Source organism: Onychostoma macrolepis, chromosome 02 (genome assembly GCF_012432095.1).
Source record: "Onychostoma macrolepis isolate SWU-2019 chromosome 02, ASM1243209v1, whole genome shotgun sequence".
In the NCBI taxonomy this organism is placed as follows: domain Eukaryota; kingdom Metazoa; phylum Chordata; class Actinopteri; order Cypriniformes; family Cyprinidae; genus Onychostoma; species Onychostoma macrolepis.
In genome coordinates this window covers 15438439-15559829 of record NC_081156.1, presented here as the reverse complement: position 1 = coordinate 15559829, position 121391 = coordinate 15438439, and the positions used below count along the sequence as shown (strand labels likewise).

At 38.0% G+C, this 121391-nt stretch overlaps 2 protein-coding genes and 1 long non-coding RNA gene across 6 annotated transcripts in view; 2 read left to right on the top strand and 1 right to left on the bottom strand.

The window, feature by feature from the left end:
* Positions 1–1271, top strand: part of ca8 (carbonic anhydrase VIII) — a 15279-nt gene extending 14008 nt beyond the window's left edge. Inside the window, exon 9 of the mRNA XM_058765477.1 lies at positions 293–1271. The gene's annotated coding sequence lies outside the window, so the exon portion shown is untranslated. The remainder of the gene's footprint in view (positions 1–292) is intronic.
* A 3402-nt stretch (positions 1272–4673) lies between these two features.
* On the bottom strand, positions 4674–5763 carry LOC131552712 (uncharacterized). The gene is made up of 3 exons (XR_009274038.1): positions 5286–5763; positions 5071–5187; positions 4674–4943 (listed from the first exon to the last, which is right to left on the bottom strand). It is a non-coding gene; the product is annotated as an uncharacterized LOC131552712 (long non-coding RNA).
* Positions 5764–65111: 59348 nt separating this feature from the next.
* tox (thymocyte selection-associated high mobility group box) lies at positions 65112–121146 on the top strand. Of its 4 annotated transcripts, none has more exons than XM_058758331.1 (10): positions 65112–65563; positions 91788–91853; positions 94158–94265; positions 103048–103293; positions 109167–109418; positions 110658–110888; positions 113387–113467; positions 114831–115187; positions 119382–119530; positions 119616–121146. In XM_058758331.1, the coding sequence occupies exons 1-10, from the start codon at positions 65465–65467 to the stop codon at positions 119650–119652; spliced, it is 1626 nt and encodes a 541-aa protein (XP_058614314.1). In that variant the 5' UTR covers positions 65112–65464; the 3' UTR covers positions 119653–121146. The 4 variants fall into 4 exon arrangements, with proteins under 4 accessions (XP_058614314.1, XP_058614303.1, XP_058614323.1 ...); XM_058758320.1 differs by having other exon boundaries at positions 103045–103293; XM_058758348.1 differs by lacking the exon at positions 65112–65563 and adding an exon at positions 89810–90029 and having other exon boundaries at positions 103045–103293.
* Positions 121147–121391: the final 245 nt, after the last annotated feature.

Sequence of the window (121391 nt, the reverse complement as noted above, 5' to 3'; positions counted from 1 at the left end):
ATGAACACACTACTTCCTCTGTGCTAAGTAACAGAGAACACATGCATGACAAGCTGATGGATGCACAGTGAGATATTGTTCAGGTGTAATGGATATCTAATGGTCACATGACTGCCTCACAAATCAGCAGTGTGTGGTTGGCATGAGAATTAGGGGTCCACAGATCCTTATTCTCTTCCAATTTTCACAGTCCTGTAGAATGAAAGTAACAGTATAGCCCTATTATATATATATATATATATATATATATGCATGTAGCATGTAGATTTAAACTTTTATTTTTCTCTTCCAGAGATTAGAATGATGAAGAACAAGATATGAAAACCCTACAATGTCCTGGCTAAAGTGAAAGTTCATCACTTCCTGTAGAGTTGCTTGGGCATCGTTTTGTAGTTAACTGTCCTGAGTATGGCCCTGATGTGCACAAAAGCTGCTTTTAATGTTCATTTAAAAACACAATTATACTGGATTTCGTGTAAACAAGTGGAATATCATACTACACAGTATAATACACATGACTGACATGTAATATAGGCAGACCAGTTTTATACACTGTTTGATTATTTCTGATATTCTGATACATAAGTTGACATGATCAGAATCAGTTTCGTCATATCAGAAGGTATATATGTCTGCACATTTAAATATTAGCAATGAAATAAATTTATGCTGTTGAATGAACTGATTCAAGCTCGAAAGACTGGATGGGTGCAGTTTGTTCTTTACCTGATGAACGAACAGAATATGAAGGACCATATAGGTGTATTGTCCTGTGTTTAATGTTTGTTTTAAATTTATTTTGATAGATAGCTGTATCGCTTAGATCTGCAGATTCAGGGCTCAGCAGGTGGCATAAAGCAGTTTAATAGATAACTAATCTATTGGTCTTTCATTATCTTCCTTTACACAACCTTTTAGCAATGCTGTACATCTCTTTGTAGTCCTGCAAAAAAGGAAACATGATTCATTGACTGATATGTGTCTGTATGTCAATATTATTTCTGAAACCTGAAAAGCCACAGACTCTGCTGTTCTCGTGGGAAACCAAGTTCAGGTGAAAAGAACTGCTTATACATACCTTGAAAACCCCCTTGTCATCATAACGATTGACATGTGAGGAGTAAGAATATACAACCTGACATTTACAATAGAAAGCACATTTCTATGAGATTCTCACTGGATATTTTGGGGGAAGTACTTATGTCAATATGTATAGGCCAGACATATCTGTTCTTATATCTTTCAAATAAAGTTAATTTTAATGCATTTTATATTTTTATGTTTTCAATTTCATTTGAGTGTTTTAATATGTTTTATAATTTTTTTTTTTTCATATTTTAGTTTGTTTTCTTTCAGTTTGAGTAATTATCCTATACTTATTACACTTAATTGCCAATATCTAATGTTCATTTAAGTTTTTTTTATTTTTATTATTATTATTATTATTTTATTTCTGCTTTAAAAATAACATTACTGATGTTTAATCACTTGACCTATGTAAATCTCTGACACTTTGGTTTGATATAAGGAAACCTTACTGAATATTTGCTTCAAGTGAACAACATCATACCACAAAAAGATGACTGTGTCAAAAAGCTGTCATTTAGGGCGTTGATATGAAGCGAACTTACAGATTTTTTTTGTAATCGCATGACCTATTCCACTGGTCCACAAGGAAATATTAACATCCCCCATAGCAACTAGCATATGCAGCTCCACCCAGCAGCTTCAAAGCCTCTAAAACAGTACGTTGAAGCATTGAAGTTGTTTGTCTTCTGAATAAAGAGGATCCACACCTGTGTATGACTAAAAAGTCATAATCTTGTTTGTTTGCATTGAAAAGTCATGTAATTGTGCGAAGTAAACAGTAGAAACAGTAGAAAAGAATACCATGGTAAGATCCAAAGTACCATGGCACTTTCAATATCATGGTACATTATGCAGCTCAATGGTTTTACCAACACTACCATTTTTGTTAAGGTCACATTAAGTAGTTGTACTCTTTTTTTTTTATCTTGCATGTTGCTACAATGTAGTGGGTCATTCCTGGGATTCTGTAAAATTTCAACTTGGAATATACACATTTTCAAACATGTTATTCAACTTCTAAATACCCCACATCATTAGGCACATATCAAACCTCCAAAAAATCATATTTTCAACCACTTCAGACATTAAAGACCTTTTATTTTATTTTATTTTTTCAGCTTTAGACACATTTTTTTCCCATAATGGACAAAATAGGATTGGTTTAAAAAGGATTTTTCACAGAAATTGTTATAAAACAAACATGTACCTGCTGTTCATGTGTCCCTGATAACAATTTAATGATAAAAAATGTAACATTTATCTTAATTTTCAAATTTGTATAAGACTGAAACTAAAAATACACAAATTGTGTCTCTACGGTCTCTTTATATTTGTCAAAAATATTTTTATTTTAAAATTAACTAAAACCACAATTTCATTGTTTTAGCCATTAACATGTCAGATGATAATTAGCAAGAAATAATTTTGTTCTTAATAGTCCTTATTTTTTTCTAAAAATATTAATGTGACAAGGTGTGATGGGTTTGAAGTCTAACACATTTGAAGTTAAATTACACATAAAAAAAATAAATAAAAAACACATTGCCTTAAATTAAATATTTTGGTTTTGTTTCTTTATCATTTGGTCTCCTTGTTTCTGGGTCAAGATATCTGCATGGCCAGCATTGTCTTTCTGCTGCAAATGTGGGAGCAATTTATGTTGTATGATGCTTGTCAACATTTAAGCGGACATATTACATTAAAAATTCTATTTAAAACAAAAATATGAGGTTTTTTTGGAGTTACGGTGCACACAGCAGGGAGGAACGAGGAACACGCAGACGAGCATAAACTTCAAAATAATAGTCTTTAATGGCATCAGGACAGGGCAAGACAAGGCAAGTTAACACAGACAGGAACACCGGGAATAACGAGTAGACCAGACAAAAACCTAACTAAACAGGCAGAAACTAAATACACATGACAATTACTGATAATGACTAAAACACAGCTGGACAAGACTTTAATAATCACACTTAACAAGGACAGGAACATGACCAAATAAGGAAACAAGAGGCAGGAACACATGACACACACGACAGAGGACTGACATGACTACCCTCTCCCGGAAGGCGCGACCGTGCCGTAACAGTTCCACCAGGGAGGGGAGGGCACTCTGGAGGCCCCTCAGGACAGACGGAGGCCATGGCAGGGCTAGGAGCTCAGGCGGCCATGGCGGGTGGTTCTTGGCCGCCCCCCCAAAAAAAATGTCCTTGGGGAATCTAGGGGGTATCAGGAGCTTAACGAACAGGACAGGACACTGGCCAAACCCACTGGACAGGACAGGAAAGGGCTAAACAGACAGGAACAGGAATCCCTCCAGGGCTAGCTTGGAAGCTGAGGCTTCTTCTGGGCATGACAAGGGGTCAGGGGCCCTCACAGGGTCCCTCAGCAACCGCCTCCACTTCCACGTCAGGAGGGGCAGTGGCCACGACTAAAGGAGCCGCCTGCCCTCGACGAGTCTCCATGGACAAGACAAGACAGGGTTAGATTAAAACTGCTCCTGTGGGCAGAACAAGACTAAAAACGGCACTCCTGGCCGTGACGTGTGGGCTGGATCCCCGGGGACCCGCAGTGGCGGCTCCAGGATTTTTTCGTTGGGGGTGCTTAACAGTTCAATGGGGGTGCTAAAATAAAACGAATTAAATTTAGAGAAAGTAATGAACACCTAACTCTAGCTATCAGTTTTTTTTGTATACAGCAGCTTCGAAAAAGGCATATTTAACTTTTTACCTGTGCTATTAAACTTCTCACTGTTATTAGTCATATAACTTCTAATGCACTGCCAAATATGACACTTACAAAGTAATATAATTTATGAATGAATATAGAAAAGAGAGAAAGTTGGGATTTGTTGTTTTATTTTATTTACTTACAAGTTATCTTTATTTATTTAATTTTACACATATCTAGTAATTTTTGTCTGACCATCAAGTGTCAGTCACTCCCAATGCCAACTGTTAGGAAAACATGGTAAATTCTAACCATTTACAATAGATAGTGCCGACAATTCATAAAACTATTTCCACACGGGCACATATTGCGGGGTGATAACCTCCCCGTGCTGATTTGCATCGTATCATGTGTAGATGATAGCCAGAGATATTGTCAAAAGCATCAAAAATTGGCAATATTAAGAGGATTTAGCATTTCCAATTAATGTAGGCCTGTTACATTCTTATTATTATTAGGCCTATTATTATTAGATTACTTTTATTATTAAATTACATTAAATTATTGCCCCGCATAATAGGATAATAAACTACACAGTAAAAAACGCAGTGTCAGTTTAACACTTCTAAAGATCATATATGGTCCCAATCTGTCTAGTGTTAAAAGTACACCATTCATAGTGTTGAATTTGTGTTAATATAGCACCTTATAGTGTAGAAAAATTGTTCAAATTTTACACTCTGGGGTATTTAACACCCTGGTGTTGTTTTAAGTGTTATTAAAAAAGTATTCTTTTCAGTGCAAAAATAAAAATGCTATTGTATGGTGTTAATGTACAAGATTAGACATAAAATCAAGAGTCTGATGAGACAAGATGTACAAATTCCAACATTTATTTAACAAATGGGCAAAGTGGCAACTTTAAAGCATATACCAGATGTGTAGAGGTTAATTAGTCAGTCACATTCATTAAGTGTTGCACGGAAACAAAACAGTTGATAAAACACATAAAATCATCAAATTTACCTAGACATTAACAAATATGACAGGTAGATTTGAACAAGACTGCAGCAAGATACTTGTCGACAGTTGTGTAGCATCCATGAACACGGTTCCTCGTTGTCCCATCAGCGAGCAGGTATGGCTGTGTGGTCTCTACAAGGTGTTCTTCTGGTTAGTGCCTGCAGATCAAAGACAAAAATAACAATTAAGGTCAGCTCTCCAATTGATTTTATTTTTATTAGTCTTTCATATATAACACATCTGGCAATATTTTGAGGCAGACAATAGGTAGTGACAGAAATGTACCTTTTTGAAGATGTTTTTCAGCTTGATAGGAGGACATTTCTCCAGGTCCCTTGCAGCCTTGTGGTGATGGTGGAATCAAATGAAGGAGACACATTGATGCAATATCGCTGTCCCATTCTAAATAACAGATATGACCACTTCAGCAAAAAATGCATGAATACAGAATATAGATAATAAATGAATATAGATAATCTTATTCTGAAATATAGTCTAACCTTGAACATCGGTTTCATCCTCCTTTACAGCTGATTCCGAGGTCAATCGTGTCCTTGAAGGTCTTGGGAAAAGCCAGGAACTTGGTTTCCTGGAAAATAAATAAATAAAAAATAATGACAATCTCTCTCTCAGGAACCATTCTGCTAAACTTACTGTGTAGTCACACAGTGGCTCTGTTCACACCTGGCATTAGCATGCATCTTGGGTGATGAACAAGCGAACAAGCACAAGATGCATATGGCCACATTCTTTTATTACAGGGTTAGTTCAGAAATCAAAATTCCATCGTTTACTCAACCAAGACTTTCGTCATCTTTAAAACACAACGGAAGATATTGTAATAGAATATAAGATTTCTGTCCCTTGATTGATGGTCCACGCAACTACCACTTTGATACTTCATAAGGAGATCTAATCTATACATATCACGTGGTTTAGTCCAAATTTTCTGTTTATGATCCCTGACCAGTGTTTAAATGTGAAAAAAAAAAAAAAAAAAATGAAATCTGTTCATTGTATAAAGCGATTGAGTCTCTTCAGAAAATTTTGACTAAACCACTCGATTGATTTGGATTACTTTTATGATCTCTTTATAAACTTCTTGAAGCATCAAAGTGGTAGTTGTGTACACTGTCGATGGAAAACGTCTTAGGTTACGTATGTAACCCCAGTTCCTCGAGGGAACGAGACGCTGCGTCCAAGAACGCTAGAGGAACGCCTCCAGCGTGACCACGCTCTGATACAAATGTAATCTGTCCAAAGGATGGGCGAGACGTCACGGGCCGGTGACGTAATGGCCAGGAGGCATAAAAGCACGTCTTCAGGAATGAAGCAACCGCTCGTAGGGATGCCGGAAGTATGGCCTTGAGACGCAGCGTCTCGTTCCCTCGAGGAACTGGGGTTACATACGTAACCTAAGACGTTCCTCTTCAGGAACTCGAGCTGCGTCCAAGAACGCTAGGGGAACGAGATCCCCATGCCGCCAGACTGACAAATCCCTGCCTAGTGTGGATGGAGCACAGCTAGGGCGAGAGAAAAAAGGCCACAGGTGGCTAGGTGAGCGGGGCCTGCGTCCCGAAGGCCAACTTCTGAAGAGTGAGTCTTGATCCCCAAGAGGGGAGAGCAGAGGACTCGAGGCTATGGAATAGCATCCTGATCCACCACATAGCAAACGCTCTCTGGCCGGAGGCCTCAGCCTCTGGAGGAAACATGTACTAGGGGGTGTCTACCCACTGAAGGTCACCGAGAAGGCGCGGTAGGCGGTATAGCCGCCACGTAAACCCTCAGGGTGGAGTGGGTTAACCCTGCGGAGGAACAGGCCCGCACAAACTCCAGAACTGTACCAAACGGGCAGTTGGCTGGGTCGAGCTGGCAACCTCTGCACCATGAAGTGACACTTCACTTCAGGGTGTACAAGTCCCTTGTGTTGTGGAGAAAGCATGTAACTAGGGGGTGCCTACCCACTGAAAGGCCACCGAGAAGGGCGCGGTAGGCCAGTATATCCGCCACGTAAACCCTCAGGGTGGAGTGGGTTAACCCTGCGGAGGAACAGGCCCGCACGAACTCCAGAACTGTACCAGTCGGGCAGTTGACTGGGTCGAGCTGGCGGTCTCCGCACCAAGAAGTGAAAAGTTCCACTTTAAGGCGTATAGTTTCCTCGCTGAGGGAGCTCTGGATTGGAGGAAGGTCTCAACAACCTCGGTTGGGAGACCAGAAGCTATGGGCTGTGCCCCCTCAGGGGCCACACCCACAACTTCCAGCTCCGGGCGGGGTGACAGACCCCGCTTGTGAGAGGAGATCCCTCCTGACGGGAATCTCCCATGGAGAGCCGTCGAGGAGAGAAATCAGGTCCGAGAACCATACTCGGCCCGGCCAGAACGGTGCTACCAGAAGTAGACTGACCTCGTGCCAGCGCACTCTCGCCAGAACTCCCGGGAGCAGAGCGATCGGGGAAAAATGTACAGACGAAGCCTCGGCCACGTCTGTACCATGGCATCCAGTCCCAGTGGAGCTGGATGAATTTAGAGAGTACCAAAGGGGACATGCGCTGTATACTTACCCGAGTAGCGAAGAGGTCCACCTGAGCCTGGCCAAACACACTCCAAATGTGCTTCACCCCCTCAGGGTGAAGCATCCATTCCCCGGGCCTCAGCCCCTGCCTCGACGGGATGTCTGCTCCCACACTGAGATGCCCAGGCATGTGAACTGCTCTCAGCGAGAGGAGTTTGTCCTGGGACCACCCAAGGATCTGGTACGCCAGCCTGTGCAGGGGGCGTGAACGCAGACCTCCTCGGTGGTTGATGTAAGAGACCACCGCAGTGTTTTCGGTGCTAATCGCACCAACACCGGCGATCTCTAGGTCTGGGAGAAAGTGTTTCTGTGAAACACCGCCAGCATCTCCAGGCAGTTGAAGTGCCACATGAGACGGCGAGTACTCCACAGACTGCGGGCAGGGTGAGGGATACGTCCGTCGCTAGCGTACGCAGCAACACAGAGCTCCCAACACCAGGCCCTGAGACAAGAACCAAGGATGTCTCCACATGTCTAAGGCACGTAGGCACCACCACGTGACCTTGATCATGTGAAGCGGTTTTCCCCTTGGGGAGAACCCCTTGGTCTTGAGCCACCACTGTTGAGTGACTGGCCTTCTTTCACTCTCCTGACTGCTGTGAGGATTGACTCGATCAGAGCAGGGGACACACGTGCCTGCATCGTGGTCGAATCCCACACCACACCAAGATAAGTGGTTCTCTGTAATGGAGAAAGCACACTCTTCTTGGCGTTCAGTCTTAACCCCAACACTTTCATGTGAGCACGAACAACATCTCGATGTTGAGCCGCCATCTGCTCTGATAGAGCAAGAATCAACCAAAGTGGATATGCGGATGCCTTGTAGCCGCAACGGAGCTAACGCGGCATCCACACACTTTGTAAAAGTGCGTGGTGAGTGTTAGGCCGAAGGGAAGAACCCGATATTGGTGAGCTTCCCCCTCGAAAGCAAACCTCAGGAACTCCCTGTGAGTGGGAAGGATGGAGATATGGAAGTATGCGTCTTTTAGATCGATCGCAACAAACCCGTCCTCGGACCTGATCTGAGACATGACCTGTTTGAGCATCTTGAACTTCAGTCTGCTGACTGAGTGGTTCAACTGATGCAGATCTAAAATGGGACGCCAACCCTTCATCCTTCTTGGGAACTATGAAGTACCGGCTGTAGAACCCGGAATCTCTTTCGTAAGGAGGGACCACCTCGATGGCCTCCTCTCTCAAGAGAGTACTCTACTTCTCGTTCCATTACCAGAACCTGCCCGGGGCCCACCAGAGTGGGATTCAACCCGTTGAAACGAGGCGGAGGAGAACCAAACTGGATTCTGTAGCCTCTTTCTACAGTATGCAGGTCCCATGGAGACACATTTGGCAGTAGTTTTCACGCTGCCAAATAGTCTACTAAGGAACCAGTTTCTCAAGACTGGCCTCTGGTATAACCAGGGCGGCTAGCTCGGTGTCCTGGAACGGCACGCCGGCAGGAGACGGCCAAACTAGCTGCTCTAGAAACCCCTGAAGGGGGTGGCGAGCATCTCAGCTCCGCTACGTTTCCGGGCGGAAGAAACTGAGATGTGTGCTCGCTGGAGATTGCTGCGCCCTGGAACACCGACGTGACAGGGTTGGCAGACCGATCTCCTGAGGGCACTGAGGAGAGACGGGCACCGTGTACCGCGGTGTACGCCGCTCTTCCCCAGAGGGCCTGCCCTCATAAGTTCTGGGCCATGGGCACCAGGACTGCCTCAGCCAAGTCTCCTATTGAAGCGACTGTCCTCAGACTCACGCCATCTTCAAGGAAGACTAGACTGGTAGAACCAGAGCCTGCAATGCAGGACCCAATGAGACACGCTTGGCAGGGGCTCCCACACCGCCAGGTGCCTACTAAGGGAACCAGTCTCTGGAGACTGGCATCTGGTATAATCAAAGCGGCTAGTTCGGTATCCTGGAACGGCACACCGGCAGGAGAAAGCCAAACTAGCTGCTCTAGAGACCCCGAAGGGTGGCGAGCATCTCAGCTCTGCTACGTTTCCGGGCGGAAGAAACTGAGATGTATGCTCGCTGGAGATCGCTGCGCCCTGGAACACTGTACGTGGCAGGGTTGGCAGACCGATCTCCTGAGGGCACTGAGGAGAGACGGGCACCGTGTATGCCGCTCTTCCCCAGAGGGCCGGCCCTCAGAAGTCCTGGGCCATAGGCAGCAGGATGTTTTAGCCAAAGACTATCCAGCGAGAGTGACGGTCCGCAGATCCGCCTTCTGCTAGAAGGCCTCGGCCCGGGAGCGCCACTCTGACTCCAACCTACTGGGGAGTACGAGAAGTGACGCTCCCTATAGGAGGAGCTGGAACACGGTTGGGGCTGCTCCGCCCAGCAGCCCCTGCTGACCACATCAACCTCCTCAGAGGAAGAGAAGTAAAACATAGTGCTCTCACTCGAGAAAATCCCAAGTTTTCTTAGGCTCCTTACACATACACATCTAACTTCTCCTAGTTAGATGAAATAGATCATTTAATTCCTCAAAATTAAATGGAGAAAAACATCCAGACAAGTAAACACGGTCTGATATGAAAGGATTCATGAAACGAACGAGAATGACATAATGCACAGCCTCGGCGACGCGCGCTGCAACAGTGAGCTCTCACTCAAAGGTGGAAGAACCGCACCGCGGGCTTCCAGCCCCGAGCGAGAGCGCTAGATCTGGGGATTGCAGGTGGAGAGAGGGCGAACCCGTCTCCAACCCGTCCGCCAGATCTATGTGCGATCCCCGCGATCTCATTCGCCGCCGTGCCTCAGCAGCGGCGGACCGGTTTCTTTTTAACCGCGAGATCATACGGCGGGGAGAAGCACGATCAGCCCCTTTTTTACGAGCTGACAGCGCGAACTCCGTTCCTAAGCAGGGACACTGCTATAATGACAACCTCGTTCATAATAAGCTTGTGCAAACACTGCGATTTTACAAAGCTCATTATCACCATTCACCACGTCTACCTTCTCGGAGAAAGACAGGCGGAGCGTCGCGCCGTCTCTCTCTGGGGGGGGGAAGTACCCGCGGGGCTTCCGAACCCAGAGAGCGGGCGCTGGATCTGATGGGAAGGAAGAAGATAGGGGCTCGCCCGTCTTTTAAGTAATAAGGCATCTTAAAATGAACATGGTGTACTACATTAGAATAAATTAACACGTTTAATATTTCTTACTATTAATTTATTATTTATAATGTGAAAAGAAAATACAGATAGATTCAGACATATCTTTCTAAATTAAAACTTAACTTTGTACATCTGGAAGTATTTAGGACATTATTTACCCAAAATAGCATGCCATATGAATTGATAAAGACTGGTTTCAAGCATGCTCTGCCCATGGGCACTGAAGGAAAGACTGACGGAGTTACAGTTTAACGTACTTTGCGAACGAAGTTTTTAAACGCGCTCTAATTTCAGTTTTGCATTAGATAACGCCAATTAAATGACTGGTACATGTCCCGCGTTACACAGCTCCGTCTGCAGAAAGACTTGACGCGACGCGACGCGACACTTCAGCGCGGTGTTATGCGTCACAAAAACTAAATTGTAAGCGCGTAAATGTTTAACAGTCCCACTACAGAGTCTGGGAATGTGTCGTCACAGCGGCAATGCATTCTGGGAATTTAGGTCACGGGAGCTACAGCGGAGACTGAGTGGTAGTGAATGTAGACTTTTATATTATTTAATGTTTATATTATTCTACTAAAGATCGCGTTGCAGTGATTAAGGCTTACTGTATCATCAATTGTCCCTTTGCACGGCCGGTGTGAAAAACGTGCTTTCTCCGCGTTATAATGCCGAAAAAGCAGAGGTTTTACCTGCAGACATTGATGATAAAGGCTATGGCAACTGATCATTCCAACGCGATCTAAGTTGAATCATAAACATTAAATATGTCTACATTCACTACGGAACTCAGATGAAAATTAAACCGAAACTCGTATGGTAAATATCTAAAATAAAATGTGGCTTTATAATTCATCTCTGTAGATTTAATATATTACAGTGATTTGCATTAAACTAAGTCCTCACACCACTAATAGAAGGAAATCATATATGGTAATGTTATTTGCGGCAGCTCGTTAATACCCGGCCACTTTTTGTACGAATTAAGTTTGGTTCATTCACTTAATCGCTCGCATCGTTGTTCGGCATCGCTAGTAGAAAGGAATCTTCAACTTGGTTTGGTTAAGTCAATGTATTTATTTGCATAGCATCCACAATACACATCGTTTCACAGCAGCTTTAAATTCTGTTACCTCTATAATGGCTTAACCCAGTCAACAATTTGATCTCACAGTGATGTCACCATGAGCTCACAGGATACTCGTGATGAGGTCACAATGTGAGGTAACAGTGAGCTAAAAGTGTAACCTCACAGCGCCCTCACTGTGTGCTCATACTAATCTGAGGTCAAAGTGCACTCACTGCACAGAGACTAGGTACCCAGCATGCATTGCAGCACAAAGCTTTTGATCGTCACCGTTGTTGAGATTCATACACTGATTCTTGATGTCTTGATGACACAGTAGTTCAAAATATTTGTGTCTTATGCTTTTAAAATCTTTCATAAGCGATTATGTCACTGCTGGGTCCTACGCTGTATAATCACAAAGCTATTATAAAAACTTTAGATTAATGACTCCTCACAAAGACTACATAATGAATCTAGGTGATGGTTGCGCTGTTATCGTCAGTAACAAACCAATATCACCTGGTTGCAGTCTCTTTTTGGTTTTTCTTGCCATAATAAATGTGCTTTTCAAACACAGTTACAGCAGCCCCAAAAAATATAATGTTATAAAGTCAAGGGTCAAGAGCCCAACTAAAGCAAACACTACTCACCACGATGGTAACGTGAAACAAAACAATAAAACATCATCATCTAAATCTCTGTTCATTCTCAATAAGCGCTTTTGTAGATGTCTAACAACCCCCCACCCCCACCCCCCTCCTGTTCAACATTTTGAGTTCACAATGAGCTCACATATTACTCACACTGTGAGTATACTCACAACCGGCGGAACGTCATAGAATGTCTCTGAACAGGTTCACGCCCACTTTTTGGGGAAAACAAACCGCCATACAGCATCGGATCGAGGAAGTGGACTAACCTTACAACATGCCAAAGAGTTGTTGTGTGGTTGGGTGCACCAATAATGTTTGTAAAAACCCAAATTTAACCCAGGCTACCTGCCACCATCATCCATATCTTGCTGTTATGGAAATATTATGAATTACGGATGATGCTATCGAAAGCGAAGCCAGGCTAGTTGTATGGCTGGACAGAAAAGTGCACTCAGTACTCTAAATATAAGGACATAATATATACATTTAAAGAGGTTTACTTTCAAATGAAGTAAAATCATTCACTGGTTTACCTGGTGATTAGATTAGGTATGAGTAAATGTCCGGCAAGACACCTCTGGCCACTGGGTGGGGTTGTTACACCAATTTGACGCTGGGATAATGAGTTTTTAAATTGACCAAATTAAGTTTATGAATGTATCTTTCACGCTCTATGGCAGGCAGGGTGGACATATAATTACTTGACATGATTAATCCTAGTGATTACTTAAGTTATTCACGTCTGTCGGCTGTGTATGGACGTTGCTTTTTGCCGCTATTTTGTATTGAAGCCTATGGGAAGTCTAGTTTGTTTTCCCCCAAAAAGGGGCGGTAACGAAATTGACAGTTAAGTTCCCGGATGTGCCGGTAGTGCGTATCACCAGATGAGAATGGTGTGATGTCACTGTGATCATCGCGTGATCTCACGTGTTGACTGGGAATTCTTAACACAGAGCAGTTTTACCGGGAAACATCACGATATAACAATGATCCACTGTTTAAGATCTAGCTATAGTGTATTCTCCCCTTACAAAATTAGCCATGGTTTTGCTACTCTAACCATAGTTTATCCATGGTATTTAATAAGATTGTGGTTATAGGAATGGAAATACATACACCAAAAACACGGTCGCTACACGTTTATTATAGTAAAACCATGGTCAATTGTCCTAAGTGTTTTAGCAGTTAGCATATATCAGTACCACTGTAGTGAAGGAGACTGATTAGTAATGAATATTTGCAGCCTCTCAGACAAACAACAGAGCGATTTTTTTTTATTATTTAAAGAGATTTACATATTAGTCCGTTTTATTCTAAGCGTATGTAAGATGTTTTTCAAAAAATATGAATGTAAAACGGTCGGCTTTTTCTGTGGTGATTTGCATTTGTTTACGCTGTGCGTTCCTGAGCGTGACCTAAAACATGGCGGAATCCGACGCGGCGTGACGTAGGTTCCCAAGCTCTATTACAGTTTCAAAAACAAATATAAATTTACCATTTGATGAATTCTCTCCTCGGAGTAGAAAACCGCCCAAATGTGGCTGCTTCAGACTCGTAGTAAAACCAGGCCTCGGCGGGAATAGAGACCAGAGGATCTGTCAAGGAACCAAAATGAAAGAAGCTAAAAGTATATATATAACATAAATTGTAAACACATTCCAAAAATTATTTTACACGTAAAATCACCTTATTTCAGGAAATCGAGCCCGCATTAGAAACTTTCACTCTTCTGTAGGCTAACGTTGCATTACACCTCACGAACATAACATCGTAAACCTGACAAAAACACTTGCAGTTAGTAATTTCTAAATGTGTTCACCACCAATCATATTTTGAGTAAAATTATCAACAAAAAGTATTTATCCCGTGTAATTTTATACAGAGAAAAGCAATCCATCTTACCGTCTCGGTCGCATGAAGATAAAATGGCGCCGTCGCTTTGAGGCAGCGGTGCTTGAGGGGCGGAGTCAGATCAAGTCGGCGGGGGTTTTTTTTTACACTTTCAGTGTAAAAGTGAAATTACATAAATATTACACCGTGTGACAACACTGAACACCACTGTTGAACACTGTAGATTGTTAATTCAACTCTGGGAATTAATAACTTTTAACACTGCAAATATTACACTGCTGATTTTACTGTGTAGGCTAGCTTACTCCTCACTGAAAAGGTTTTTTAAAAGGTTTTTTATTTTTTTATTTTTAAACAGGTCTATTAATTTATACAATGAATTATAGGCCTATAATAATAATTATTATTATTAACACTGCAGTCATCAATGAAAACTCATTGATGACAACCTGTTTAACGCGAAATACGTTTCTTCACGTTTTTTTCACTATACGAGCCACAAGAGAACTATTAAGGGAATAGACAGTTATCAGCATTTATGCCATGGTCTGTCTGAATACTGGATTCTGATTGGCTGGCAGGTGTTGATTAAATTCGTTGAACTGCACAGGTAGTTCCAGGTCAGTTTAATCACGTTCTATATTAATGCGCTTCCTATAAACATTGGTAACCATAGTAACATACAGTTACAGTTGAATAGTAATACAGACGAAAATAACCGACAATTTTATCGTTCCGGTCAAATATTGCGATTTGAATGCACTTCGCGGAGGCAATACCCTCCGCTGCGCATCGGACGGTTCTTCGCCTCCACGTTGTGCATTCAAATCATGCACAGCTAGCCGTTGATTATCCCTTACATGTTAAAGTAGATTCGTCTCTTGTTGTCTCAGAGAGAATGTGCCGTTAATGCAGCGTTAAAGTCATAAAGCACGAAATTAGAGTCCGAAATTTTCGCACATAGAAAAATAAATACGACCTCATGTCAATCACGTTTACACACTGCCTCCGAAACTTTCGTCCGTCTTAAAAAAAAATTCGGATCAGGTTTGATTTTCTGCGTTTTCGCATCCGTAGCACGCATTTTGATAGGAAAGGATGAGGAATAAAAAAAAAAAAAAAACGCACGCAAAAATTTTGTACTCAGTGTGCAATGACCTTTTTTTTTTTTACTTTCACTTTATCTAGTGAATTGACTGACCTTCAACATCTTATAGACTTATATTGTTTATAGGCCACATATTAGGCACATTTTTAGGTTTTTAATGTTTATTTTTCAATGTTAATGAGAGTGACACCGAGAGTTTAAAAAAAAACACAAACAACAACAACAACAACAACAACAACAACAACGGGGGGGAGGGTGGGGGTGCTAGAGTCAGCCACAGCCGGCGGCGATGAAATCCCCGCGAACAGCGGGCTAGAGGGAGCCGCGGACGGCGGCGTTGCCGCTTACTGTGTTTAGGGTCTTCTGCCACGGTGCACACAGCAGGGAGGAACGAGGAACACGCAAACGAGGAGTAACTTCAAAATAATAGTCTTTAATGGCATCAGGACAGGGCAAGACAAGACAAGTTAACACAGACAGGAACACCGGGAATAACGAGTAGACCAGACAAAAATTAACTAAACAGGCAGAAACTAAATACACATGACAATTACTGATAATGACTAAAACACATACAAGACTTAACTAATAATCACACTTAACAAGGACAGGAACATGACCAAATAAGGAAACAAGAGGCAGGAACACATGACACACACGACAGAGGACTGACAGGAGTATATTTACTGAAACCAAGACTATTTTAGCCTATATATATATATATTTGTTTTTCATTACAAAAATTATTAATAAATGAAACAAATAACTCAACCCTGTAACAATGAGAAATACATATATTTGTGACGGGGTTGAGTTTGATGGGGTTATTGGTTTTTACTCAAAATGGCCACTGCTCCTCATGTAGTTAGGAGAGTAGACCATATATGGCAGCAATAAAATAAGTACATTGTATATACTTATGGATTAAAATAAAATGTTGTAAAAGTAACAATTTTCCACCTTAATTTTATGTGACAGGGTTGAGTTGTTAAGCTTGACAGTACCCTCCTTGACTATAACATGCCTCAAAAATATGAATTAAAAGTATGATAATACTAACCATTTTCTGCACCACTATTAAAGAGACCTGAATGATATAATTTCTGGTAAATGATGTCACATATGAGCAGAGACTAAACTATTATGGGCGTAGAATTGTTAGTGTTAATTGACAGCCCTGGTGAAAAAAAACAATAGAACCCTGCCCAAAACACAATAGAAAATGTAATGGTTTTAATGGTTATAACGGGAATTGTATTGGTTTTAATGGAAACTATAATGGTGTCTACTGGTATGTGACGGATTCTATTGGTGGGATGTTAAATCCTATTGGAAAAATGCCCAAAACACACTACAAAAAGGAATTTTGTAATGGTTTTACTGGAAAAAGCTAATGGTTTATAATGGACATAACTTTAAAGTCTGTTTTTGTTTTATAAAATATTTTGCTTTTTTTTTTTTTTTTAGAAAAATATTTTTTATAAGAACGGAACAGAAATAAGTGCTTACGTTGTTGACAAAAATCACAGACACTATGCACATTTTGTTAATAATTTTCTAAGTACAAACCCAGTGAAGTGCCTCAGGGACATGACAAAACGCTTGGTTTAAGATAGATAAGAGATTTTTTATGCTAAAAAATATTAAAATGCAATAATTATTTTTATTCATTATAATGAGCATAACAAATTTTTGTGAAAAGCTTCTAACAATTCATTTTGGTGAACCACCACTTTAGAAACCGAATCACAGGAATGACCCTAGTGTCGCTTCTGTGGGTCCACAAATGTCTCGTACCACAGAAGAACCACATATAATTGGACTTTGGACCAAACTGCCTGTATTTTGTCAATAGTAACGGTTGTATAAAAAGATGTAGTTCTCATATCACTTTATGACTTTTAGATGGCCGATATCAAATTACTTCTAGCTACCGAAGACGGCTGTGTTTATTAAATGTGTGGATTGAAAGGCGCTGCAGCGCCCTCAGCTGTCTGTAAAAGAAACGACAGCAATCACTGATTGCTCATTACATGCATTACACGAGCGCCATTTAAAGCCATTGCGAGGTTCACAACACAAAGATAGCACTGACTGGGGTCAGTATAAAGACTTATTTATTTCAATCGCTCTATTGCTTATGGAAAGCTCATAGTAGTGTCACATCACAGAAGAATCATCAAATCTTTAATGAGGACGTGAACATTTATGTTGGCTCCTCATTTAAAGCTGTGGGGAAAGTGCACGAGAGGCTTTCATCTTCAAACACACTCAATGCGCAAATCGTCATGCTCTGACATCGTGGTGAATGGTTAATTGAGGTAGTCAACCTAGTGTGTCACGCTAAATGAAGTGTTTCACTCCAGTAATCAGCAAGAAGATTCGCACAATGCCCATCAGACAGCTAATTCCTCAATCCTCTTGTCGTTATTAAGACTTGATTAGAGGGAAATTATAGCATGACAAATAAACAAGATACAGATGTTAATATGTTAATAGCTCTCCCTTGGGCCTGAAACAGGCAGATTATTACAATCAGTCACAAATCCTATCAGTCTAAAATAGAACAACAAACATGAGCAACAAGCGTGCGTTCACGCACACACACACGCGCGCGCGCGTTTTTCTATCATGATGAGGACGGTCCATTCACTGCTATTGTTTTTATACTTGAGCTAATGATTTTTTATCCCCATACCCCTAAGCCAAACCATCACATAGCACCTTTTCTTTCTTTCTTTCTTTCTTTCTTTCTTTCTTTCTTTCTTTCTTTCTTTCTTTCTTTCTTTCTTTCACCATTAGAAATACACAGTAACACTTTAGAATAAGGAACACATATTCACTATTAACTAAGAGTTTTCCCTGAACGAACTCCTTATTTACTGCTTATTAATAGTTAGTAAATTAGTTGTTAAGTTTAGGTATGAGGTTGGATTAAGGGATCTAAAATATGATCATGGAGAATAAGGAATTAATATGTGCTTTATAAGTACTAATAAACAGCTGATATGCTAGTAATAGGTATGCTAATAAGCAACTAGTTAATAGTGAGAATTGGTCCTTAAAATAAAGTGTTACCAAATACACCACATTAACATTAAATATTTTCTCTTAAAAATGCATACCAGAATTCTAAAGATTATTATTTTGATGTTTCGATCAGTAACAATTCTAATAATAATATTCGACCAATATGTGTCTAAATAAATAGAAAATAAATAATAAAAATTCAAATCAATCATTGTAAATTTTAGTATCAAAATTAATTTAGGTATCACAACATTATAAATGTACAGTACAAATTTGATATTTATTTTGAGATTTGCTAAAGATTACAATCAACATTAAATTATTTGTATTTTTAAGGATTAAATTTAAATGAGGGATGAATGAATGAATGAATGAATGAGGCATTTATATAGCGCTTTATTGTGTATTGCAATACACCCAAAGCGCTTTACAATCATGTTGGGGGGTCTCTCCTCAACCACCACCAGTGTGTAGCATCCACTTGGATGATGCGACGGCAGCCACAGGACAACGGCGCCAGTGCACTCACCACACACCAGCTACAGGTGGAGAGTAGAGAGTGTCATAGAGCCAATCAAGTAGATGGGGATTATTGGGAAGCCATGATAGACAAGGGCCAGTGGAGGGAATTTGGCCAGGACACATTTGGCCAGGGATGACAACAAAAGTAATCGAAATGTAAAAATATGGGAAAATGTAAAATTTAATATTTAATCTTAACAATCCATTTAGAAATATCTAATAATAGCCAATAACTAATATAACACTGATATACTGTAAAAATAACACTTAGAAAAAAAGGTGGGTTCTATGTAGAACTTTTAGGGGTTCCAAATATAAAGCGCCTGATAGAACAATACATTTTTAAAATCTCTAATATCAGCCTATAACTGATATTATACCAGGGATATTTTAGTGTCACTGAGATACTATAGTTTTTATTAATATGTGAACTAGTTTATATATATATATATATATATATATATACATTTTATTTCAAGGGACAAAAAAGGTTTTAGTTTTAGTAAACTATAATAATCCTGTATGGTACTGATAATATCAGATATATTGTGCATTTCTAACAATTGCACACACAAGTACACTTTCCACATTGTTCTTTTAGACCAACCCTATGCTTATTCAATCTTCATTAACTTCACAAAGACGTTCTTTAAATAAACATATGCATTCTCAATATGCTTGTCTACAGTTACCATGTATATGAATAGTTCTTTTATGTGGCACACACCTGTAAGTAAATAGACTGATTGTGAACACAGAAGAGGATGCATGAGAAGGGATCAGACAGTGTCTTTCTCCCTGAATGTCACTGTCCCAAATCTGCCCAAACCTGTTTTGATCAAACATTGTGCTTCCATGCGGGAACAGAAATGACTGAAGTGTGTAACCTGGAATAATTTCATGAGCATGGATGCAAAGCGGATATGAAAATTAGCTGAAAAACACAAAGTTCCATATTGTGTTGTTCTGTATGTTTTTTTTTTTAAAAGGTGCAAAAACATTCAAGTGGTCATTTATAGTGTGAAGTACCAGTGAACATAGTCTTAAAGCAAAATGATAACAGATTTCTTTGGCTTAATGGGAATTGTTTTTTTGTTTTTGTTTTTCTCAAATAAATACAGATATATTTCCTCTGGTCTAGTTTGACAGGATTCTTGGCACCAGGGGGCTGATGGCACACTTGTAGGTGCTTTAAAGAAACAGCAGGGGGAGCTCTGAGTATGCGAGTATTTCTGCTTGAACGCAGGATTGAAAGGTTTCAGGCCAGGGGCCATCTAATTGAGTGATCTGCCATGACCTTTCACGGTCAGGGGGGAAATATCAGTGACAAAGGATTATTCCATTTGACATTTCTATTATTCTCCTCCCAATATTCACATGGATAGTTTATTTGTTGTTTTTCTTGCCAAAAGCACTAGGGCTTGCATTTCAGACATGGTTGATTAAGTTTTATCATGCGGATTTTGAACCGGAAAAGAGTAGGACTAATTTCATAGACTTGCATTTCAGATTTTTAATCTAAGATGTGCAACACGCTACACGGATGTTCCATCCTCTACATGGGTTTCACTCATTCATTAAAACATGTCTGTGTAAAATTCAGTTCTTTATTGTTCACATCAGACATAATTGCAGTGCCTCTAATTGATTTGTTTCCATAGCAGAAGATTAGGTGGACCCAGATGTACCCTCGAGTACAGAGGTATCGCTTCCCTCTTTTGTTTTGCATTAATTCACAAGTTTATTGATGTCATTCCCGGAATGACCTTTTGCTATTACAGCTTTAATACAAAAGAGCTTAAAGCCCAAACAGATGGTTGCTTCATGGGTTGAGGGACAACTCAACGCCCTTGTAAAGCTGGTGCATTTCCCGTCCGCATTACTACTCATTTTAGCAACAAAAATATACTGTATGCCACGATGGAGACAGAGGGTCCCTTTACATTCCCTCAGCACAGATATCAAATCACTAGTTTCTTTTTTTTTTCTCTCATGTGAATAGAAAAGGACCATAGTTAAGAAAAAAAAAAAAAAAGGAGTGAGAGAGAGAGAGAGAGAGAGAGAAATTCCTGGGATGGAGTAGTAAATCCCAAGGGTCCCCAAAGCCCCAGGCTACTACACCTCCACAGACACTCAGATGGAGAAGTATTATGGAAAAAAAGAATTTAATGATAAGGTGTTCTAATGAGAAACTGGGCTACAGAAAGAAATCAGATATAGTTTTTCTAGTATATTCTGTTTGTGCACATAATATTCTGCATATAGCAGAAAATTCATATGCGGTGCAGATCAGCATTTTACTGGAATGGGATTCTGAAAGGGACATAATAACAACAGATATAAATCAAACAACAAAATCTAATCCATTTCACCATGACCTTTGTGCCCAAAAGAGAGAATGTGCACAGAGAGAGGGAAAGAGAGAGAGGGCGAGAGAGAAAGAGAGAGGAATGACTATTGTTCCATTAAGCTGCTCTAAAAATAACTACCATTTCTAACCAATGAGCTGTGGGTTGCTATAACGTCCATATCTTTATGCCAATGAGGGAGATATAAATGTGCAGTATGGAAGAAGAGGGGGGGAGGGGAGAGAGAGAAGGAGATATTGATCACTCACTGCCAAATGGAATTGAGTGTGCTTGACAACACAGGGCTGGGGGTGCACAAGAACATGGCCTTGTAATTCTGCCCACAGGCTCCAAAAGAGAACAACATTCGGTTTGAGAATATTCAAATCATTTTTTGCCGTTTGCGCTGCAATTAAATTGTGTGGGCAGTTTACACAGTCGTCAGAATCGAGCAGTGGTAAAATAAAAACAAAGTGGTGTTATGTTTTCAGACAACATTTTTCTGTTGTAATGAATCAGTTGCGGACTCCATCAGATTTGTTTGCAAATTAGGCTGTTATAACATGAGTGACAGTTTTGGGCAGTTGAGATATGAAAGAGAATCTCTGCCGAGATTCATTACATTTACATTTAGTCATTTTGCAGACGCTTTTATCCAAAGCGACTTACAATTGGGGGAATACATAAAGCGATTCATCTTAAAGAAGCAAAAAGACATAGGAAGTGCTCGCAATACCAAGTTTCAGGCATTGTTCCAAATAATTACAAGCTAGAAAGGGAAGGAATAAATAAAGAGTTTTTTTATTTTTTTTTCAATTTAGGATGAAGTCAAGTAGCATCGAAAAAGATGAGTTTTCAGCTGTTGCTTGAAAATTGTCAGGGAATCAGCATTCCGGATTGTGGTGGGAAGATCGTTCCACCAGCCAGGAACAGTGAACGAAAATGATCTGGAAAGTGATTTTGAGCCTCTCTGTGATGGTACCACGAGGCGTCGCTCACTAGCGGATCTCAGACTTCTGGAGGGGATGTAGATTCATAATAGTGAGTGGAAGTAGGCGGGTGCACAGCCTGTGGTTGTCCATAATGTCTTGAGCATCAATGTCATTACGCTTCTATTTTTAAGTAGTATCACACGAGCAAGTTTGCTGATGTTCAGTACTACAGCTTTTACACAATACTTTAATAAGTTATAAATTAATAGTTCACAATATAGCACTGGTGATGAAAATAATTCCAAACAAGGTCGAAGCAGAATGAACTGCACTTCTCTGAACAACACACAGTGCAGTGGGGGTGTTTTCTTCCTGAATGAATCAATATTTTGAATGTAGCCTATAGTTTGAGTGAATGATGCAATGACTCACTCATGAATGCAGTCACTTGTTTTGTTCCTGAATGAATCAGTGTCATTGAACACACTGACTGATTGAATGAATGATTCAGTGATTCACTCATATAGACACTTGTTTCTTTTCTGAATGAATTAATGTTTTGAACAAATTGGCTGTAAATTACTCTCATAACGACAGTCCCTTGTTTCTGTTTTGAATGAATTTGTTGTCAATGCTTAGACAATAGCTGCGTCCAAAATCGCATATAGGTACTTATTTTGAATAGGTAAAAAGTTCTATATAGTATGAATGTAATCTGGACTTGCTACATTTGCCATGTTGTCATTATCATGTGACTTACCAGTGTCAGTTGCATCATTTTACTGCCATTCACAAATCCTCTAGTGTGGCCTGATGGGATGGTAAATTGTCCATCATATGTTGGAAGTAGTAGGCCATCCAGGCACTTTTTGCCTACTCTTTTATGAGTACTATAAATGTGGACATACTTCTTTTGTCACATACTGTTACTATATTGTACTACTATATTGTATGTCTCTTAAAGACAGTCACTTGTTCTGCTCCTGAATAAATCAGGGATTTTTTTTAATGAATTGGTTGAATTAATGAATTGTCTCTATCATTTCCAGAATGATCAAATCGACTGATAATTACACAATTTCATTTAGACAGTAACTTGCTACTTGCTACTTGCTACAGCTACTGGTTTAATGATGTAGCTTGCAGAAAGGTTTAAAAAATGTACTAAATTGCACAGACTGATAGACTGGATTAAATATCCGCACACTGTCAATCAAATTCAAAGACCAGAACTGACCATTGTATAATACAAACCATTTTTTCACAACGAGTATAAGACCCTTTTAAGCAAATAGCAGATCAGATTTCTCCTTTCTTGACATCCCCACTAATCTACTATCAATCTTTAAATCTAAAGTTACTTTAGAAGGCTCTTTGTCATGTTAACAATCTTGTCTAGGGTGTCAGGCCTGTGGAAAACAAAACTGCCATTAAGGGGAATATTAATGTTATGCTGAGCTGCAAATAGTGCTCAGATACGGGCAGCTGACTTATGCACACTTGATGAGTATAATCATGTCTGGTGCAGTTACAAACATTATTTAGATGTCAAGCTTACATTAAAATACTTCAGTGTTTGTTCCACAGAATTTTATTATTAGGTATCATTTATAAAAATGAATCTTTTTGAGTTGCTTCGAGTTGTATGGTCACTGCATCTCAGTATGGAAACAGTTTTTAAAAATAAGTGTTAGACCATGGCATTACAAGCTCCTTGCTTTGAAATACAAGTTCTTCTGGTGACAAAATCCATCAAACCCGCACCTTCTCGACAGGGGGTGTTTATTATCGCAGGGACTCGTACCCTGGCCAGAAGGTTCCACTAGGTTTTAGCAGCCATTCCAGGCAGGCAGCAGAGCATTATGTGGACAGATTGGAGTTGATACGTGATTGTGTGAGGGCAGGGACCCAGAAAATGGGCAGTTATTGAGACTGGGCTCTGAGGGGAGGACAATGTCCCATTCAATTGGTGAATGTGACACAAGTGTTGATGATGAAATGTGAAAGGGAGAGACTCGAAACGATGGAATTTGCTTCATGGAGCCTCCCAAGTTTGGAATTTCATCACACTCTAAACTTACTTAGGCTCAGGTTTTGTTCGCAGGCTTCATGTTAACTAACATTCCCATGGAGTCCTTTCCAGATAAATGACACAAGATCAGTCACAACGGACTCCTCGTTTTGTTAACATACCTCATTAAAGAAGAGCATTTGAAAGAGAGTCAGGCATAATTAAACCCAATGAGTGGTCATTTAAGTACAGCTAGAGGATAATCAATATTGATTTTTCAACTGTTTTAGAAGTGCATCGATTAAACATCACTCAGGAATAATTGATGTTTCTAGACGTACATTACATTAAAAATTTAAAATGAAGTTCAAACCCGAATGTCTGAACATAGAGCTACAAAATGATGGGGTCTTGACAGGACCCTGCTAAAAGGGGGTCACTGCAAACCGTACTCTAACAGAGGCAATGACCCAGCAGAAAGAGATCATCAGAGCAAACTAGGTCTGTTGCCCCTCAAGTGGGCTGTGACAGGGGAATCAAAGGACTATTAGAGTGGTATAAGATTCTCCACTGTCCCTGAACTACGTGTCCTTTCTCCTGAAGCTGAGCTTCCGGAACCAACCAAGCATCACTGAACCCACTGATTAGCTCATAACAACCTCTGATCAGGAGTCCACTGTCAGACCACCAGGACTCAAGACACAAAAAACAGAGTACTAAACCCAAATGCTGCAGTGGAAGTCGTTGATGATCTGTGCCCAAAACAATCTATTCATCCACATAAACTACACTAGCTCAGTAGCTCTTAATAAATATCCCTATTTAATGATTCTGGTTCTGATTGCACCTTTTCTTAATAATTCTGGTCTTAAAGCCGGGCTCACACTACAGGATTTTTAGCCTGATTTAGCCCCGATTTTCCCCTCCCGAGAATCGGAGGAAAAATCTTGTCGAGAACTTCGATCGGCTCCGATGTTCAGCGCAGATTAACTGGTAATGTGAGGCGTTCACAGATCCAATCTTGCACCTCCTGATCTGCTCGCACACAAATCGGGTCCACCCTGATCATATCAAACATGTTAAGGATTTTAAATCGGGATGATCACGGCTATGATTATGTCAGTACTTTCACAATAGCCAATGCGCGACTGCAAAACAAGCTGCTGTACAGGGCCGTTGGATAGTGGAGATGGAGAAACTGCTTGTGTAAGTTTTGCAGTAACACGACTGTCAGAATAATGTGTTGAAAATGCATCACAACCGTAAGGGGAAAGAGAAGCGCTGGGGTGATATCGCCTCAGTTTTGAATGGGTGAGTGAAAGCTGCTAGCAGGCTAGCTAACATATGTAAACATTACTTGCTAAAACGTCAATCACATGCACTGCTCCCCTCAGCATAATAATATTAATATCTTGTAGTGTGTGATGCGCCACGATTTTCAAATCTTATAGTGTGTGTGCATGTTTAAGATTTGAGGGTAAGAAAATCTGCTAAGATTCTCCTTATGTGTGTGCTGCAACCAGATTCCATAATCGGTTAGGATTTGAAAACTCCTGTAGTGTAAGCTCGGCTTTAGCTGTTTCATTAATGTTTTTTTTTAATTTTGTGGAATGTAACAGAAATTGACTTGGGTTACGCATGTAACGATGATTCCCCGAGAGTGTCCGAGTCACTGCGTCCTCTAGTGTGCGCTATGGAGAATGCCACTAGAGAATGCAGTGTGTCTCGGGTTATGCATGTGACCATGATTCCCTGAAAGGGAACGGGACACTCATTCTCTAGTGGCATTCCCCATAGTGTCCACTAGAAGAAGCAGTGAAAGGGGAAACCAGATTATGCAATCATTTTACTAAAGCAACAAAAAAACAAATTTAACATGATAGCATATTTCATTATTTTCTTTATACCACTGACAAACTCATCATTTGTATTTTTAACTACACATTATAAACAACTAGTCACTAGCTACACTGATTTAGGTATCATTAGTCTGAACATAACACGTTATCAGTTACTTCATGTAATTGGACATGAAGAAATTAATGACTTGGGATCTATAATAGAAAACATCAAAGAGCAAAAAAACAAAAAAACAAAACTCAATTCTTGAAATTTGTTTGCTATGTATCCAAATAAAAGGATTACATGTTCAAATACTATATCAATCTTCTTTTATTCTTATAAAGTGCAAAAAAAGTGCATAGTGCATTATAAATTGCTCAGTGCATATTAACATATGTATCTAACCAGTTCAATTAATTAATCAGTGACAGACCGTTTACTTCACTGGCAATTTACAAATATACCTCATAAGAGTCTTTTGGTTGGGGATAGGACTTCACTGGTCAACCTTTATGTTTTTGATTCTCTATAAGAGTAATTTGGTCAAGAATCGGATATTAGTGTTTACGACGTATGTTTTATTTAACCAAAAAGAACTGGTTCATATAGGAGGCATTTGTTCAAAAATCTAACTTCACTCAGTTGTACTGTAAATTTTGTGAATTTTTCATTAGCCTAATGGAACTGAGCATTATCTAAATAATTTAATAAAATAACACTGGACAAGGCATGCAGGCCTATTAAAAAAATGGAAAAGAAACTATTAATGACACATAGATGAAAAAATTGTAATTGGTTGTATCGGGTGTTTTTATGACAATGATCTTGAGAAAATAATATATGAAAATATTTGACAGTTTCTTGGAAGCTTGTTTCTACAAGATTAGAAAAAAACATGCTTTGGTAAATCCTAATTACAACATAAAAAATGGAAATTATGACATAAAAAGGCAAAAATAGAATATAAAAATCATTGTTATGACAAAAGTAATAGTATTATACCTATAAAGGTATTAACATACAATGAATTATGACTTTTGCCTCAATAAACTCTTTGCTGCAATTTGCTGCTTATTAATAGTTAATAAGGCAGTTGTTAAGTTTAGGTATGGGTAGGCTTAAGGATGTAGAATATGGTCATGCAGAATATGTGCTTTATAAGTACTAATAAACAGCCAATATGTTATTATTGGCATGCTAATAAGAAACTAGTTAATAGTTAGAATTGGTCCCTATAAAGTGTTACCATTACAATTATTGTTATAATTATGAGAATTCCCTTGTCATTGTATTTATCATAATTTCTAACATAATTTCCTGTTATCATTTTCAGCTTTTTATTTCATAATTTATTTATTTTCTTATGTGGTTGAAATGGGCTTCCATACAACAAAGCTCTTTATGATTTTGTATTATAGATGGTGGGCGCATATAGGCCTATCTAGGTTGTCATGTCCTTCACCGAGCTCTCTGCCTCTTAAAAAGTCAAAGTTGTGAAATGTTCATGTTTATTTACATGGCTTCACAGTAACAGACTCTCCTTTCATTTTGAGAAGTCAGCACAAGTCCTTTGGACACGGGAGTGCCAGACTATGAAACTTCACCAGCATTATGTATATTTTATTTGGTGTGGTTTGTACCTTAGTGGAGTTTCACACCTCCTGTAAGTGCTGTAAGTTATGCTTGGGCTGTATTCTGTTTCACATTCATAATGAGAAGGAATGGAAGAGAGGAATGTAATCACAGCTGCCCCTTATAAAACCCTCCTTGTGTTTTGCAAACCACATGCCACACTGTGCTCGCTGTGCCAAGTCAAATAACATGCATTGTATAGTAACATTTACTGCGAGACAACAGCTTGATTGAACATATTCAGTTCAGACACAATCTCCCATTACACTGCGTGGCTCTGGTGGCTTGTCATCAATGTATTGATCAGCAATTCATCATAGTTTGGATTTAGTCTTGGCTCTCTGTTCGCTAGTAAATAATGATCATTAAAAACGGTTACAAATGACGTTCCTCATTTATCAAAAATTATACTGTTTGCTTGTTCTCCACTCTCTCAGTCTATAAATGTCAATGCTATCTCAGTAACAATAACATAAAGCTTTTGAAAACTGAGTGATATGCAAGAATGTAGTTTTCAATGAATACAACAAGCTGGTTTCACTGTGTGAAGATAAATATTTAAGATAGAAATGAGATTTGGCAGAATCTAGGTCATAAAGTTCATGAAAACAAATCCATTCAGGGAATGTTTATATTGTTTGGTCAAACTACTGTGTGCTGAAAATTTGAAAGAAGTTGAAAGACCACAACACATAATTAGATGTCCATCCATTGAAAGGATGTTTCAGATATAGGCACGTCTGGGTTTGGAAGCCTCAAGACCATGGCTAAATTTGTAATAGCATACTAGCATACTACTCTTACTATTTTTGCCACATGTCAGAAATAGTTGTATGCCAGTATGCTATTCTGAATTCAACCCATATTTTTCTTAGAAAGTGTGCTTAAATGGAAGCTCGGAATTTTTTGTTGATATTCCACTGTCCAATATGGCAAAATCATGAACTTATTCTGACACCTAGTGGTGTGGGTATATCATGACACCAAAGCAGAAGCAGTTAAGTTCTTCAGTTATTATCGATGTCATTGTAAAAGTACATTATTCAGAGTAAGCTATGATCGATTTGTTGCAAAAGTGACTGATAATAGACAGAATTTGGCTGGTCATGCCCATCTTGAGGTGATTTCCCCAGCTACAGTTTAGATCCAGCCTTTGCGAAGATTTGAGAACTGATAAATCCTTATACTGTAATGATTGACTCTGCACAGATAGTTTTATTGACAGGCGATCTGACCAATCATAACACCATTTTTGTCAGACATGAAAGTAGGTTAAGGTCAGTGGACTTAAACTTGAAAAACAGTGTATCGACATCTTTCCGTGGTTGAAACAAAATACCTTCATGTTCATTCATGTTTATTTCATGCTATAATTAGTAAAGAGGAAGATATGATCGCTTCATGTGCTGCTTGAACTGAGGTGCTACAGTGATCTGTCACAACACATTAAAGACCCACAAAACGGTATTATTGTTTGAATTTCTTACAAAATTACGAATTTGAAAACTGACACTTTGTTTCCTACCAAAAGTAACCTGCTCTGTCTTGTCCGTCGGCGCATTGTCAGTTTCTTCTTTGCTCCGTGATGTGTTTTTTCACTGCATATGAAACTGATGTGTTGCGTGAGAGTGGCATAGTCTTTGGAAGGGTCATTTACAAGGCAAGCACAAGTAGGGTGACCATATGTCCTCTTATTCCCTGACATGTCCTGGCCAGAATTTTTAAATTGCCTAAAATGTCCAGGTTTTGGCATTGTTTTCATACTTGAAGATAGTTCAATAGTGAGTACAGTTTATTACAATTTAGCTGTATATTGCTGCCTAATGGACATTACTTTGACACATATCTGACTGATAACAGAACAATTAAAATTTTGAACACTGAAATAAGCATTTCCTGTAAAGCTGCTTTGAAACAGTATGTATTTTGAAAGTTACTATATAAACAAACTTAAATTTCAGTATGTTGCCCCCATGAGGCAATCTGCTTCACGTAGAATAAAACAGCTTTTTTTGTTTGTTTTTTGTGAGAGAGAGAGAGAGAGACAGAGAGAGAGAGTTACTTACTGCATTGTTTATCCTTTTTTTAGGCTGAGCTGCACCAACTCAAGATTAAATTGACAAAAAATTATAAATGTTTTATATAATAGACTCACTGTTGACAAGTGAAATATGCTATTTCACGACACCTGGTCTAAACACAGCACAAAGCGCCCCAGCAAATCATTCCTTCATCAAAATTTAGCCGGTCTGATCTTTACTAATTTTCTATTATACAACCGCCGTGCATAGCAACACCACCCACCCCCTCTATCACACACACACACTTAAAAAAAAAAAATTGATAAAAATTGAAATCCAAAAACTCATCTTACATTGTTTGCTCTATAACATTCCGAACAGAGGATATCAGATGCATGGGCAGAGTGAGCCCAGGTGGAGTGGGAGTGCAATCACTCCAGAAGCAATAAAGAGCTGAAGAGATTGAGGTCTACACTGATCAAATCACACTGTTTCTTCTCATCAAAACGAGCACACTAATATTGATCTTGAACATAAAAAGCACACGCACCTGAACTCTTTTTCTGAAGTCGTCACAGGCTATTACCACATTCATTTTTCCCCCTTCTCCATTTCCCTTTAATTAATATCAAATCGAATTTCTAGTGCTGCCCTAACAACTTGACAAATCAAATCAAAGATTTTCCAGCCTGATAATACAATACATTCACATCTCGGAGCCAGCAACATGCTTTGCCTCTGTTGTGTGGAAGTAATCATTATGCCGCTGCTGTCAACAGCATAATCAGATCAAATTATACATGGGACTGTGTTTTTCCCGCTGTAATTGATTTACATTGGTGTTTACAGATTCGCAGTGCCGTCAGCTCAGCACTCTCCCAACTTCATTTTTTAAAGCAGATTCCAGTACAGACCCAGCACCTCTAACAAGGTGAGACGAAATGGCTGTAGCTTTTATTCCCTGGAGCTTTAAGAGGACGGATGTGTGCTAAATGAATGTGGTACAAACTACAGCAGCAACACAATATAGGTCATTTGGCATGATCTCATCACTTCATAGCTGTCGAGTGGTGAGATATAACTCTATCGCCGTGGACATGGACTTACACAAATGATATACAGCGAGGCCCAAAAGACTGAGACCACATTGTGGGATCTCCCCCCAGTTTAGCACAGTGAAAATGTGAAACAAAGAAAAGCTATGAAGCCAAATGAAAAGATTCTTATTTGTAGGTCACTAAGCAAATTTAAGCAAATTTGTGACCCTGACGTCAACTGATGTGAACTCAGAAGGTCAGATGTTCTTGAGTCTATTGGAGCACAAGATGCACAAACATAAAAGACATTTTCACTCAAAATGCTGATCATTTGTTCTCAGATTTTGGACTGCACTATATATAACCAAACATTTATGGTTTCTAGTAAAATACAAATAAATGCATCGTCCAATTGCTAGAATGTTTTAATGGGACCATTCTGCACTCAAGATGCCCAGCAGCACCTGCACGTCACAATACAGCAAGTGCTGAGTACCTTACTGACAGACAGAAAGCAGGCGTACTGAACTAACTACACTGTTTACTTTTGTACATATGCTCAGGTTTCTGTTATACTTGCAAACATGTGCAAACCTCCTCTAGGCAGTTCTGGCAATAGTAAAAATACATACTTAAAAATACATTAATAAACATATGTTTTTGTATCTTTAAACAAACTTCTTTTACAAAAATCACAAATTGGCTGCACATCTACATGTTTTCCTTTCATACATATCCTAATATTTTAAAATATACACCACCATTTAAAATTTATAAATTTAAGACATTTATAATGTAAGAAAAGATTTCTACTTCAAATAAATGCTTGCTTTGTACATTCTGTTCGTCAAAGAATTCTGAAAAAAATAAAAATGTTTAAAGGATTCAACAAATATATTAAGCAGCACTGTTTTTGACATTGATCAATCAAATCAGCATATATAAGAATGATTAAAATATTAAATTCACAATTTTACAATTTTGTAATCAAAATTAGGTGAATATAGAGATTGTTTTAAAATAATTTCATTGCTTTCTTTAAAAATCCAGTTCCTTAAAAAAAATCCAGCATGCATTGGCATCATGTAGGAAATGACATCAAATTTTCCAATTTTATGGTTCCTGTGATGTTTTGTTGTAGTTGGTTGGTCTCACTGTAAATCATTCCCTTTCACTTTGTAATTCTAAGTAAATATTCCTTATAATGTCCAAAGATGAATCTTAAAAAAAATGGTAACACTTTATTTTAAGGACCGATTCTCACTATTAACTAATTGCTTATTAGCGCATATCATACTGGCCATTTATTACTACTTCTAAAGCACATGTTAATGCCTTTTGCTGCATGATCATATTTTAGATCCCATAATCCTACCCCATACCTAAACCTGTTAGCAGCAGAATTAACAGCTTATTAAGGGAAAACTCTTAATTAACAGTGAATATGTGTTCCCTATTCTAAAGTGTAAACAAAAATATAAAAATTAACATCAACTTGGCATCCTCATGTAAGCTAACTCTCAATCCCCCAGTGAATGATAGCTAACTTTAGCTGTTTATATCATCTTAGCTTCCAGACTAAAAGACATCCTGCTCATTTTCTTGCCATCTTGCCATTGTGTAAATAATCAAGTTATAATTAGCCTCATAAAATTAATAGGCCCTAGAGCTTGACCAGAACATACTTCTGGAAGTCTGACAGTACAGTCTTTTTATAGAGATACTTCCCTACATCATAACACAAATATATTCATTTTCAAAAAGTTACAGAACTCTATAAAACTGCAATGACCCTAGCCGCATTTCAGTTTGTCCTTCTCTGTTTTCAATAGATACAGTCTGTTCAGACAAGATGCAAAGTTCCATCAACATGCTAATGTTCTTTATATCGCTCTTCACTGATATTCAAAAAGCTTTGGCAGAAAACAGCTTCTTGCACAATGCTGACTCACTCATTTCCATTTCTGACTAAGCCTATTCAAAGGCAGAGATGATATATGCATGTACGCATACATCAATGTGCAGTAGTTTTTTTTTGAGAGTGGTAGAGAGAGACAGAGTTAGAGAGAATATATAAGTGAGGAGAGTAAAAATAAGACCTTTGACAGCACAATAACAGCTGTCTGAATGCCTGCTCTGAATTTTTTTATTATAATGTTAAAACTATTTTTTAGTTGGAATTACAGCCTGAACCCATTAATGTTTCACTGAACAACAAACAGAAGACTGAGTCATAGTCTGAGTACACTAACCATGTGCTGTCAAATAAAACTGCATTTAGTTCTGTGTAGAGGAAACTCAAGAATGTTGGATATTAGATTGGTTTATCAACAAAGAAATGCACCCAGCCCTGTTTTTAAATTTGCATATCATTTTAAATAATTTCCTATATGATCAGTTAACAAAAGACCACAAAAGAGCTGGCAAATAAAACAGGCGTTTGAAATGAATCAGTGACATGCATATGACCTTTAACTCTCTGCGCCTTACTCAAAAACTGCTTAACTATACATTCTGCCCATTGCAAGCAGAGCACACATTATGAAATGAGACCACACAGAGAGCCTTTCATTCTTGTGCTAGAGCTAATTTTACCCCCAAAGAAACAATGACTCAAAATCTCAGCTTTTGTCTTTAGAAGTTTGATCAGAATGAGTCTTTGAGTGTTTTTGCTGATGTTGATGAACTATTGATGAAATAAAACACACAATGAAACCTGCAAATCTAACTGATTTGATTTCTTAAGCCACGCAATTCATTTTGAAGTACATTTGGGGATGCAGCCATTATATTACTTCCTAAAATATAAAGGCAGCTTTACATTTTTCATGTACAAAAGTCCATCCTGTGTGAGAACAGGTGGGATTTTAGACAACATTATGCATATATTCTTCATTCCATATATCCTTTTTCTACCTACTACCCTCTAAGATAAATATTTTCAGTTCCGTTCAAAATGCATGTGTGTAGTGCCTTTCACAATAGGTATTGTTACGTAGCAGTTTTTAGTAGACAACCCCAAAAAATATATTTGTTTTGATTTTAATTTAGATGCAGTTTGAAAAAAAAAAGAAAATATCTTGTTATGGTACTTTTAAAAAAATAAAAACTGGTAAACATGGTCCACTGTTTATACAGCGTTCAACATTAAAATGAGTTTATTGTTGATGCTAGCATCACTTTGTCTTGCACTTTTGCATATGCAGACAGCTGATAGCCGATGTGTTCTGTAATCATGTATACAGGGACATTATTAACATTGGAAAAAAATGCTGATCTTTTCACATCCATCCAATTATTGTGTAAAAATGCGCCGGATTCAGTAGTCAGTGACAGTCTGTGTCTCACTGGTTGCAAATGAGTCACCTTTAGCTGTCTGCTTTGATTCCGGCTAATGCAAAGTAAGCTTGTGTTACAAACACACCCTGCCGTATACAATTACAAGTCTCCATGGCCATAATGTTTCTGTCTACTGTAATAATATCACACGTGTGGCTACTGAAAATGACCATGAGACAAAGCTCTCAAAGAACAACAGCAAATTAAGGACAATTTCACCTGCCTACAAAGTTTCCTCCAAGTCATTTTGACTGACCTTGGGATCAACTGTGAATTATTTCTGTATTTATCTTCATAAAAATTCCTTCACAAATGTGATTACATTTAAATGATAGATAGAGGCAATTTTCTATTAATTATGTTAGAGTGCAGGGAAAAATGCAGAGAGCGATGGTTGCTTTGAGAAGGTTTTTTTCCTCTTATAAAACAAGTGTAAACAGAGACTGAATGATGTCTTTGAGTCAAAAGGAAACTGTGCTGCTGGCTCCGGTCCCAGAATTACTGAGAAAGAAAAGAGGAAAATGAAGTCATATATTAATCTTTGGTAATTGCAGGATACAGTGAGGTATATAGGACAGCCTTTGGACATCATTTGAGCTGAACCCAATGGCATGTAAGTAAAGCACCAATTTTGGTTTTGGCAGTGCACTGTGCTATTAGAAATCCTGGAGGAATGTGAAACCACACAGTTTCTCTTTCTGTCTGTTTTAAAAAGAGAAAGAATTAGGATTACAACTCTCTGATTGGAAAGGTACAAGGTACTTGAAAAACTGTGAAGGCCTTTCAACATAAATACAGACCTCAGATATTTCACAATGATCGTTTAGAATATGTTTGGACAGATATGTTTTCTCTTCTCCTGTGCTATACTCTAGTGCTTTGACTGTTTGTAAAAAGACAAATTGGGTTATGACTCTTGAAGAAAAAAAAAAAAAAAAAAAATGCTGCTTTTAAACTCAGACCGAAAAAACTAATTTCTAAGATGAAAGATGAAAAAAATAAATAAATAAATAAAAATAAAAAAATAATAAAATAATAGAAAAATGTTCTAGATGCAAGGGAATTTATTTATTTATTCATTCATTATGCATGATTCATACTTATTCATCCAGGGGTTTTGAGGTAACATTTTTCTTGAAGTCTTCATATATTTAATGGATTATAAAAGTATTTTTAATGCATTTATTAGGCCTGGTAACACACCTTATAATGCATTGTATGATCTCATAATATCATATAATACAGTAAAACACATGACAAACAAACCATTTCAGATACAACAAGAAATCTGCAAATATTATAATGCATTTTAACTTTGGTTACAATTATTTATGAAAAGCTACTGTATAATGCATTATAATGGACATTATAAACACCTTTTCATAATACAGGATATTTTGCATCATTTTTTAAATTGTGACAGCACAATGATTCAGTCATAGAAAATAGATAACTGATATAGAAAAATAAAATTACAATTTACTTTTCATGTTTGTTTTTTGTTTTTATCGGAGACATGCAAAGAAAATGCTGGTTCTTCTGAAATAATAACATTTAAATAATAACATGACATTACCATTTCCCCTGATTTGTTTCAAAACATTGGTATGTATGAACAGCTTTCCAGACACTGCAGTTGCATCCTTTATTGGCATCGCCAACAGATGTTGCTAAAAACTGCTTTCACAACATTAATGTTAAGCTGTGTTCGTATGGGCTTAAAGAGCTAATCTGCACGATGACTGGCAGTAGCATGTGCAGGTTCAATGTGCTGGCAGTTTAACCCTTCGAATGAGGAGTCACGGTACAGGAAGAGGCAAAGCAGAAGTGAGCGTGCATCCTCATTACCTCTAAATGCAATTAATTATTTATCAATGCAAATCCTAACTTCACATGGCCCTTCCTTTTCGAGCGAAAAAAGCAGAATTTTGATCATATTGAGAGGGCTGTATTAATAAAACATCAACTCTTTGCAATGTAGTCATCCTTATTCCTTACATCTTCCACCAGACTCAGAATATTCTCTTTTAGTGCCACAATGCACTCTAATGAAAAAGAGTGACAGGGAGGATTGCTTTTTTATTCAGAGAACCGGGGTGGAATGCACCTCATTTGAACACACCTGGAGGCTGCACAGGGAGGTTAGCGTCATTGATCAAAGAACAAACCGATTCGTGAATGTGAAATCTCTGACACGTACAGCCAGTGTATCCTATTTCAGGGACAAGGACTGCATTACAGCCGTTCCTCTCCAAAAAACACGACACAACAAACTGAGGAGCCCATCTTAACCCAAGACTCAGCAAACAATATATATGCACTGATGAAGGTGGATCGTTCAAATAACATCCCTGTCTGGGGTTCAAGCGCACCGACACCCCGCACAGGAAACATCTATCTCAATTTTTTATCTAAATGTGTTGTCTGAGAGGGAAGAACGAGAAGAAAAAAAAAAAGAAAGAATGAGAAACCGAAATTAGCCTGTCGACAACAGGTCGACTAGATGCACAGATCTGCTCGGCTCCTTCTCTTTTTTATTGTTCTCCTTCGCTCTGAATCTAAGCAGCAATCAGTCTGAAATCTCCGTGTTCGAATATAACTCTTAATTCTTTGAAGATTTACTGTAGTGAGATGTGTAAGTTGAAAGTGGTGACTTCAGTAAATGAGGGTTAATACGCAGACTAGTTTTAACAGCCATGAAATTTCGCCCAGGGCGTTCGACAATTCAGAGCTCTCTGTAATGACATGACTGCTGCCAACAAGAAAATTCAAACTACAATTCATTGGTACTGACAGATGGAATAGATTGAGAGGAGGATGACTTTCACAGTTCATCCTAGCGTCTCTTTCTCATCTTTTAACACCGCAGATGATCCAGAATAAAGCAACCACACTGGTACACTGGAGCAGCATTAATAAACTACTGTTTCATAAACATCATTTATATGCATGTTAAAGCACAATCGATAAGGACACATCAAAACACAAAACTGCAGACGGTTAATAGCAAATTCAGCCCTTTTTGGATGTAGATGGTAAAGTAAATGTTGTGGTAGTTTCCAATTTTTGTCTAAATTGAGAACAGAATTAAGTAGCCTACCAAAATATGACTGATACTATCAAGGCCAAGTCCCTTTAACATTCATAACCGCAAAACATGCAGGATCCCAGACATTGTAGCTTTTTCAAGAGCTCAGAAAGTTGAAAATAACTCCTTGATGTTTACCGGAAGAATTTAAATAAAGAAAAAAGCCATTTCATGGTTGTAAACAGCACACCATCAAGACAGAAATCAATTAAAAAGCAAAATACATTGCCAAAATAAATCCGGTTGAAGTAATGAAGCGACCATTCGTGAATTTCTCAAATCCAATTTTGTGGTCGAGTTTTGAAGAGGGAATGTGGATGATTGCCATTTGGATTATGGGGAAGCTTCATTCATGTGCTATTGATTATACTGCTGATGTTCTTTTTCCTCTTTAAACATATTACATTCACATGAAGTCACCATTTTGTTTCCTCCTCCTGTCTTTTATGTGTTCCTTTTAAAACCGCCGGTGTTTTATGGCTATATTACTGGGTTAAAATGCTGAAACTGAAAATGTAATGTATATTTATGTGTTATATATTTAATAACATACATTTAATAATGAAGACATAACCATATCAAGACACATTAAGTAATACACGTAGGAGGCCACCAACCAAGTACCACAGATAGGCCTAATTACGTACAGCAGTTTGAGTGCGATACAGTTTTCCTTACATAACCTTGATTAAAAATGATTTAGGAAAATACTGTACCTACCAGTTTTCACACATCCTAATCCAGTCTCTGGACTTTCTGATTGTGGTACAATTTTTTCCCACCTCACTTCTTATTTATTGTGACCATAAGTTCAGTTGCTTGTTTTCTAGTGGCGCACAGATTGCCTGCTCCACCTTTCTGCCATTTGAAGAAAAAAATGGTCAAAATGACAAATATAATAGCTACGTAAGGTAATTAAGTAATTAAGATCTAACCTTAAATAATAAATAAATTAGTAAGGCTTTATACATAATGGTAATTATTCACATTTACTAATCTTATTCTCTAATCTTAAACTCATTGCCTACCTTAATTTAGTGTAGGCTATTGATTCTATTTTACTACCCATAACTCAACTATGGGATTTACTTCCATAGTGTCCTAAATCAATAACTATTTTAGTCCAAATCAGTACACAAAGTCACAATTGAAACACAAACATTTGTTTGACCGAATAATACTATAGAAAATCACAACGCGCCATTGTATTTTGGTCTTGAACCAGTTGGTGTGGCTGAACGAATCAGTTAATAAAATGATTCAACGACTCATAAAGACGTATTGCCACCTACTGGCATAATGATAACCTGCAGGAAAATAATCACTTAAACATCCCCACCGCTACACCACCACCAGTTTTTTAATAAAACATCTCTGTGATTGTTATAGTGGAAACTGGTTTGGAGAAAGATGATATTGTGAACTCATTTTAAATGCATGTCACAAAGTAAACACAAAAGCTGTTGCGTATCCTGAGGGAAACATTTTTCACTAGATCTGTTAATGATGTAAAATATAGTTCCTGAACTTATTAAAATTTGTAAATGCCTTGCATTTCTGTTTTTACACTTCCCCACGAAATGGTGATATGGTAATTTGAGTGTTTCCATGGCTTAGTAATGACTTACTTCTAACGCTCGATATTGTGGGAGTGCTCGCATTTTATTTCATGTTTTTAAAGACAGAACCACTGACTTATGAGGACATTCTTGCCACTGGCAATTTATGTCTGTCATAATGAATAGTCGAAAATGAATGTCAGTCTCTTCTCTTCTCTTCTCTTCTCTTCTCTTCTCTTCTCTTCTCTTCTCTTCTCTTCTCTTCTCTTCTCTTCTCTTCTCTTCTCTTCTCTTCTCTTTTCTCTTCTCTTCTCTTTTTCTCTTTGTATACTCCTATCTAATTTATGCAATACAACTGCAGTGATACAGAAGCCTGAAGCTAGACAATTTATACAAGTAGAATTGCCTCTTTTTGTTATGAGAAATATAAATAAATATCGACCTCTCGCAATAAAAACTAAGTGCATCACATGAACCTGTGTGTTTGTTTAGATGGTCAATAAAAGCGAGAGCATGTGGCTGCCCTATTGATGAGAAAATAGTTCTCAGCACACCTCTACTGCAATTCATCATATTGGCTATTAATGTCCAGTTGTTCTGTTACCAGCGACTGTATGACTGCAGCTCCTTGCATGTGTTGACATTTGCTTAAGCTTGGTTTCTGCCCACTTTAAAGGTTTTTTTTTTTTTTTTCTTTAAATGGATATAGTTCTGGTTCTGGTTGCTGTTTACTCAATAGTGTTCCAGTGCTAAAATTCATTAGTAACAGCTCCCATAGTATATATGTATATTTTATTTATCTAGTAACACGAACCTGCTTGGTCAAACAATTAAAATAATTTAAATTAAACTGTAGCATATCTTCATTATTGTTATTATATTTTTTTATATGCTTATCATCACAGCTACTCACTTCCTATTGCTAAAATGTAAACATTTTTAGTTTATTTTGTGCTGGTTGATATGGCTGTCTTCTTGTACTGGACTTGGTATGGATATTTATTTTCTTAGTTTGTATTTTATTATTATAAGTGCACATTATTTTAACCATATAAAATGTGTTACTGTGTCAATTTTTGTGTACAATGTGTTAAAAAATCTGTAAATATGGTTTAGTTTATAGTGAAACATGGTCATACACAAACTGGGATGAAGTAGTGCGATTGCAACACATGAGCCATAAAGAACTATTAGTAATAAAATGAATAGTTGGGAGATATAGAGCAGTACCGCAGATATAAAAGCTGCCCTGTAGTGTCTTCGCTGTCTCCAGGACAGGAGGAATAATTTTGCAAGATAGTTAAGAAGATAACCATTTCACAGAAGCATCCTTCACAAGCCATTATGGCTGACAGCCTATTACATTTCAGATTGAGGAGGTAAAATGATTAAGAACATTGTACTGTGTTGCCATGACAGCGTGCATTTTTTCATCCTAAGAGTGTAATCACTATAGTTTCAATGATGTACAATCAAACCAGATGATAATAAGCAGTGGAGACATGGAGATATTGGGTTTGGAGGGATGTTTCCATGGCAACTGAAATAATAATCCCCATGATTGATGTTTTCTTTTGCGTTTTCCCCTTTGTATGGCTGTAAGATTCAAAGCCTGTGTTTTTTTCCCTTTTTTTCTTCTCCACAGCAGCTTCATATAGTTTATTAGTCTGTCAGAATAGTTTATGAGATGTTGTTGCAAAGGAAATAACCAAGTTCTCCTGCTTAATAACATGCCACATTTTCTGTTTACATACTCTTTGGGTATAAAACAAACATCAATGGATTCATCTTTCTCAAAAACATTTTCCAGTTGCATCCTGGGTAAACAATTTTGCTGTCTATTAGCATCCAGGTCACACATAAATGTCAGTGAGATAGGGGTTTTGGGCAGAAACGAAAATAACAGACACAGAATGAGTTGCCACTATTTGTTCATGAACGATGTTAAAAGTGTGACACCCAATTACTCTAACAATAATTCAGCAGCCGCTTATTCTTCACAAATAAAACTCCATTCCTCTCCGTAATGAAAATCTGATCAACTTGAAATAGGTTTACATAGTGAATACGTGCTAGAATTAGTTATTCGTAAGTGCGCTGCTGTAACTTTGCAAGTCGTACAGTAATTAGATATGTATTTGTTGTGTTAAGTGTGGGAGCTGAGATATAAAAGAACAGATGGTTCTTTCAGTATTATACCAACATTATTATATATCATCTTGGTTTCAGGAGCAAGACTCACCTCGCATGAAGCAGAAGCAGGGCCCAAGTGAAAGACTTCTATCTGTCTTCAGTTTGGGTTAGGTATGAATTTCATATCTAGAGCATAATGCAACACAAACTTGAGCACTGAGCATATGGTATACCAATTAAAAAACATAACAGCCACCATAAAGTATGGCCCATATGGCACATCCCAAATCTTCTTAATCCAAATGATAGATTTGTATTTTTGTAAAGAACAGCGAGAAACTGAGGTTGTCATTCACTAAAAATTACTCTTTGTTTCATTAAAAAACATATTACTGCGTACTACAAAAACATACATAAAGAACATATAGTAATAAAATGAATATTCAGGAAATTTAGAATTTGTTTCATTCAAAAAGATACATTCAAGCTTGATGTGTGACAATTTGTCATGTGATACACGAAAACCAATGGAATATAAGCCAAGTCGGGACTCGAACTCGGGACACCCGAAGCACAACGGCGCTACATGCCCATGAAGCTATCGGTGCCGACTGTATGTAATATATGTGACCTTGGACCACAAAACCGGTCTTAAGTCGCTGGGGTATATTTGTAGCAATAGCCAAAATACATTGTATGGGTCAAAATTATCAATTTTTCCTTTATGCCAGAAATCATTAGTATATTAAGTAAAGATCATGTTCCATGAAGATATTTTGTTAATTTATTACTGTAAACATATCAAAACTTCATTTTTGCTTTGTAATATGCATTGCTAAGAACTTCATTTGGACAACTCAAATAGTTTCAAATAGTTGTATCTCGGCCAAATATTGTATCATAACAAACCATACATAAATGGAAAGCTTATTTATTCAGCTTTCAGATGATAAATGATCTCAATTTTGAAAAATGTACACTTAAGACTGGTTTTGTGATCCAGGGTCACATATTATTAATGCAAAATGTTTTAATGAGAAAAAAGTATGTAAATATGGTTTAGTTTAGTAGTGAAACATGATTCAATCTGGGGTGAAGTGAAATTTTGCAACACATGAGACAAAGAACTATTGGTAATGGGTAAAAAAAAGAATAGCCTAGAGATATAAAGCAATATAGTGCTGCATTCAGAAAGACACATTCAGGCTTGGTCATGTGACACGTGAGAGCCAATGGCATGTAAATGCATGTAAATAATGACGGAATTTCCATTTTCGAGTGGTGAGTTACATATAGCACCAGAGAATCGGTTTGACGGCACAGTTTGATAGTTTGATCAAATTCACTTGTCTGTTTTATTACACAAATGTGCAGGTGGAAGATCAAAATAAGATTCTTCTGAGCAAATCAACACCTGGATTTGTTTTACATTCTCTCTCTCTCTCTCTCTCTCTCTATATATATATATATATATGAAGAGTTCAGATGCAAAAGCCTCAAAAAAAGCCATCTGAAATTTTCATCTAAAATGAGCATTTTTATCAGGCTCCTATGTTTAGGTTCAGGAAATGTATTCTAATGGCAATGTATAGGTCCTTTTCTATGCAATTAAAGTGAAATAACATAAATATAGGAGCCTGATAAAAATGCTCATTTTAGATTAAAGCACTTAATATATATATAATCGATTAAAAAATTTAATCGTGTTAATCACAGTCATGGACTATATAAATATATATATATATATATATATATGCAATTCAGAAAATGCAGTGCTTTTGTTGATGTAATTTTCATGGCATATTTTCTTTGCATTGGTGATGGAGCCATAGAGCACATTTGTGCATTCCACGGACATGAGGCAATTGTTTTTTTCAGCACTATATGGATCATATGCAGAGAATGCAGAAGCTGAGTTTAAAGCTGAGTTCTTTAAACATTCATGAGAAAATGCATGAAAAAAAAGTTGAGACATGCATTGGGAAATAAAAAGCATTTCTAATATGGATTTGAGAGACTATAAAGAGTCTCCTTTACAAAAATGACATAATTTAAAAACTAACTGAAAAAGAAAAAATCCAAGTGTAAAGTTTGTTATATTTACAGTAATACTCCAAAGGTAATTCTCAAACTATTAACTTCTTTATTTAAGGAACGCAAGTTCGCATCGTGATCTTGAAGATTTTATTTATATTATGACTGAAATGTCATAGTTCAGAATTTAACTAATATAATGTTTTAGCACCAAGACTTAGAAACCACTAAGAATAGAGTGGCTAGTCTGTTAAAGTATGATTCCATGTGGTTGAATTAAATATGAGATTTTTTACTTTATAATTACACACATATTTTTGGTGAGTGGAAAGCAAATTTGCCGCAGTGATACCATGCTCAACTAAATTGAAATTGGCTATATGTTGTCATTATTTCTGGTACTGGCCACACCTGTTTCTTGTTATGCTTTATTACTTTAGTCTTCATGCTGTTTGTCTTATGTGTTATCGCTGCATCACTGAGCCTTTTCCTGTTTAAAGTATAACTGCATCTTTGTGTAGGCTATTTACATTCTACATTACATTTATTTCTCAACTTTTTTTGCCTTGATTGTGTTTCTGATCTTTTTTGGCATCATGGAGTTAAGGATATTGGTCTCAACTAATGAGTGACTCAAACAAAACTCTTGGAACCTAAATCAAATAACAAGTTCTTCCTGTTAAGGTCATTGTAGCAGCCTGGTACCTGGTGAACACAATTTTGTTTCCCAGCAGACCTGTGCACTCTGACTTTCTGAAATGCATAAATGCACCAGCCAGTGACGTTGGACTTGAATTTTAGTGGAGAAGTTTGGATGGAGATTAGCTGGATTGTCAGTGGCCCTGGATTTCTGTCTATCCACAAGAAAATGTCACATCAAGCTGACCACAGTAGTAAAGATCATGTGACCCAGACAGACTCTTTTAACGGCATCCATCATGACCACCCAGACTGTCTTTGGCCTAGAGGCAGGTCTTGTTATGGCGAGGGATTGGCTTCTGGAGCCGGCCCTGGGGTAAATTCAAGTTTGTCTTCAGAGGTCATTAAGCACATGAGCTGTACGGTTTGATGGTTTCAGGTATTGGTTACAGATGTTACTTGTTATGTTTAATTAGTTACCTTCTTGTTCTCTGTGAAACCTTGCATGTGTGCATCTTCAATATTTATCTTGTTCTGAGTATAATTCCATGTCCATATCCTTATTATTTGCTGTTCTTCTTTCCTGAATTGTGTTTCTGTACATTGTAGTTAGATTAACTCTACTTTGATTGTAATTGGACTTATTACCTGTCAGTTCATGGTATTTAGATTATATAGAAGGGTTTTATAAAACAGTGGAATCTGGAACGCATATTGTAATTGTTTCAAGACCAGATGGATGTGTGTAAACATTGATAAATAAATAACATATTGCCAAATGTTCTCTATAGGTGAAAAATCTGGACTGCAGGCGGGCCAATTCAACACCCGGACTCTTCTACTATGAAGCCATGCTGTTGTAATAGCTGCAGTAGCTGATTTTGCATTGTCCAGCTGAAATACATGTTGTCTGGAGGTATATAAAACCTTTATATACCTTTCAGAATTCATAGTGCCTTCCAAAACATGCAAGCTGCCCATACCGTATGCACTTATGCACCCCCATACAATCAGAGATGCTGGCTTTTGAACTGAATGCTGATAACACGCTGTAAGGTCTCCCTCCTCTTTAGCCTGGAGGACATGGCGTCCGTGATTTCCAACAAGAATGTCAAATTTGGACTCATCTGACCATAGAACTCTTTTCCACTTTTTTCCATTTTAAATGAGCCTTGACCCACAGGACACGACGGCGCTTCCTGACCATGTTCACATATGGATTCCTTTTTGCATAATAGAGATTTAGTTGTCATCTGCAGATGGCACGGCGGACTGTGTTTACCGACAGTGGTTTCTGGAAGTATTCCTGGGACCATTTAGTAATGTCAATGACAGAATCATGCCGATGAGTGATGCAGTGTCATTTGAGGGCCTGAAGACCACGGGAATCTGGTCTTCGGCCTTGTCCCTTACGCACAGAGATTTCTCCAGTTTCTCTGAATCTTTTGATGACGTTATGCACTGTAGATGATGAGATTTGCAAAGCCTTTGCAATTTGACTTTGAGGAACGTTGTTTTTAAAGTATTCCACAATCTTTTTACGCACTCTTTCACAGATTGGAGAGCCTCTGCCCATCTTTACTTCTGAGAGACTCTGCCTCTCTAAGACATCCCTTTTATGTTACAGACCTGATGTCAATTAACTTAATTAGTTGCTAGATGTTCTCCCAGCTGAATCTTTTCAAAATTTCTTTCATGCTTTTTCAATTTCTTTTTCAGCCCTTTGTTGCCCCCCTGCCAACTTTTTTTTGAGACCTGTAGCAGGCATCAAATTTGAAATGAGCTCATTTAGTGGATAAAAGTGTAACATTTCTCATTTTAAACATTTGTTATGTTCTCTGTGTTCTATTGTGAATAAAATATTGACTCATGTGATCTGAAAGTCTTTTAGTTTTCATTTTATTCAAATTTAAAAAAATGTCCCAACATGTCCGGAATTCAGGTTGTAATATAAATATTTTTATCAAATCTATGCCCTTTCACACCAAAAGTGAAATGAATACAGCTCAGGCTGAAGGAAATGTAAATTCATGTCTGTACAGTAAAAGGCCATTCTTGGATTGCATGCGTCGTGGTACTCTCATGAGCGTGTGTCGAAGACTGACATGGAAGAAACTGTTGAATAAAGTTGTTATTTTAATTTTTTTGTGCACAAAATGTATTCTCATAGCTTCATAAAATTACGGCTGAACCACAGATGTCACGTGGACCATTTTAACTACTATTTTATGTCTTTACTACCTTTCTGGGCCTTGAATGTGGTCGTTACGGACGGAACAGAGAAATCGTGCAGATCCATCTGCAGATCTTTATTCATTAGCATGGTCAAAACAGGTGTGGTCAATTCACATCAAACAGACATAGATGAGGTAAGACAAGAGTAATCCTAGGGCAAGCGTGGGTCTTCGATCGGCGAACAATATCCAATAGGGCAAGGCAAAGAGAGATAATCCAGGTACACAGCAATAGTCCAGGCAGGGGCAAACAGAGTCCGAAACAGCAAGGAAAAGGGTAAATCCAAGATACACAGGCTAGAATCAAAACACGGGAAAAAACAGGCAAGGCAAGACTATGACTATGACTTTGAAAACTAAGACAGGCTCCGTAAAGTGGCTATCAGCCATCACAGTGATAAAGGCTGAACAATACTCTGCGATCTGAAAGAGGAAGTCCAAAGCTTATAAAGCGTGTCTGACTGGATGCAGCTATGTGTGTGTTTAATCAGTGAAATGGATGATAGGAACTGTAGTCCGGAGTGACATGTAACAGTCAGTGTAGTGTGAGAGTCAATGTAACAGAAGATTGACCTCTGGTGGCAAGCGGATGGAAGTCCATGGACAGGGTTCGTGACAGAAGACCACCAGCGTGGGACAGAAGACCACCAGGCTGGAGCAAACGGGAGAGAAGACCACCACGGCGGGCAGATGGAGCTGGAGACCACCAGAGCAGAACCGAAGACCACCTCGGCGGGACAGGAGGAGCTGAAGACCACGGCAGGGACTGAGACCTAGGGAACACCGAGACACACGAGACAGACAGAGCATGTATGGCCCCAAGGACCAATGAAGGCAACATAGTGGGTTCCGTGACAGTCTTCTTGGTTATGACAGATTGGGCTGACAGTTCATAATTACTGGCATAAATAGGATAGTTCACAATCAGACACACTTTGGAGAACTGAGCAGGTAGACATTTCACCATTAGCCTCAGTGACTAGAACTGGTGAAGCAGACAGTTCAAACTCAGATACACTTGGGAGAACTGAACAGACAGATAACTCATAATTTGAATCACTGACTGAAACTGGTGGAACAGATTATTTGGAATTAGACAACATTTGGATAATAAAACAGGTTGACAGTTCATGAGTGGTCTCTATGTCAGTGACAGGGTTACCGGGGCAAAGGTCTCTAGTTTCTGAGCTCATGACAGACAGGATTGAGCGTTCGGAGGAGGGTTCCCTTAAGCACTGAGACCTTTGGGGAAATTGAACAGACTGACGGTTCGTAACTCAATTCACAGACTGAATCCGGGAGCACAGACACTTTGAAACCAGACACACTTGGCAAGACTAAACAGACAGATGATTCAACATCAGGATCACTGACTGAAACTGAACTGGTAGACATTTCATAAACAGAATCTGAAACTGGAAGGGCTAGCAGTTCACACTCAGGGTCATTGGCGGAAACTGGACAGACAGGAACATCATCATGAGACATATTGACACACAGTTCAGAATCACGAGCATTGATTGGAACTGGACTGGCTAGACAGACAGACGGTTTAAAAGTAGATTCACTGACTGAAGCAAGTACAACAGATAATTTAGTATGAGACACCCCTGCAAACGACACATGACCTGACTTCTTGACAGAAACTGAAGAGACTGACAGTTGAACAGTTGACACACTTGGAAAGACTGAGCAAGGTGACAGTTTATAATTTGACTCACTGACTGGTATTGGCAAAATAGATGATTCTACAGATATAATTGTGGAGACAACACAGGTAGAGAGTTCATATTTAGATTCATTGACTGGGATTGGCAATACAGAATGTTCACAAACAGCCTCCTCGGCTGTGACAGATAAGGCTGAGAGTCTAAAGGCAGCTTCTTCAGCTGGGTCGGAACAAGACAAACATTCATGATTGGCCTCCATGGCCAGGTCAGGACAGGGAAAGAGTTAACAGGCGGCCTCCTTGGCCGATTCAGGACAGAACGAGAGTTCACAGACAGCCTCTACGGCTGGGTTGAGACAGGGCAATAGTTCATCGTTGGCCTCCGTGGCCGGCTCAGGACAGGACGAGAGTTCAGGGGCAGCCTTTCAGGCTTTGACAGGACAAATTAAGAGTTCACAGACAATCTCCTTGACCATAACGGGACAGACAGAGAGTTCATGAGTGGATACCACTGACACCTCTGGAGGTTCTGCAGCGGTTCCCACTACCTCTGGAGGTTCTACAGTAGTATCATAGGGAAACAAGGAGAGTTCATTACAGGGTTCCATCACCGTGAAAGAAGCTGAAGCGAGCGCCGCCACCTCGGGAGGTTCTGCAGCATGGGCCGCCACCTCTAGAGAAACTTCAGCGGGCGTCATTGCCTCTGGGGACACAACAGCGAGCGGCACTGCCTCAGAAGTTCCTGCAGCTTCAGCCGCCACCTCTGGAGACATCATCGTGGGCGCTGCCGGCTCTGGGAGTTCTGTGGTGATGTATGCAACCCAGACATACCATAAAGCGATCCCCATTATGGGAATCGCTACAGACAGGGGAATCGGTTCAGGAACAGAGGAGCTTGAAGGGATAGGCGCTGGTTTATGGATACCAACTGCTCGTGCTGATGACAGCGGTGGATCCTCCATGCTGGATGTCAATCTGGGATACTGGAGAACTGATCCGGATGCAACAGACAGGAAGTGACAGGACTCTGGACGAACAGATGAGACGTGACGAGACTCTGGACGATCAGCTGTGACGTGACGAGATTCTGGACGAACAATTGTGACGTGACAAGATTCTGGACGATCAGCTGTGACGTGACGAGACTCTGAAAGATCAGCTGAGATATGGTGAAATTCTGGAAGTTCAGCTGAGACGTGACAAGACTCTGGAAGATCAACTGTGACTTGACTGGACTCATGAAGATCAACTATGACCTGATTGGATTCAAGAAGATCAGCAGTGACTTGACTTGCCTCCTGATGATCCACTGTGACTTGATTTGACTCATGACGATCACCTGGGTCTTTACTTGACTCAGGGAGATCAGCTGTGACTTGACGAGGTGTTGTTGTTGCCACCATTTTGTGAACGGGCTCCGCTGTCGGCGCCATTATGTGAGTGCACTCCGGTGCGGCCATTTCACAAGCGGGTTTAATCACCGGAGTTGCGATCAATATACTTGAATGTCTCAGAGCTTGCGGTTGACTGAACTCTGCAGCCGCCATTATCGGCACAGACGTGATATCGCGTTCTTCCTCCGCAACGCCCACAGTGAACAAAGAGCCGACAGACAACAGAGCATAGTCCATAAACTGACCCAGTGATGAACGTGGACCCTCACGTATAAGTTTAGACTTTAGCGGTTGATTAATGTCGTTACAGAAAAAGTCTATCAAAACATAGTCCAGTAAATCAGAGTGATATGCAATGTCCAGATACTCTTGAATGAATTAGCCCTCGAGCAGGGCACGCGCTCGCTCGAGGGCTAATAACAGTCCTGCTATGTCCATACCTGGCCAATGTCCACATGAGAAGCTGCTGGATCCTTGTGCGGCCGAGTATTCTGTTACGGATGGAACAGAGGAAGGATCCATCTGCAGATCTTTATTCATTAGCATGGTCAAAACAGACATGGTCAATTCACAGCAAACAGACATACAGGTGCTGGTCATATAATTAGAATATCATCAAAAAGTTGATTTATTTCACTAATTCCATTCAAAAAGTGAAACTTGTATATTATATTCATTCATTACACACAGACTGATATATTTCAAATGTTTATTTCTTTTAATTTTGATGATTAGAGCTTACAGCTCATGAAAGTCAAAAATCAGTATCTCAAAATATTTGAATATTTACATTTGAGTTTGAATAAATGACAATCCCTACAGTATAAATTCTGGGTATCTCTTGTTCTTTGAAACCACAATAATGGAGAAGACTGCTGACTTGATAATGATCCAGAAGACGAACATTGACACCCTCCACAAAGAGGGTAAGTCACAGAAGGTCATTACTGAAAGGTGTGGCTGTTTACAGAGTGCTGTATCAAAGCATATTAAATGCAAAGTTGACTGGAAGGAAGAATTTGGGTAGGAAAAGGTGCACAAGCAACAGGGATGACCGCAAGATTGATAATACAGTCAAGCAAAGCCGATTCAAACACTTGGGAGAGCTTCACAAGGAGAGAACTGAAGCTGGAGTCAGTGCATCAAGAGTCACCACGCTCAGGCGTCTTCAGGAAAAGGGCTACCAAGCCACTTCTGAACCAGAGACAACGTCAGAAGCATCTTACCTGGGCTGTGGAGAAAAGAACTGGACTGTTGCTCAGTGGTCCAAAGTCCTCTTTTCAGATGAAAGTAAATTTTACATTTCATTTGGAAATCAAGGTCCCAGAGTCTGAAGGAAGAGTGGAGGCACAGAATCCATGTTGCTTGAAGTCCAGTGTGAAGTTTCCACAGTCAGTGATGATTTGGGCTGCCATGTCATCTGCTGGTGTTGGTCCACTGTGTTTTCTGAAGTCCACAGTCAACGCAGCCATCTACCAGGAAATTTTAGAGCACTTCATGCTTCCTTCTGTTGACAAGCTTTATGGAGATGCTGATTTCATTTTCCAGCAGGACTTGGCACCTGCCCACACTGCCAAAGGTACCAAAAGCTGGTTCAATGACCATAGTGTTACTGTGCTTGATTGGCCAGCAAACTCGCCTGACCTGAACCCCATAGAGAATCTATGGGGTATTGTCAAGAGGAAGATGAGAGACACCAGACCCAACAATGCAGATGAGCTGAAGGCCACTATCAGAGCAACCTGGTATAACACCTGAGCAGTGCCACAGACTGATCGACTCCATGCCACGCCGCATTGCTGCAGTAATTCAGGCAAAAGGAGCCCCAACTAAGTACTGAGTGATGTACATGCTCATACTTTTCATTTTCATACTTTTCAGTTGGCCAAGATTTCTAAAAATCCTTTCTTTGTATTGGTCTTAAGTAATATTCTAATATTTTGAGATACTGATTTTTGACTTTCATGAGCTGTAAGCTCTAATCATCAAAATTAAAAGAAACAAACATTTGAAATATATCAGTCTGTGTGTAATGAATGAATATAATATACAAGTTTCACTTTTTGAATGGAATTAGTGAAATAAATCAACTTTTTGATGATATTCTAATTATATGACCAGCACCTGTAGATGAGGTAAGACAAGAGTAATCCTAGGGCAAGCGTGGGTCTTCGATCATCGAACAATATCCAATAGGGCAAGGCAAAGAGAGATACACAGTAATAGTCCAGGCAGGGGCAAACAGAGTCCGAAACAGCAAGGCAAAGGGTAAATCCAAGATACACAGGCTAGAATCAAAACACGGGAAAAAACAGGCAAGGGAAGAATATAACTATGACTATGAAAACTAAGACAGGCTCTGTAAAGTGGCTATCAGCCATCACAGTGATAAAGGCTGAACAATACTCGGCGATCTGAAAGAGGAAGTCCAAAGCTTATAAAGCGTGTCTGATTGGATGCAGCTGTGTGTGTGTGATCAGTGAAATGGATGATGGGAACTGTAGTCCGGAGTGACATGTAACAGTTTGTGTAGTGCGAGAGTCAATGTAAGGGAAGAGCGACCTCTGGTGGCAAGCGGATGGAAGTCCATGGACAGAGTTCGTGCCAGTGGTAGTTGCCTTGCTGTCTATGGAGGGTCAGAAAGCTCTCAGATTTCATCAAAAATATCTTAATTTGTGTTCCAAAGGATGAACAAATGTCTTACGGGTTTGGAATAACATGAGGGTGAGTAGTAATTACAGAATTTTCATTTTTGGGTGAACTATCCCTTTAAGTACATAAATGATGTTTGTGTTATTTAAAGGAAAACGCCACCGTTTTTCCATATTCCAATATGTTCTTCCCTCAACTTAGACGAGTTGATACGTACCTCTCCTGTCTCAGTGCGTGCACTTAATCGCGCTAGCGCGTGGCGCCACTATGCTAGTGTTTAGCTTAGCACCATTCATTCCTTAGGATCCAAACAGGGATGAATTTAGAAGCCACCAAACACTTCCATGTTTTCCCTATTTAAAGACGGTTACATAAGTAGTTACATGAGTAAGTATGGTGACAAAATAAAATGTGGCGATTTTCTAAGCGGATAAAAAATGATAACTATAATGTATGGCGGAAGAGCACTTGGCAGCACTTCGACCTCGGCGCATTAATATCTTTCTTCCCTCTCACGGTCTATAATAGCTAGTTCCTCCTCTGTGAATTCGGGTTCAAATAGATTTGGCTCTGGGTCTGCTACAAAGTAGTAGTCATCGCCTATAATGTCGGCCATTGTAAATGTTTTCTTGCAGCTTGCTAGTAGCACAGGTAGAAGTGAAAGTCACGTTGGTTCTATTGACGGAAGTTAGAGGGAGAGGGGGAGTTTTCAGGAGTGATGATATTACTGCGTCGAGGTCGAAGTGCTGCGAAGTGCTCTTCCGCCATACATTATAGTCATAATTTTTATCCGCTTAGAAAATCGCCACTGTTTATTTTGTGTCACCATACTTACGATTAAGACGGGAGAGGTACGTATCAACTCGTCTAAGTTGAGGGAAGAACATATTGTAATATGGAAAAATGGTGGCGTTTTCCTTTAACATTTAATTATTGTAGGTTTGTGTCATATTCTGAGTTTTACATTTCACAGTTTTTATTTATTCTGAGGAATACTGAATCTGTTTTTGTGCACGTGAGATGAGTAAATGCATGTTGACATTTAGGCTAGTCAGTAACCATCATGTGTGCACAGCGCACACAACACCTCTGCACTTACTCATGATTTCTCTCAACATGGGGACAGCAGAGCTGTTAGTCAGCCAATGGCGTTACTTTTTTGAAAACGTAACTATTGAATACGATTTTTCTTGTCAATTAAAAAGCAATGCATTACTTTACAAGTTACTCGAAAAAAAAGTAATCTGCTCCAACACTGTCAACATAGTAAAAACATTATAGACTAAACATTTAACTTTTTTTTTGATGACATATTTGAGTGAAAATGAGAAAATATTGTGTGTCAAGCCTGTTATCATCATATTTTCATTACTTTAAGTAGGTGGTGATCTTAAAATGTCAACACTGTTTTTTTTTTTTTTGACTGTTTATTTATTGTAGATCAAAGCCAGCATACACTGAAAAAAATGATTAATTGAATTTACTCAATTTTTTTTAAGGTAAGTGGTTGCAATCAATTTATTTTAACTACATTTAAATAAACAAATTTAGTTGACTAACTTTCAACATATTTTTTAAATTAAATGTAGCTAAAATAAATTGTTTGCGACCACTTACCTTAATTTTTTTTTTCAGTGTACATGGCTTACAATAACTATATACAAACCGGGGTTTGCAAAAATAAAAATGAAAAAATTTAATTAAATGAAAAAAAAAAAAAAAAAAAACACTTTAGGGGTGACAAGCCACATTTCTACACTGAAATACCAATTATTTATTGTTCACTATATTTTAGTCTATCTAGTTATCATATAAGAAAGTTTCTCAATAAATTCCGACCATGCCTTAATTGTTCAATTAACACTGTTAACAAAGTAAATAAGTGATATTTGAAAAATAGATATTTGTAAAATAAAAAATAAAAAAATTGCATTAAATTCTCTGTAACACATTGTAGTTTATGACGTTAAGTACAAGGCTTGTATCACATTAAACTGTAAAACTGTCAACCCTCTTCCTATCAACCCTATAACCTTATGGAGGCATAATTACATCCCTGCATATATTAAAATGTGTAAATTTAGCTTGAGACAGCTCAGTGCTTTAATGCTTTATTTGTCTGATAGAACATTTCAAATTTTACAAAAATCTGTTTATCAAAGAAAAAAACAACCCCTTTCTGAATTTGACTTCACATTACACTGAATTTTGTGCTTCACTGGGAAGGTTTTCCAGTTGAAGATGAGGAGGAGCCCACCGAGAGGACTGGAATGCATTTGGTTTGAGACTGTGAATGATGAAGAGAGGATGCCAGAGAGAATCTATTTTCCATGAGTCCCTGTGACATTATTTAATTTAATGATGATGTGCCCGCTTTAAGAGGCTGAATCAATCTCATTGTGTCATTGTGTTAGAGCGCTCAAGCGTTGCGTGTGTGTGTGGTGTGGTGTGTACCATGTTCATTTATTTGTGTGTCTACATGTGTGTAGTACAATAATTTTACACCGCGAGTGTGTGTGTGTATGTGTGTGTTTGTGCATGCATGACTATATGAGGTGCGGCCTGATGTTTGTGGTGTAAATTTGGGTTTGTGTGTGATATGTTCATTTTATTGTGTGTGTATGTGTGTGAGTGTGACAATGGGGTCAAATCAGTCTGTAGAGAATGGAATGAAACCCAGTGGAACAAACTGCTGATGAGGCCACGCTCCCTCTCCCCATCCCCCTGCACCGTATAACTCAAACACTGGCTATAATACATCAATACTTGCTAAACCCCACACCTCATGCATACTTTCATTGTCTTTTCATTGTGAGATATCTTTAGAAAAAAAGATAAATCACATCAAGAATACCAAATTAGCTTAGTTATGTCGACATATTCAGGGCTTTTATGAATACATATGAGTAAGGACCTACCAGAGAGAGCGATGGCTGATAATGCGCTCTCTCTAATAAGAACTAATGAACCAATGACAAACTTCAGCTCTAGTTAGAAAGCACAGGGTGCTCTGCTGGGTTTTGGTCTTAATGTGTGAAGCTGCTGTACTATTCACAGTGTTGCTATATGTAAAAGAACACAAGCCTCTATCCACCTTATTGTGCAACGCAGCTATTTTCTGGGAATGTGCAAGACTTCTGATTCATTAGCTGCTATAGGACTTCTAGAGAAAGGTGTAGTATATGGTAAAACGAATGTGTTTAATATGATAAGAAATACCTGTTTGCAATATCAAGAAGCATAACAAGCTGTTTTGTACAGCTTAAAATAACTGGATGCTAATGTCACTGGAAAGCTTTGCGCATTGAAATTACAAATGGCCACATCCACTTAATAAGGTGAATATAGCAATATTTATAATAATGTGTGATTTTTAGTATAATGTGGCATATATTAAAATATATCTTAGTTTTACTTAGAAAATTTACTTTGAAAATTTGAATATATAATATAATATAATATAATATAATATAATTAATATAATATAATATAATATAATATAATATAATATAATATAATATAATATAATATAATATAATATAATATAATATAATATAATATAATATAATATAATATACCCTTTTTACATTTCTAGGGTTTTAAGAAGAGGAAATCACCATAGATGGGTGGATATAACATTTGCTTCAATAGCCAAATTTTTTTTTTTTAATTCCAAAGTAGCATTACTATGACTTTACACATAAGGAAATATTGAGAGATTGCGGTGGTAGAAGAGAGAAAGATGTCAAATTTGCAGTTTTATTACAAATAGTCACACAAAAACATTAACTAGTTTTCTGTGATTTAATGCCAAGGTAATAAATTATATTACCGGTACATATTATATATATTATAGTGTATAGTAAATAATAGTAGTAATAGTGTAATAGTAAATCGTGTTATAAATATACATTACACTTTTAAAAAATGAAAATACTTGGATAGATTTACGTTATCAATAACTGTGCAAACATCATCACAATCCGTCAAAAAGGTTCATATAAAATAAAATAAATGACATTTTAAATAGGCATTGATAAATAAATTATTATATTATATTATATAAAAATCATTTCATTTGCTGTCATATCAAATTGTATATTATATTTCTGATGAATGGGATGATGAACAAAGATGAGTTGAGTGGTATATACACACACCAGACTCAAAAATACACACAGACAGATATGTATGCACAACCACTCACTTACACACACAATGCAGTTTGTGCAGACAGCTGTGCACACATAAGTCAGTCACCAAAAACTGTCAGTGACATAATGCCATGGCACAAAGTAAGTCTCATGAGCTTTAAAGTGACATCTGAGCAACATCTATTAATATAAAGTCAAACACAACAACAGGAATGCAGTGGAACCTAGCAGTAATCACAAAAGTATTGCAAACATATGGCGTATTAAATAGCTGAAGTCAAACTCTTCACATTCCGCTTCCTTCCTGCTGTTTTGAATTATTTGAGAAAACCATTAACTCTGTATATATTACTCTGTGTTCCAGGCCTCAGGTTTTGGAAAAACAAGAGGACCCCAGAAATGAACTTCCCACTCTAGTGTAAAATAGCAGCCTTGTCAAATTCTTAAGTCTCCAGGCAGTATCTCCAGTCTACACTATGTGACAGGCAAGAGACTTCCCGATCCAAAATCAAAAGCAAAATTGAATTTGATCTGATAGATTCAAAATAATCTGGTTGTCTTGGTGACGGATGTGAAAATCAGAAGCAGGGGAGTCAGAAAGGGTTGATATCAACAGAGAACTGGACAGGCTGTCATTCCTGGCACAATCAGTTTTTATCTGACACACTGCACACACACACACACACACACACACACACAAACATACATACATGTAGAACACAAGGACTACAGCAAAGGTGATGCACTGATGTTGATGTCACAGGTTGGAAACAAAAATGAATCGTCACAAAAAAATAATACATCATTTTGTCAGGAATTTCTCCCACGGCCTCAAACACAATACAAGGCTCATATGCATTTAGCAGCTCTGAATGAGACAATTGGTGTAGCACTAACAGGATATTCAGCAAGTTAACGAAAGCGTTCAGGAAATGGACCAAATCAAGCTTAGACCAATATGATGTAAATGCATCCCTGAAAATGTACTGGCAACAAATGCATTAAATAATGATGAGATTTATGGAGAAGGAAAATGGAAGAAACCCTGAATGCAGAATGGCCCCTGAGCAATGAAAGTGCAAATGTATTCAATGTACACTACTTGACATTCATCTATTGAAAGACAGACAGATCACCATGCAAGTGTGTGTGTGTGTGTGAGAGAGAGAGAGAAAGTGTGTTTTTATGTGTGGGTGGTTGAGCAGTGGGGGATGATTACATTTGGTGTTAGATACATTTTTTTGATGTAACAGAGCTCATCAAAAATAGGAAGAGGGTGAAACAGAAGAAAAAGGAAGGAGAGAATAAATTTGAATGTATGATATGATGTATTCAGCCTGATGCAGCGATGATACCTCACCCACAGCCTGCAGGTGAGATGCATACAATGTTTCACTGGATTAAGACGCTGTCAGTGTGAAAACATGACCCTACATAATGTCTCTGCGGCAGCATGCGGGCATTCTGTGATTTCACAGTGAAATTTTGGCTGTCAGTGATTGAGTGCTAAAATGCTGATCCTGCTAATTCTGCTCAAAGACACTGGAAGAATTCATAAGCAATGCTTAATGCTCACTTTAAAAGTCTGTGGAGTATATAAAGCATGGATCTAGTCAAATATTCATTACTGGGGGGATAACTAAAAGTAACTTTTTCAATTTTAAGAAGAAGTCGTTAAAAATACATATTGATTGGCTGCTAATCTGAATAGCCTATTATGTTTTTTCGCCCTGGTATAATGGTCAAGATAAGCAATGCATAATATTATGATTAATTAATCATATGAATACTCTCTACAATACAATATAATATTAATAATAAATATTAATTAAAAAATAATATTACAGTTAGGTGTGTGTGTATGTATGTATGTATGTATATATACACTGAACAAAATTATAAACGCAACACTTTTGTTTTTGCCCCCATTTTTCATGAGCTGAACTCAAAGATCTAAGACTTTTTCTATGTACACAAAAGGCCTATTTCTCTCAAATATTGTTCCCAAATCTGTCTAAATCTGTGTTAGTGAGCATTTCTCCTTTGCCGAGATACTCCATCCACCTCATAGGTGTGACATATCAAGATGCTGATTAGACAGCATGATTATTGCACAGGTGTGCCTTAGGCTGGCCACAATAAAAGGCCACTCTAAAATGTGCAGTTTTACTGTATTGGGGGGGTCCGAAAACCAGTCAGTATCTGGTGTGACCACCATTTGCTTCACGCAGTGCAACACATCTCCTTCGCATAGAGTTGATCAGGTTGTTGATTGTGGCCTGTGGAATGTTGGTCCACTCCTCTTCAATGGCTGTGTGAAGTTGCTGGATTTTGGCAGGAACTGGAACACGCTGTCGTATACGGCGATCCAGAGCATCCCAAACATGATCAATGGGTGACATGTCCGGTGAGTATGCTGGCCATTCAAGAACTGGGATGTTTTCAGCTTCCAGGAATTGTGTACAGATCCTTGCAACATGGGGCCGTGCATTATCATGCTGCAACATGAGGTGATGGTGGTGGATGAATGGCACAACAATGGGCCTCAGGATCTCGTCACGGTATCTCTGTGCATTCAAAATGCCATCAATAAAATGCACCTGTGTTCGTTGTCCATAACATACGCCTGCACATACCATAACCCCACCGCCACCATGGGCCACTCGATCCACAACGTTGACAACAGCAAACCGCTCACCCACACAACGCCATACACGCTGTCTGCCATCTGCTCTGTACAGTGAAAACCGGGATTCATCCTTGAAGGGAACACCTCTCCAAAGTGCCAGACACCATCGAATGTGAGCATTTGCCCACTCAAGTCGGTTACAACAACGAACTGCAGTCAGGTCAAGACCCCGATGAGGACGGCGAGCATGCAGATGAGCTTCCCTGAGACGGTTTCTAACAGTTTGTGCAGAAATTATTTGGTTATGCAAACCGATTGTGCAGCAGCTGTCCAGGTGGCTGGTCTCAGACGATCTTGGAGGTGAAGAAGCTGGATGTGGAGGTCTTGGGCTGGTGTGGTTACATGTGGTCTGCGGTTGTGAGGCCGGTTGGATGTACTGCTAAATTCTCTGAAACGCCTTTGTAGACGGCTTATGGTAGAGAAATGAACATTCAATTCACAGGCAACAGCTCTGGTGGACATTCCTGCAGTCAGCATGCCAATTGCACGCTCCCTCAAAACTTGCGGCATCTGTGGCATTGTGCTGTGTGATAAAACTGCACATTTTAGAGTGGCCTTTTATTGTGGCCAGCCTAAAGCACACCTGTGCAATAATCATGCTGTCTAATCAGCATCTTGATATGCTACACCTGTGAGGTGAATGGATTATCTCGGCAAAGGAGAAGTGCTCACTAACACAGATTTAGACAAATTTTATTTGAGAGAAATATTTGAGAGAAATAGGCCTTTTGTGTACATAGAAAAAAGTTTTAGATCTTTGAGTTCAGCTCATGAAAAATGGGGGCAAAAACAAAAGTGTTGCGTTTATAATTTTGTTCAGTGTATATACATATACATATACATATATATATATATATATATATATATATATATATTACATATATAAACACACACACACATATACAGTATACACACACACATATATAGGCTATACATATACATATATATTAGTGCTGTCAATCGATTACAATTTTTATTGCGTTAATCACAGTCATGGACTGTGATTAATCATGATTAATCACAAATTTAAAATACTAGGATTTACCTGTAAATGTGTTGAAATAAAGAAATGCGTGACAAACTAGTTTAAGGGAACAGAACCTTTCACACTTGCACCAGGTATGAGACATAATCCTTATTATTCTTTTATCATTATTCTTTTGTTTTTATTCAGCCATTATCAGTCTTTATACTGGCAATAAAACGTTTACCAAGCCACATCGCTTCAATCCCAGTATACATTTACCCAACTATTATCAAAAGTATTTCTAAATAAATACAACAAAACATTTTCTTGCGACCTTACGTGAAGTATTATGACAAAATGCATTATGAAGAAGAATTGGACCTGTTCTGCAGGTGCATTAGAGCTAATATTAGCATCATGCTTCATAAGACAATTTATGAGATTAATAGTACACTTTTACTCAGAACTCACTTCAAACCAGTGTTTGTAATAACTTCCTTTTACGATCACATGTGGAATTTGGTCGTTTACTGTTGTTAAAATATGCTATTTATAGCCTTTTATATCGCTGCACAAATTAGCATTTCAGATGTACACATTCATTTCCAGAAAATCACATACAGACCATATCTATCGTAATCGTGTGTTTATTATCTAATATAATCTATAGTGGCTGTTGTCATGTTTATTTCTGCTGTGTAAAAGCCTTAACATGTGCTCTGCTGAAACTCACATTGTTTGTGATGTTACAACCGCCTCTCCATTCTTAAGTTGCCAGGGATACATTCCAAGTATAATGCACATTAGTACAACGATCTTTGGGCGGCCTGCGGTACATTATAAAAGTAGCCCAAAAAACCGCAACCCACGGCTCTGTAATTTTTTCCCGCGACTGTATTTTCAAAACAGCCCACTTGTGCCGTTACCCTGGCAACACTGGTGCTGTACCCTCATTACACAATGATAGATAACCTTGCGCGCTGCGATGACGACAAGAAGTTGGGGTCAAACCTTATCAAAGGATTAATTTGCGTTAAAAAAAATATTAACGCGTTAAAATTGTTATTTTTATTTGTCTATATACACTTTGGGCGGATGATACCCTCACCACACAATGATAGATAACCTTCCGCGTTGCGATGATGGCAAGAAGTTTTTAACGCGTGAATTTTTTTTTTTAATGCAAATTAATCGTTTGATAATATATATATTTATAAAATGGTTAGTTCTATTCCTCGATTCTGATTGGTCAGCAGCTGTGTTTTACTCTATGACCGCTTCACCCAACGGTTCTGTGTATCACTGAGCAACACCCTTAGCAACCACCCTTAGCAACATAAACAATCAATAATATAGCATTAAAGCTGTTCTGTGTATTATGTATTTTGGCAATATTAGCTGCTTGTTATTTATTTAATGAAGTATGAGAGACCCCTGCATCTTTCATCTAATTTTGAGACCACGCCCTTCCTGTCTAAACGCTCGAGGAGATATGTTGATATGTGTGGCGCACGTCTGTGTGAAAGCCCACAGTTTCCGAAGTGAGGAGGGAATATTACTGTATTTATTAGTTTTCTTTTTCAGGTATGATTCTGTATGTCTATATGTCCATCATTTTACACTGTAATGACGCTTGCAAACTCGCTCTGTGCCGCGAATCGGTCTGTTTTAAAACTAAAAAACAGAAAACACCTTTTCTCATGCTGAGAGACAAGTAGATGTATGTGTGTGAGAAAATATCATATATGGTGTTAAAAAAATAAATGAGCTCCTATTCTCTGTTTTTATTTAAGCTCCATTAGATGAGAGGCATGTTCGGAACATTCTCTTGCCGTTTACTGTTGCTGTCAGGAACTATTTTTAAGCGGAAGGACAGCATTTAACGAACTTTGACGTTTGGTTTCAATATTTTTACTGTGTAGTAACCGTTTTATAAATGCAATAAGGTACTTGAGGCCATGCTGTATTGTGAATAAATCACGGCTGAAGGGCGTTGTTAGGCACGACCCTACAGCACGGCCTCTTGTACCTTGCTGCTTACACACACACACACACACACACACACACATACATATATAGACACACCAAATTATAATATTATTTTTTTCTCCTCAAAGGAGTGTATAAAGCATGGAGATGTATAACTGTATAGCTCTATGTAGCTTATTGTATGTGATGTTGTGATGCCTAAATTCAGTTAAAATTACTGATTTATTTTTAGTGATTTATTACTGATAGCGATTTATACTAGCATTCCTAGTCATGATATCTATCTGCATAATTCCAAAAAACACTTACAGAGAACAGATGCAAGGCTCCTGAAATCATTTATTTTACAATTTTTATCTTTTTCTGTCATTTCCCAGGCAGCACCAATGAATTTTTAATACCTTCCTCTGCTTTTCACTATTTAAAAAATAAGATTTCATAAAAAGCATTAGTTGAAAATCTGCTGCTTCTTAAAACCGAATAGATATGCATAGTGTGGGAATGTTTGTAATGTATTAAAAAAATGTTTTTGTGAGTGTGTGAGTGAACAAGCTTATGAAACATTATCTGGCTATATCTTAAAGATATTATATGTACAGTTTAAGACCGCAGGTACACTGTAAAAATGCTTTGTAAGGTAACCTAAAAAATGTGCTTCACGCAGTAACATTTAAAGTAATTGGTTTCATTTGAGCCAAAAATATTACTTAATATGACCGAATCAGCCTGAATGCTTCACGTTACACTGAAAGTCATTTTTAAGGATTCGATCAAGTAGAAATAACTATTTAAGGTAAAAACTGCACAAATCCACCATGAGTATATGCGTGCAGTGTGTGCTAGATATAGATTTGTGACTATATACATATATTCACACAAATCAAACTGCACAGTGCATGGGGGAAGGTTGTACATTTCTATGGGGGAAGGGTGTGTGTGTGAGGGGGTTGTTTGAATGTACTTAATAGGTAATACGGTGGGGGATGGGAAGTTGACATTCAGGAGATGCCTGTTTCTGAGGTAAAGTTATGATTCCAAGTATCCAGCATGTGCTCACTCTCTCTCCAATACACAAGAGACAAAACAATAGGCAATCAGAGTAACCGTTGCTCATACAATTAGAAAAAAAAAATCCTCCTGTCACACACAACTACCTATGAACAAACTGGATATACACTCATTTGCAACTATAAAAAAGAATCTCAATCTTTGTTCAACCATGTTCAAACTCTAGCACACGTGACTCTTGATAAACGTGCGCTTTAAGATATCACCTAAATCGCTGAACTCTGATGAACTTCAGCTGTGAGGAAGTTGGTTTAACACTGCTGGGTATATTTGTAGCTATCAGATGTTTCACATTGTGAAATCCCATTGATTTTTGGTTCTGTGTACATCCGTTGAAATAACATATCGACTAAAATGGAACTTCCCCATGGACACAACCTCCAACCAAACACCCTTCCCAACCGAAAGCCTCTTCCACAAATAGTTTGGCTGCATTTGGGGAGTAAAATTGAACAAATTCTTCAACTAATATCCTAGTCGTCCTGCTTTGCTCACCTCTTGTTCTACATTTGATAAATTAACACTGTGTCAGCCAATTGAAATAAGTCTATGGCTGAGTGCTAGTCTGCCAACACAATGCTTCAAATGCCAGCTGATACTCAAAGGTTAATGGAATAGAAACCTCATTGTACATTTATTCACCCGATGTGGGCACCATATTGTTCTTTAACAAAATGTCAGCATAACTCAAATGTTAATGATTTCTAAAATTTCTTCAGCTCAGAATTTGTCTACCACTTTCATCAGGCTACCTGTTCTCTGTATGTACAGAACTTCATATGAGATTCATACAGGCCAGAGTGTTGTTGTAGAAGTGGCAACTGTTAAACTCAACTTTGGTCACTTGGAAGCAGATGTTAGGGTATTGTATGGTCCAGCTTTTCAATAATAAAAGAATAAAGTTAGATGTTATGGCTGAGATGGGTCATGAAGCTAGATTTATTTATTTTTTTTGGCTGCCAGTCACACATTGTTCAGAGATTAACAGCCTTTGAAAAAAAATGCTGACATGACTTTGACCACAAAAAAGCGAGCTGTTGTGTGCACTAGCATTCAACGTTCAATGGGCCATATCCAAACAGCACCAGAGCAGACTTTCTTTTACTGTGGCTTTTGATGCAGAAAGACCACTGTAATGATACATTCTGATTTGGTACATTCGTCGCCAAAAACATCAGCACCGTGTATCTCTATCATCATCAACCTCGCCATCATCATCATAATCACCGATGAGAAATGATGAATAATGCCAGTTTCTCCAATGTAATTGACAAGAAATAGGACCACCTGCACCTCCTTCATTTCCATTTGTCTGAGGAAAACATGGCCTACTCATTTCCCGCCGAAAACATTATGCTCTGTCATGGATGGCATTGTTTTTGTGTTTCTCTCAAGCTTTGATAACCTAGTTCCCAAACAAATGAAAGAGAGAGGGAAGATAGATAGATAGATAGATAGATAGATAGATAGATAGATAGATAGATAGATAGATAGATAGATAGATAGATAGATAGATAGATAGATAGATAGATAGATAGATAGATAGATAGATAAGAATATCATCTATTTTTCCCCTGAATTCCTCTAAATAGCCTTTTTCATCTGGTGTAATTTTGCAACACCCAGCGCACAATGTCTCAAAGAATGCATATCTTGAATTCTAAGAGCAAAACTAGAATCCAGAATAGCTCAAGCCCATCTTATGTCTGTGCACAGAGCTGCTTAATAGACTGTGTGCTGAGGTCTGGAGCAAGTAGTGAAGCCTGTCAGCTCTCTATTTTAATTCTGTAAAAGCTGCTTTGGTTGTAGCTGCTAAGAAATGACGAGGTTCATTTTCATTGATTATACATTTCTTAAGCATTTGAGATGTTGCTTCTGGTACAATGGAACAAATGATTTCAGAAGCTATTATTGATAGTCTCTGTTTTGGAAGGCAGTTGCCCTATATTTATACATTAAAAAATAAAAATGAATAAATAAGTAATAATAAAAAACATTTATAACATCTCTGAATGTTTTGATTGGTTATTAATCAACTGTCTTATTCATATCAAAACAAAGCAATGTAAATAAAAACTTCCCAATCCTATGAGAAAATAGATTCCTCGACAAGCAGAGTAAATATCATATTTATGGTCAGTGTTGGGTAGAATACTTCTGGCTATACTGAATACAAATTAGAATTAAAAATGAAATCACTATCCTAATCTTTAAGAATACACTTTTCAAAACATATGCCATCAAATATTTTCCTTGTGAGTGGTGCAGAGTGGAGGAGCAGCAAATGGGGAGGGAGAAATGAAAAACCAGGAGTGGAAGTTTATGATGGTATGGAGGGCTCAACTGCAACATATTCCTTTCATAAAGGTTAATATCTTAAACACTTCCAGTTTACAGTTTTCTTTATTTAGGATTGCCACAGCTGTAAACCAGTGGTTTTTAGACTACCTTTTGACTCTCTTCATAGTGTTGTTACATTAAAACAATTAACTGTGATTAATTTGATGATTCCATAACTTTTATGAACTGCATGTTCTTAAATGAAAACAAATTGAAAATATGATGCCAGTTTACAAGCTTTACTTCTTGATTTTTTAGCAGGTAGTTTAACTTGTAAAGTTTAACTTGTAAACTGAATGTGAGGTTAATCAATATTAAAAGATTGTTTTAAATAATTGAGTTCATCTTGGGGAAGTTTGAGGCCACCTAATGGACCCAGTCCTACAGGTTTGAACCACTGCTGTAGACTCTCGCTTATCATTACACTTTGATACATTCTAAAGACACTTCTGTCAGAAATATGTTCGCACTGAAGAGCGATACTGGCGCAGCTAAACGGAATCTTCCGTCACCATATGTTTAGACAGTATCATACGCAAAGTGATGCAAATCCTGAAGCAGGAGCGCACATCGCAGCGCCCCCTGTGGCCGCTCAACGTTAGCGCCGCGTGTCTCGCGACTCTTTTGTGTGTGAACATTGGCAAAGCGCTCGTTTCTCTCCATAGAGCAGTTACACTGAGCCACAGCTGCACCAAGAAGATACACATCTCTACTCACAGCAGTCAACACAGACTCACCAGATGCTCTTGTTCTCTCCAAACCTGAGCGCTTGTTTCCGCGGTATCTCTCTATTGTAAGACGACTGAGGTAGAGGTTCATATAAAAGTTTTTGCGAAAACCGCGGAACGGATGCGAGGCGCAATAGAGAGCCTCTCTCAGTCTTCACTTTGCACCTCTTCTCTTATTTGCGTTGCGATTTCTGAGTAAGCGAGGAACACGCTTTCTAGTGGAAAGGCAATAGGGGCCGGTTGATGTTTTTACTGAAATGGACGTGAGATTTTATCCACAACCTCCACCACCATCAGCAACAGATCCTTCCCGACTGGGACAGTCACACTATTCGGACTCTCCGTATTGCAATAAGGTAAAGCTTCATTTTATGATGCATGATCTTTTATGATGTGGATCTTCATGAACGTGTTTTGTTTGAGTTTCACCTGGCTGAACTTGAATAAAGACTGTTGAGGACTTGTCCAAAGTTTGCACTTCTCTCGACTGTCACAGAGAGTCGGAGAAAGTCGGAGCGATTGAGCGCGATACCACAAATGTATTCAAACCGGGTGACTTTGTTTATTATCTGTTTATTTTTTCCTCACTATAAATGTTTATGTGTTTTACTCTCAAACGAGCACATCAGCGTTTTCACGTGCCTTTTACGTCGCGAACTTAAAAACGCTGTTTCGGGTTGCCATAGAAACCGCGCGCAGATTGTAAATAATATGCAAATTATAATAAAACGCACTATCTAAGTTGGTAACAAAAAGTAGCGCGCTCTTACTTAAATACACCTGCTCTTCATCACAGCCCCAAACTCATGGACATCAACAAACTGTCCTTTAAACAACATGCGCAAACAACAAATAGTGTGTGTAGTGTGTATGTTCATTAATGCGGTTTACATCATATTTATGTTTTATACTTTATACCAACGGCATAAATTTATCCTCCAAGTCCCTGAGGAACAACAGAGATATGTGGGGTTTGTATTCCTCTATTTCTCCTAATGATGGTGCTGTTACTGTGTGTGTGCAGTGCATGTGCGCAGGATAAAGAGAGATGGGGAAGAGAGAGGGAGTGTGTGTATATGTGTGTGTGTGTGTGTGCGTGCATGAGGAGGGGGTAGGGTTACTGTGGGGTGATATAGTGGGGGTTGGGGTTGTATTATTCCTTTCAATGCTTCTTGATTCACTGCCATAGGTCTCATATCCATGTCTAAGTGCAGTCACATACACAGTGAAATGTTTTATGGATGAATCGCATTTTTAGTGACAGACCAAAAAAAAAAATCCTTGAAAGCACAATTTCATTGCATTGTTTCAGTGATTCATTTGTTAGATGTAATTTTGATGTGCAGCAGTAAATTGTTAATATCTTTGCTGAGTTTATAAAACCAGAGAGGAGAGAAAAGAGGTTGGCGGGGGTAGGGAGGAAAGAAAGAGGGAGGGAAGGAGGGGAAGGGCTTTCAGATATAATCTATATAGTGTAATTTTACTGCAGAGGCAAGTCAGCCTATATCAACTCCACTCGAGATTTTTCATCTTAGCAATTCAGAAAGAGAGGGAGGAGGGGAGCTGGAGTTGGAGGAGTGAGAAAGAGAAAAAGAGAGAGATGGGGGGTTGTGGTGGGGGTACACAGCAGAGCAAACAAGTGAGATTGTGACAGTGGTGTGTGGTATCTACAGAACAAATAGACAGAAATTGATGGTATGTGGCTAAACGGGGGTCACGCTGCCAGTGGGACTGATTCAGTCTGTGCACAAAGCCCCCCATCTGATTACCTTCCTCCCTACCTGCTCTCCTCAGATCCCAGAAGACTTTCTGTTTGATGTGGACAGATAGATATAAAAACAAGCACTGTATCTTTATTCATACGCTATGGATTTTAGTTCCGAGCCTCAGAGACATGTGCTGGTTTAAAAGCGTTCAGTTGCAGTGCACTTTGTTGTGGATTTTCTGCAGTTCAGCAAAACGTGTAAATGCAGGAAAGTCTGTGTTTGTCTAGCACGATGCTTTTTGTGCCGTGAAAGGTACACGTTTCGAGTCTGAAGTTATTGCTGCGAGGAGAAAAAAACGGAGCAACTTTGAACACACTAATGCTCCACACTTCCTGCGCCATACAGTTTGGTTCTTATCGCCCTGTGCTTATCGTTCTACCTCCTCTGGTATTTTTGTCACAAGACACTGTGTCGGTTTGCTAAGAAAGTGTTTGGCAAGCAAATAAATGCAAAAGCAATTAAATTTGAATTTGAAGACCCCGTAGAGGACTCTTTGAATCCAAATCTGCACCTCAGATGTGTGCTTTAATACACGAGCGCTGCTGTTAAGGAAGTCAAGAGTGGTCTTGAGGGGTACTCTAGAGAGAGAGAGAGTGTGGCATCATGGGTAGGATTGGATTACAGTCTGTTTGGGATTATGAAAACCGGCAAAGTTGCAGCCCCTGACCATTAATGGCCAACAAAACTACTCTGCTGAAGCCGACCTATATCAAAGTCAATGATTTATTTCATGCCTAATGACTTTCAGCTGGTGCTCAAGTCCCTGCTTTAATGGAGTTTGCAGGCTCGAAGTTATTACAGCCAATGAGATAATGCAAGCAAGCTGTTAACACTACGCATGACTCATTGTCTTGTAAGTTCGTCGTTGATGTGGTTTTAAGGAATGGTGAGAGCTTGTATGTTCCCAGATTTCACAGGTTTTGCTTGTTTACAGTCTACAGTCTTGTGCACTGTCAAGTCTTTAGGATAGCAGAAGTCTGATCTAACTAATTGGGTTTAGTACCTACAAGGTTTGAATGATGTTTACAGTGTAGAAAACGGTTGTAAATGAAATACATTCTACAAAAAAATACTATTTCAGTTTTATTACTTTAAATGTTTAGTTTAGTTCATTGTTAGCTGACATTTCTTTTTTCAAAGTAAAAATTCTACTTTTTTGTTTCAGTGTATGAATGAATTTGGCTGATGCAAGAGAATCGAATTGCCTATGCATTTAAAGTAACAGCAAATAATAGAGTTGGTGAGCAGAACAGGCCTATGAATTTTTATTGATGTACATTTTTATACCCAGCGAACATATGACTTTAGTTTTTACATCGAGTCTCAAGACAGTCGTCAGTGGAAAGCCTGCAAAATTAAATTCAGGCTCTTTTGATTACAATTATAGGCAAGAGTCTCCTGAATCTTCTGTCTGTTTTGATGTCTTTGTAAAAATGTTAGTACATGCCTGCTCTTAAGGAGATTACATTAAAAACGGATGAGAAATTAGATATCTCAAATATGTATTGCTGTCATGGGCCATGCTCTGTAATATAAAGTCTGCTGTGTGTGTGTCTTAGCCACAGGCATTTTCAATTAAGTAGAAATTACTGAGATCTTTGGTGGTCCTGGATGTCAGAGGGTCCCAGGATGTCGACCCTGACATAATACGCTGTCTTTTGTGTTTGTTAGTCAAGAGCAGTACTCAAACCCCACTCTAAAACTGACTAACCCCCCCCCCCCAAAGTCCTTCTACAACTCCAGCTGCAATGATCATTACACGCATGTGCATTTTAAACAAAGGAGCTAACGGACTTATCATCTGAGCACTGAAAGTAGAAGCTGATTTGACTCAGAGAGAAGGAGAGAGGAGCTTGCACTGGTAATCTCTGTTTACCAGGTCACTGCTTCTCAGAAAGAGTGATGTGATGACAGGGTGAGACTGAGTGGGCATTTCATCCGTGCCCCCCTCCAGCCTCAGCCTTTAGAGCACTGATCAAACCACACTCCTAAATGTGAGAGGAAATCAATGCGTGCAGCAGTCTGTTTGTATTTGATGTTGTATCGTTCATGGGATGTCATAATGGTAAGTGGTTTGGTGCACAAAAATCTGAAATTATAGTCCATATATAGTATATAGTCCACGAATCATGTTACCAGGATGGTATTTGTGTGAATGTCACTGTGCACTTTCTATATAGTAGTATTAAGCTACTTAAGCTTGTGGAAAAAGCTTGTGATAAAATTTGGTTGTCAGTATATTATAAAGGTATAAAACAGATTTTAAATACCAAACTAGGTCGGTATGAACTTTATATGAGTTAATTAAATACACAGTTTTTACTGTTACCTGGAAACCACAGCTGCCTTTTTTCAACTTTAAAATGTACAGATTTTTAACCATTAGAAACAGAACTATTAGATATGTTTGGTAAACTGTCATAAAATTAACTTAGCATGCAAAGTAGCTTTAAACACATCAAACTCTGTATTCCCCCATTAAATGTCTTAAATTAATTTATCTTTATTTATTTATTTGTTTCTTCTTTTAAATATTTCATTTTCATTGCTTTATTGCTATATCACACAAAATAGATTTTAGACCTAAATCGTCTTAATGCGATTTGAAAAATCACAAACATCATTCAAAATTCATATTACATGAATAAAGTAAAATGTTCATACAATATTTAATTTGATTTAAAATTTAATTTTCTGAAAGTTAAGCGCATCCTTTCACTGATCATTTGTTGAAAAAAACCTTATAGTTTCAGATGCAGTTTATGAAAGTGCCATGTATTGTTATGAAATATACAATTTTAAAACATGAAAGCCAAAAACTGTATTCCTGGTTTGTGTTTTGCGGAATTATATGCGTTATTAAAAGTTATGTGGGATGTCACCCTAGACAGGTGTTAAGTGTAGCGTTTAGGGCTTTAATACCTTCATGTTTGAATAGTTTTTAAACATACTGTAACTCCCAAAATGGCTTGCTCTCCCGCTTTAAACAGAGATGTCCTTCCACTGACGGATATCTGGGAGTTTTTCCTATGTCAACAGCATATGTCAACATTACACCAGCCGGCCACACATGGGTGGATTGTCATAAATGTGAAATGTTGACATAGGCTGTGATCTTTGCTCATGTTGTGCCTAGGTCAAGCTCCAAGCACAACAGCACAAAGAAGTGCTGCACATGATGTGGTATTGTTTTCCTCATACCAGCCACACTTGGCAGATATCTTTGCAAAAGATTGACATTTTTTAATGTGTATGTTAAGTCTGAACATTTAATATTTCTAGTAGCTTCTTACTGTTATCTTGGCAGCAGGTGCTAAACCAGTTGTCAGTTAATAAACTAAAATGTACACTTGCTGAAAGAAAAAATGAACACAGCAAGATCCAATTATTGTCTCGTCTCCACAATATCCATATATTCTCATTTATGGTCAACTTAATTGCATCCAAATTTGGTTTTGCTGGTAACAAAAGCCATTACTGTTTGAGTTCCTGTTCAGTGGCTAGCTGGCACGGTTCACTGGCTACTGTCAAAAAGGATTTGCTTCTGATTGACAGCCTCACTGGAATGTGAATAGAGTTTTTAATTGCATATCATGTGTGCATATCTAAAGAGACAGGCTCTGTGGCTCAGGCTACTGTTCATTACCACTCTACAGGTCAACGTACAACTCAACTACACAATCATAAACACAAACACACATTCATTATATAAGACCATTTTACATGTGGGCTGTTTCATCTCACTTCCTTCCATTATGTGGTAGAAAATCAGCTCGGTTTGTTTGCTTTGACTTTATGGACATGTCCACGTATAATTTTCCCGTATGTGGATATTAAATACATAATACACTGTCCAAACACTCACACAGGAACTGTAGCACAGCACCAATTTATTTGCACACCATAAATGATGCTGTCTATCAGTGACTCTCTATCGTTCTTTATCACAAAACGCCACATTTCTTTTGGCATCCAATACCTGGATACCAGACGTGACTGATCCTGCTCCTTAAAAAAAAAAAATTTAAATAACACCATAAAAGTATCATTAATGCAGTCATATGACTTCTATGCGATATTCACAGTCATTTGATAGCTTTGTGAGGAACAGACTAAAAGTGAAGTTGAAACATTCGTTCCTCTTCATTCTGCATATTCAAATCAGTGTGTCACATTTGGTTATGAATTTAACCAGGTTTCCAATAAACGGGTTACATTTATATTCAAAGAAACTATTGCTGGACTGAGGATTTTCCACTGGATTTTCACTGTTACTGTTAATGCTGCGTGATCCAGTAGCCTAATTCAGGGTTTTGGATGCACATGGGGCCTCAAGGGATGCAAGGTGGTCCACAGAAAATTTCAGAGAAAAAATAAATAAATAAAAAGGATCAGTATTTATTGTAAGAGTGCTATACAAAGAATTAGTAAATTTGTGTTAAACACATTTAAATTTTTATTTTTGTGGCATATTTTAAGAATTCCTTTTGCTTTTAGTACAATGACAAATTAAACTATATCGCATAACTAATATCGCATTTCAAACTACATCAAATATATAGCTGCCTATGGGGTTCCAAAACAAAACCTGGGGTCTTTGGCATTAAAAAAAAAACCCTGGTTGATTTGTTTGTTTGTTTATCTTGCAGGATTCTTTCTTACACATTACTTTTTCTTATTTAATGTAGTTGCAGGCTTGTGTAGCCCTCATCAGTTCACCACAGTGAGGTGCACAGTGAATAAAAGAGCACTGGCACTGGATCGTTACTCTGTATCTGGAAAGAAAAAGTATAATCAGCACACCTCTAGTCCAGAATGATTGCCGGTCATGATCTCCAAGCCCACAGAAGTGTTGTTAATTACGCTGGAAGAATGATTATTGTTGTCACTGCTCGTTCCACAGACCCAGAGGGCCAAACCTGCAAAACAGATTTGAGGAAAATAATGTGGTATCTGCAATCAGCCTAGGTAGTTTGGGAAATCTATCAGTGATGCATTTAAATGCGAAAAGATCTGCATAAGTGGAGTATGTTGTAAAGAAGCTAAAAGAGCTTGCTGTGGTCAGTGAGAAGAGACCTGTGCTGAAGTGCCAAGGCGTCACTTTGTGTGTGGGCATAAAAAGAGGGAATTTTGCTTGCTTGGTATGTTCCATTTTTGTCTTTGTCACTGTGGAAAATGCAAGGCCGTAAACACGAGCATTCCTGTGAGAAAGACAGCGTTCAGTTGCATTTTACGGCCTTGAATTTTAGTGACATGTTTACGTCGTCTGTGTCTGTGTTTACGATGCTGGTCGTCAGTCCCAGTACAGCCCTCTCCAATCTTTGAGTCTGCCTCGCGTGTAATTCAAACAAATGTGACATAGCGTTGCAGCCATGTTTGTTACAGAATAAGATTATTTTCTCAATATAATTAGCTTCCTTCTCTGCTAGCATATCAGCCAGTGCAGTCTGATGCAGAAAATGCCAAAAGATCAACTCATTAAGTAGCTGAACATAATGATCATAAAATCTGGACATGTGTTCGCTTTATTTTGGCTGGGGGAATGGGTTTTTTTTTTCCGGGGCCGCCATGCGCGTCGAGAAAACTCTGGCACAAATCTGTGATTGCGATTCATTGGAGGCATCTCATTTTTTGGGTCTGCTTTGCCCAATGACAGTCTACATATGAATAGCTGATTAGGCTCCCAGTTTGAGGAAACATCCAAACAGATGGCTCTGTGAAAACCAATCCAGAATAGCTTAATTGTTTGGTTTAATCTCACTATGAAACATATTGCAATCATTTTCACATAAAGGCTTTTTTTTTTTTCGCAGAATGTAATGAAAGTTATGGTGCGGATCCAGGATTTTTTGAGCAGCCTGAAAATATCCCAAACATCCTCTTTTGCCATCGGTCTAATTGCTAATATCTTCAAAGGACTCTCACCATAATAATTCATTTTCCGTTGTTTGTAGTTTTTGAGTGCGCTTGTCATCAACACACAAGGCGCGTAATTCACCGCTTATTTAATTCACAAAGTTTTCCGTTTTAATTTTACGGCATGTGCGTGCTTTCAATGAGTCCGGCATCTGTTAAACACACATTTGTGTGTTTGTTTGCATTCTTGATGTGTTATTCTGACCACAATAATAGTGCCAGCCTCTCCATTGTGTGGTGTTGTTGCGTGGAGGGACTTCACGCACATGGCAGCTTTGTGAAGGAGCACACCCTGGCCTTTGTGGGCCCATCTGTAGGTGAACTAATGGCCTGTTGCGTTTCCCCTCATTCAGTTCAGTCTTTGGTGTTTAAGTGGCACCTGTCAGCCTTTTGATGCCTGGTCCTCTGTTCTCCTGCGATCAGGAAGGACACGTTGCGAGTTCCTGATCGCTGTCCTGTGACAAGTGTGAGATCATGTTTCAGCGGCACTAGAACAGGTGGGCCCCACACCTTTCTCCTCTGGAACATAATCATCAAAATGGACTCCACACTCAGGCTTATCATTAGCTGTAATCAAAACCTATAAGCGCAAAAAGTAGGGTGGTGTGCAAAACATCAATACTGCACTAATCGTGATGGGAGCATTCTGATGCCTTGGTTTATGTTATTAAACAGCATTGATGAACACAACCGTTCATATATATATATATATATATATATATATATATATATATATATATATATATAGGAAGATACTAATACTTTTGTTTAACAGGGATGAAACTGTTCTTCTGAACTTTCTATTCATCAAAGAATCCTGGAGATAATGTCATGTATTCCACAAAAACATTAAGCAGCATAACTGTTTTCTACATTGATAATAATAAGAAATGTTTCTTGCAAATCAGCATAATAGAATGATTTCTAATGGATCATGTGACACTAAAGACTATACTAAGACTATAAGACTAAAGACAAATAATTCAATTGTTTTATTTTCACTGTATTTTTTTGATCAAATAAATGCCGCCTTAGAGACTCCATTCAAAAACACAAAAATATCTTACCAACCCCAAACATTTTTAATGGTAATGTGTCTAATAGGAACATTTTGAAACCAATTCATAACAAATATGCAGTCTTTCATTTTCTTACTATAATGTGAAGTATATTGTTTTGTAAATTAGAATCAGCTGTGAAAGAATTTTAACAGTGCTTTAACAGAATTTTTCAAATTGAAAACATTCTTCATTGAATTGAGAATGGCTTTTAAATTCAGTTCAATTCTGTAATTAACTAACCTTTTAATTAATTAACTAAACGAGCAAGATTTGTCAAGACATGCTTTGATTATTGGCTTTGATGATAGATAGATCCCTTTTCCTGCTTAGGACTTTTCCTAAAAAGTCGGCTTTATGGCTTTACGTGTATAGTGTACTTGAAAGTCTTTTAGATGTTTCCTCTACATGCAAAATTTAAGAGCAAGGGAAAAAAAGATGTTTTCAACAAACATCCTTTTTATTTTTTATTTTTTGTCCTCACTGTGAGCAGCTGTGTTTGAGGTCAAAATCGACTCAAAATAACAGACTAAAAGTTATAATTGCACGCTTGACTTTCAGAGAAACTCCCCTCAGTGCTTGTTCATGGTCTGGTGAAAAGCTTTGAAGCAAGTCATTTACCCAAGTTATTATTTGAGGGGTTGAGGCTGATCGATGTTCCATATTTTGGGTGTTTACACATTCAGGCTTTTAGAGGACACACTCAGCCAGCTCAGCTCGACTCATGAGCCTAAAATTAGGCATGAAAATATGCGTTACTCTGACTGCAGCGCACAAGAGAGCAATTAATTTTAGCGCGGCAAGTGTGTATGCCGTTCATAAGCAAAAGAGAAGGTAATTCAAAGAGACTTAAACCTTATCAGGACAGCTACAAGTGAAATGGAAATGAAAGGCGGTGGACAGAGAAAACAAGGAGCTCATTTCAACAGGAAACCAGCAGAAAGTCATACTCAATTTTGTTTTGTATTAGTCATACCTTCTTCGCGGTTTCCCGCTGAAAGGATAGAAAATGGAGTCAAAAATGGTTCCAAACCCATTTGTTTTATAGAAACACTTTGAAAAGTTTTGCGGTTGGAGCTTAGCATTAGATTAGTTGGGATATGAGACTGTCTGCCTTTAAAACTGCCTTTCATCCACTACCATTATTTTAAACACTAAACATTAAAATGTGAGCTTTAAAGTCATTTAAAACATTCATTTCCGCATAGCTTTCAATTGAAACAGCATCTTGCGGTCCTGATTTAGTAAAATATGATTCTCACTGCGCAAGAACGAAAGGCGCAGTATATTAAAATCTGTCCGGAAGGGCAAGTTTTCTAGCCTATTCTGGATAAGAGTGCAAATGAGTCTGTCATCACAAATATTACACCTAATCTATAAAACAATTCATGAATTTTCGAAGCCCCTGGGCATTCGGTTTCATGCCTTCCCTGTTTGTGTAAATGCAAATCAGTATTACACAGGTGTTATGTGTGTTTTAAAAGATGGAAATAGTTCCTTTGTCATTTTAATAACGAGATTTTTTTTTTCAACCTTGCAATTCGAACGGTTGAGGCTTATAACTCGAACCACAAAATCATCCGTTTCAGTACTGCTGAGTCTGATAGCGTTGGACACTCTGTGTTTTTGCTCTCTGCAAACAAGGCCCTGAAGAGAGAGAGATAAAGAGAGAGTGAGAGAGATACGCACACACACACATACACACACACACATTCAAATATATGACCCCAGTGTAAATGAGGAACAGCTGCACCATTGTAATTAAACATGGGCAAAGAAAACTACACAAACAAATGAACCTCACAGCCGTAGGTCCTGAGGCACATTAAGGGGGGAGAGAGAGAGAGAGGAAGAGAGAGAGAGAGAGTCACAAAGCTTCCTACAGGTGGTTAAAACACAAAATTGCTTCTTGGAAGACAAATGAAGTTCCCTTTAAATTTGTCAGATAGGAAGTTAATGCTTTTAGTGCTGTTAACGGAGATCAGGCAACCATACTCGCATTTGACACGTTTCACTGGATGGAAACTCTTGGTGCTCAGCTGTAGTGAGATTAAGCCAAATACTATTTTAAAACATTATCACACTAATATGATGTTTTAATGAACATTATACAAGAAAAATAGCAATAAAATCATTTACACTTAGTTGTAAATTGTGTTGTTTGTAGTTTACTGATTATTATATAAAGGAGATTAAAGAGATAGGTTTCCAAAAAGAATATGTTTTTAATTATTTTCTCATATTGTTCCAAACACGTACAATGTTTTTTTTTTTTTCCAGTGGAAATTTTCCAGTTCACCACATCTGTCAAGTTTCACAAAGGGGAAAAAAACATAATAAAAGCACCGTAAAAGTAATTTTTATGACTTGTTTGATATATGTGTCTTTTGAACCCATACACTAAATTTATGTCAGAAACAGACCAGAATCAAAGTTATATAGCACATATCATATGGACTAGTTTTATGAAAGTCAATTGTTTTTTTGTTTGACTGAAAAAATGTCAGTTTGAAACAACATGAGGAGGGGAAAACAATGACAGGATTTTGATTTCCTTTTTTGGTGAACTGTAAGTATCTATTGTACTTGACAGATGAAAGTGCTCTCATGAAATTAGTTTTGCCTTCATTATGGTTGTGATTGTAATGCAGCAAGTATGAATATCATATCATCAAGGTATTTTTAGTCTATGTACCCTCATAAAGTCCATGTGTAGCATCACTCTAATTGATTAATATCATTACGCGTCATGTTTTCCTAAGGAAACTTCAAAGTAAATTTGCAGCTCAGGTTCTCCCGCAATCAATACGGTAATATGATCGAGGTATTTTTGTCCTCTTAGCAAATTTGCTGGCGACTACAGTTGGAGAGATAACTTCCAAGGCACCATTATCCAAGTATAAGAGAAGAATGAGACATAAAGGCAGGTTTTGTTCTCAGGTTTAGTCCTTAATCAATAGTTTTGTGTAAAAAAAAAAACTACAATAGTGACAAGCCGCAGTCGCACGGCTAATAGCGATGCAGGCGCTAGGCACATCTGAGGATGCCATGGAGACCCATGTGATGCTGATCAGGCTGAAACTCATTAGCCAGGCCAGATTTGTGCGAAGGTTCAGGATGCCGAAATCTTGCGCCGAACGGATCTGGTGGATGCTTGTCATGGCAACAGCGTGTATCAATAAAGCAATCTTTATTTCCTGACAGGGAACGAGACCTGCATTCTAATGGAGGGGCTGTTATTGCGTCGTAGGTATAAACGCTGCAGTCTAACTAGCTTTAGCTAACCCATACATTTGGCTGTTAATGTATCAAAGCAGACAAGCGGCTTCGATGATTGACACATAATGGGATGTTTGTGCTCGGTAGTGTCCGAACTTGTTTTTCCGTGTATGTTTTTAGCAGCGGCTCATTGGTCAGGCCGCATTAATACCTATGTGTTTTCCTAGCAGGAGAGGTAATGAACAGGAAGTGATTGTGGTCATGCGTCCAGATAAGAGAGTTTGTGTCCCAGCATCCCTGATGCTTATCACCCACCACACCAGGGCGGCAGCTGCGGAGGAAGTACATAGCGCCATAGCAACAGCCCAAGAGAGGAGAATTCATTCTGAAGCTTACAAAAAATGTCTCAGGTTCAGCTCTGCACAAAACAGGGCTGTGAAATCACTCGTTTGAAACATTTTCACTCATAGTTCTGCAGATGCTTGGTCAAAGCTTGTTGTAAAATGACTGTAAATGACTGCAGATTATATATTAAATGTGGCAAGTTAGTATAGTGAAATATGTTACTTGGCAGAAAAAATTTTTATGATTAGAAATTATAAATGTGACTCATTCTTGAGCATTGATGTCTTGTATTATATCGATGTTGCCACTGTTTCATTAAAAAAAAAATTAGTGACATATAATATACCAATATTCAGACAAGCTTAATTGACTATATGCATTTTAATAACAGTAAATAGCAACATTTGGTGTTTTTTTTAATAGAATAGCACCCAAAAATGGTATTTACATCTTTAATTAATTGAATGTATTATGTATCACTCAATTCTTATTGCTTAAGCCACTGATAATAGTGCTAGGAATGACAATAATAATCACAATAGTGATGAATATTTAATATATTATATGAATATAAATTAATGTCACTGATGTCAATTGTAATAATAATGATTTATATTCAATTTAATATATTATAAACATCAATCTATTATTACTGATTGATAACAATAATAATTTATATTCAAAAGATATATTACATTTCAATCTATGATAATAATCATCATCATCATTATTGTTATTATTATTATTTGTACTACTACTACTAATAATGACAATACTGATTAATATTTAATATATTGTATGAATATACATTATTGTTATTAATGTCAATTCTAATAATTATTTATATTAAAATATATATATTATAAATATCAATCTTTTATTATTATTATTTTTATTAGGTGGTGGTGGTAAAAACTGAAATAAAACAATAATTAGGCTGCTTTATTTCATTAGGATATATTAGTCAATCTCTACCCGTCAGCCCTGGTAAAATCACTGTAACACACTTTTTCTTTTGTGGCTTATTGCTTTATTGACACAAACACACAAACCGAATACAATAGTGCAGTGGTATGAATTCAAAGCCTGAGTCGCAGATTGAATGGAACAAATGTGGAGGGGATGCTTGGGATTTTTTTCCCTATGTATGTCCAGTGCTGATAGCGTTCCCGTTCTTTGGTGTCATGTCGCTGTAGTAGGCCGAGCAGCGCTGGCGATGTGAAGCTCTGCTGTGCTGTTGGCTGAAGCTGAGCTGAGGATGAGAACACAGTGGCCCATTGTACTGCGTTCAGATACAGAGCCTGATGTGTGAGTTCGGTCGGCTCCTGCTGGGAGCTTTTGTCAAGCGGAGTAGCCCGCTCAAGGGTGTCGCCTCTTCCCCCTAAATACGTACGTTTCTGTGGGAGATTCGGGGAGGGGCCTGTCGTAAAGAACATGGCCCTTTTGATTTGCTATCAGTGCCCACAACGAGCCGCACGTCGCCCCTCTGTCAACATGGTGTCAGGTTAAATGATGGATTAGCGGATTGATTTTCCCGGATATTCTACTTAATTGTCTTTAGTGTTTTGCAAATTAGCAGGAAAATGACTGAACACGACTCTCTTTGTGGCTTTCTGTGTTTTCACCAGATGGCAAGAGCTCTGCTATTGATTACAACTGTTAGGTGGACTTAAATTAATGTAAACAGCAGAGTTCATTAAATTTTCATTTACTAGCTCTTGCAGTTGATAAAAATAGCTGGTTAATTGTGCCCAAATGCACTGAGTTACCTTCTCCATGTCAATCAGGTGTGACGAGGGCACTTCCTAATTTAAAAGAAGGCGGATTCATATTTTAATAAGCCACCGTGCATGGCATTCAGCCATGAGGTAAGAAAAAAACGACCCAACATCTGAATTAATCGCGTTGGAGGTTAAATTCAATTTCACGTAATGGGACTTGGCACAGTTTTTTTTCCCCCGCACAATAGCTGAAATTGCAGTCCTTTCAGCTGACTGCTGGCAGCCGTCCACCCAGGTCGTCCTGGCTCCTGCTTCTTGTTGTCTCTTTTTTCCCTCCTCTGTATAAAGATATAGGCAGAAAAATGTTAATCCTTTCAGTGCGTCGCACCTGTTGACATTTTTGGGGTCTATTGGTTTTGCGATTAGCGTGATTTAGTGTAGCTTACCTCCCTGCAACAAGGACGGCCAGAGAGTTCTGGGGGGGTTTGTGTCCATTTTTCTGATGCACCAGGACAAATTCTTCGAGTCTGTTGAGAGTGATTAGATTTCTCAAGGGTCCTTGTCTCAGAAACACTACCCTACATAAATTACTCATGCTCTTCTCTCCTGGGCTCAGGGACCGGCTGTCAGCGCTGGAACACATCAGCCATTTGCCTGTTCAAATGTTGATGTGGTGAATTCAACAATAAAAAATTAGAAATATAACACATTTTAAGGTGGTAGTACTAATAATATACTGTATATATGTAATGGCCACAAACAAGATTTGGACACTTCAGTCGCAATTAAAAATGTGTAAATATGTATTTGTAAATATATATTATATATGTTCAAAAGTTAAATAATAATAAATAATACTTATATTGGATGCATTAAATTGATCAAAAGTAAATACTGTAAATGTTACAAAAGATTTCTATTTCAAAAAGCTGTTCTTTTGATCAAAGAATCGTAAAGTATCACGGATTCCACAACATGATGATTCAATACAACAGTTTTCAACATTGATAATAATAATAAATGTTTCTTGAGCACCAAATCAGCATATTAGAATGATTTCTGAAGGATCATGTGACACTCATGACTGGAGTAATGATGCTGAAAATTCAGCTTTGCATCACAGGAATAAATTATAAATTATAAATATATTATAATGGAAAGCAGTGATTTGAAATTGTAGTAATATTTCAAAATATTATATATATTTTAAAAATGTGTTTTCACCCCAAACCTTTGAATGGTAGTGTATATATAGGCCCCCCAAAAATATTTTGACACTTAAGCTACAATTAAAAATGTATAAATGTATTTGCATCATAAACAAAATATCAAAACAAGTGGCATTTAATTTAACTAAATAAGTAATCATTCACAAAATCAGGTTTCAAATCTGAAACAATAGATATATTGTTTAAAATGCCAAAAAGTCTTGTACTTGTGAAACGTGTATTGTTAACATAATGAATTAGAGCCTGGTTTGATATTTTGTGTCTAATTCAGTGAACATAATTGTGACTTACATGTCCAATTATGCATATATATATATATATATATTCTCAATATAACGATGGGGAAGTTGCACTACAACACTGTGAATGTGTTGTGTAATGCTCTGTTCTGGTGACAGTGGTCTCATGTGGTTGTTTGTAAGGGGTCACCATGTCATGCGGAAGGTTTCATGTCTTCAACTAGCTGTTCTGTGGTTGAAGTGCATTGTGGGACATTGGTGTAGACATATGTCGGACTGCATCCCAGACACCAAAAGTAGCACACACACACACACACACACCCCACTCCTGTTGAGATAAAAATAACGTGACCTACCTTTCAGCTGCAAACATCCTCAAGTGAGCAGATACACTTAAACACTCTCCCACACGAGTTAAACACCGTTGACCCCGCACAGCTGCACCAAAATCTGCACCATTTATCAAAATACAGAAACGAAACAGACACCGAAGACAAACAAGGAGAATAAATGTTGTCTTTGGGCTTTCGGAGCTGGAAAACACTTGTTCAAACAGCCTTATCAAACCAAATTTTCCCCTCAACCAATCGTAAAATAAAGCAATTAAGTGGTCATGTCACCATCTATTGGTCTCCAGTGAAATATGCCTTCATTTACCTCCATCGGGATTCCCGAGGCAGTAAATTATGATACACTGTAATTTTGTCTCACTCTGAAAGGATATTTAACAAGCCACTGGCTGCTCACTCTGAAACTTAATCATTTTTATCCCCCGTCTTTTTTCAGGTCAGCTCTGTTTTAGATGAGATTCAGTCAGTGTTGAAGCATATCTAAGGACTCGGTTAGGGGAAACAGACATTAAAGTTCGCTAATGGTTTAATTTAAGCTAATTGCGCTGACACCAGTGACCAAAAACCACGAGCCGCAGGAACCGATAAAGCGCTTCACGCCAACAATACGGTCAGGAGAAAAGGAGAAAAGCAATATGTCATCATTCATGAATCATTAAACCAATAAAGTCAAAATGTTTCCCTGAAGCTCGGCTGTCTCTTTACAGACCGGACTGCGAAGGGAGAGCTACGCGTGCGTCACCGCGTTATTCCCCCTAACACAAATTGCCATTCTTCGCATATTATAATTGTTACATAGGAGGCTGGTTTAGTTCTCAGCGTGGGGCTTTCACCAATCAACTGATAGAAATGAATACGTGCATTACGTCGCGATGTATTCGGAAATAAATCGGCACGACGGCATGGAGGCAAAGCGCAGGGGGAAAAGCCCAACACGGTTTCTCGGCTCGACATGAAATCGTACCAATTCAATAAGAGCCAAGCAGTGATTTATACTTCATCCTCATCTCTGGGCCTAATATCAGAGTGCCTCTATAGGTAGTCATGAAAGTCACTCTAGCTCACTGTAATAAATTACAGTGGTGGAACACGAATGAAGACGCTTTCAGTTCAGCTTCAGGCTCTCAGAAAATTGCCATTTTGAGGAGGGGGGGGGGTGGAAAAAGAAATCACTTTGTGCCGTAATGCAGTACAGACAAAGGTTATTCATCAGAGGAATGATTTGAAGTCAAAGATGACTGCCACTCTTGATATTGAATGCTAGGGAGCAAAGAGAGAAACACTCCCCCCTTCTCTCTCTCTCTCTCTCTCTCTCTCTCCCTTTGCCTCTATTTCTCTCCATGACGACCCTGACCCACTTTTGTGGCTGCTTATTATTCAGGCTACGGTTTATCCATGGAAAGAATGTGTGTAATTTGGTTTGACAACAAACCCCTGCGTGTTCCTCTCCGAGAAGTGGTTGCTATCGACAGCGGCTCGTATCGAGTAATTTTTTATTTCTTTATTTTAATATAAAAGAAATCATAATGTACTCATATCTGGGGAATAAGCTGTAATTTTCTGCACGGGAAGCATTTGAGTGCGCTCCTCGTGCAGAACTACTGCTTTTAGTAACAGCGTTTGACCTTTAGATTTCAGCTGAAATGAAACCACGAGGAAACCTCTCCTTTTCGCCCGTACGTCCTCCTCTCCGCTGCGTGCCATTATGCTCACACTTTTCTTGCCCTCTCTGTGTTTTATAAACGTTGACATGTTTAGAAAGTGAAGTTTCACTGGTGACTAATTACACTGGGGAAACCAAAGGTGTACATTTGGATGTTGATACTATTCGTCGCTCGAGCATCTGCTGATCAGAAATGAAACGGAGAGCATTTCTGGCATGTCTCCAAGACGGCATTAGCATTTTGCGAGAAGGCAGAGGAATATATTTTATTACCTGACATACTGCTGCTTTTAAGGGTCCACACATGTTGACATAGGGAGGTCGGCAGAAGGTCTGAAAGGCCAGATGTACCTTCGAGTTGATACGGAGCGGCTGATAACAAGATGACGGGATTAATTATTTCCCTCAATCTGCCAACAGTCTCTTAGGCAATCATGTATATACAGATGGAGCAAAATGTATTTATATAATATATCATCTCATGAATGTTTTGAAAATGGGTGGGGAAAGAGCAGTTTTATGTTTGTTTTAGCACAGAAAAAATATATGCTATGACCATAACTGGGCTCAAAACAAAAGGATCATTTTTTTTTCTTATACATTAGCATTTTTCTCTGCCCTGCCCCCTGCCTGTTTTTAAACAAAACAAAAAAAAGACTAAAATTGGTTTCTTTTGTGTTACTCAAACAAATTGTAATCTTTTTTCTTTTTTTTTCTTCTTATTTCACATTTACAAGAATCTCAGTTTTACCATTAATTAATTTATTTGATTTTAATTATTTATTTATTGTTTTAATAAAATACTTAATCTGAATCTTTTAGATGTTCAAAATAAAGCTGGAGATAAAACACAGCCATGAAGTATTTCACGTTTAAGAAGTACATTAGCATTGAAAAATGCATTATATCCATTTCTGTCAGTTCAAGAGGTTTTATAATAGATATTTTAGGGGGCCCATATATTCCAGCGGCTCTGAGTCCAACATAAAAGGGGACGAAAATGAGCATGGTGCTGAGTAGTGAGTGCATTTAAACCACAGGGTGTGGAAAGAATACACACTCGCAGTTTGATTTTCCCATACTCTGACCTTCCATAAGAAACTGATGAGGAATGAAATTGGTTCCAGTCTCGCGAAAAAAAGCTCTGATTCACATCTGGACATCTGAGAGAGAGGGACACACACACACACACACTCTCAAAATGTCCTAGTCGGTGCAGCAAAAATGGTTCCTTACTTTCAGACAATGCGAAAAACTGTCGTACTAACAATCAAGGCCTATTTCGCATTCCTGCCAAACAACTGCATTTAATGACTGAAAGCTGTACCGCACTAAAACATTTGTGGAAAAAAAAACACGATGCCATTCACATCTGCGTCACATGAAATGATGAGTACAGCACAGCAATAAAGTCTGAGCACAGGTGCAACGCCAGAAATAGGATTCGTTCTATTTGATTACAGTATGTATCACTGAGCAGGAGAGATGTCACTTCTAGACATATCATCCAGTGCCAGAGAAGCAAATGCATAAAGCCAATTTGACAAAGGGGTCAATATACAGCATCCAATAAAAAAGAAATCTACAAGATCTGCCAAGAGCTATAAACATCAAAATAATGGCCCCACTGTTCAACAAATATATTCAATTGGCTCCTCTTTTCTTATTTGTTTCTTGGATCATTTTATATTCTTGCCATTTACAAAGTCGTAGAAGTCAAACGTGATGCATGGCGGTGAAAAGTATGCCGCTTCTATGGTGAAACGTTAGCCGCGTCCGTATAACAGGCAATCACGAGAGATGATGTGGGGCTCATTGATTGCACGCAAGTTGCATGATTATGTTCGGCGCAAAGCGTTCCATTGCACTCGTATCTCATTACCTTTCTTCCTGAACGGCGGCCATTTTGATTGGGTCCTTCTAGAGCAGAGAGAATAGTATTGAAACAAGAGAGCGCCATCAGCCTCCAGTTCCACAGGAAATGCATGACAATCTGTGTAGCTTCACCAAAAAGGCCTCGAAACGTCCTTTGTTTGTAATCTGTTCTGTCACCAATATGTCTGCGGCATCATGTGTCTTTCCTCGGCTCCCTTCCCCCCTTCTTATGATATCTGTTTATATTGGATCTGTACAATATGAATAATGTAGAGCAACCAATCTCATTACCGTGCTCAGATATAGAATACAGATTATTGTATAACATTTGCATAAAATTATGGCTCTCGTTGAGGGAGAGAGAGCGTTTCTTTCACCATTTGATTTATTGGGTTCATTTATGGTGAGAAAGATTAGCTTTGAGTTACATAAAATTGGCTCGAATGTGAAATTTATGATACTTAAGTTGGAATTCAACACCTTAAAATCAGATTTTAATAGCTGGAAATTTTAGACACATTTCAGTCAGAATGACTTTTCAGGAAGACCTTTATCATCATTAGCACTTTCAAAATGAAGTCGTTTCATAATTCCACACATGCATATACTTTGCACCTTCTTTTGCATAATATGCTCATTTACAAATCCTCACCAAAGATATATTTTGCTCATATAACAAATGCAACATTTCATAGCTTTTATTATATTATGCACAGTATGGAAACATACCGAATGCAATACTTTGCTGTGATCTGAAAGGCCTTCATTTGTGTCTGTTTTTCGAATTGTAGCCGTGCATAAATCAATAGCGAATCATGTTGATATTACAGCCCATAATTCTAGTTTTGGAGAAACAGTGGCACACTGTCAAATATGGATGTTTGAGGAGGTTTTTTTGTGAATGCAGTACAATATAATTAGCTGGAGTGGCCAAGTGCTTCGCTCAAGGGCACAGACTGGTCCTAACATAAAACATAAGGGTTTAACATCATCCCAGCTTCACAGCTTGTTTTCATCCCAGAACCTTTCAGAAGTCCGTCCTGGCCCAGCTAAGTGGCAAACACTTTAGATTAGAGGAACAGAAGTTCCTCATATATTTTAATAGAGAGTTGTTCAGAGCTGGTTGGGGTTGGCAGGGTGCCCTGGTACCTTCCTCTTCAATAGCTGGTACTCTTATATAATAGTGTATGCCAGGAAAAGGAGGGGGGAGCTAGAGAGTGGGGGTTATATAGGTTTAGCCAGAATGTTTCCATTTTATCTGTGTACACAGTGGGATGATGAGGCCAGGCAGGGGGGCTCTGCAGAAATCCTGCTGACCTCTGGAGAGCTCAGAGAGCAATGCACTGATACGAGCTGCTCTCAGACTGCAGGTGCTGAAAGCTATTACTCTCTTGATTACGGATGAGAATCTCAGGATTTAACGATTCTGGTTCCGATTTCGCTTAATGATTCCGGTTTCTTAATACCGTTGAGGAAACGCCAGATAATTGATCCTAATTACATTGTCATTTCGTTTATATAAAACTTAATGTGTATTCTTACCTACATTTTGTCATATGAACAAACGGTGCATAAATGATTTAAGTCTCATAGCTACATAAACGGTAGTAACAGTTCTTGGTTTAGTTTTTGATGAGTCATTTTGAGTTTGTGATTCATTTCAGCCATTTTGACATTTATTAAATATAATTAATTTGGGCCACTTTTTTTGATATTTATCATTGTGTTATTTTGCTTTATTATTATTCAATTCAGCTCAGGTTAAGCATAATTTAGCATAATTTTTTGTAGATTCAGTAACGGTGCAGTCTCAGTCAGCTCCCTAGTTCAGTAATCATAGTACCCACTAGGAAGTCAGCCATTTTAAGGGCTGCCAAGTCCTTTACCAAGTCTTAGTTATATTGAGATATTGATTCAAGAGCTATGGAGCTGATTGAGATGCACCAACTGAGTATTTTATTACTGTGACCTGTCCACTAACAGAACTTAGTTCTGGTATTTTTTAAGATTTAAACCAGTTCTGAATGAGATTCCCAACATTGCATTAATCCTGAAACAGCCCAATTAACACAATCTCATGGTAAATGACCCTTTGCAAAGACCTGCCCTCCTTTGTTACTGTAGCTATGTCTGACAACGCGCTGACAGACAAGACAGTGCCAGTTACTTTAGGTGTGAAATAAAGTCTTAGCTTTCAAATTTTGTAATTTTGAAATTCAAACAATAAATATAGTTTTGTGGCTCTTTAATGTGTTGTGACAGATCGCTGTAGCACCTCAGTTCAAGCGGCACATGAACCAATCATCTCTTCATCTTTACTAGTTATAGCGCAAAATAAACATGAATGAACATCAGAAGGTGTCTTGTTTCAACTGCAGAAAGATGTCAATATGACACAATTTTTCAAGTTCAAATCCACCACCGTTGATCTACTGTCCGGTCTTGTTTGTTTGTCGGACAAAAAAGGCAGATTCAGTGTTATGATTGGTCAGATCGCCTGTCAGTCAAACTCCCAGCGAAGGGTCAGTTCATAACTATGTTACATTTTGGCAAATTGCACTCTCATTTGTACGTTTCCGTACAATCTGCTTACTCCACATGTTTAAGTCTGGGTTGGGGTGGACCTTCATAATTCCTAATATTTGTATGTTTTTGTATGATTCACATCCTATGAATTCATGTGAAATCGACACCTCGTAAAATGCCTACATTTTCCCTTGCGATCGAGTTGGCCTAATTCACACACATTAATTGATTGAGAAAATTTTGAAGCTGGTGTCGGATCAGAATCAGACACAGCTCTCTTAAACACCTCGTTCTGATCAAGCGTTGACTCCGAGACCCTCCAGTGACACTAATTAGAATAAATTAACAGAAAACCCCTTGTAAGATAAATACGGGCATTAGCGAACGAACACATCCCTGGCCACAGTTCAGTCCCCGCACACACACTTTGGCCCGTAGGCCTCGTCGTTCTGAACCAGGGGAGTCATTTAAGGATGAACAGTTTAATTACAGAGCTAATAAGTGTTGCCACAGACTTTCTAATATTATTCTGGGAGAACACTAGCATGTCATTACCCTCCTCCCCCTGAGGAACACTTCCTATTAATCATAATGAGGAATTTGTTAGCATGTGGTCATGTCAGTTGGGATCAATTTCTTTTACCTAAGCTTCCTATGAAGCTGCCAGACGCTCGGGGCGGAGTGTGGAAGGGATCGATTTACAGTCCCGCAGCCATTAGGCCCTGTTTTGTTTTTGTTGTTTTTGTTATTTGATAGCTCATTTGCATCAGCGCAGCAGCTGCCGAACGCACATTGTAGTCGTTTGTTGACCTGCTTGCACAGATACTTTCTTGCTTTTCACACTAAAACTGTTATTTATTTTAGGATGTAGCTGATGCCTGCGGCCTTGTAGTTAGATGATGGACTCTTGTGGCATTTTTTGCTAATAATGCAATAATTTGTGTAAGTAGCATATGCAGTCGAGCTGTCAGATTTTAGAAAAGCAATCTGCACTGGCTGTGGTTTTATTGGTCATGTAATGGCACCTCAGGCTCTGAAAGAAAAGCTACAGTGACACAAAATGGCTCCCAGCTTGCCACAAGATTGAGAAACACCAGTTCACACGAATCAAGGAAAACCTCAGTCACAATCGGCCTGTACAGTTTGCGAAATGGAGTTCGCACATTTGCCGGGGTTTGCTCCGAAAGTGCGTTCGACGTGTAGGTGAGGGAGGGTGTTGGCCAACTGTTGCTGGATGGATTTGGTGTCAGTTTGATGGGTTTAGCTCTGAGGTTTCACTTTTTCAGCAAAGGCCGCCTCACACTTTCCACTGGCACATTCATATGCAAATAGTGTCTGATAGAGGGTAAAAGCTAAGCAGATAGAACAGCGCATGGACACTGAGAGAGACATGTGAAAGGTCACCGCAGTGAGAAACTAGAGAATCTTTATAAAAATGGATATGGTGTGAACGGCTGTGTCTCGATCCTTCTGTTATAAATAACTGGCTGCCATGTGAGTGGGAGACAGTGGTGTTGAAATGAGGAATGAAGTTTTATTAATCAATATAACCAGGAGTAGAACCAGACACTGGCAGTTTTGCGGTGCTGTATTTACTGTCAAAGCTTATAGTTTAATTGTTCTAATGCTGCGAGATGTTGCTTCTGTTCTAAAACCTAGTGAGCTCCCTACTTAGGCAGCATTTCAAGACGCCATTGGAACGCTATACTGACATAAATTTTACATCTTTTTTGGCCCAAATCTAAGGAAGCACTGCTTGGAAAATGCAATTACATAATGCATTGCCAAAAAAACAAATAAAATCATTCATAATTTATGCAATACCTATACCTGTACTTTTACTGTATTTTATGCTTATTAGAGTAATGACAATACTGAAATACTGAAATCTCAAAAACTGGTTATAAAATCTAACACTAACTGTCCCATAAATGTTTTTTTTTATATACTCAAAAAGCATATTTCAGGTTGGTCCTGCCAATATGTGTATGCAGTCCAAAGCACAAGTCTCAGGACAGTGACTCTTTCTATGGGATTTCAACTGGCATTTGGCTCTTTAATTTAAAAGGCAGGACTTACTCGGTCTAAAACCAATAACTGCAGCATAGCTGAAAAATGATATGCTTTTTCAACATTTTCTCCTTGTTATGAATAGAGGCTTATGACTAGGTTGTAGTGGTGTTTTAGAAAACAGCATATTTCATAGTTTAAGAATAGCCACATCTTAGATCAGCCTGATCACATTAATCACAATCAATAAGCTAGCATGAAATTAACTGTCATCCGTGTGCAAAAACCAATCAGATCGGCCCATCAACTCGCACACTTAAAAGGTCGCAATGTGATAGGCTTTCATTAGGATTATTGCCATTTCATTTCCATAGAATTATCTCGAGCAGGCATAATGAAATGAGATGTGCTGCTCGGATGAACAGAAATACAAACATTCAGCCAGTGACAGGCGTCAGCCACGAGTTTCCTCTCTCGCTCGGTCTCTTCTCCTTCGTGACACCCTCTCTCATTCTTTAGTAACACTCAAATAAGTGTCATGGATGTGTGTTAATGACAACCCTGTCAAGGATCGATTGCTGAGAAAGCCATTGCCTTACAGCCAACTTACAACATATCTGATTTCTGCTTTTGATATTAATCAGTCATTTTTCATGGGTTTTTAAGGAAGTGGAGCAGATGTAAATTGGCGGGTATTTGTCAGGCAGGCGTGTCAGCAGAATCTGTGTGTGTGTGTGTGTGTGTGTGTGTTTGTGTGTGTTGCTGAGTGGACTGTAGCAGGCAGCCAGTGATGGCTGCTGTAATTTCCCAGGTGTGCTGCACAGCTGGGTCACAGGCTCATTCTCCTTCATCACACAGTTAACCTGCACTGACTCAGCTGAAGCTGTTTTGAGCATCTTCAGCAGGTGAATGCACAAGCTGCAAGTTTACTGTAACTCTGGTTCTGATTTGATTGATTTCGGTTTGTCATGTAGGTCGAGAGATGGATTAACAGTTCTTGTTTCATAAACATTTTTTATTAAAACTCAAGAAGAACTTTAAAGTCAACATGAAATATCATGTGCAACACCTTTTTACTTCTATAATCTGACACAATTCAGAGTGAAACAGGATATTCAATGAGAAAAAAGGCTTGATTTTATTAATCTGGAATTAATTTACATGCAGGTTACATGCCAGAATAGATTTCTGGAAGGAAAAAGGCAAGTTGTTTCAGAAGTGGAGCACTTTGTTAAATTTATATTTAATATGTAAATATATTTAATTATATATTATTATTTATATTATATATTGTTATATTGATGTTTTTCTAAATAAAGTAAGTACTAAATGTAAAAAAAAATAATAATAAAAATCATATCGTATGCAACAATAAATCATGCACAATAAGACCAGGAAGAAGTAAATATGGTCCATTTTTATTCCATGTTGACTGTAAAGGTGAAGCATGTAGGTATTTTCTGTGCCAGCAGCAGCATCAGAATTACAAAAATAACGAGTCTGTTTGGTGCTGCTAGTGGTATAGAAAATGACACACTTCATTGTACCCTGATTGTGGTTAGCCAATGATAACATATTTTGTTCTCTGAAGAAAAGGTGCAAAACTGCCACTGCAGTGGTACACTTTCAAAAGGTACTAATATGTACACTCTAAAAGTACATTTTAGTACATTAAAAGTACATGTGTGACCCTGGACCACAAAACCAGTCATAAGGGTATAAATCATAAGATTTATACATCATCTGAAAGCTGAATAAATAAGCTTTCCATTGATGTATGGTTTGTTAGGATGGGACAATATATACAACTATTTGAAAATCTGGAATCTGAGGGTGCAAAAAATATAAAAAAATATATAAATATTGAGAATAAAATTGCCTTTAAAGTTGTCCAAATGAAGTTCTTAGCAATGCATATTACTAATCAAAAATTAAGTTATGATATATTTGTGGTAGGAAATTTACAAAATATCTTCATGGAACATGATCTTTACTTAATATCCTAATGATTTTTGGCATAAAAGATAAATTGATAAGTTTGACCCGTACAATGGATTTTGCATTCAAATATACCCGTGCTACTTATGACTGGTTTTTATGGTCCAGGGTGACATATTAGTATTTAAAGTACTAAAATATACCATTTAGGGGTAAATAAGGTACAGAGAATTAGCTTTTGTAGCCTCAGTGACAGTTTTGTACCTTTTTTCTGAGAGTCTAAATGTAATTGTCAGCCAATACTGCGAGCACAGTGTGTACATTTCACACTGATAGAATGGTCCGTTAATGGTAAAATAAGTTTCTATCTGGGGTGAGACACCTGGGCCTGTCCTACAGTCTCAGGTCTATCCTTGTGTGGGCTCGTCAAACTCACACCACTCCCTCTGTTTTATTCCATGAAAGCATTCATTCATCCCCCTCAACCAGCAACTTTAATTACCACTGTACTAATTACATCAAATCACTGACATCTCCATCTGATACGGCAGGGACTTCAAAGACTAATTGTCTCTGAGCCCTGCGTTTTGGGAAGAAAACACTGTACAGAAATACCAACCGCAAGTTCTGTGCCTCTGTCTCATTCTGTGGCTCGTATTGTGTGTCAAGTGAACATTTCTGACTGTTTATTTATTGTTTTTTCTCTTCTCTCTGTCTGTTTGCAGTACGACAGTGAAAACATGTTCATGAGTATGCCAGAGCCCAGCCAGGACTTTGTGCCAGGGAACCAGGTGGGTTAATTACTGCTCACTCCTTTTGTTTTAAGTCGTAATTAAACAAATTTAAGCCGGCGCATCGCAAATTAGAGCCGCTATCAGTCGCCACCATAATCAGGGGCTATTATAACATGTAAACAAAGCATTTAAAGCTTTGTCTCAGCTTAATGAAATGAAGCTTTAATGCATATTGTCGCAGGCTTTCATTTCCTCCATTTACACTTTCATTAAAAACTACACACAGTACGGACTGCAAACCAGGCCACGGGTCTATAAAAGGCAGACTGCAGCATTTCTGAGCAATGCTCCTCTAGTTACGGCCGTTACTCACCGAGGGAAGTTTATTTCAGGATACTTGTGCTTGTTCGAACAACCAAGATAAAAGGCTGTTTCATCAGTGACTCAAGCTGGATAGTTGAGTGCATCTTGCTATAAAAAGCACAGCTTGATTAAATTTTTAAACTAAAGCATGCAGTTCGGTGCATTAAGGTCAAGGGTGAACATGCCTGCTTGAGGAGAGCAGGTTGTCTTAGGGGACCTTTTACACATTTGGCTAATGAATTAAGGTTACAGGTTAATTAGTGGCCCTCAGGACACCTGCCACATTCTGCTGTATGGAAATGAATGTGACAGGCGGCCCGATGCACCGTAGACAGACTGATCGTGTGTGCATGTGCAAAATTGTAACTAGGATTTTTTCCCTGCTAGTTTTATCAGCCTGTAGCAGGCTATATGTGATGTTGCTGCTATATTAAAACATTTCCTTCCTGCTTTTGTCATGAGCTGTTTGTATAGACGCATTGATCTGAACTATGTGCTTGCATTCCATGAAATTTAAGCGAGCTACATTTTGACATTTCAAATTTCGAACGCTATACACAATGGGATGCTGAAATATTACTCAAGGTTAAAAACAACTTTTCTGCAAAGTGCCTTGACGCAGTAAACACAATGAAAGCACCGAATTCAATCTGTTTGTGGATCACAGAGTTTGGCCTTTAATGTAAGACATGTAGAGTGTAATGTGCAATAGCTCCCGCTCTAAAACAACCCCCTCCCTCCCCGTCTCACTTATGTTTTTCTTATTACAAGTTAAAAAAGTGTTATGAATAATTATTCCATTTGCAAAAGTAAATTTAATAATGAAACACGTTTTAAGAAAAAAACTGTCCATATGGTTTGGCAGCCTGCTCAAAACATCTCCTGTCTTTTGGTTTGACATAAGTAACGTTTAACAGGTCTCCGTTCTGCTGAAATGTGTGAAGGTGCAATTCACACCTTTCTCACGCATGTCGAAAATTGTATATTTAAACTTAATCATGAACACATTCGCTTGCGGTTTCACAGAGTTGTAGCTCTTTGTGCACTGACAGAAGAATCTTTAAGTTAGATAAAAGACCTCAAACATGGGTCATATTAGTCAATCAATTGACTAATGAGGTTAATCAGTTATCAGTTATCAGTTAATCATCAATATTATTATTATTATTATAAATATAATTTAACATTACAACTAGCCAATAAGAGTATTTACTGATTCAAAAATGAAACTAGTCAGTCTAATAAAGTAAAATAAAAAGAAACTATTCAGTCTAACCTTATTTGTAAACAGCTGACTATATCTCAAAGCTGTTACTTGCCATTCACTGACTAGTCACAGTTGCACATGCACATGCCTAATTATGATTTCATGTTGTAGTCACATGATTCGCTCTGGCTTATATGCTTGAAATACATATAAATTGAATACGTATACATAATCTCATGTGAGTCCTAAAAGCTCTTCAATAAGCATTCACAGTGCATTGTGATATAGAGAATTAGTGAGAACTACAGTCTAACCTGTAGGCTATAGAGAGTAAGCCCATTGGTGTTATGGCTCTCAATAGCAAGAGGAAAAATAAATAAATTATATTTGACTCATGTATTATTCAGCGCGCTGTAGCAAATGCATTCAGGAGAATGTAAAGGAAAGTGCACTAAATTACAGGTCACTTGTTTGTTTCATAGTGTTTATACCTCTTTAAACAGGAAAAGCTGCATACGGGCCTATTGTGCCACCCATTACATAGCCTGAAATTGATTTACAATGTGCATTGTCTGCATTGTCACTGTGTTTAAGGTGCTCACGCTGCATGTTTGCTGCAGCTTTAATGTCGGTGGAGATGAAAGATGCATTGAGAATCTAAAGCAGCACAGAGCCAAAAAAAAAAAAAAAGGATTGAAGAGTGATGAAAGTTGAATGGAGTCTTGCATGTGCTATCGTTTCTTGTTACCCTGCTGTGTCGGTTGACCCCTTGGCCTTGCATCCCACTGTAGTTCCGCGTGCCTGCCAGTCCCAGCCAGACGCAGCACAGCAACAAACAGGCCGGCGGCCACTGGAAAAGAGACACCCCTACACACACGGAAGGCCCCCGTCTGACATGGGTAAATAACCCCACACCAACGCCGAGCAGACATCCATCAGTGCAAAATAACAGCAATCTACATTATTTGTGTGTTACATGCTGTGTGTGTCTCATCCATATGGACCCTTTTTACATTTACACTATTTTTACATTAACACCATTTGTCTAAATTGTTAAAAAAATAACTAAAAAAATAAATTGTTTTAAATGCTACAAGGAAATATAAGCATCACAACATTATAATGTACAAAATAAAAAATAGATAATCATTTTAAGGTTTGTTAAAGACTGGGCCCACATTTAACAGTGTAATCATTTTTTTTAAATTGTGTTTATATAGATTAAGATTTATATAGATTTAAGTGAGTGTTAGATGACGGCAAAGTTAATCTAAATGTAAACACAGAGCCTTAGTAAAAAAGTAATATATTTCAAATAAAGTATAGTTCAAATCTATTAAAATATTTACCCTCGAGACCGATATAAAAATTATAATTAAACTTTATTTAGAGTACTACTTCTTCTTTTTTTAATATTAAGTTTAAAATGAGTTTTAATGTCACTATTCATGAGAATTGTATGATCTTTGAATAAAGTCAGTCTTACAAAGCAAGAAAAAGTGTAAAGTGTATCTAAAGTATACTTGCACATTCAAATATACTTCAGTATATCTTTAGTTGGACTACAGCACTACTTCCGCACAATTAAAGTGCATTAAGCATAACATTAGTTGTTCCTATTTAGCAGACTTTAAGTATACCAGTTTAGTTTACTAAAAGGTCAATTGCAGGGTATTTTTATTAAGTGCATAGTATTTAAATGTATTTGTAGTATATTTAGCATGAAATAAATACATTTCAAATACATTTTAGTAAATGTATTTTTCAATAGGGAGGACATAAATAGCACAAGTAAATTCCAGTTATCAACCTATGATGGATGAATGTAAAAATCCATGTTACTGCAAATTACCCTTTTGCTTTAAATGCAAAATAAATATTTATTTAAAAACTAAGTTACTTGACTTTCTAAAAGATTTAATGAAGATAAAATTAATATTAAAAGATTTATAATTTACATTCATTTCCTGTATTCGAAACTGTATGTGACGATAGTATAACGTAGCATATTAGCATATCAACATTTACACAACATGAATATGAAGCAAACTAGCTAGCCAGCTAACTAAAAGAAGAGAAGTCCCTTGTACATGAATATATCCATCTGTTTTACAATGAAAATGTTATCAGTAATCTTGGTCGCTAATTCTAATTTAGAGAATGTTGTCTAGCGAACTCCTTTGCAGCAGTACTGACTACTTAGCTAGATTTTTTTATTTTTTATTTATTTTTTATTAATTCCAAGGTAATATAACAAGGGCAGTTATGTAAACATACATTCAATTATGTACATTTAGAGAGGGAAAAAATAGCTAACCGGCTAGTGAAAAATAAAAAATACATCAAAGTCTGTGAAAAGGGTCCATTTTACTGTATACAGTCTTTAGACGATGTCTGTCCCTGCATCCTGCACTCCATTGTTGTGTAGATCACACTTTTATTTGCCACTGAGCTCCACATTGATTTCACATGTATGAATAGGATTGCTGTAATCTTAGAGCTGCTTTGAGTCTAGCACTACTTTTATGTTTCCCTTTGAATCTTAAAACTCTCTTTGTAGATATTACTTCCTCTTGCTTATGAGCTGCAGTCTCTATTTTCTGCTGTTTTCATGCTTCCTCGCATCTCTCTCTCTCTCTCTCTCTCTCTCTCTCTCTCTCTCTTTCTTTCTCGACTTCTCTCTTTCCCTCTGTTGGGAACAGGTAATTACTTTTATTGGCAACAACAGTTGAATTCACCTTGACCTCAGTGTGTGGTACGTAGCCACAAAGCTTTCTCCTGCTTTTAAACACACATTAACCGAATTAGAGAGAAGCGTACCCCTGTGCCTATTTTAAACTACACACTCAGGAAGCTAAAACTGAAGCTGAAAAGCGTCCGCAGCCTCAGCGCTAAAGGCAAAATGTACTGCAATAGTGTGTTATAATACAAACCAAAGGCAACCTGGAGAGCGGCCAAGGCCAAGTGTTAGGATCATGGCTATTATATGAATGGTTAGAGAAGTACTTTTGATTTGATCTGATATATTTAAGGTTGATTTTAAAAATCTAAAAGCTGCCGTGGTCTGTGCACCGGTATGGGCGACGCTGTTTCTTTCATAAGCCGGTCCTCAGAGTGATTGGTGAGATCAATGATGTTGAGTGTACCGTTACAGATGTAATTTATGTGCAGAGATACTGAAACTAGAGGTGGCTCTTCAGATGGTTGCAGATGAAAGAGCAAAGCATCATGGACGGTATTTTTTAAATTGGGATTTTGGAGGTGGGGGAACTGTAAAATTTTGTAATGAACTTGAATGAGCTATTTTTCTCTTACTAAATGGAGCCAAAATGTGTGTAGTGTATCAGGCCAAAACTAGATTGGATTAAACATACAAAATAGAATAGATAGACAAATAAACCGTTGAACTCTTTTTCTTTTTTTATTTCAAATGCAGTGAAACACCATTCAAGCCCAATTTAAGAGTACTTGATAGATCTGAAAAAGAAAATGTAAATATTAGGCTATAAGGGACTAGTTGTCATTAATAAGCCAGTTTTTGTATTGACACATAACTTAAAGTCTCTAAGTTACTAAAATAAATAAATACAAAAAAATGAAAAATATCAGTTTGATATTGCCCAAAAAAAGATATAGTTCATTGTGCCATAGTGGGGACAAAACATGGGGTAAGTTGTCACAATGGAATGTGCCATTAAATAGCCAAATACAGGCTGTTCATCAAAGCAGCAACAGTAAAAAAGTTATGACACATTTGAAATGTAGAAGGTAACATTCAAAAATATAAAACCAAAAAATTGTGAAGAATTTTTATGTATGTATTTATTTATGTATATGTATTATGTATGTATGCATGAAAGGGATAGTGTACATTAATCAACATTCATGAATGTAAATGTACCCAAGTTAGCCTGTAGGCTTACTTTCATTGGTAGTCCCTTTGCCAGATGTAATTAGACATAAAACTAAAAGGAAATAATTAATAATAATAATAATAATAATTATAATTATTTTAAAATATTTGAATTATGTGACAACTTGCCCCAACATATCATTTATGGAAAATACCCTTGGCCTAAGAACACAGTAAAAATGTTCTATTAAAATCTTCAGCATATAGTTAAATCTTGTCAGAATGCTTGACAGTGGTTTTATTGTGTTTACATCTTTACTCTCAGTTTGGAGGACAGAATTTACAGACATTATTTTAATGTAAGGGAAATTTAACTGAGCTGGGGATGAGAGGGAAACAGGCATGTGTTAAAATGACATTTAAAAACTGCCGTTAATCTCTTGGTTGAAATCTGCATGACTTTTCGCCTTCAAAACATTCCCACTGACTGACAACATTTTTGAAAGCCTCGTATCTGCTTGAAGTGACAAAATGAGATACTGTTATCCATCTGAGCATCTCTGGATGTGGAGATCTGTTCCTCTCTAAAAGACATAACAATAATAACAGCCTCCAAAAAAAAAGACTGAATCAATGAGATGTTAAAATACACACAGCATTCATCAGCCAGCACTGTCTGTCTGCACACAGGTTCTCTCCTATCTTACCATCTCCTCTCATTCCCCCTTCTTCCAACCCAAACCATGTGTTTCTTGGCCATTAAATAAAAGCCACATTTATTAACCCAAAATGGCGGAGTGCTGAGCGCATGTCAGCCCACAAGCGCTCTGTATCAACGTTTATTTATTTTAATGCAGCAGCAAGATGAAGTAGTGTGTGCCAGCGATGCTAGATAAAGCCGACTACAGGCATACACTCACCGAACACTAAAAATATACACACTTCTCATATTTCTGGACTACGCTCAAAGACACTACTTGTGAAAGTGCCCGCTTTGACTCACAGAGTGAGCAATGTTCGCCGAACAACTGCTGGTTTTTGTTCAAACCTGATAAGACTGATGTTTAACATCACATTCGCTCGGTTGAAACTGTCTGATTTGTGTCATAGAAGATGCAAAGCAGCATACAGGAAGAGCATCTGATATTATTACTATATAACTATAAGAGCAGCACAGATACATTGTGTTATTTGTTTATTTCTTGCACAGAAACATATTTGCCTACCGTGATGGTTTGACATGTATATAGTCTCTGATGAGGGGGGTTGTCAGATTTCTGTGTGGGTTTATATAGAGGTGCTCGTATCTATCCCCCTCCCCCCTCCCCCCAGATGTTGCAGAGCTCTTGTGGGACCAGGAGAAAGCTGTGCATTTTAAACATGCATAAACTAACCTTGTGCTCTCTCCTGGGACTGAAGAGGCCCGTTCTTACATGTGTTTTTTACTGTATTTCAGATACAGAAAAAACATTTTTTCTCTTGAGCCAAACCCATGTTCATATACACCATGTTTATCGAATATTTCAACAGATCTTAAATACTATTTCTAGCATTGTTTTTCTCATAATATGCATTATTCAGATATTCATGAATTGCATATTCATGCATGCATTAGCCTTAAGCTGCTCAAAGGCATAGATGCAGCGTGCCGGACAGGGAGTGGTCGCTCGTGGACCGCGCCAGTATGCTTTGATCCCTTTCGGTTTATAAGATGCGCCGGGTGTGGTGCGTCGGCTCGGGTCAGACGAGGCTTCACACGCCCTTGTGTCCCCTCCATTAGACAAAGTAAAAACCTCCTTCAGAATGCTTGACCTTGATACTAGCACAAGACAGACAAGCCATTCTGCATTTATCCAGAAGCTCTCAACAGTAATCGGCAGCTCAGTGGGTCCGAGGTTGTTTTGGGGGCCCGGCCAAAGAATGTTGCATTCAAATGATCACCGCCTCTGGGTCCCAGAGGTATTCATTACAGGCTGAATTGCTTTCGTTGCCTTTCTTACACAATCCCAGCCTAGATTGCAAATGAAAAGCCGGCTGGAAAAAAAAAAATAGGGCACCTTATTAAGTTTAACTACTGTAGCATTTATCCTGACATCTTCATTATTCAAAATTACATTATGAAAAAGCTGCTTCATCTGCGGGCGCAGGTTACCGTTGTTTACGCTTCCTTTTGCTGTTCTTTGGCAATTTAATTGGTGGAAGGGCATGACAACATGTTGGAGCGCTCCTTGTGCCGCATGGAGCTCTGGGTAATGATCCACAGCCAATCCTGGAGTGATCATTTAAATAGAGTAGGTTTATTTCTGAAAGTCAATTTCTGCAAAGGCAAATACCTTAAAGTGTTGTCTAGAAAAAAAAAACCTTTTGAAGAGTTACACTGCTAATGCCTAAGAAAAAAAAGACACGGCTCATTTAACACTCATTGACATTTTTGCCCCAATACTGAATATTGTCACACTCTATGGGGTAAATTGTCACAACGAAAATGCCATTTCACCGTCAATTATTGGCTTTCAGCAAAACTTGAACAGTGAAACAATTATGAAACATAAAACAATGCTACGACTCAGCAGTTGTAATTGTAATATAATCTATATGTAGAAGATCTATATTTTATTTTATTCATCATTATTTTATTACTACAGTTATTAAAAGATGATTATTAAATATTGAAGAGGGTTCATACAAAACCACAGCTAGAGATCAAAACACATTTGATTTAAATCTTTAGAGCTACTGAAATACAGTTTCCCCATGTGACAACTAGCCTGAGTTTCACTCATGTGTCTAAATTGTATTTCTATCAGAAAGCATCTCCTAAATTTGTTTTAATGCATTTTGTGGCGTAATGATGGGGCGTATCTCTTATCTCGAAATGCAGGTTTTCTCATCCACCTCATATCTCAGCATGTGTGCACTTCTTTCATAATGACGAGCTGATTTACGGCTGTCAAGATGGAAGGCTTATAAACAATCTACATCTCCATTGTGAGGCTGCAGTAATTTAATGCGTAATTTCTGCTGGTGAAGCATTTCTGCCACTCGCTCACTACACTATGTTCAAAACACAAGAGCTCTCCTTATATCTTTCCACACTCTCTATCTCTCTCTCTCTCGCTCATTTTTTCCTTATTGTCAGTGTAAACCACATCAGATACATGACTATTCCCCCAGTTTATTCCTCTCTCTCCCCCTCCGCTGTGAAGCTTTGATTGACTGCTGACTGTGAAGTCGCCCATAGACAATGATTCCATACAGCCATCATGACCATCATCAGTAATTGATAGTAGATTTAAATGACTCTCCTGCTCATTTGCCATTCATCTCCCACCAGTCCCATTACCCTTGTGCTATTTGACAGGCAATCACCTCCCTGAGAGATTTGTTGTCCAGTCAAAATGATGTCACATGAAATGGGCAAGGACTTGCGAGTTGTGGATCTCAAAACTTGTAGTTTTTTTCCCTTCCCCTCCTTTGCATGCAATGCGAATGAGGGTTGTTGGGAAACTATGTGTCATCCAAAGTCCTGATTTACACAGAAATTGTAGTTTTTCTTCGATGTTTCGTTTATTGTCAAATGAAAAGCTGGGCTTTTAGAGGAAAACCGCACACCTAAATTATGTTAAAATTACACATAGAGATCTGAATGTAACTGGATTATGAATAGTAAACACTGAACTGAATGTACAGATATTGTGTGGGTAATTTCCCACAGCCCTGACTCAGTATATAAAAAGTTCATTTACTTCATTTTCATATTATGTGATTCAGATCAGAACTTTCTGACCCTGGAGGTTTTATTCAGTTTCATAAGATGATGCAAAAATATTTCGATTACCAACGACATGACTCCAGTTTTTTAATATGTGTAATTTTAGAGGCTGGAATTGGAAAAACGATCTGACTCATAGCACATATCCCTTCAGAAAATGTATTTATTCAGATTAGCTGGAACGTTTTTGCAGTTTCTAGTTAAATAAGTAGATTGGATCAGATGACACCATGTTTTGATATGTTTGTATCCACGGCCTCATCTAAAGTCTTCTTTTTCACAAACGAAAACACACAGATGTAGGAAATGTTTGCAATGCTCTTAATTTTTGTGCATTTCACTTTCTTTCTTTTTTTCAGAGCCACACACCACAGCACAGGGTTATTTATTTCCTGTGTTCTCTTTCTTGGCTGCCTGTTTACGTATCTCAGTGTCACAAAAAAAGGAAAGTGTAAAAAAAGAAAGACACATCACGTATATAACCGTTACAACACGCAAACATAATTGCACCTCAAAATGGCTATCGGTTCCTGCTCTTATTTATTTGTCTAATTTTCACCTGAATATAATAATTTCCTTTTCTTTGACAAGAAGTACATTACTCGCATGTATCAACAGCAATGTAAGCCACTGCAAACAGTCGTCTTGTTTTATGTGATTTATTTTTTTTAATTTGGCAGTAAAATCATTCCTCTAAGGGCCTTACTGTATGAATTATGCCAGCATATTTCCTGCAAACAAACGCAGACATCTGTGAGGCACAACACAATCAAATATGCAAATGAGCATGATACATTGGCTTTTAGAGGCAGAAGTAGGAAGCTCATTAAAACGATTATTGCAATCCTTAAAAGTAACAGTTGGACCGTTATTTGAGTTGAGTTTGAATTTGGAACCAATTTCATACCTAATTGCCTGTAGTTGGCTGTCTGACAGGTTCATTTAGTTTGCTGCAAATAAAAGCTATGTATTAGAGATAATAAAGCAGCAGAAAAGAGGAGCCCCTTTGAAGGTAAAAAAAAGAGGGATCGTTCGAGTCATTTCGAGTCGAATCAGAGGCTGTGGCGCATTTGCGCTTAGCGTTTCGTGAAGCGTTCGGCACGACGTGCACAGATAATAAACTCTCTGCCTTCTGATAACTGTATATATTTTTCTACAGTATTTTACTCCAAGGGAGTGTTTACAGAATAATTTATGATTTTGCTTGGATTTGTACAGCCTTTCATCTCCTTATCTGCTTTACATCTTTTTCATCACAGTCTAAACTGACAGGGGCTGGAGGAGGCAGAGCGCAGGACAGCCTGTTTTAAAGCAGCCAAAGCAAACTTCACAGCCAAGCGCAAGTGACTGTTCAGCCTCATAAAAGCAGCCTTTTGTTATACTCTAATGAGATTGATTGACCATTTGCATATAATTTTACTTCCTCAAAGACTCAAATTGTAGGAATGAATCACTGTAATGTGCAGCGCACTTTGATGTACTTTATTCAGCATTTCATTTGCTGCGAATATAGTTGTGATTAGTCTTTTTTCTGTTATTGATACAACGTGAATCATCGCCGTTGCTGGATCGCTTCGGTGGCAGAATATAGAACATCAAAGAATGTTAGTTTTCAACAAGATTTTTCTGTTCGTGCCGTAACCCATTTCATTCTCTTATTTATAAGTATCAAATGGACAGTCTGTCCTTGTACTAGCCTACGGTTCACCCCCCATTGTGCAGTATTTCAGACTAACTGTTTGGAAAGCCTTTTCATGCTGCCTTTGGAGACACTCTGACAAGAATGCTCATTGCATTTCACCATCTATTCACTCGCTTTTTCATTTTAGAGTTGAAATGTGCTTTTTTCCCCCGATGTGATACCATTTGTATTAGATTCTATTGTATTTACCTCTGATAATAGATGAGAAAAATGCACCGTATTCATCATCACTAATGACTAGTCAGTCATAAATGAATCATCTTTTGAAAAATGATGGTTTTGTCATGCAGCCACACTTATGTAATCTGTGTTCCGATGGGCCACGTAACCTCCTGTCTCTGTTCTTCCCAGCAGTCCTACCCAGTGCCCAGTCTTGGGGACGAAGACTTCAACATCCCGCCCATCACTCCCCCCACCCTCCCCGAACACATGCTGGCACACTTGCCTGAGTCTGAGTCCGGAACATACCATCACCTGTGCCCCCCTGTCTCCCAGAACGGACTGCACCCCTTTCACCTGCAAGGAATGGACCTGCCGGGCATGTCGGTCCCCAACATGTTGGGTCAAGATGGTGGTCTGCTCACCAACTCCCTCTCAGTGGTGAGTATTGGCGCTGGGGCTGATGGAAGCCCGTTTCCAACTAATTATGGGATAAAGTTTAAAATAAGTGTGAGATATAAAGTCACAATTATGAGAAATGAAGTTGCAATTGCGCAAGTTCAAAATTGTATTGTGGCATATAGTCGCATTATGAGTTATGAAGTGACACTGTGAGATATAAAACAGAAATGATACGGTATGTAGACAATATAGATGCAGTTGAGAGATATAAAGTCACATTTTGAGATTTGTAATTTATAAAGAATTATCAATTCGTGAAAGAGTCAGTGTGAGAGAAAAAAAATGACAGTTACCTTATTTATATTTTTAACTTTTAATTAAGCAGAAATGTGCTTTCATGTAATCTAGTATGGAAAATTACCAAAAACACAGTTTCTTTCTATGTGGAGGAAACTTCATTGTAAGATGCACATGCTCTCCTTTGAGATGTCACTAATGCATTTCGCATGACAGAATTACGCAACACCAAAGTCGTTTCAGTGCCCAAACAATGATTTAATTGACACAAATGAAACACCTCAACAGAGATTATAAGAGGTTGGAGCGGCATATAGAATGATTGAGATAGCACCCAGCAAATGAGAGCTAATGTGATTTAACGCACAGTGAAACAATGCCAAATTCCCCATTGGATTAAGTTAATTAAATATAATTTAGCATCAAGGCACTCCTCCTAATGCATTCTGCTTGCCATGTAGCTGTACTAGATAGTTGTACAGTACATTCAGAAATTGTAGATACATTTTAAAAACTTTTGAAACTTAGAAAAAAAACTAATAAATCAGAAGAATAAGGTTAAGTAAAACTGAAAAAAAAAAAAAGTTACAACTGAATCTTTAAAAAAAGATATGGTTAAGAAATTTTTTTTACATATAATATTTAGCTAATTATTATACATGTAAAAAATAATGTAAAAAAATAACATTATATAAAGTACATATACACACACATTGTATTAGTACATATTACATACATATATAGTAGGTATATATAGATGTGTGTATGTGTATGTATGTATATATAAATATTCAATTTAATATTTTATATAAATCGATATATTACACATCAAAATTATTTTATTTGGCTTGCTAACTTATTTTTTTACTTAGTAATTTAATTTGTTACTTTATCCTTCTCTTATCCTTATAAAATGTCGATATTGATCACAAATATCTACAAATCGCTGCTACTTCTGGAGAAATGAAACCTAAACCTTAAATTTTTGGTCAAGTGCACGAAACCTCATAATGTGATTATGACACATATGAAGTGCTGGTGAGCAGTGACTAACTGTGGTTGAAGATGAATGCTAGATGTGCTGCTAATCTGATGCTCGAGTCAAACTGAAACTTCTCCTCTTCATCTCGCACCTATTGTTTTCCACATGCTCCATGTTTGGGGACAAACCTAAATATTGAGCGTTATTTTTGTGTGTGTGATAAACCCCGTTAATAATAACCTTTTTTTTTCTCGACCTTTGTTCGATTATATAAGCACAGATGATTTGTATTTTTATCGGAAATGAGCGCACAAAGGCGAAACGGCGACAGTCGTAATGGTACGAACAATATTTTTTTTTTTGTTGTTGCTCTTTCAGGAAAATGCACCTTCTAGTGCCCCTCTTAAACTTCCATCAAAAGGATTTTTAAAGAATAACATACACATGGGTGGCTAAAAAACACACACACACACAGAGTGACATGCACACTGAAAGATATTGAGATTCACAAAGGCATTTGTTCTTTTCACCTTAATGTTCTCAGTGCTTGGAGAACATCCATTTAGAGCGGCTATGAATTATGGTTGCCAGGCAACGGGACAGAGAGCTTGTAGCTGCAGTGGAGAATGAAAGAGCTAGCTGATGGAATTAATTTTCTCTCGGCATTAGCCTGTTGGAGCTGCCTTCTCTGGTGGAACAGAGAGTGCATTTATGTGCCTCTTACATTTTGCATTCATTTTATAGGTCTCAGAGCGTGCATTGTTTAGCCAGCAGAGATAGTTGAGTGAAATGTGCTTCACCTTAAAAAGTATTAGATTAAAAGGAAAATTATCTCATAAGGTTTCACCGTCCCTGCTCGTTCCATTAAAAAGAATGAAAGTAAATGGCTAAATGGATCCCCCTAGTTCTGAGAAACGGGGAAGGCTGCTTTTTAAACGTATAACGTGGGAGATGAGATCTCATCGGGCCGTTCTGATGAGCTAGGTGATTCGCATAAAACGCAACAAATTTATTGGAAACGCTCAGGTAAGGTTTGCTTTCCAGAAAGCCACATGTCCGCTTAAATAAGCACAAGTTGATGTGTGTAAAATGTGCAAATCTAAACAGAGCTGACAGCGGAGGAGAGAGAGAGGGCGTGAGCGGCAAAAAGCAGCGAGATCGTCCATCATCAGCGCAAAAGCCACTAAATCCTCATCCAGCGGTGGCCTAAATAAAAAAAGGAACAGTAATGGACATAAATCTCCATTTATTGTAAATTTGCAGCAAAGCCTACAGTTTGCAGCACTTTGCTGCGCGCTGCAAAACGGGCACATTTGAGACCTTGGAAGTGCAGCGTGACAAGCCACTTCTATTAGGCTGCTTTCGCATAGATCATTTACAGTGAAGTTTAATAAGAGACAGGTATTTGCGTGCGCTCATGTAAAATTCGAGCTAGAGCAATTAAACTCTGGCATGTCCAAATGACAGATGGTGTAATACGGCTTTAAGCTTTTATACTCCAAATTACCTCACTTCTCATATGTACTCCTGCATGTCATAAATATTGTGTGTTTTCCTTCGCGTAGACTCTGACAAGCTATTATTACCAAAAAATTAATAAAATAACAGTGATTTTGAAGCGGATTAAGTCGAGAGCAAAAGAAATTAATAGCTAAGATTATGCCGGAATATATTTCAAATGATCAAAAGGGTAAACAAAAAGCCAGCGTGTCTTTTAGCTTATAAAGATCTACAGTAACGCAGGGACATGAAATACACCCTCATTACTCTGCCTGAAAAAGTCCTTATCATTGGGCTGTGGTTTTATTACCCTGAGCAAACAATTGGCTCTGATCTAGTCCAGCACTTAAGCTATTTATACCTTTTTAATGGAAACAGAAGGACATGAAAGTGCCCCTGAAGTGACAGCCGGAGTAAAGTAGACATTATTTTCCTCCCTTTAAAATGTCATTGGACTCTGTGGAAAGCTGGGGTTCTCTCGTCCCTTTCATATGTCTCTGTTGCGCACTATAGGAAGATAAGCATGCAAATAGTCTCCTACTGTACGTGTGATTACAATTTGCCCTGTGATTTAAAGGAAATTGATATCAAATGAATATGACCTCCTTTGCAGCACGGGTCAGTGGATCTGATGAAAAAACAGCCAGCCCAGGCAGCCATTTGTTATTTAAAACTTAAAAAGTGCAGAACAGGCAACCTTTAGGGCTTTTGTCTGTGACCTCGTCACGTGACCTCTATTCATCCCTGGCAAGCCTTTGTCCTCTGTGTAGTGGAGATTAATGGTGAGCTCAGATGATAAATACCATCACAACCTCGCTCTGACAAACACAATTTGAGTTTTTTTCAGTGGCCATGTTGATCCGCTCGCCGTAAACTTGGGAAATTTCGCTAGTTATTGCGGTATGATTAAACAGTCCATCTTTAATTTCACTCTTAGTTACTGCCAGAGAGCTTGTCCTGCCTCTAGGTTTTGTTTTACCAAGAAATAGAATGTGACCTTTATCAGCATGCGTGGTTTTAAGTTGAAATGTGTTTTCTACCCAAAACTGACCACATTGTCTAATTACCCACACAAGGTGGGTATTGTCTGGTTAAATAGAAGAAAAAGTCCCCCCAAGAAAATACAGATGTTTCACAAGAAATCGAGTGGGAAGGGTATAATACTGAAAACACTGAGCGTATTAATGAGGTGCATATGAAGGTGAATGCATTTCGCTGCAAAATGAAACTTTCTCCTATCCATTAACATTGTAATGGTTAAACCCCCTAAAAAAGTTGAACAGTTTTCCACTGCAATCTTTTTTCCAGCCATTTCATGAGAACTTGACATTTTCGCCCGTGTCAGTTTATGATTAGTCAGTTAACCGCTAAAACCGCACAGATTGAAGAATTTCCTCTGTATTGCTGTGTAATGTTGTCATGTCATTAATCCGTCCAATCAACTGCTTTCAGATACGTGCCGAATTCTGGTAAATTAATAGTCTTTCCGATGCTCCATGACACGACATAAAAAACACTTTCATGAATGAATTAATCAAGTTAAACACATCAAAGTCTTATTTGTGGCTTATTCTTGTTTATAAAACTAAACTGTAAATTTAAAATATATTTATCAATTTATTTAAATGAAAAAAAATGATAAAAGCCCTGGCAATCATCCAGAACTCCCTAGTATCACAACACCACTCAAAAATGCATTACATACTGTGGGCATGGCACAACATGTAATGCATTTTTAAATATTATACACTACTTTTCCTTGTGTGACTGTCAGCTTCTGACAGTATGAAATATGTGAAATATTTGCATTAGCATTATTCAGTGCTCTCACAGGCTCTCTTCGAAATAAGAGATGTTAGAAAGCAATTTCAGTATGTTTTGAGTAATGAGGGTCCAGTGTGTCTGAAGTGTTTATGTGGGGAGGGAGACACAGAGTCACCTGTCCTTCAGAGAAATGCCTGTGGCCTGTAACCCCAAAGCTCCACCTGTCGGGGGCATTGTGTTGCATACAATGGTGGGCGTGGGGTACATTTCAGGTCACCTGTTGCTTCAGACAGTATCAGGTGACGGACTACAGCTACAGGGCTTGTCCTTGTCGGAAGTGATTTATCCCCCAGATACAGTGTACAAAAGCAATGTTTCTACACCCTGCTACTGACTAGTGTTCACAGCAGCAGGATAGTGAAAAAAACCCCAAACCTGTCATGAGGTATGGATGGAGATATTAGTGCTAGTTAACAATGGGATTATGCTCGAATATATAGGTAGACCTTTAAGGGATTTCCATTGTAACAGTTCTGCTTAGCCAAGGTTAGTTTTAATAAGACTAGTAACTTTTACTTTTGAAATGAATATTTTGATAGCACTTTAGTATAGGGCCCAATTCTCACTATTAGTGGTTATTAGCATGCATATTATTAACATATTGGCTGTTTATTAGTACTTATAAAGCACATATTCTGCATGACCATATTCTACGTCCCTAATCCTACCCAATACCTAAACTTAACAACTACTTTACTAACTATTAATAACAGCACCAAATTAGGAGTTTATTGAGGCACAAGTCGTAGTTAATGGTTTGTTAATAACGAGAATTGGACCTTAAAATAAAGTGAGACTGAATATTTCAGATTCAGTACAAGTTAAGCTTGTGGCATAATGTTGATTACCACAAAAAGAATATGGAAGTGAATGGGGCCAATTCGCATATATTGAAAAATATTCAATGTTTCAATGGTACAGGCACATGGAATAAACAGCATGATCTTAATGTGAAGAAATCAAAATTCACTAACCTTTCAATGAAAAGTTATAATTTTACAACTTCATCGCCATGAATTTACAGTGCTTTTGATCTCTCTCTATATATTATATACTTTATAATATTATATCAAATCATATGCTTTACATCTCTGATTTTAAAAAAGTGGCCCCATTCCCTTCCATTATTAGTGCCTTATTACGTTTTTTTTTCTTTTCTTTTTTTTAAGAAAACAATAGTCAAGTTGATTTTGCTACAACATTATGCTTCAAACTTTCATTCCTTTAACTTGCAACCAACAGATGCCTTCAGGTTCCATTTATTTCCATTTATTTTTGTTTTAAATGAAGTTTTACTTTAATCTTCCAGATGCAGCAAATGGTCAACTCAGACTCGCGTTACGGTGGCCATCCTCAGGTGGACACGCTCAGACCCAGGGTCCAACCTGGCATGGTTCCTCAAGGTCAGCTGACCACTATCAACCAATCACAACTCAATACTCAGCTGGGTCTGAATAACAACAATGGCACCCATGGATCCCCATCTCCACCAGAGAGCAAGTCAGCCACACCCTCCCCCTCCAGCTCCGTGCATGAGGACGATGCAGATGATGCTGCCAAGGTGAGAGAGAGAGTGTGTTTTACCCATTCTGTGATCTCATGAATATAAAAGCTTATCTTCCTCACACACACACACACACAGTCACATAGACTATTTTATGCACTGTGGCAAAATAGAGTGTATTAAAAGGAATGAGTCACTGCTGACCTTTCAGCAAGTTGTACTGCCATGTTTCCTTAAACATAGATTTGCTAAGACACTGATCTGCCTCAAGTCTCTTCTTCACAGCCAAAATACAGTACATTTTCTCCAAAACTCACATCAGTACTGATCCTGTGGAAAGTGTGGCCGTTTATATGCTCTGCTAAGATATTTTTGCGTCTTGTTTCCTAACACAGAAGACACAGTTCAGCATTAAAAAGTCAAGAGCTGTAAACATACACGATTATGAGCTACTCGTGTTTATATAAAGTGTCACAGTCTGATATTTCAGTTACTTAAATTAAAATGTCATGGAAAGTTTTATAGTTAGGACTGTTATGATTATAAAGCTTTAGGCTAGTGACTAATTGTCATACAAGTAATTAAATTAATTGTCTTTTTAGGTCATAGAACAGTTACAGTGTTAAAATGTAACTCAACACACATACACCATAAAAAATATTTTTTCACACTGAACTTAGAAACAAATTTGATGTTATTTTAAGGAAACTTAAGTTTTGTTTTATTTTAAGGCTTATAAATATTTAGATATTTAAACTAATTGAATGACACATATAATAGTTTAAATATATCTATAATAAAATATTTATTTTGTGCTATACTACAATTACTTGTAAAATGTGCATTTTATGGTATTTCTACATGCAATTCAAATTTCCTTAATTGGTTAGAAATATCTGATAGTAGTGAACTATCACTATTCAAAGTGAACAGATCTGTAGCCGTAAACAGGCAATTATGTCAAATTCACAACACCCTATAGATGCAGTATATTAAAATGAATATTTCATTGTCTAGAAATGGTTCTTTGCAGCTGCAGTCTTTATAGAAATAGTTATCCAGTGATCACAAACAACTGCAAACGTCATGGAAAATTATTGGTAAAAATGCGTGGGAACCCGGTACATACAGTACGAATAATGCACGATAGTCATTAAAATTTAAAAAGTAGCTCCAGGCTTTGGAGACGAGGCTCGCTAACTATCTTTAGTAGGATGATTCATTCATAAAGCTGCTATTATGGCTTAATCTAATTGGATATCTATTGTTTACAATAATGAGCCCCTCTCTTTTCAGATCAATGGGGCAGAGAAAAGAGCAGCCACAGACATGGCCAAGAAGCCCAAAACCCCCAAGAAGAAGAAGAAGAAAGACCCCAATGAGCCTCAGAAGCCAGTGTCAGCCTACGCTCTGTTCTTCAGAGACACGCAGGCAGCTATCAAAGGCCAAAACCCTAATGCCACATTTGGGGAGGTTTCTAAAATAGTGGCCTCCATGTGGGACGGCCTGGGCGAGGAACAGAAACAGGTGATTTTTTTCTCTTTAGTAAACCTTGCTCTTGCAAATTTGAAAAGTTCCTTTATCTTGCTGCGATCTTGTGGCTGACTCATAAAGACTGAGGTAATGCAGGAGGAATTAGATTACTGTGTGTTTCTATACACACAGCACATGTTTTGTTTATTATCTAAGGTATTATCTACAGTATATACAATAGTATATCCACATAACCATTTGTTATGACAGCAGATGTGATGACGCACATGTTGGTCAGAACATTTGTTGATTTCCCCTTGTGCAATCAGAGAATAACATTGTCTCCGCAGTGGTGCTGTGGTCTAACATCAGCGTGGTTGTGCATGGTAGGGGAAGTCTTAAAGTCAGGTGTGAAAACAGTGCAATATGTGAGAAATTTTTTTATTGGAACATAACAAACAAAGGTTTTGTGGGGTCTGCTAATCGCTTTCTCAAGTTTCGGTACACATTTGACATGAATACAGTCTGTAATGTAGTAAGCAACAGCATTTTAAAATTTTTATTACATTCTGAACAGGTTTAAAAGTGTTGGAAAAATTTAACAGGTACCCTATTTAAAATGTAATAAGTAATGTAACTATTTCAGTTACTTTATTAAAGTAATATAACTGATTACATTTGATTACTTTTCTACATTTTTAACAAATGTTTTCAAATGTTAATCATTTTCAAACATTTAAAGCAGCAGAAGTACTCAACACTGATGACTGTCAGACTTTCAAAATCCTTTTTCACTAGAATTAAGATTATAATACTTACATTTTAAAGCACAGCCCCCATAAAATCAGACTTTACCGCCAATTTTTACTTTGAGATTGTTCTGTGGTTAAATACAGATTTAATCATAAGATATAGTTTAATAGCTATGCAAATGTTTTTGAAATCAAATATTTACATAGTTATGACAGGAAATACTGGCATCTAACAATGCTTTTGAAAAAAAAAAAAAAACTGTTAATCTTAAAAAATAAAGCATAAATACAAACCCAAATAGGAAATAAAATAGTTATCAAATAAGCATGTGTCTTATTCTGTGTCCTAAACTTTTACATTTTAAAGCAGTCAATGCAATTTTGGAAAGAAATCAATCAGATCTGTTTGTGTGTGGAAATTATGCAGATGTAACCCCCTTTGTAATCTTTAACCTTTTCATAAGTAACTGTAATTTTATTACACTTTTTTTTTCTCAGTAACTGTAACTGATTACAGTTGCATCTATTTTGTAATTAAATTACGTAATTCTGTTACATGTAACTAGTTACTCCCCAAAGTTGATTTTCAAAGTACTTAAGACTATTTTAAATGATTGGTTCCTCTCATAGTACTTAAAACATGTAGCCTACTTACTGTTATAATAACAATAAATTATGCATAATTAATTATACAAGTAACCCTAATCCTAAACCTAACCATATAGTAAGTACATGTAGTTAATTAACATTACTCAGTACTTAAATGTATTATTACACTGTAACAAGGACACCTTAAAATAAAGTGTAACCAAACATTTAAAAAAATACAAAGTAAGATATTTTTAAGAACATTTCAGCTGTTTTGTGTATATAATGAAAGTAATTGGAGTCTAAAACAACATTGGAACTGTATGGGCAAAAAAAAAAAAAAAAAACGTGAATGACACAAGGATTTTCAGTTTGAGTACTTTTGAGGTACACATTAGATCATGCAGTCAAATAACAATTACTATTTATTTGCTGCGCATTACAACAAATGTGTATATCAAAGTGTTATATTACAGCTTGTGTAGTACAGTAAATACCCTTGTAAATGTTTAATACTCTCATTAAGGTTCCTTTTAAGACTGAAAGCCGTGACGAAGAAAAGGATTAGCACTTATGTTAACACCTAGACTGTTTTTTAGGGTATGAATTTAGGTTTTGAAGAATGATACGACTACGAAAGCTGCTTCTGATTTCAGGATAAACACAACTGAAAGTACCCATTTCTCTCACCAAAGCCACCAGACAGCATCTACAGTCATAAAAAGCTGTTTTATTTTTTGTAGTCGTTTATTTTGTGCTCTTTTCACTATGTAAAACACTCAGCCGGTGAAGCTGATGAAAACACTTAAAAGTACTTTTACTCAGGAGAGGATGTTTGCCTGATAAAAGAACATCATGTCTCTCTGCTGTTTTTTTCTCTTTCTCTATCTCTCCTGTGCTCTTGTCTTTTTAGTAGAGGTCTATTGGTTGAGGTAATAACAGCACAGATGTATTGATGGGCAAATAATTACACATATGCCCCAACTGAAAGGGGAAATATGGACAGTCCATAAAGGCAGAAGAACAAGCGATGGATAAAGTGGGCTGCACTCAAGCACCATTTCAGTGCTCCAACAACAATTACGCATTATGGCTCATAAATGGACTGCCATTAGATCCCATTTCTAAGAATAATTGTGCACAGGAACATGAAGAACAGCTTTGGCCTCTTAATATATTTTTTTTCTTTGTTTGTTTGTTTTAACATTGCAGCTGTACAAGAAAAAAACAGAAACCGCAAAGAAGGAGTACCTCAAACAGCTGGCTGCGTACAGAGCAAGCCTCGTGTCTCAGGTAAATGACTCTGGGCTATTGATATGCATACATGCTTTAAAACTGTGACGTTTGAGAAGGGACATTTTGAGATGTTCCTGTTTGGCAGTTTAGAGATATTTTTCAAACAGATTGAGTAATAAATAGACTCCCATCACACGCCTATATGGAAATATTACGAAGAGAGTGTGGAAAAAATCTCATGCTATCGTTGTTAAATATTGTGAGCAGGATTGAGTGGAATATACAGAGAAATCCAATATTAAAATATATATTTATGTTATATATAATCTAAATCTAAACATTAATAAAAATGTATTTAACATTTTTATTTTAGAATTTTAAATATACATATATTTAAATAATTTATAATATACATATATATATATATATATATATTAGTACTGTCAAGCGATTAAAAGTTCACTTTTAGCTTTTAAAAGTTAAAAGTTTTGTTTACATAATATATGTGACCATGGACCACAAAACCAGTCATAAGGGTCAATTTTTTGAATAAATAAGCTTTCCATTAATTTATGGATTTATTAGGATAGGACAATATTTGGCCGAGATACAACTATTCGAATATCTGGAATCTGAGGGTGCAAAAAAATCTAAATATTGATTTGAAAAAAATCGCCTTTAAAGTTGTCCAAATTAAGTTCTTAGCAATGCATATTACTAATAAAAAATTATGATGATATATTTATGGTAGGAAATTTACAAAATATCTTCATGGAACATGATCTTTACTTAATATCCTAATGATTTTTGGCATAAAAGAAAAATCGATAATTTTGACCCATTCAATGTATTGTTGGCTATTGCTACAGTGCTACTTATGACTGGTTTTGTGGTCCAGGGTCACATATGTGTGTGTACTGTGTATATTTATTATGTATATATAAATACACACACATAGAGTATATATTTATATTCATATAATTTATATTATATATAAATATATTTATTATATAAACATAACATATTTTTCTTAAATATATGCATGCATGTGTTTGTGTTTGTATTTATATATACATAAGAAAATATATACAGTACAGGACGCGATTAATCGTGATTAATCATTTGACGCATTCGATTTTTAATACATTTTTAAATAAACATATATTTAAATAATTTAAACACATAAAATTGATCAAATTTATACATATATATATATATATATATATATATATATTACATATTCCGTATTTAGTATATACTATATATTTAGTAAGTAGTATATACACATATATTTTAAAAGAAACATTTAGGTCATGCAACATTCATCAGGCATTTAAAAGCAGATAATGATTAACCCAAGAAGCCTAACATTTATGCAACCAACAAATAAATCACTTTTTCTTTTTTTTTTTCTCTCTAGAGCTACAATGACCCAGGTGATGTGAAGGCATCACAGGCCTCTCAGATGCTTGGACCCAAGCCATCAGTTTTCTCTGGGGCAGGCCAGTCTCACCCAGGTCTCTACATGGCTTCTCCGTACCACCATCAGCCAGGACTCAGTGCCCACCTGCCCCCGATGCAGCCAGGCCTAGCCCGAGGCGGTGCATCCCGGCCCAGCGCGCCCATGCCAGGAGCAGTGAACATGGGCAGCATGGCGGGTTCTTCCCCCCCTCCGCTGCAGATCAGCCCCCCCTTACACCAGCACCTCAGTCTCCACCAGCAACAACAGCAGCTCAGCAGCCACCCGATGCCCCTGCACTCCCCATCCATGGCCCAGGTGAGACATCTATTGATCATTTTCACAATGAATAATGCACTTTTTGCTTTTTAGATACTTTTGTTTTTTGTGTCAACATGTATATTTAAAATAAGTTCCTATATGCGATACCAATCAAAAGAAAGAAAAAATTGAAAGAAATTCATAATTTTATTCCACAAAGATGCAATAAATTGTTCAAAAGTGACAGTAAAGACATTTATAATGTTACAAAAGATTTCTATTTTAAATAAATGTTACTCTTTTGAACTTTCTAGTCATCAAAGAAAAAAGTAGCGCTGCTTCCACAAAAATATTATGCAGGACAACTGACATTAATAATAAGAAATGTTTGTTGAGCAGCAAATCAGCATATTAGAATGATTTCTGAATCATCACGTGACACTGAAGACTGAAGTAATCGCAGCTGAAAATTCAGCTAAATAAATTACATTGTAAAATTGTAAAATAGGAAACAATTTATTTAAATTGTATTTTTGATCAAATAAGTGCCGCCTGGGTGAGCATAAGCATAATTTTCAGAAGTTAGGCAACAGTTTATATTCATTCCATAGCACCAAAAATATATTTATGTACTAATACATATTTATGTAACTTTTTATGACTGTACATATATCAAATATTTTGTCCCCACCATCCACATACATAAATACTGTAATTCATACTTTCAAACAAACTTAAAATCGGCATGAAATTGAATTCTTTTAATTTAATTAATCTAAATTGACCTAAATTAATACTCTCTTGCACTTCATGTGAACGATTGACCACTTGTATAGAGAGCACTTTTCACCATCCAATCAATTCCCAATGGATAGCATCAAGCCCTATATTTTTCTTCTTCTTGTAATGTGAAATATATCACATTCTAGAAGTAAAATAGGTTGTGAACTCTATTTCATGTTGACTTTAATCAAGAAAGACATTAGTAGGCTTTTTTTTTCACTGTTATTAAAGCAAGACCAAAAAGAAGCAAGACAGACACCAAGCCGGGCCAATTAAAGGATCTGCTCCCCCTCCAATCTATTTTCCATAAACCTCTTGGAGAACCCGCCTTGTCTGATTCTTCTCCAATTTCCATTATACATTATCGTGGAGCAGATAGTGAAGCGTATATGTGTGTGTATGAATGTGAGAGTGGAGGAAGTGCTGTTTATGCAGCAGATGCAGCACCGTTTCATTTTTCATCATTTCCGGCCCCTTCAGCCTATCTCTCGCGCCGGCGAATGAGGTCAAGAGAGGAACCATTAATATCTGCCAGCTTGTTTTATGTCCACACTGTGCAAAAAAATCCCAGCGTATCACACAGACAGATTTTCAATTTTCTCTCTGTAATAAACAGATGCATTAGGATTTGGATGTGACTTAAGGTTGCACAAAAAAAACTCACATTGAGATTGATGAATACATCAGTGTGGAAGACAAAACGCCTCAGCTATCTGATGAAAACAGTTTTTCAGACCGGGCCGAAGGAAATGAAATTAGTTCTCCGCTAAAGTGTATAGGAGGAGAAGGCTGGTTTTGGAGGACATAGACAACAGCAAAGCAGAGAAAGCAAATAAAGGCTCTACCCGTTCACACACAAGCCCCCCAAAAATCTAATTAAAGACCTCTTTTGAAATAACTTCCACTGTGTTTATGTGTGAGGAGGAAGAGGGTGTTTCGACCGCAGCCTCACTATTAGCATCGGTGCTAATTAAACCCTCGTTCCTCTAATAGAGATCTCAAGCAGAGGTGTTAAGGAGAGGTTTGAAGCCCAAGTCTCCTTAAGCACTCGCGGTGAGTTCCGTGTTGATCCGTTTCATGTCTTAATAGCCTTGAGTTGCGCTGGAACTTCAGTGGGATTGAGATGAGGTTGTAATGAGGTCCTAATGAATAGCACCCTTGTGTCTGGAAGCTCTTTAAGAGATGAGCATCAGCTGGGAGGCAGGACTGACTGGTGCTGGAGAGAAGAAGAGGGCGGAGAATCACATTGTCTTGGGGTAAACAGGGATTAGCTTCATAAAGAGAGATGAATCAGGTGGCCAGGAGAACAGGTGACACGCTATCCAGTGACAGCGGTTTGATCTTTCACCGAGGGATGCGCCGGGCCGGCGTTGAGTGACGAGCTGTTTGTGTTTGAATTGTGTTGGCGACGTATAGATTCCATCAAGGACGAAAGCGAAAAACATATTTCCAATTCAAACTGTTGCAGCAAAAAAAGTTCGCCATTCACATCTGAATATGAAAGGCCTATTGTTGTAAGTTTCTCTTCCTGTGCCCGCTGGGAATTCTGGGAAACGTTGTATTTAAAAGAGCAACTACTTGATTGAATTTCATCTGCTTCTTTTTTATCACTCCTCAGCAGGAAAATTAACTGTTGCCGTGGATGATCATCGTCGTGAGGCAAAAAAAGTGTCTAATTTTCATGCAGATTATAGTGTGAATTTGTCTGAAGTCCAATTTTAGATTACCACAGGGCTCCTTGTATGGCTGTGTCAATCTTTTGGAGGAGAGTACGAATGCTTAAACTTGGCTTTTCTCTCCTCCGTTTGGGGAGTTCTTAAGCCTGTTCCGCAGATCCTGCCTTTATGGGAGAGTTTTTAAATCCAAAGGGGAGTAATAATCCTCGTTCATTTTTGCATATTTGTGGAGAGCAAACAAAAACGCGCGGTTCAACTTTTTCGGTGAGCCGAGGCGAGCTGGGGGGAGGTGGGGCGGTGTTGGGGGGGGAGGGACACAAAGGGGCAGATGGAGCCTTTGTGATCGAATGAAGGAGAAGAATTTGAGGAACAATTCATGAATAGGTAGAATCTCTGGAGGGGGAAAAAAACGCAGCCACCTGCTGTCTTGCTCTTTCAGGCAGATTCTCTTGTGTACCACTGAGATTAACTTCCTTTTCACATGCAGTCTTTCTTAGGCTAAGAACAGAGAAGAAGTCTTCAAATTAGAATATCTGCTTCGTTTATTTTTCGTCTACCCCCACCGGTCTCCCCGACCACCGAATGCAGTTCCTCATTAATGCTCATTTGAGGCTGCTTGCATTACACTGTCATCATGTCCACTTCAGATCCTGTAGGATGTTTGCTGGAATTAGATTGGACGAGCTGCTTTGCTCTGGTTTCTCTCGCAAAAAAGCAAAACAGGAAAGCTAGTTCAGCATTCTGATGCCAGGCTTTAATACAACTCACTGTTAAAATATTTATTTAGTTGGACAGTTCACCCAGAAATGAAAATTATGCTATTCCAGACCCATTTGCTGTGTGGAACTCAAAAGTAAACATCTCCGAGAATTCATGACAGAAGTCTTGCCATTATAGCTTTAATATGTCAAGCTCCAAAAATGACAAATAAATAAATAAAATTAGTCCATGCAATTTGTGTGACCAGATTATTCACTGATAATCGTCCTCTCCTTATAAGTTTACTCTAAGTTTGGGGGTGTTGTTTTTTTCAGCAAATATGCATTAAATTGATTATGACAGGTTTTATTTAAAATAAATGCTGAAAATAAATCCTGAACTAAAAATGTATCATGAAATCATGGATTTCACAAAAATATTAAACAGCACTGTTTTCAACATTAGTAATAATAAGAAATGTTTCTTGTGTGCAAAATCAGTGTATTAGATTGTTTTCTGAAGGATCATGTGACTATGAAGACTGGAGTAATGATGCTGAAAATTCAGCTTTACCATCACAGGAGTAAATGAAATTTCAAAATACATTCAACTAGAATTATTTTAAATTGTAATAATATTTTTCACAATATTACTGTATTTTTGATCAAATAAATGCAGCCTAGGTGTGCATAAGAGACTTCTTTGAAAAACTTTCAAAAATCTTCCTGATCCCAAGCATATGTGTAGCCAATGACAACATTACTTGTTTAATTTAATTGCACGACCTTATATTACTTACATTTTCAGCTACTTACATAACTTCAGTTCCCCACACAAAGTCATTGTATGGCTTCCCTGGTCACTATGAGAAGAGCTGCATAACCATTACTTAAATGATAAATAAATAATGCATGAATTTTCATTTTGGCCAGAACTATTCCTTTAACATTGTGCTGCAATACTGGCATATAAATGATTATTATTATATAACAGAGCCCATTTGCTCTCATACACTATGGACCTCGACTTTGCGGGACCTGCAGCATATAAGATCTAATATGTAATCTGCTGTTGTGTTCTGCTCTCCTCTCAGGGTTTCCCCCTTCAGGCAGAGTATCAGAGCATGGTAAATGTCACATCCTCCGCCGGACCTGGCCTGTCCCCTTCAATGGACTACCGCACAGGCTGCAGGAACGGACCGACCCAGGGCCTGGACTGGACCCCCGACTACTGCGGCAATGGGTGAGCGGACACTAGCGAGATCAATCAGGAAAGTAAGCGAATTTCTGCGGCAGCCATGTTGACTTGTTCGTATCTTCCTCCACAGAGCCCTGCAGAGGGACAAAGCCCTGTACCTGACCTGATCGACATGCCCAACCCCACACTCCTTCACGCTCACAGGACCAAGGCAGTTCCTCATCCCAGTACAGCTATTCAGGGCCTGATTGTTCAGGCCTTACTTTAGACTAGACACAATCCACGCATCAGCAAACCAACGTTTGAATGTTTTCTTTCTCATGGCTCACACTTTAGTGCACCCTACCGTGGTGGCTTTGGAATTTGTATCTCCTTCTAGCTTCTGACATTCAGACATTTTGGATCTTTAAAATAGAGTTTAAATCATCGCAAGCATGAACATGTAAATTGTATGCTAAAATTTGTTTCAATGCAATCACCTCTCTAATGATATTGACTTTTAACGCCCTCCTATTGTTCCGCGTCCTAATAAGAGGAAACCCCCTGTAGACGTGTGTTTTACTGGAGATTGCTCATGGTTTTTAAGACCTTGCGTAGGTCAATTTACCTCGCAGGAAGGTTGTGTCAATCCATCGGTTTCTAAGCACTTACCGCTGCGTGTCGGAGACTCCAAGCTCTCGCTGACAAACGGCGGAACGAAAGCCAAAACAGAACTTCTTTTTTGTACAAAGAGGAAAATCGCAATCCGAAAACAGAAAAGAAACAAAAAGCCACAAAAAAAAAAAAGAATGCAGACGATATGACTCCTGCGTCTCGCCCCGTTCCTCTTTCTCGTCGTATCATTCTTCCTCTCTGTAATGATCTTTTCTAGTCAACTGCCTTAGAAAGAGAGTTCTGTTAAGTATAAAACAGTCGCTCATAGGAAGGTTATGAACGGCCGAACAGGTTGTTTCAAGCAGCCCTCGTTTCAAGCTGTAAATAGAATCTGTGTTACTCCTAGAGTATAAGAATTCAACTTTTTTTTCTAGTAACAATGTGATTTGGAATTGGACCACACCAGTTCGTTTAAAAACTCGAAAAGGGATAATTAGCCAAGAGGGGTGATTTCTTGGCAGCGGACGTCGCTGTTGATTAGACCGACAAAAGAGACTAAAGAAGTACTCTTTTCCCAAGTTTAATAACGTAAAGGTTGATGGCATCAACCAGCGAGGTAGCATGAAATGATTAATTAAGGAAAGTACTAAAGAAAAGTTTATTTTGTATTACGCAAAATACTTCTTTTGTATCACTTCTGGCATATTGATTAATGTCATCCAAACTATGTGTATGAAACTGTCAGATGCTTATATGGTGTTAATTAGAAGAAACAGTGGCAGATTGGAGAGTTGCTGTATAACCCTGGCATATGGCTGATCATTTACTATTCCTCTACACTGTGTCTATATGAGATCTTTTTATGGTACTTGTTTGCGCCTATTTATGAAGGAAAAAAAATAACTGTAGGTGTTTTTTGAGTAATTATGTTAGAGTTCCAGGGATGTTTTTCTGTTCATTTGTTTTGACAGAATTGATCCAGGCAACAATGTGAATAATTCTTATTTAGTTTTTATTGTGTTTGAAAATAAATAAAGGCAAACCTGCATTTTTGTGCAGTAATTCATCAACAAGTGTCACGTGTGTTTCATTGCGAGGAATTCAGGGCAAAATATTTGTATGGAATATTATCTAAAACATTTAGAACCTCATAATTCCTCTGGCAGAAAAAGGTCAAGCTTAAGTTTATGTATAATGAACACTAATTCTCTTCCTCACTCATATCTCATAACTGGGTCACAGTGTTGTTGATACAGAGCGCAATAATAACAATCCATTTTCCAACCATGAACGCAGCACAAATAAACCTCCC

What these genes read in the sequence shown, in the direction of transcription:
- tox (XM_058758320.1), top strand. Translation starts at nt 65,465, where the DNA reads ATGGACGTGAGATTTTATCCACAACCTCCACCACCATCAGCAACAGAT. An exon ending in ATGCAGATGATGCTGCCAAG is followed by an intron (nt 109,419 to 110,657) that starts GTGAGAGAGAGA and finishes CTCTCTTTTCAG; the next exon opens with ATCAATGGGGCAGAGAAAAG. An exon ending in GAGCAAGCCTCGTGTCTCAG is followed by an intron (nt 113,468 to 114,830) that starts GTAAATGACTCT and finishes TTTTCTCTCTAG; the next exon opens with AGCTACAATGACCCAGGTGA.